The sequence below is a fragment of the Amblyomma americanum genome, chromosome 11 (genome assembly GCF_052857255.1).
Source record: "Amblyomma americanum isolate KBUSLIRL-KWMA chromosome 11, ASM5285725v1, whole genome shotgun sequence".
Classification (NCBI taxonomy): domain Eukaryota; kingdom Metazoa; phylum Arthropoda; class Arachnida; order Ixodida; family Ixodidae; genus Amblyomma; species Amblyomma americanum.
This window is the reverse complement of record NC_135507.1, coordinates 15,026,471-15,170,649: the sequence shown is the minus strand read 5'-3', so window position 1 is coordinate 15,170,649 and position 144,179 is coordinate 15,026,471. Positions and strand designations below refer to the sequence as shown.

Below are 144,179 nucleotides of genomic sequence, written 5' to 3'. Positions count from 1 at the left end.
GAAAGCAACCGCCGGCCAAGCCCGCACCGATGGTCTGCGAGAGGAATCATTACCCGCGTGTTCGCCGGTTGGGCAAAACTTCTCGAGAGGACATCGAGAGGAGACAGCGACATCGTCTAAAGCGATGCTACTAACCATGGCCGTGGATCAACTAACTGCAGCGATTTGAGAATTTTGAAAGCCTTGCTGGCCATGCTTGTGACGTTGTATGCGTCGCCTGACCAGTCGGCTCCATCTTTTGCGCTGCTACCTTGTGCAGGCAGCGTCATGCAGCATACAGTACAGCTGATGCACTCTGTGCCATGACCGCTGCGCTACTTTTGTTGCTGCATGAGGCTAGGAATGACAGGTAAAGCTCGAGAACACACGTGGTTAGACGCATGTAGGTTTGTGGCAACGCGTCGATGATGGATCACAGAGGCGAGTACTCAGACGAAGACGTTGAAGGCCAAGTCCTGAGCACACCCCTACTGCAGGGGGTCTTAATTATGCAGCCGACATGCCACCAGCTGCCGTGAACGCCTCACCAAGATTAGTTATATCTCGTCCGTAAATTTTATAGTTTACAGCAAGGGGCTTGGCGAAGATTAAATGACCACCCTAGATAGCCAGCAGAGAGCTGCGGCAATCTCTGCTTTGCTCAAGTACGCGCATAACGCAGTTGAAAAGAAATAAACACCACTTTTGGCGGCCTGAGTATTTTTGGCTGCTATGCGGAGAGTCCACTTGCTACCAAAAACGGATATAACGAACGGAATCCGCGTGACCTTCAGGTTCGTTATAAGCGGGCTCGACTGTATTGTTCGTCGTCATGTGTTTCTCCCCGGGGCATTTTGATATTCCGGTTAATTAAGGTTATCTGTGCAAAATTTCTTCTATTCTCTATCATCCCGTGCGTTTCGTTGAGTTGTAAAAGGGGTTAAGCATACGATCCGGATTCTTATAGCAACCTATCTTCCACGTGGTACTTTGCTCGAACATTGAAAGAAAGCCCGCGAAATACCAGGAAAAAGCCATAAGACAGCGCTCTTGCGGTACCATATTGTAGCGCTGCCAAGCACGTTCTTAACAAACGAAGCGTGCGCGTTCCATGCCTCGAGGTGAGCGGCCAATGCCGCTCTCATAACCTTCAAAATGCGTCAGCACATTCTTCCGGAACATATGAAAAGCGCGCGCCGTTATCAGGTGTAAGTGATAGGTGGGCCACCGACAGCTAATTCAGACGGAGCATTTATTGAGCCATCACGTAGACAAAACAAAAAAGGTAGGGAAGAGAGAGCGAATAAACATTTATTTGTAAAAAGGAGACCGTAGCGAATTGTGGGTGGGGTCCTCAGTCCAAGGCTCCAGTGGCTTCAGCCGACGCTTTGGCGATGATGACTAGCACCTCCTGGTCTTCCAGGGTACGGCAGGCCAGCGTCACCTTCCACTGCTCCAGCGCCGTGTTGTGCGGCTTTAAGTGGTTCCGTTTAGCGGAGCATGTCCATGTAATCTGCGTGAATGCGGGAATTTCGCCCCACCAAGGACATGTATCTGCGTATAATGTTGGGTGAATGCGGTGTAGGTGGTGGAGATTGGAGAAAGTAAGTGTTTGGAAGCGTCTTAGGTGGTAGGAGTCCTCCGGGGAAAGTTGTTTATGTGGCGGAGGGCAAAGGCGCTTGTTTAGGCGGAGGGTCTCTAGGTGGGTTGAAAAATGGGTTGAGAGGGGGTAGAGCGTAGAGTCAGTGTGCCCCGCTCAGTTGGTGTAATCTCGAACTAGGGCATCTGCCCTAATATTGCCATCGAGACCTGCATGTCCTGGGACCCAGGTGATGACGTGATCATACTGGAGATGTCTACCCAGTACGCGGAGAGCCATGCGCGGGACACGGATCCACTCGTATAGGCTCTACAAGCGGCGTGTGATCGTAAAAATGTGAGTGCCATGGTGTTGGGTGTCGCTCATTTTGATGGTGATGGCTATTGCAATGCCTTTTGTGGCCGCCGGATCTGGTGCCGTGAAGGACGCTCCAAGAAAAGGGGTGTTTGCGTGATTGACAGCAGCGCAAGCATATCTGTGGGGCTGTGCATAGGAAGCCACATCCACATACATAGCCGAGGTGTCTTGGCCGTATTTCCTACGGAGGCTGCGAAGACGGGCCTGACGGCGCGGGGCCTGTGACCCGTGATTCCTCCTGACGAGGAATAGTGTCCATGTAAACGCGTGAGCGGACAGCATTGGAAAGAACTCCGGTCAGAGTCATGGTCCTCGTGGCTAGCGGGCGCCTAAAAAGGGAGGAAAAGCTCTGAAATCGCAGATTTCAAGGTAGCCTTCGTTTTACGCGAGAGCGTATACTGCTCGTTCGGTCGAAAAGCGTGGCGTTGTAGTCGGCACCGCATGTCAGAAATAATGGGGGGGGGGGGTGCCGGTTAAAGAAATCGTATGGTAATTTGTGGTCCTAGTGACTGATGGTTGATTAGGGTGTGATAGGCGGTGATGGGTACATGAAATCATGGTAATTGATGAGTTAAAGAAATGGAAAAAATTGAAAGAAGGGGGGTTCAAAGCTGTCAGTGCTCAGAATGAAAAAGCAATGCTTAATTATGCTAATTAAGGGAATTTATAGAGTTTAAATGATCGATTAATCAATTGCAACAATTTAAACATTAAACAATGCGTCCAAAGGTGTCAAACTGCTCAGAATGGAAAGTCTAACGATTACTCTATCGCTTCATACCCTTAAGGCGAAGCATAAGTGTCCCCTAAATATTTATTTGTATCATATTGTAGCCCGCTGAACTGAGATTCGGCCGTTCACTTGGGCGCAGTCAGCGCGTATGTTCCTTCCGTTCAAAGACGGTTGGAAGCACTGGAATGTGGCAGCACATGAGCGTAGTCATGCGTTTTTTTTCTTATTTCATGGGCTTTCTTTAAATATCGGAAAAAAAAGGACCCCGTAGGAAGTACGTTGCCAAAAACAAACTGGAATGGTTCTTTCTTAACCTCCACTAGAACTTAACAACTAGACTGCTGTGAATAATAATAATAATAATAATAATAATAATAATAATATTAATAATAATAATAATAATAATTGGTTTTTGGGGAAAGGAAATGGCGCAGTATCTGTCTCATCTATCTTTGGACACCTGAACCGCGCCGTAAGGGGAAGGGATAAAGGAGGGAGTGAAAGAAGAAAGGAAGAATAGGTGCCGTAGTGGAGGGCTCCGGAATAATTTCGACCACCTGGGGATCTTTAACGTGCACTGACATCGCACAGCACACGGGCGCCTTAGCGTTTTTCCTCCATAAAAACGCAGCCGCCGCGGTCGGGTTCGATCCCGGGAACTCCGACACAACCTAGTTATTGTAAATAAACTAAGTGTGAGGGACAAATTACGTGGGAATCCCGTAACAGGCAAACGACCATTGACTACTGCTTAATGTCGCAGGAGATGTATAGCAAGCTCTCAATAATGGAAATAGACGAAGAAAGGAAGTACAACCCGGGAAGTGATCATAAGCGTATTAGTGTACAGTTGGTAGCCCTGCTCAAAGGAGAAATGCAGGGAAGTCAAAAAGTGTACGCAAAATTAAATGACGAGCAAATAGCGGTAATAACGGCCGGCATAGGGAAGCAATAGAGAAACATCCCATGAAAAAATAGGATTATAATCAGAACTAATCATTAGTACAAAAATAAAATAAGTACAAGGAGTAAACCGCTGGAGAGGAAAGAGGAAGCCACGAAGTTGGTGGAATAAAGAATTTAAGGAGGCCATCCAACAACGACGGTTGGCATCACGGGAACACAGATAATCAAAGAGGGAGCAGTTGTATGAAGAGGAAACAGGCCAAAAATGGGTATCTTACCTACAAAAGAAGCAGCAAGTGCAGGTCCTCGTCTAGTTATTATAAAGCAGTCCTCTGATGGCTGGCTGGCTGAAGTTCGCGATGCAACCAAAGGAGGGCCAAGAAAAATCTGGAACCATATAAGCTGGATGGGTAAAGCGAATCAAAGAAAGCAGGAACAGATTCAAGGTGCTGAGGGAAAATATTTAGAGGAAGACGACGCTGGGAACTACATTACATTATTTATAGCTTAGTGATTAAGGAACGATGATAAGGTAATCTCTCCAAATGAGGGAGCAACACAGGTCAGCACGATAGAAAACAGCTTAGAACTGACCAGTTTTATCTGGGAAAAGGCAGAAGCAAATATTCCTAAACGCACATCCTCAGAGATACACGCAATTCCAATTGAGCTGATTAATGAACTTGGCCCAAGAACCAAGAAAACGCTGATAAATGCATTGGAGACCGTCATAACAAATAAGCAAATTCTGCACAGCTGGAGTCAGAGTAAAATGAATTTGATTTTTAAATGGCATTAAGATTAGATGAATATAAAATCTTTCCGACCAATAACGATAACATCTGTTATATACAGGCTGACAATACAAGCGGTGAAATTAAAAGCGCAGTCATGGGTAGAAAGTTATAGGGTACTCGGAGAACTTAAGAATGGGTTCAGAAGTGACAGGCGCTTAGATGAGAGCCTGTTCGTCCTTACCCAGTGGATATATATAGCTAAGGCGGAAAACAGACTTTTGTATTTAGCCTTTATGCACATAAAGGTGCATACGACAACATAGAAGGGAACTGCTATGGAACACATAAAAGATGGAGGTATTTATTCTTTATTTAAAATCCCCTCAGGGTGCAGATGTACGTTACAGAGAGAAGGGTCGGATACAGGTCATACAATGTCAAGACAGAAGGTTTAGATAATAAATGTATACACATTTCTAAAGAAAAAAGGAACAGCGAGGTACAAAATGTAATTTGTAGAAGGCGGCATTGGTAAAATAGAAAGAAATATAAAATGTAAAACGGAACACGGTACACAATGAAGATAAACAAATGAAAAAGGGTTCAAGACTAGGCAAAAAAGAAGCTTTGTTACGCGGATTTAAAGTTTTCTTCTCCAGTTATACTTGTTAGTGATGCAGGGAGCTTATTCCAACCATTACATGTCCGGGGAAGAAACGAGTTAAAATAGGCGTGTTTGAGTGTGGAATGTTGACTTAGTGACTGTGGTTACCGCGATATGAAATGTATGATTGGAGTTGAACCCACAAGGATCGCAACGTTCAGTTATGGTGGTATATTTTAGGAAAAAGTGAGAGGCGAGATAGTTTTCTTCGAGTTCTTAAGAGCGAGAGATGCAAGTATGCTTTCATATTAGTAACGCTGGCTGTCCTTTGATGGTTATTTAAGATGAACCGGGCTGAGCGATTTTGAACTGCCTCAGGGGACTTTTTGAGAGTCACTTGGCCGGAATCCCGAACAAATGATGTGTGTTCGAGTTGTGGACGAATGTAGGTTGTGTACATTAGTAATATTAATGATGTGCAAGAGAGAAATTACGGCGAATGTATCCAAGAGTACGACTAGCTTCTAGCGATGATGGAACTGACATAAGATTTCCAAGAGAGGTCACTGGTAACGAATACACCGAGGTAGCGGTATGATGTCACATATTTCAAAAAGACGTTCTTAAGCGTACACGTCGCTGTCGGTGATGAGGTAATAGATTTTCCACACGAAATGTACGGAGATAATAAAGTTTAAATTACATGGCGAGTGATAAATATAAAACTGTCGACAAAGTTCACCAAAGACAAAGCCAAGGTTGACCTCTATTACCGCTGCTGTTCAAGCTGTATGTGATAAATATGGAAAGAAGGTTACAAGGAAGTAATTTACATTATCTGTCATACAGATTAGGTGGAAAGGTCGTTGAGCAACGGCTTTCGGGTTTAATGTATGCGGACGGTATTGCACTGTAGCAGATAGCCAGGACGATTTGAAAACCCTGGTTTATTGCTGTGGAAACAGAATACACACTAGGTTTCAGTTTTAGCGCATCTAAGTCAGGTGTGATTAGTTTCAACGATACAGCTGATCAGGTGCTTACAATACAAGGCCATAGCAATTGTCATCAGAACGTTAGAGCGAAACAGTAGCGCACAGCAGTGCGTCATCCCGTCCGTAACGAAAGAGGAAGTAAAGAAAGCCTTAGGAGCAATGGAAAGGGAAAAAGCAACTTGTGAGGATCAGGTAACAGCAGATCTGTTGAAGGACGGAGGAGAGATTGTGCTAGAAAAACTGGCCACCATGTATACGCAATGCCTTCTGACCCCGACCGTACGAGAAGATTGGAAGAACGCAAACATTATCTTAATACATATGAAAGGAGACGCCAAGGACTTGAGAAATTACAGACCGGCAAGCTTACTCTCCGTTGCCTACAAGGCATTTACTAATGTAATCGCTAATATAGGCAGGAAAACCTTAAGCTTTAATCACCCAAATAATCAGACAGGCTTTCATAAAGGATGTTCCATATTAGGTCATATTCACACTATCAATCAAGTGATAGGGATATGCGCAGAATATAATCAACCCCTATATAGAGCGTTTATTGATTACGAGAAAGCATTCGACTCATTGGAAACCTCCGCAGTCATACGGGCATTGCGAAATCAGGGTGTAGAGGAGCCTTATGTCAAAATACTGGAAGATATATATAGCAACTGCACAACTAACATAGTCCTCGATAATTCAGCAATAAAATTCCAATAAGGAAGGGCGTCAGACAAGGAGACACGATATCGCCAATGCCATTCATCGCCTGTTTACAGAATGTATTCCGAGGCCTCAATCGGGAACAGTTGGATATAAGAGTTAATGAAGATTACCTAAATAATGTGCGATTCGCTGATGACATTGCCTTGCTGAATCGCTCAGGAGGGGAACTGCAAATCATGATCATTGAATAAGACAGGTACGACGAAACAGCACTGACGGATGGGATGGAAGAAGAGACAGACATGCGCTGAACTAACATCGAAAAGGTTTACTGTGAAAGAGGGCGAGGGGGGCTTCCATATAAAGCAGCAGGGCAAGCCAAAGCACAGAAGGGAAGCAAATGCGGCACGATCATGACATGACATGCATATGGGAGCTATCAAATCGTCACTCATTAAGAAAGGCGAGCTCCTGTGGGAATGGAGCCAATGATGGTACGCTTACAGATGAGTCTCCAAATTCGTGAATGTGAAAAGCCTCTGATATCATGCACGAAGTATGATCTCTATCCTTGGAGATGATAATGGTCCGGTTCAGAAAAACCTCAGTTTTTGCAATCTGCGAAATGAGTTACGTTATTTCGGCGTGACTGGTTTTAAATATCTTTCGCGTCTTCGCATAGTCGTTCATTGACGCACCGTACGGTCTCCCCTGGTGTAAAAACGGCCGCATGACTGTGGGATCTTGCATACTACACCACAGCAACAGTTGACATATTTATTACGGTGTTTATTCTGACACGCTTTCTTTCCACTTTTCTGGTTCACTCTCTTGCACAGGCCTCCCAACTTTTTCCTGGCCGCGAAAAGGAGCTTTACGCCAGCTTTGTGCACAATCTTTTTCAGGTTGTGCGATATTTTATGAACATACGAAACACACAGGATGTGCTTATAGTCTAGTTTGAGCGTTACCTTCTGAATTCTGCTTTCGGTATAGACTCTGCTACGCTGGATAAGGTCTTCGTCTGGTAACCTGCGCGTCAAAGCCGGCTTGGTTTTTATGTACACATGATGTATTCAGAGCGACTTTCATGCATATTTTTGCTTTTCCGTGCTTAACTATCTTAAAGTGGGTCGACTGGAAAGGGAGAAGGCTCCTACAGGAGCGCGGGGACTACATCCAACAAACGTGGTTGCACGATAGCACTAGTTCCAGATCTAAACACCTTAGTTTGTTTTTAGTAGGCAACTCTGTGGTCAATTGTAGGTCGTTAAGATCAGTACTGAACACGTAAAAAATCTGAGCGACAGTTTGTTGGGCGTCATCTTTGCGATAATAAAAACTAAAAAGTAGTCAACATTACGCATAACTTTAACAGTGGTGCCGTCGAGCCTGGCGTGAAGTCGTCTGTCGCACGCGGCAAAGAACAGGTCACTGAGAACGGGGAAGAGGCTGGATCCAAAACTAACCTTTTGTTTTTGGATGACGAAACTGTCGCCTACTCTACCGAATGTGGACTATAAATAAAAACTGAGCATTTCTAGAAACATGCTAACATTCATATCACCATAGAGCTCTGGAACTTCGTGACTCCGTGAGGATGAATGCCACTGCTTGTTTCTGCGATCACCGCGCTTTGCGGCAGGGAATGATACGAGTTCTTGACATCTACCGAAAACGTTCTAGCATAGGCAGAACACTGATTTTGAAAGAACTCTTACCCGGTCTCAGGCTTTCTGATGAGGAAAGGATCTTCAACTTCCAGGCACGACAGGCACTTCTGCAGGCACTGCCACGTTCCTCGTTCGAACACAATGATCGACACGGGAAGGGAAGCTAGCTTTATGTGTCTTGGCGAAGAAGAAGATGGTTAGACAAGCTGCCTTGGAAGCCTTGACAGAAGAGGCTAGTCTTGAAAGGCCAGCACGTTCACAAAGCTGTACTGCCTGTACTTGCACTTTCGACGGTTTGACAATTTTCCCGTTCTGAAGTTTGCTGCGACTGCAGCTTGAGCCTTGTCCTTGTAGAGGTTGTTTGCCACGATGACAAAACCACCCTCTTTGTCCGACTGAAGGAGCTTGACGCCAGAGTCTTTGAGGGACGATACTGCAGCAGTGAGACAGCACGCGCTTCTTTTCTTCACCTCCTGGCAGACAGATTCCACGCCTTCCTTGATGCATCTCCCAGCTTCATCTGTTTTTGCCGTTCTGGCAGCGGTCTAACAAGAGAGAGGAACTGCGTTGTGTCGAGTCGCGGATGCTCGCAGTATTTTGGCCCCAGCACGATCAAGTTATTCGCCTTCAGCACGACAACATCTTGTTGAGGCCAGGCAGGAGGCGCTCTTCGGCGAGGGAGCCAGGGAAGGACCTGTCGCCACATGAATTCCGCCGTTCGCGAAGCTACGCACTGGCCTTGACTGAATCTTCTAACCTCTAGTTCAGGAGGGACGTTGCTTTTGCACGCAGTGCTCAGGCACTCGGTGTAGAACCTCGCTTTCCTCCAGGCCTCGGAGCGTAAGATGCGGCACTTGCGCTTCACGCGGCCTTCCCAAGGCATGAGACCTCCGAATACACGGAGAAAGTCCTGAGGCAGAAAGGAATTCTTCAATGAGAACGTGAGGAGACATGCCCGACACGTAGCTGCAGCCAGAAGGTTAACACATACAACAGATGAGCGGAGGCAAGACGTGGAAAGGAAAGTGCCCGATATACAAGAAATGAATCCAAGGAGAGGGCTGAGTCGGGCTGGTTGGTTCATGTTGAACGGTACGACGAAAAAGCGCCACAGAGATCGCTTGCCGGTATCGTGTCGAACCATCGTACTGTCTAATTCTGCGGCGCATTTCTTAATGATAGCTGTTTATTTCATTTGCACTTCTTTTCAAAGGGCTTGCACTTCACCGATTCCCTCCAGCACTGCGCGTTGCGTGACAAACTTTAGAAAATAAACAATTGGTACTTTTCGTGGGCCTCGTAGGTGCTGTTAGAGAAGTACGAACTCCTGTGCCACACACATTAGTACTTAGCGGCAGCGTTTTGATGCTGGCGAAAGGCATAATGCGCTCGTGTGCTAGCTGATGACTTGCGTGGAATTTCGGCTGTGCATTGCATGTCGTTAAGGGAATCGGCAAAGCAGCGCTAGGATCCTCAGGCTAGGAGTTGAGACGGCGCCGATTGTGCTGCAAGCGACGTGCTCTGTGTTGGCATTTCTTATCATCGCAGTAGTATCCTTGTTTCACGTTCACTTGATGCCTTCAAAGCCGTTCGCTGTGCACGCCGGATCCTTATTTTAGCGTGTGCTTTGCAAACTAACTCGAGGAATTAAGCACAAGTTGATGATACGTATACAGCCGTGGTAATTAGCATGCACGAACCTATTAGATCGTAAGGGTGCTTAAGCCGGAAAGTTATGTTGATGGAGGCGAGGCCCCGCGTTGAAGGTCCGCAAATACCTCGCGAGATAGTGCTTATCCTGCCCACATGTTTCCTGGCTTCTTTAAATCTAACAAATGGCTTTTAAGGATTTCTTCTTCAGATGCCGTTGACACAAAGCCCTCCTTGACGAGGAGCAGCGCTGGCAACAGACGAAGCTTACAACGATAAAGCCATACCGCCACCCGCAAATTTGGCGCGAATGCTCAATCACGTGACTTGTACTGGCAGCGCAAGTTAGCGCCGCGAACGGCTTTGGGGCCATGACGCCGTGGAAAGCAGAAGGCACAAGCAGCCGCGTCTCCGTCGTTACAGCAACGCTGCGCATGCACGGAAAGCAGTGGGGGTGAGATCGTGTGTTAAAAACCGCTCCCCGTATACGTAACTAACTACCGCGCTAGCGAGGGGTCTCTATCGTGAGAAAGAACACCTAAGAACACTTTGGAGCTGAATTAAAATATACATTTAAGCGTTTCTTGCCTCCTATACTCGTTCGTGGCTCACCTTAGAGTAGTGGTTAAAAGGAGTAGTGTTAACATGAGTAAATGCAATGTACTTTGTTCTGTCAACATTTAACGAAAGTTCATTTACAACAAGCCTGTCAGATAAATTCTCAAGCCATAGAGGAATCTAAATTTTCTGCAAGAAAAAAAACATTTGTATCACCAGCGTAAAGGATAACAGGACGAGTTTGTGGAACAGATACGATGTTGTTAATGTACAGAAGAAATAAAGTAGCTCCTAGCATTGACCACTGAGCAACCCCAAATTTGATGGGCTCAGAATCGGACGTGAAATTATTAACTACAACATACTGAAAGCGACAGGTAATTGTGCAGTAATTTAAAAGAAGCCCCTCATATCCTATAATATGGCATTTCGTTAAAAAGTACGTTATGTTTAATTCAATCAAATGTTTTACTGAAATCTAGGAAGGCGCCTAATGTGTACAAATGATTTTCCATGTTTTTGGTGACCTTGTCCTTGACACTGATCAAGGCAGATTCAGTCGATTTCTTCTTTTCAAATCCGTACTTACTTGAAGAGATTAACTCATGTTTAATAAGATACTTTGTGATTCTAATATCAATCACTTTCTCTGCTATTTTGGAAAACAACGGGAGAACTGATATAGGTCGATAATTACTAATGATATTTGCAGCACCGCCCTTAAACAAAACTGCTCATCTTGATATCTTCATTTTGTCGGGGAAAACACCGGTTGGCAAGTTTAGATTCGTCAGATGACAAAGTAGATTAACTATTAGGTCAGAAATTGTTTTAATTGGTGCTACCTTGATGCTTCAGAACCACAGGAACAGTTATTTTTGAGGCCCAATATTATACTATTAAGCTCTGCAGGAGTAGTGGGATGTATGAAAAGGCTAAGCTGAAGATTGGATTTTACGTATTTTTCAACATTTTTGGACGTTGTTGCACAAACAGCTACAAATGCCAAATAATGAATGTTGAATTCATTGGCAAGAGCTTTACCACTTTGAGTGGTTCCTCCAATTTTCATTTCAGTTGTTACTTTTTTTCTGATTTTTGTAGATCTTTGATTTTACGCCAGGTTCTTTGAAGATCGAAGGAGACATCCCAGAATTTTTAGGCGTAGTAGTGTTTGCGGAATTTTTTTATATCTGCACTTAATTTATTTGACTATTATACTCTTACAGACTGGCCCACAGTCTATTTAGAACTTTGACTCGCCTAAGCAGATCTCGTGTGGTCCACGGCTTCCTTCCGTTTCTGCATTTGCCATACTGTTACAACTCGGAAAGCACATTCATACAACTCTACTATTTTATCCAAAAACGTTTCGTATAAAAAGTAGGATCGTCCTCTCCTTGCCATTCACTCCAGGCTACAGAGGAAACGAGTTGACGAAAATGTTTAATTTTGCTCGTGCTTATGATCTGGGAACTCTTTGGTGGATCTATATGTTCGATATTTTATTTTTTCTTCACCTTTTAATGACGTCGCGATCCTGCCACTGATTAATTGTGTAGTGACGTTATCACTGTTGTACTGTGTGATCGGTGTGGAGCGGTTGAGTTGCGCCGCGCGAGGTGTTGTGGTTGTGACCTCACGACCTTCTGGACAGATCCCGAGTTTATATCGACACGCACCCCAACGGCGCCGGATTTTCCGCTGAGAGGAACCCTTAACGTTATCGCATAAAAAGTCTGGATTTAAAAGTCTGCAGCGACGTGCGTCTCTTCCGCACAAAAGCGAAACAGCGCGTAACAGGCGCGCACGAAGCTAGGTTCAACGCAACGTCCGCTGGTGACGTAATGGCGATTTTCATGAACTACAGGCGGCGCCGAAGTCAAGCCAAGGTGGCAACCATAGAAAAGGACTCCGTCTACGATCAGCTTAGGTGCATGGACAAGGTTCCTTCATTTGACGATTCAGTCACGCTTTTGTAGCGATAGCTACATTACGATAGCATTCCGAGCCTTCAACGTTGCGGTGGCACGTGACCAGCCACGGGGTGCGCAGCAGATGCTGCTGCCGGCGCTGCGCGCCGGTGAAACCGGGCTGCAACAGCTGTGCGCATGCGCCGTGTCATATGGGACGAAGAGGAAGAAGGAGCGCCCAGCGAAACGGAGAGGCGAAAGACTGACTTTGCAGTTAAATTGAGCAAGTTCCACTCGGCCAGCTGTAGCTATCGTGTCACTCCAGGTTTAACCAGAGCTAAACCACCACCTATTTTTTTCATTGAGAATGAACGCCTAATTTTAGCTAAGCACTTTGTATTGGCAGTTGGTGAAGGCTTCCAAGGCACTGCTCCGCTATTTGAAAACTTCTGGACTGCACGATAGGCTGTGACTTTACCGAACGCTTGGTGATTCTACATTGTTACTTGAATTTCCTGCTACTCTTTTTCCTCCTTCATTTTTATCACTCTCACGCCTTCCCTTCCGTGCAGGGTAGCAAACCGGTTATTATTTCGGTTAACCTCCCTGCCTTTCCTATTCCTCCTCCTCATTTTGGCAGGCGTAAAGCACAGAATCGATGGCACATCGACATCGCCGACCTGTGTTAGCAAACAACCGCACTGCAAGCCAAACCGCGCACGATAGTCGCCCACTTGCATGGCGCTTTTAGCGCTGTCAAGTACGCCAGCGCTATGTTCCTACACGTATCGGGTTTACTGGTACATTGTTACAAATATACAATGCTTTGCGAAATCGTTGCATAGCGCTGAAATATTCATAGCTTAAATGGTTTTCGATGGTTTCGCTTTTGACCGTCGTGGGCTTAGATTTAAATCCTAGTAATAGTTACGTATGATGCCGCATCGCCGGACGTAAGGGCGGAGCCTAAGGAAGCGAAGACCCGCTCAGCGTCGAGGGACCACAGAGGCTCTCGTAGGCGAATTAGAATTCATTTATTTACATCTTTGCATGTTGGCGGATATTTCAGATGACTTCCTTCCTGCGATGCCGAAACCCACAGTCATGGCCCTAGCTCCCTAGAGGCAGGGAGTTGTTGTTCCTGGACACGGACCAATCGAAAAGAACTGATTGCCATTTTTTCCGTGCGGCACCATAGAGGCCCGCCCCCAAATCCCTGCAACTATGCCACTGCACGCACCCACCACCAGCCTTCCTCGGGCTACCAGAGTTTCTCGCATCGCGGAAAGGAATATCGTGTTCGCAGCGTCTTCGTTCGTCATGGAGTGCGTTTGTAGCGGCTGTATGTGGGTCATTCCACACAAAACGCCCCAGACGTCGCGCTCGACTATCTCCAATTTGTTAAAAAAAATCGCGGAAACTTATGCAAATGTGCGTATTCAAAGCCTGAAGTGTTTTTTGCCGAAAAAAATTATTTGTGACGTGAGCGCAGTTTGAATACTTAAAAAGGGCGAGAAACCAGGCACTGCTCAATAGTTAATAAAAAATTCAGAGTTTTAGAAAACGCTTCACTATTGTCTTCATTGATTTTTGCACAGATTTTGGCGTTTGATCTAATTCGGAGCATGCAGCTTTATACGAAATAAATATTTAAAAAATCGAAAGAAAATATGAAAATGTAGAGTTTTTGTTTTCTTTAGCTTTAAATATCAACTAGCTTTAACTTCAGTTTAAAATTAGTTTGAAAAACAACGTACAGTGACGGAAATAAATTTATTATTACAACTTGCTCTCGGAAATTCGGAAATAGCGGTTCTGCTTCTCTAGATATCTAGCATCTATAACCAATGTTACAGGTGATGAAACTGTGTGCAATGAAGTAAAAAAAAGATCCTAAAGTTGCAAGAAAGTGCATTTTTAGCCATAAATGGCCGTTAATTGGAACGTTATTTTGAAGAGGCGTTAAGAGACGACGCACCTTGCGGCGCGAGAGGTTAAATTCAAAAATTATTCTCGCACTTTAAACGAAAATTAGCTCGATGAAAACTTCAAAAATAAAAAGCAATAAACTGTTGTACATAACGTGCTTTTATGGGCATTTTTACTTAGACCCCCTCATGATCAAATTTATTGCTGAAATTGAACTTTTTTCCAACTTTAGTATTTTTCTACTTTATTGTACGCAGTTTCATCATCTGTAACATTGGTTATAGGCACTAGATATCTAGAGAACCCGAACCACTTTTTCCGAATTTCCGAGAGCAAGTAGACATATAGGACAAAAAATTTTCATTTTCGTTCAATTTAAAAAAAAATATTTATGCCGTATAAAGCTCCATGCTCCAAATCATATCGCAAGCCAGAATCTGTGCAAAAATCAATGAAAAAATTGTGGAGCGTTTTATAAAAATATGAATTTTTATTCATTATTGACCAGTGCCTGTTCTCTCGCCTTTTCTAAATATTGAAACAGAGCTCACGTCAGGAATAAATTTTTGTAGCTGCCGCGGTGGCTCAGTGGTTATGGCGCTCGGCTGCTGACCTAAAAGACTCGGGTTCGATCCCGGCCGCGGCGGTCGAATTTCTATGGAGGCGAAATTCTAGAGGCCCGTGTGCTGTGCGATGTCAGTGCACGTTAAAGAACCCCAGGTGGTCGAAATTTCCGGAGCCCTCCACTACGGCGTCTCTCATAGCTGGAGTCGCTTTGGGACGTTAAACCCTCATAAACTGTAAACCGTAAATTTTTGTAGGCAAAAACAGTTCAGGCTTTGATTGCGAACATTAGGATAACTTTCAGTGAATTTTTTTGAACAAATTGGAGATGGTCGAGCGCAACGTCTGGGACGATTGGCGTGAAACAACCCATGTTTTTTCGACCGTCGGGGTACGGTAAACCAACCCCCGCGCGTAGACGTCGATGCCTTCGTTATTCCGACGCCGCTGCACATGGGATAGATCGCGGTTTCAAGTGTAGCTCCTGTCGTGTTCTGGTATCTGATACGGCGCGAATTGGAGCGCTCTGTATACAATCACCCACGAGGGCAACCTCGTCCAAGTACGGTTGTTACAAGGCCAGGGTTGCGATCCGCTTTTAAGCTGTTCGAGGCGCCCTTGGCATCAATGAGACGCATGGGCGCCTTCGCAGATATACACCTCACACATAACAGCAGTCATCATTTCAGTGGAGCAAGCAACGTCCTTGTATGTATACATGCCTGAGGAGACTTGTTTAGAGTGCTGTAGCGGTGTGCTGCGGAACAAATAACACGCAATTGCTGTGCTAAGGCCAGTGTGCTCGTTCCTTACTTTTAATTCTATGCAGCATCACTTCAGCGCAAGTACCGACCATATAAAAGCAGCACCTGCTGTAAAATTTCCGTACATTTGCTCTGCAGAGGACCTCTCGAGCGCTTTATTACAAGCCTGCTGACGTTTGTATGCTGGTGCTTGCCCAAAAGACGCGGGTTCGATCCCGGCCATGGTGGTAGAATTTCGATAGAGGCGAAATTCTAGAGGCCTGTGTACTGTGCGATGTCGGAACACGTTAAAGAACCCCAGGTGGTCGAAATTTCCGGAGCCCCTCCTACGGCGTCTCTCATAGCCTGAGTCGCTTTGGGACGTTAAAACCCCATAAACTAAACCAAACGTTTGTACGCTGGGGTTTGAACTTGATACCGTAGTGTCGAAGCATAATCTCGGAAGTGCGATTGCGCGGGTAGCAGACGCAGGCTCCTGTTCCTGCTTGCTTTCACTTACTTGCCTGTAGTCCAATTTTCAGACGTGAAACAGGTGAAGTGCAATTTACCGATCGGTTTTTGCGTGTTAAACCTCCACTTACCGGCTAGTTAACTGAACTTGCCTCACCCCTTTATTTATTTTTTTTTTCAGCGGCTCATACTTTATCAAGCGCTCTCTTCTCTCGCGGTTTCGATCTCTTCGCTTTGAAGTTTTATTCTGTGGACGGTGAAATACGAGTTTTTAACGTGAGCATACACTGCAAACAGAAAAAAAAGACATCCAGAAAAGAGTAAAGAGCTCATCGCCTAGTGCACTCCAGAAAAGGTGTTTTACTTACTCCTCCAAACAGGAATGTCTGCAATACTCTCACATACGCAGAAGTATTTTTAGTGTTCCCGCAGGATTAAATTCTTTATTCCTCTCAGGACGGGGGTTCTTTTTGAAGCAAATGCTAGATCAACAAGAAGTATTAGTACTCCTTTTGGTACCTGCTTTACTCTCATATACGGAGAGGTATCTTTAGTGTTCAAAGGAGTACAAATTTTATTCCTCTTGGGACAGGTTTTTTTTTAATAAATGCTTTGATCGTCAAGGAGTATTATTGTTCCTTTTAGTACCTGCTTTACACTCACATAGAGGTATCTTTGGTGCCCGGACGAGTATATTTCATTGGATGAGGAAACCCATTTGAAATGCTGTATCCTGTGGAAGCCTTCTTTTAGAGCTTTGTGTTACAGAATAAATGCGGCAATGAAGTTACAGTGATTTAAAACAGTGGTTTTTATTAATTACAAAACATTTGAGCCAAATGTCCTGGAGCTTGGTTTCGATGTTTATAGAGAACCAACGCCAAGGCCCCTCTAAAGAACAAGAGGAGATTCGTGATCCACGCTCTCTTTGGGTGTTCAATTTGAAATACCCAAAGGAATGAAACTGAGATGCTACACTTGGAAGCAAGCAGAACACGTTAAAATACTTCGCTGTCAACATAGAGGCATGTCATGCTATCTCTGGTTAAAAGGCACAACGTCAATGGAGGCTTTTTGTGAAAGAAAGATTAGAAGACGAAATGAGCGCATGAAAGCAATTAAACATCGCAGCTTTAAGCATGACATGCTTCAAGTGTAGTTTAAGTCAAGCTCACACAAGCAATTAAGAGTACACTTTTCCATAAGTTCGATATTGTTAATGTTTAAACGTTTTTAATGGCAGAATGTTAACTAGCAGAACATAGTAGCTAATTTACTAGCTAGTACATATCTATACCCTGTCGGATGACAGCGGCTGAACGCGGTTATCAGGATATCACGAGTTGCAGAGAGCCGCTTTCGTAGCCGTTAAAGCAATACGGGGAATGGAAAGCAGTATCGATTGGGATCATTTTCCTCATAACGCATAAAACTGAAAGAAATAAATTTTTCTTACTGAGGCACTTGCGCATTCCCATTGCATTTGGCTGCTTTCCTGCGCTGGAAGGGGCATTGTGTTATAATTCTTTTTTTTTCCCTTGTCAGAAGGTTCCTCACGCGTTCTCTTTTTCACACGTGGAGCGGAAGTTGCATGCAATTTCCTTGCACGTAGAACCCGCAGCCGCGCATTTTGAGGGCGTCATTCTATGTACAGTTCAAAGGCAAGGCAAGGGTGACTAATACGGCAGAAGGAGCGAAACATTATTGTAATTTTTTTGGCATTGTTAGGGATACAACGCTACCATTAGTCCCATCCCTCCCAACTTACCTGTCTTGTGCTTTGCCCTCCCTTTCATAGCCCGAGTTCAAAAAAAAAAAAACATTCGACACATGTCTGTCTGGTTGGGAAAGAAATTTAAGTAAGAAAAACGCCAACTAAAAAAAAAACTTGGAAACCACAGCGTTTCGGAAACTACTCGGTTCCTTCATCAAATGTAACTGCGGGCGAGTTGCAGGCTGCCTTTTTTTAAGCCGTTGGTTATTATCCGCCCGGTCACTGGACATAGACTGTGGATGTGAGAGAGAGAGAGAGAGGGGGGGGGGGTTCTGGGGAGCGGTTAACATTGTCCCGCGTCTGCTGAAAATTCCAGGACTCAAGTAAGAGTCTTCTGAGCGGGCGCGGCTCAGTGTCCAGCACAGTAGTTCATTCAAAGCAGTCTTGTCAACCCGCGCTCCGTTCCCTGTTCATTTGTTTGACATCCGCTTCGTGCTGCTTCATTCTTTCGGCGAAGTGCTTGGGACATACTTGCAAGTTGCTGTCCCGTCCACTAGTCGCGCTCCACGGTGGGCGGCTGGCACCGTGGCCTAATAAAAAACACATTTCATGAACGCTGTCTGGAAAGTGTGAGGTACGAGGCAGCATATTTATTTGTTTTTTGCGAAAAAGAAGCAACATTTTCAAAGTTTACTGGGGTTTATATTGAAAGCGAAGAAAAACAAGTAGGACTAATACCACCATTCCATCTAAGTCCTTAACAAATAGTTTGTGCCCTGGCTATAAATCACCAAAAATGGCCAACGGCCACTTACTGATAGAACTGCATGACAGCATATAGTGCTCGAAAGTCTCAAACATTGCGTATATAGGGGACATTCCTGTCTCCGTGACTTCCCACCGATCTCTGAACACAATCCGAGGCGGAGTCTCCGAAACTGATTTTATCCATCTAACAGAAACCGAAAGGCTTCAAGAGCTCCCCGTACAAAATTAATCGACGTTCACAGGATAAAAATCCGCAAGGATAACAAAGAAGTAGATACTAAACATTTAACGCTAGCATCTTGCCTTAAACTGTCGAAGTTGGATACCTGAAAATTAGCGTCAGACATTACATACCCATTCCCCACCGATGTTTCAATTGTCAGAAACTTGGCCACGGCTCACATAATTACCGGAGGCACAAAACTTGCGCGAAATGCGCTTCCACCTGCAGAGGCCACTTTCACCGAGCCTATGGCAGGGGCATCCACGCCCCAGGCAGGGACGGCGAAGGCTCATCTGCAATCCCCAAAGCACGGACTGCGGGTCCGTGGGTCGGCATCCCGCAGGACTTCCCCTCGCCTGGGAAGACCTGAAAACCACACACCCTCGGCTACTCCGCGGTCTTCGAGCACCTCTAGCGAGATGATGGATGCAACTCTCAGTCCGCCCGCTTTGCAGCGGCGCCGCAGCTCTCATGAGCAAAAAAGAGACATAGCCCTGATAACAGGCCCAGTCCACAAGAAAACCTCCTTTATCTCCACCCAAAAATTTAAACAGGACTTTTTAGTTCAATGGAACTGTAGAGGACTGCTGAGGAGCAGTCCTCCACAGTGAGGAGCAGAGCGAGTCGTGAGATGTTTACCGGGATGCCAGTAAACACTGCGCTGTGCCTAGATAGTGGCGGAGCGACGAGTGATGGTGGAAGTAGAGGTGTTGTCGTTGAGCAGGTAGGTAGGCTGGAGCCGTTCGAAGGCTGAATTATCGAGCTAGCAGTCCATGTCTATGATGCATGAGTTGAGACAGCGATCCAGAAGACGAAACGGCCCGCGGTATTGCGGCTGAAGAGGGTGGCGGGGGAATCGTGTCGCACAAAAGCATGGGTAGCCGTCCGGAGTTCCGAGGGGATGCAAGTTTTACGAGTGGGCCCAGGGTACGGCGTTTGAGATCGATGATTGCGGAATACTTCAAGAAGAAGCTGTATGTATAGTTGGTGGGGTGGGGAGGGAATGTTGAAGGGTCGAAGAAATTGGTCTCCGGGAGGCGCAAAGAAGTGCCATAAACAAGCTCAGCCGTGGAACATCAGAGGTCTTGTTTCAGGGCACAGCGTATGCGTAATGAGATCATACGCAAGCGCTGAGCCCACTGCTTTGGCGATGCACGGGTGGTAAGGGCCGCCTTGGGGCGGCAGTGATATCATTCGACCAGGCCACTGGTCTGGGGGTGGTAGGCGGTGGTGCGTCCAGTACGGTGGTAGAGCTCGGTGCGTCCGTGGTAGTGCCGAGGAAGCCTCATGGCAGAGTAATGTTTCACCTATAAACAATCCAATCACATCAAAAAGGAAAATGTCTGCACATGTTCGAAAATTAAATGGCAGCTTTTCACCGTTCACAACTACTATTTTGACTACTGCCAAACAAACAAGCATAAGAGAACAGGCAGTCGTATGGGGGGAACGCTTCGCGGCAGTTTCCAGTTCGTCACGCTATACGTAGTGATTTCTAAAACGCCTCCAACAAGTGGAGGTGCAAACGAACAATACAACAATTTAATTACTCACCAAGTAAGCAATGGTGTACTGTCTTCAGGCAAAAAAACTGCTGCAGGACCCGACCAGATACACCATGTAATGCTTGCCTATCTCTCCCAGCCTGCCATAGAGGCGCTTTCTTTTTCTTTCTTTTTCTTTAACAAAATATTCAAAGAAAAAATACTTGAGGAGCGGAAAAGAGCCGTCACAGTGCCATAACTGAAACCTGGAAAACCACCAACATCCTCTAGAAGCACAAAAATAACAGCACGACAGACGGGACAATAAGGAAGAGACACAAACATTGTCTCGTCTGTCGCGCTACTATTTTTGTGTCATGAACCAACTGGCCCGGCTAATTTCACTCTTGGATCCGCTAGAAGCTATAGGCCAGTAGCCCCTTACAAGCTGTCTCGCCAAATCTTTTGAAACACTCCTGAATATGACTAACTTTTGTCCTTGAATCTCGCGAACTTCTTGACATCCATCAATGCCGTTTTAGAAAGGCATGCTCAACAAGAGACCATGAAGTTGGCCTCGAAAATACAATCAGAGAAGCTTTTATACACAAACAACAATGTCTTGCAGTCTTTCTCCACCTCGAGAGGGCATACTGCACAAATCGAAGTTTCGAGACTTCGCGGTCTAGCAGAGCTTGGCATCTGTGGTAGGATGTTAAACTGCCGGAACGAGTTCCTGCCCAACCGTTCCTTTCCCGTACGCCCAGGCGGAACCCTCCCAAGGAATTTTGTTCAAGGAAATGAAGTGCCTCCGGGTTGTGTTATCACAAGACACTTTGTTACAAATATGAATTCCATATAGCCAAAGTAATCCCGAAGTCCATTATGTATTCAGTGTATGTCGACGATCTTCAAACAGCCTGCACGTCCTCAAACCTAGTGACATGGGCAAATGAGGACGGTTAGCAGTTTTCCACACAGACAAGCGGCAATTTTTTTACTCGCTCAAACGAGGCCTACAAGTCGACGATCATAGACATGCTCGAAACACAACTACTCGTAAAAAATGAACACAAATTTCTAGGCAAAACCTATGACGAAAAACTCACACTCCTACCTCATATAGACGCACTGGAAAAGAAAGCCTCCCGATCCTTTAATATACTCAAAGTATAGTCCCGAAAATATTGGGGCGCCGACAAGACACGTCTTTTACAAATTTACCGCTCTGTAGTACGCCAAGGTCGGCTGTAGGGACCACAGAATGGTAAGGTCTCGAATTAGCTTAGACTTCCAGAGGGAACGGAGGAAGCTACTGAAGAGGAAGTCCATAAACAAGTTACTGAAGAGGAAGTCCATAAACAAGTTAGCGGTAAGAGGGAAAATAGAGGAATTCAGGATATCGGTGCAGAACAGATATACAGCTTTAACTGAGGAAGACAATCTTAATGTTCGTGTAACGAACGATGATCTGACAGCTGTCATTATGGAGTGCGCTGTAAAAGTAGGCGGTAGAACTCTTCGACAGGATACCGGCAAGTTATCTCAGGAGACGAAAGATCTGATTAAGAAACGCCAAAGCATGAGGGCATCTAACCTTACGGAGAAAATAGAACTAGGAGAATAGAACATGGTGCTGTTTTACACCCCCGGAACGAACTTGTGCAGGTCCCGACGGTGAGCACATCACTCATTTTAATGCACGGGAGAATGCCGCAGAATAAACTAAATGGTCTGTAGCAGCAGCATGGTGACACCACCTTGCTCTTTACCATACCCTTTTCTCGTAGTGGTGGGGCGAGACTTCTGGCTGCTGAATCCTGGCAGACGCAAAGCTCTTTGTGGTGTGATCCGCAGCCTGAATATAGACCCCAACTTCGTATCGGTCCTACTTGTGAATTCCGCATGCCACGCAATTTAAATAGAGGTGATCGCAATTGGATGCACAGAATTCTCCTGGACGTAGTCTTCGCTAAATTCTATATTCATGAAATTTGTGCATCAAGTAGCCCTCTGTGCCCGACATGTGGTGTGCCGCGAGGATCTTAAGCACCTTGTATGCCGCTTCCAAATATTTATTAACCATCGCAAGGCCCTGTTAAGTGATTTAAGACTCTGTCAGGACTGCCCTGTGCACCTGGAGCATATCCCTGGACCGTGGAGTGTTGCGGCATCGGCAGCGCAAGGGACAAAAACATTAGTTTTTCTTAGCGACACTGGTTTGGTGGACATACTTTGACAATCATGTGCGTTTCTGAGTGCGTGATTTTGGAGTATGCTTGATTTCACCTTTCACCATTTCTTTTTTCCATTTTCCTCTTTTCACCCTCTTCTTCCGCTCCTCTTCCGCTCCTCTTCTTTCACCCTCACCTGGAGGAGCATGCTGGGCTAAAAACCAGGCAGATCTCTCCTGTATTCAATAAAGTCTCTCTCTCTCTCTCTAGCAGCAACACGAGCCTAGACAGCTGGGCGGGAAGCAGCAGGACTGCAGAAAACGATATTTTCTTGGATGCCTAAGGAATGTGCAGTCCCCATACTGTCAGAGTTGTGTTGTAGCCTTGACGCTTATGAACTATTGCGGGCAAATCATTTTTATGCTAACGGCAAATCATGCTTATATGCGTGATTTCCAAAGTAGATTTTTATGACTGCTGAACTGGGTTTTCGATAAAGGCCGATCAATAATTAAACTCGTAGCAACACGATGCGAGGAGATGCGGAAGGAAATACTAAATAATAATAATAATAATAATAATAATAATAATAATAATAATAATAATAATAATAATAATAATAATAATAATTGGTTTTGGGGGGAAAGGAAATGGCGCAGTATCTGTCTCCTATATCGTTGGACACCTGAACCGCGCCGTAAGGGAAGGGATAAAGGAGGGAGTGAAAGAAGAAAGGAAGAAGAGGTGCCGTAGTGGAGGGCTCCGGAATAATTTCGACCACCTGGGGATCTTTAACGTGCACTGACATCGCACAGCACACGGACGCCTTAGCGTTTCGCCTCCATAAAAACGCAGCCGCCGCGGTCGGGTTCGAACCCGGGAACTCCGAGGGAAGCCTTCGTGGTTGTTCAGTGATTGCGTTGCTGGGGTGCCAAGCTTCCATTTAGAGGGTTAGCTTTCCGGGGCGATTAGTTTTTTCAAGACGGAGTGAACCTCATAATTAGAGTAAAAAAAGAAAGGAACGCGGTTTCCGTGTTGACTACTGGCGATATGCACAGACTTCGCAAATAACCCACAGCTCTATGGGGCGAAAGGTATTTCGGAACTGCTACAAATAACATCATCCACTATGCTAGTGTACTTTCTCAAAGGGCAGTTACAAAGCTTAGTTTCTCAGATGTGGAGCCCGAGGTTCACCATTTCAGCTGCTTGCTTTATCCCCTGCAATTGGTAGCAATACTGTTGGACACCGTCTTTTAGCTCCCTTTACCGTACAGCGATTTTTTTGTAGACATCGACGACCCCACGCACAAGTTCTTCCCAGTAATTGGGCTCATCTTAAGGTTCTTAGGTGCTTTCCGCGGAGAAGGAACTTCTAGCTGATGGAGGCTAAAAATACTGCATTTGGTAACTACTGACGACGTGTAGGCACAAAATTTCGTTAGCTATTGAGAGGGAACATTTCATAAACGTGCCATTCATTACCTTTGTGGCGCTCGCATGTGTATGTTCCATTTCGTGCTTCTCTCGTCAGGACAGCTGAACTGATGGATGGTGACTTCCACATTGTACGCTGAAAGCTTATAACAAATCTGCCTCCTAGCATCCGATGGTGGCCATTAGGGTGGCGCGTGGCTCCTGATTTTGAGGTGGCCTCTTCTTTACACCAGCTATTTCGCCTATGATGTTGAATTTTTTTGAAACAGGTTTTTTCACCTAGAAAAATACATATTGTGGCATATCATTCTAAGTGGTGTGGTGCATTAGGATGCACTTCAGACGGGCTAATAGGCTATCAATGAGTACTGAGTAGCTGATTTATGCAGAATTCCATAACCAAATAATCCCGAAGTCCATTTTGTATTCAGTCTACGTTGATGATATTGAAATAGCCTACACATACTCAAAAATAGCAACATGCGAGAGAGAAATACAACTGCAGCAAACAAACTTCGATATCGGCATATAAAAATGGTTTCAAATTTTCCACGCAAAAAACAACAGCTGTTCTGTTCGCGCTTAGAAGAGGACTGCACACTGTACCCACTCTCTAATTATTTATTTATTTTTCAATACTCTCAAGGCGTGAAGAAATTACAGAGAGGAGCGGCATACAAAATCAGCAGAAGTCTTGAAGTTTTCAACACCGGTGATGGCAGCGACGAAGGCGGGGAGGTGGTTCCATTAATTTGTAGTTCGAGGAATATATGAGTTCAAGCATAGGGTTGTTCTGCAGTGTGGTATTCTTACCTTAAAACTGTGATCAGTGCGTGAGGATATATAAGATGGATGAAGCAGTAACTGATTTTTGAGAATAGGGTTAGTATAATAAATCCGCTGGAAAAGACCAGTAAAAATATTTACGGCTCAGACTTTATTGAAGATGCGCTAGCTGTTCGTGTTTAATTTGAAACAATAATGCGGGCGGTGCGGTTCTGAACGGACTCTAAAGAGTTAATTAGCAATATTTGATTAGGTATCTAAATAGAGCATGCGTATTCTACTTTCGGTCTTATTAACGTCCTGTACAAGCGAAGCTTAACGGAACTATTTGCAGCAGTGAAATGGCGGCGTAAGAAACCGAGTGTGTGGTTGGCCTGGTTAGCCGCATGGTTCATGTGCATTTTCCAGGAGATATTGTGAGTTATGTGAGCAGCGAGATATTTTTACGATGAAACAGGTGATAACGGAGTGTTATTAGGTAGATAGAGTGTGGTGTTAGCATGAGATCGACTAGAGAAGCGCATGTGTTTGCACTTTGTAGTGTTGTAACCAGGTCCGTCTGCAAACACGCTTCATCACAGGGATTAGTAATTATACGATATAGCGCACAATCATCTAAAAAAAAGTTTAATGTGGGAAGAAACACTGTCAGGAAGATCATTATTATGAATTAGAAACGAGAGTGGACATAACACATCACCTGGAGGTACTCCTGAGGTTACGGAAATAAGAGGCGAGTGTTAACCATTAACTGAGACATAAGAATTCTGAATGAAGTCGCGCTACCAGCAAAAGATGGGCACAAATTTTTAGGAGAAAGTATCAGCAAAAACTCACATTCCTGTCGCGGATAAACACCCTCAAAAATAAAGCTTTTCGATCTCTGAGTATACTAAAATTACTCTCAAGAAAAAACTGAGGTCCCGATAGGATGTCTTTTACGAAGTTATCGCCATGTAGTACACTCTACCTTAGATTATGGATGTTTAATTTATTGGTCAGGGAGACCATGGTACCTTAAGCGACTCGATCCAGTGCATAATTTAGGTTTACGTCTTTCCATCGGTGCGTACACGACGTCACCCATAAATAATATGTATGTATAAACGAGCCATCACTTACAGACAGAAGAGCCATGCTCACATGCTCGTACATTTCAAAAATCTGCTCACTGCACAAATATGTTTGTTATCCCATCGCTACAAAGTGCCCATCTAGAATACTCTTTAGCAGTAAACCGCAAGCCACCCGGCCACTGCTCTTGCGATTTGAAAACATGTGCCAGATCCTTGGCACACTAGACATACTGTCAAGCATTGCTCGAAGGCGAGGTTCACTGCCGCCATAATACAATGTCCCTGAAATCAGTGATTTCACTCTTACACAGTTTCGCAAAAAATAAATTCCAGAACAAGCTGTAATACAAGAATTTCTTTCACTGGAAGAAAAATACAGCACTTTCGCAGCTTAGTATAAAGATGGTTCAAAACCAGATGTTTACATTGGAAGCAGAGTGGTACAAGGAAATCGAGATGAAATAGTAAGACTTCCATAGTGTGTATCCATCTTCACTGCTGAATGCTACGCCATCTGTGTAGCCGTAGAAAAACTAGTAAATGAGAACCTCGCATGCAGTATTATATACAGAGAGTCAGTAGGTGGGCTTACGGCCCTTCATTCTAGAAATGCAAGCATTCCGCTGCTTTGCGACATCATACACAACATAACAGCAGCCATAGCTCAAGGAAAAAATAAAGCTCAGCCTAGTATTAAACCATGTCGGTTTAAAAGGCAACGAGAGAGCAGATTTGTCCGCTGCTCAAGCTTGTGGCAAGCAAATTAGGAAAGTAAATGTGCCGTATAAATATTGCAGTACAGTTTAACGCAAGAAAAGAATGGCAATCCGCATGGAACCATGAAATAAATAACAAATTCCACTTGGTAAAGCCAGTTTCAGGTGAATGAAAATCATCTACCACCAGGAACTTTTAAAGGAACGCACCTTACACACAACTTGCTGGTAGCGAAAAAAGACAAATCGGCATGTAACTGTGGGGTAAACATTGAGTAAATCACAATTTATTTTCATGCCCGAAACTCACATTTCTAACGAAGAAGTGATTTTCTTTGTTTTGTAATCAATTATTCAATTTTTACCCAGCGCTGGTCATAGGTGAGAGACAGAGAGAGACTCTTTAATGAAGAAACAGAAAATTTAGCCGGCGTTTCAATATCGCTGGCATGCTACTCTGCGTAGGGAGGGGAATTTGGGAGATAAAGACTGAAGGAGAGCAGCGTGGAAGAGGTGGAAAAAAAACGAAGATAAAATGCAGCCATGAAATGGGTACTAAGGATGCAGTGGCGAGTATTGATGTAACCTATGGAATGATGGAGTGCATAGTCCGACGAATGGGCTGACGAAGTTCTCTGCAAGAAGAATGCATGAAGGTAACCTGCAAGTGAATTTAGAGCTTATCGATAAGTCCAATGTCTTTTAAATATGTAAAAAGAAAGTTCATTGCAAGTCTCTGTTGCCTGAAGCAGGCTAAGGGGCCTAAAACTTTGTCCATTGTTAGGGGCACTGGGCAGAGCTTCTGCATGCAATGTTCATAGTACGCACGCTCGTTAGCATACGCAGGGCACTCAAGCAGGATATGTTCCACAGTTTCTATCGAAGCACAGTTGTCACAATGCGGACTGTTCATTTGTTCAAAACGGTATCGCAGGCCATTTGTATATGCAGCATTCAGACGAAGTCGGTGATAAAGTGTTTCGAGTTGTCGAGGAATTCTGGGTGAGAGTCTTGATCTAATATGTGGGTCGATTGAGTGAAGAAATTGGTACTGATGTGTCGGCAAACTCCAAAGCCGATACGTTTCTTCGTACGCAAAACTTTTAGCCATTTGAGACGCATCAGATTTCGTGAGAAAACTTTGAATGTATCTCTGATGTTGATGGCCCTTACGGGCCGCTTCATCTGCTTTTTCATTAGCCATAATGCCACAGTGAGCAGGTACCCACTGAAATGTTATGCAGTGGCCTGCGGCAATAGCTAAATGAGGGATATACCCAATGTCCAGGGAAACTGGCTGGTGATTCGTTTTCTTCAGCAGGTTGGCCGGGATCTGCAGAGATGCTTTTGAATCGGTGAAGATAACCCAAACGGCCGGCGGTTCGGCGCAGGATGTAAGAAACAGCTTCCTTAATGCCGGGAAGCTCAGCTGTTGTAGAGGAGGTCCTCCGCTGCAGCCGGTAAGAAAGGGCATGGCCTGTTGAGGGCACATAAAGGCCACAAGAAGAAGTTTCTTTAGTAGTTGAACCATCGGTGAAGATATGGGTGTGCTGCGTATATTCTTCGATTAAGTAGGCGAGAGTAGCTTGCAGAAGTGCTGCCTGTGGCATGCGGCTCTTTGCATTCACACCTGGAACAGACTTCTTCACCTTTAGAGGAGAGAGTGTCCATAGAGGAAAGGCCAGAGGTAGTAGTTTCTGAGGCTGATTAATAGTAGGAAGGGGCAGGAGCTGCACTGCCTGGCCAAAGCTAGAGTTGCTGTGAGTTAGGTGGACACGGTGTAGGAAGTGCTTCTTCCCTTGCAGGACATGGCGGAGATGGGTACGCATAGTTTCCTGGGCGGCAATTACCTCTAGTGGGAGACATCCTGCCTCCGCTACTGTTCCTGATGCAGAGGAACCCTTTGGGAGGCCAAGACTTATTCGCAGGCAGTTGTTCCGTGCGGCATTTAGAGTCTTATTGCTTGATGTAGATAATCTTTGAAGCACTGGTAGACAGTAGCGCAAGGTTCCTTCAACGTAGGCTTTTTCAAGCAGAAGCATTGATCGGCAGTTGCTACCCCACCTTGTTCCCTGCATGAACCTGAACATTTGCGATGCTGCAGTAATCCTCGCACGGAGTTTTTTGATCTGAGGTGACCATGACAGATTGTAGTCGATTACAACACCCAGGAATCGCTGAGATCGTGCATATGGCAGCGATCGTCCGCCTAGGAGCAGCGGAAATCGGGTCATCGTTTTTCTTGTAAACGCCATTGCAACACTCTTTTCTGGCGAGAGACGAAGACCTCTGGAAGCCAGGTACATCGAAATGTGCAATAGTGCTCTCTGAAGACGTTGCTGGGTAATATAGCGCGAACGTGACGCGGTCCAGATGCAGATATCATCCGCATAAATTGTTATGCGGACCCCTCGCGGAAGGTGTCTTCTTATGTGAATAAGGACAATATTGAACAGGAGAGGGCTGAGCACCGCTCCCTGTGGTACGCCCCTCTCCACTGCGTGAAAGCGTGTTGGACTGTTTGGAGTGGTAATAAAACTTTGTCGTTCTTTTAAATAATGCCCAATCCACTTGTATAGCCTTCCTCCAAGGCCAAGACTGCCAAAGGCTGCGAGAATTGCATGGTGAAAGACGGAGTCAAAAGCGGCCTTGATGTCTAGGAAAACGGCTGTTGGGATGTACCCAGCATGAAGGTACTCCTCAATTGATGAGACGAGGGCGATGATATTGTCAGTCGCAGACCTGTTTTGACGGAACCCGTTCATTTCTTGGGGGAACTCATTTCGGCTTTCTAGGAACCAAGTTATGCGCTTGCAGATCATGCGCTCCATGAGCTTACCTACGCAGCTCAGTAGGGCAGTGGGCCGGAATGATGCGTAGCTTGTTGGCTGCTTACAGGGTTTCAAAACGGGCACGATTTTCGCCAGCTTCCATTCCGTGGGGACCTCACCAGCCATCCAGGAAGAATTGTAATACTCCAGGAGTCGAAGACGGGAGGTGTGCGGTAGCTTTGCAATGGCGTCATAGGTCACCTCATCATGACCCGGGGACGTGTGCCTGTTTGTCTCCGCGATAGCTGTGGATAGTTCTTCCATTGTGAAAGGCAGGTCTAACGCTGGCACTGCCGCCTTTGGGATGCCTGTTTGACCATCTGCGGAGAGTGTCGAATGCCCAGACCCTGCCGACAGCAGCTTTCAGTATTCTTCTGAGACTTCTTTTATAGATTTTTGTTCGTGAAGGGAGAGTGCAGCGAAGGGGTGGAGTTGTTGAAGTGGCGTGCGCATACCTCTAACTATCCGCCAAATATTGGTTACTGGTTTGCGCACATCCAGCGTAGAACAAAAGTCACGCCACTTTCCGTGTCGGCGTTGTTACGGCGCACAGCGCCGACGAGGTCGCTTGACGTGCTTTTGCCGGCGGCCAGGGACCCCCAGGTCGTCGCACGTCGAGGACACACGCCAAAATGACTGGAAAACCTTTGAAGTGAGAAAATAAAGCCGAAAATTACGGACCGGTGTCAGACAGCCGGCCCACTAATCGCCGTCTTCTTCTTCTCCGTCATAGGTGATAATGCAATTGTGGGCATGTCTTGTGTCAGATTTTCAACAGAAGCAGGTTTTCTTGAAAAAAAATGTAAATCGTGACCCAGTGCATATCCTGATGAACCACAGCCACTTGTTCATTCCTGAATAAAAGTCGTGAGGTCTTTAGTTGATTGGTTGGGAGCATCGAGATCCTTGCGCTGGAAAGTGTTGCCGCCGAGGTTACCCGACCTTCTTTAAAGGTTTTAATAGTACCCATTTCTAAACTTTCTTTTTCTTTGTCATCGCGAGTAAATGCTAAGTTTTTAAGCACTCTACACCACCGACGATTGTTCACATTCCTATAAAATTCTGCGCAAAATATCTCCAATATCTAAGTACATGTATGCTTACACAACCCAACACGAGTGTTTTCTACAGCCGAGTCAGCGCGAAAGCACGTATTACTGCTACGTGTAAGAGGACGAGGAGCGGGCAGTGCCGCAAGGCTGGCGCTAGGCCAGCGGCAGACACACAAGAGGTGATTTTGTTCGGGTCAGAACAATGGGATTCAACATCATTATCGTCGTGGTCAGCACGGATACACACACTGCCGAACAAAGGCATCTCCAGGCCCCCACCTCTCTCCAATTCAACCTGTCCTGTGCCAGCTGCGGCCACCATTTTCCTTTCGGACTTCTCAATCTCATCCCCCCAAATATATTACTGCCACCCCTTGCTACGCTGCCATTCGCTTGGAATCCACTCTGTTATCCTGAAGGACCATCGGTTGTCTTTATTTCGCATTACATGCCCCGCCAAAGCCAATTTCTTCATCTTAATTTCGACTAGGATGCCATTAATCCACGTTTGATCCTTGACCCACTCTGGCCTCTTCCTGTCCCTTAACTTTCCTCCCATAGCTCGCTGCGCTGTCCTGAGCTCAATTTGAACCTCCATGTTTCTTTGTTAGTATGGTATTTGGTATTGTAGCGGGAAGCGCGCGCGGTCATTTTTATACGGACTAGAAGGACCGCGGTTCTGAATGCGATGTTTTGTTCGATCCTTAGCGCGATTTTCGACCAGACCGGTTCGATTACACAATGGTGCATATCATCTGTGTCGCCTGTAATGAGAGTTTTTGTGGTAGTTCTCTCTGTATATTTATTTGTTTTGCGTGCGTGCGTGTGATCGCAGTTCGATAGTCTCACCTCCTCGCAAGCATAAATTCTCATTTTTATAACGATCGTATAGTTCTGATATTCGCAAAATATTTCCGCTGGTAATTTCGTACGCCTGGCTGATGTTGCAATGCTGTTCGTGGCCTTCACGAGAGAGGCCGGAGATTCCAGCTCTGAGTACGCGCTCAGACGCGCGCATATACGAGTGCGTGGTCTTCGTTGCGTTCTGCTCAGTGGAAAGGCGGATAGGCTTTGACAAATGTTTGAGAACTTGAAACATGTCCTTAATTTAAAGCCCTCACGAGCGCATTGCTCGAGGCATCTGTGCGGGCATACATGTGGCCGCACATATTTCACTTACGGCAGCCGAGGCGAGTGCTAGCTGCTTCTGTCGTCGCGACTGTCGTGCAGTTTGATGCTCCGGACTTCCGCCACAAATGGTTAAAATATCTCAGAAGTACCACACACATCCACATACTCGGGTTTGGCTCAGTAAAGAGATGAAAAGAAGAATTTCCCAGTCCGGAGCATACAAGCAGACGCGGCATATGAGGCGCCCACACGAAAGGCTCGATTGTAATGCCTTTCATTCGAGTTCCATCCCTCTACGGTAAAGCTGTAACATTACAGATACGAGACGCAGCTAAAATTGTACAGTACACCGGCTTGCTCTACATGAACTTTCATCTAGCTGATATGCGCTTTCGTCGAGGTTATGCGTGCTTTCCTTGCCGGCAGCAAAAGCCGGGGGACGATGGACTAAAGTCGAACGGAACGTCATCAGCATCGTCAGCAACAGCCTGTCTACGCCCACTGCAGGGCAAAAACCTATGCCATCTCTGTCCCATTAACCCTGTTCATTGCCAGCTGGGCCCACCGTATGCCAGCAGACTTCTTTATCTCATCCGCCGACTTAACTTTCTGCCGCCCCCTGCTATGCTTCCCTTCTCTCGGAATGCACTCCGTTACCCTTAAGGACCAGCGGTTATTTTGCTTTCGCATTACATGCCCTGCCCATGTAATGACATTTACCCGCCTTTTTCCATCACCCACTCCGCCCGCTCCCGGTCTCTTAACATTACACCTATCATTTTTCTTTCCATAGCTCGCTGCGTTGCCCCTAACTTAAGCTGAACCCTTTTCGTTAACCTCCAGGTTTCTGCCCCATATGTGAGTACCGGTAAGATAGAGTTGTATACTTTTCTTTTTTGAGGGATATTGATAAACTGACATTCATGATCTGAGAGAAGCTGCCAAATGTGCTCCACCCCATTCTTATTCTAGTTATTTCCTACTCACGATCCAGATCAGCCTTCACTACTTGTCCGAAGTAGATGGATTTCTTTAGCAGTCCCGGCACCTCGCTACCAAGTGTCAAATTCTGTTTGTTCGCTTGCAAAACTGTTGAACATTACTGATGAACCGTTCTGCTCTGCATGCTTAACTCATTGATTATGCTTTGCATTTCATCTCCTTGTTGTCTTAACAAGGCAACGTCATCAGCAAATCGCAGGTTATTTAGGTATTCTTCATTTATTCTTACCCCCAACTGTTCCCAATTCAGGCCTCAGAAAACCTCATGTAAAAAGGCGGTGGATAGCATTGGCGAGATAGTGTATCCCTGCCTGATGCCCTTCCTTATTGGAATTTTAATGCTGACTTTACAGGGGACCACGGTAGCTGTCCAGTTGCTGTAGGCATCTTCTAGTATTTTCCCATACACCCTGATCACGCAATGCATGCATGACTGCTGAGGTTTCACTGACTCAAATGAGCTCTCGTAATCAGTGAAGGGTACATATAGGGGTTGGTTATATTCTGCGCATTTCTCTATTACCTGATTGATAGTGTGAATATTATCTATTGTGGAATATGCTTTACGTAAGCCTGCCTGATTATACGATTGATTTAAGTCTGCGGCTGCCCTGACTCTATTAGCGATTACTTTAGTAAATAGTTTGTAGCCAACGGAAAGTAAGCTGGTCGGTCTGTAACTTTTTAAGTCCTAGGCACCCCTTTCTTATCAATTAAGGTAATATCTTCGCTCCTCTATGTTTCTTGTACGCTTGAGGTCATAAGGTATTGCGTATACAGTGTGGTAAGTTTTTCTAGCACAATGTTCCGTCCTTTCTTCAACGGATATGTTGTTACATGATCTTGACCAGCTGCTTTCCCCCTTTGCATTGCTCCTAAGGCTTTCTTTACTTCCTTTGTTGTTACTGGCTTGATTTGCCATTGTTGTCCTCTACTGCCTCTCTTACTAGCGATCTGATTACATTCACGGCTCTATATATTTGTGTGGAGAACTCTCGACTACTTAAGCTACCTTATCCATATTGATAAAGGCATTGCCCTCGTTGTCTCTCGGCGCATACATATGGTTCTTACCTGTGCCGAGTTGCCGCTTCGCGGCTTTTATGCTACCCCAGTTCTTTAGTGCATGCTCGAGTTCCTGTATATTAAACTTCCTTACGGCGGCTATATTGCCCTTCTTTGATAGCTCCGCGTGTTCTGTTCTGTCCGTAGTGTTAGACACTTTCATGCTTTGCCGTTTTTTAATCAGGTTGTGCATGATTTAATATTTTTAGATATTTTTGCCACAGCCGAAGAAGCATAACGTTGCTGCCAAATTAAAATAAAAAACGGGACTCGACTGCGCCTCTGATATTTTGCCGTGCTAAAAGCATTGATAAGTTAGCTCCGATATGCAGTTGGTGTCGTTATACAGGCAAATGCTGCTGGCGTTACTTCGAGGGGGCGCCCTGCTGAGAGAGAAAGTGGTAGGGGAAATGCACGGAGGTTAACCAGTAAAATGCTCAGGTTGGCTACCCTGCACTGGGGGAGAGGGATGAGGGGGGCGTAAAAGAATTAGAAGTAGAGAAACGCGGTCCGTAGCAAGCGCGAAAGGCAATGACATAAGCACTGTAAGTCACAGGTCGCGCCCTTCAGTGTTTGTATAAGCTAAAAAACGCAGTGAGTACAGCAATTAATGTCGATTTAACGCGAAGATCGTCGTAATTTTTCTTGAACAAAGCTGCGATGGCTCCAACAACAGCGGCTTCCCGGCAGTGTTTAGTAGCTCAGTGTTTAGTCGAGCTAGTGCCAGAAATAAAATCGCATCGAGCCGCGGCGAAAGAATTTCAGGGGTTGAAAAAAGTGCATGGATATGGCCTGCTTTCCTGAAGCATCTGCGGCAAATCTAAAAATTCATATTAAGTCAAAATTCGTCTTTGGTGACTATGCACGAGGTTTCGAATATGTAAACAAAAGTTATTTCAGCTGAAGTTTGCCCCTGCGGACTGTGGACCGGGTGCCAGTTATACTCCGGAAAATACGGTGCATATAGCAGCCGCAAACGACAACTAAAGCTAAGAGATAAACAAAAAAATCATAGCAAAGCAACAAAAATGTGTCGCTCGACCAGCGAGGTAACGGAGTTAAACCACTGTCTTTGATTTTCTGCTGATTGTTTACTTTATTTAGGTAATATTTTGCGTGCATTACGATGGCATCGTGGTAGCAATTACAGACTAGCCACGATTATCATCCTAGTGGTTCAAATAAAACGGAGGAAAGCTGTACCCCGCAGGGTTCTCTAAAACATGCAGAAGTTGACGAGTTGCGGAACCATGGGTTCATGAGCATACGCAGGGATATCCCCACAAGGAATGATGGGGAGCAGTGTGCCACCACGGACCCGAGCACCCGCGCTTAGCCGTGCGTGGCTCAGTCGTGGCCGGGGAAAAGGGGATCGTGGTGGTTGAGCCGATATGCCGTGTGTTTGGACCATTAGAGACCCTCGGCGGAGGCAACACACCAATTTGGCCCCAGCTTCCTGTAGCCGGCACCTGAAGCCTGACCCGGAAATCGGCAGTAGCCTATTGCTGTCTTCCCCTCCATCTTTCACTTTCGTACCTTTTTCTCACAACTCTCCTGTCTCCTACTCACTACTAGTTTTTTCACATTTCATGGGCGGCTCCCGTTGCCCTTCTGCGGTGTAATTACCCTTAGTTGCCTATATTTGGTTGTAGTTGGTGTGTACATCTGGGTTGGACAGGACTTGCTTTCAACTTCCTGCCCCGTCCCCTCTTTGGGCTCCACGGTGGTAGGCTGGCACCACGGCCGAAAGACGCGTACATTCTATGGGTCCCCCCTCCCACAAAACGATCGCCCTCATAAAGGAGTGCCGACCGATGTAGCCGCTCACTTGCTAACGAAAAAACAAGAAACGTTCCCGAAGTACCATGTGATACACAGTGAAGAAGCAGAAAAGCCAGCAAGGAAAATATCGTCATTCATAGTTTCTAAGTCTCTGACGGATGCCTTGGGCCTTGGCTGCAAGGTGACGAAACAAGCCAGCGGCAACATAATTCTCCATAACCGTGACCAGGCACAATATTAGAAACTCTGAAGTGTAGCAATCTTTGGAAGCTGTCCGATTTCTGCTAGTGCATATCGATCCCTGAGCACAGTCAAAGATGTCATTTCAAAAGTCAATTTCCTGACGCTCGCCAAAGAAAAAATCGTGGAAGGTTTTAAAGAACAAAATTTCATTGAAGTCCACCGAATAAACGTCCATAAGGATGACACGGAAATACCCACAAAGTACATAATCCTGATTTTTTCCTCTAGCCAGCTGTCAGACTGAATATAAGTACGGTATATGAAAGTGACTGTACCACCCTTTGTACCAAATCGCTGACACTGCTTCCACAGCCAGAAATTCGGTCATGACTCTCAAAGTTGTCGCGGCCGCAAAACCTAGCTGTGCTAAATGTGCATCAAACGATCATGAATCTGAGAACTGCAACGCTGCCCTACAGTGCGCGAAATGTGAAGGGGATCACCCCACGTACTCGAGGTCGTGTCCGACCTCGAAAACTGGGAAGGGGATAATACCCATAAAAACTAAAGAAAACATAACTTTCAAAGTAGCGATTCAGACACAAGGCACATTCCTGTTCAACGGCAAGAACAAATTTCGCCGATGTGGTGCGACGGGCGATGCACCACACCGGGCCTCGGCATCTGTCCAGGCCACACACAGTGAGCCGGAGGCAAGGCCATCCGCGCCCCGGGCTGACGCAGTGAAAGCTTCCCTGCCACCCTCGAAAAAGGGCCAGCTGGCCTCTGTACCGGTTGCCCGCCAGGCTTCCCTGAGTCGGGAGAAGCCTACCCATGGGCTCTCCGCGGGCCTCCAGCCAGAGCCTCTAGTGAGGCGGTGTACGTAGCGCCGAGCTAATCTCCACTGCAGGGGTGGCGGAGCTCTCGATCAAAAAAAGGAAAAAATCCCAATAACGGGTCCCAAAGAAACAGGGAGCTAAGTTTTCGAAATATATCCACCAAAAATCTATCTTTTATTTCCTAATACACTAGAAATGTCACCATCATTATATCTCATCGTCATCATCATTAGCCTGACTACGCCCACTGCAGGGCAGTGTCTCTCCAATCAACCCTGTCCTTTATCAGCTCCACCCACCTTATTCCCGCAAACTTCTCAAGCCCATCCGCCCACCACCTAACTTTCTGCCGCCCCCTGCTACGCTTGCCTTCTCTTGGAATCCACTCTGTTACCCTTAAGGTCCAGCGGTTACCTTACCTTCGCATTGCAAGTCCTGACCAAGCTCATTTTTTCTTTTTGATTTTGGCTAGCATTAACCCGCCTTTTTTCTCTCACCCACTCTGCTTCCTGCTCCTGTCCTGTCCTGCTCCAGCTTCCTGTCTCTTAAGGTTGCACCTGTCATTCTTCTTTCCATGGCTCGGTGCGTTGTCCTTAACTTAAGCTGAATCTTTTTCGTTAGCCTCCACGTTTCTGCCCCGTAGGTGAGTTCTGGTAAGATACAGCTGTTGTATTATTTTCCCTTGAGGGATACTGTAGAGAACTATTAATTAACGCAAACGACATAAAAGACATTTCAGCCACATTCTCAGCTGTTGCCCTATGTAGACAGGAAACAAACCTAGGTCCCCAATACAAAAATATACTCAAGAAGTACAAAGTCTTTCAACACGGCCGAGAGAAGGCAAGCCGGCTCTCCGGCGGCTTTGCCGTCATATTAAAAAATGAAGTTGCAGCTCGTGAACTTTTACTTAAGACTAAATTTGAAGCTGTAGCAGCCACTCTGCTTACTCACAAAACAATGACAGTGTGTTGTATGTATATCGAACATTACGTTCGAGCGATTGTAGACCTTATATAACAGCTACCAGTGCGATATATAGTAGTTGGAAATTTTCACGCTCGTTGATATTTTTTGGGAAGGGTAAAAAATTGATTCAAGAAGCCAAACCATACATGATTCCATCATTTGCCATAATATTTGCTAGCTGAACACTGGCAAACCTACATATTGCTCCCCAATATCAGGGAGAATGAGCTGTATGTGTGGATTTTTTAGCTTATCCTCTGCGTTTAGTGATTTTAAACGGGATGTCACTGACAACCATTATGGGAGTAATCACCTTCCTGTACTAATCAACCTTACACCTGCACCTAAAGTGATTCCAACAAAGCCACGGCGTTGAAAGCTGCATTTAGAAGACAGGGCGCTGTTGAGAGAAAAGGCCGGCCTAGATCAAATAGTTTCGGATAGCCTCAGCATAGACGAACAAAATGAACATATCAAGAAGTGTATTATAACCGATTCGCGCCATGCTATTCCTTAATCGTCTGAGGTAGTGAAACAAAGGTGAAAAAACAAAACAAATTGGAAGTACAAACATACCTTATCATAATTTAGTTACAGTTCAAGAAAACCATGCAGCATTTTCCGCTACCTAAGCTCTCTGAACCTATCATAGAGGCACTTCTAAGATATTTGAACCAAATTTGATTATAGGGCAAAATACCCGAAGTGTCCAACATCAGGAGAGCATGAAAGAACAGCACACGACAAAACAACATGCGTCAAAACAACGCACGAAAAACAGCACAGCGACAACACAGCCCAGGAACAAAGCAGCAGAACGTTAAAACATCACAGGGAAAAAGCAGCACGCGCCAAAACATCACGCCGGACAAAACGGCACAGCGAGGAAGCATCCCAGCCAGGAAACGTCACAGCCAAAAAACAGTACGACGGAAGAAGAGCGCAGGGAAAAAACAGCACGAACACAGAAAAACACATTCGAATACGGTGCAGTGCTGCTTGAGGGGTGAGCAATCATCGCCATAAACGAACGGTAAATCACAACACATACGGCAGCGACCATTGGAGTTGGCGAGTGCTCGTTTAACAGACTAAGTAAGGAACAGGGTAGGGTAATATTCGCAATCTCAAATATTCACTTTTTTTCTGGTGGGTGATGGAATGAATAACGCTGGAGAAGTTGTTCTGGGAGCATGAATTCTGCGGGTTGACAATACTGATGCTGATTTCTGGAAAAAACGCCCGACACAGGGCTCTGGGTGCAGAAAACTTCATCTTCTGAACTCTCGCTGTCGGCAGTTGAATATTCAGCAATTTTATTATGATTGAGCTACAGGGCATTCGTACACTGTAAATATGCAGTTTGCGATGCTTATTTTTAAGGACGGCAGGATTGCCCGAGCCGACAGTTCCAGGTTGCCTTGTGATTAACCACGACGCTGCAGTGTGGTTCTCTGAGACTAACCGACGGTTATTGTACTTTGAGAATTGGCCTACACTGCTGACCTGAAAATTCATACATCAGCGTGAATTTATTGAGAGTACTTTTATATTGAAGCTGTATTTTTTTCACTTCAAAAAAAATTATCAGGAAAAAATCAATTTTCGCGACGTTTTACCAAAGATACTCTTTTTCCCTTAGAATGCAGTTTTATTAAAACAGTTTAGGGCTCATGTGACCCTTCTTTCCAGTAAACACAGGAAAAACAGAGGTGGGAGTCTACTCAAGATGAGTTGTAGAATGAATGAAGGAAATTTCGCTTCTAAGCATGTCTATTGCCCAATATGGCTTGAAGATTGGGAGGTTACAGCAAAAAGAAAACAGGGCGCCCGTGTGCTGTGCGATGTCAGTGCACGTTAAAGATCCCCAGGTGGTCGAAATTATGCCGGAGCCCTCCACTACGGCACCTATTCTTCCTTTCTTCTTTCACTCCCTCCTTTATCCCTTCCCTTACGGCGCGGTTCAGGTGTCCAAAGATATATGAGACAGATACTGCGCCATTTCCTTTCCCCCCAAAAAACCAATTATTATTATTATTATTATTATTATTATTATTATTATTATTATTATTATTATTAACGAATTGGTAGTATACTATGTTATGTTTCGGTGAAGACAGCACGACAAGCTGCAAGAAACATAGCCAGAAACACGATGGCAAGGCGGGCCAGTTGGTGATACTATCGCAAAAGACGAGGACAACAAGGACAACGTAGCGCTGGTCTTGTTTTCTTTCCTTGTTGTCCTCGTCTTTTGCGCTATTTTCGCTCAAATAGCTAGAAAATAAGACAAGATAAAGTATCCGTGATATTTGACCGCAGAGCAGATTGCCGGACCATATAATCTCTCAGTTGGAAAGAATCTTACATAATACTGAAAGCAAAAAGATAATTGAAGCCGAGCAAGCAAGGACTGCAATATCACTTGTTGTGTCATATGCACCGTTGAAGCACGCTCTTCCACATTGAATGAGCCGCCTCTGTTTTTTAACGAACCAGCTTAAAAAGCACTCGTTAACTCCAAAGGTCATTGCCGTATGTGTTGTGATCTACCGTTCGTTTATGGTTACGACTGTCCATCCCTCAATCAGCGCTGCACCGTACTCCGATGTATTGTTTTCTCCTCGTGCTGTTTTTCCCTGCTTTCTTTGTTCATCGTGCTATTTTTCGCTGTGCTGTTTTCTCGCTCTGCCATTTTGTCCGGCGTGCTGTTCAGAAGCTTGCTTTCTTTTTCCTGAGGTGCTTCGACACCATACTGTTTTTTCCTTGTGCTTTGTTTTCGCTGCGCTCTTTGTTGTGCTCTGTTCTGACGCATGCTGCTTTGACGCGTGCTGCTATTTCGCATCCCCGCATGCTGTTTTCGTATCCCCGGACTAAAGCCATTATAGTTGCATTTTTAAGAACAGGAAAACCACCTAATACCCGCCGCGGTGGCTCAGTGGTTAGGGCGCTTGACTACTGATCCGGAGTTCCCGGGTTCGAACCCGACCGCGGCGGCTGCGTTTTTATGGAGGCAGAACGTCAAGGCGCCCATGTGCTGTGGGATGTCAGTGCACGTTAAAGATCCCCAGGTGGTCCAAATTATTCCGGAGCCCTCCACTACGGCACCTATTCTTCCTTTATTTCACTCGCTCCTTTATCCCTTCTCTTACGGCGCGGTTAAGGTGTCCAGCGGTATATGAGACAGATACTGCACCGTTTCCTTTTCCCACGAACCAATTATTATTAAAAACACCTACCTCTCCTAGTAGATACCAGCAGCCGCAGTTACCAGCCCTTACCAGCAGTTTTGATAAATTCTTTGAAAGTGTCCTGAATAGACTATTACCTTTTGTGTTTCGATCCCGTGAACTTCTTCAATGCGGTTTTAAAAATCATGCTCCACAACCGACCATCTTGTCGGTCTGGAAAACACAATTCGAGAAGCTTTTGTACTCAGAAAACGCTACCTTGCTTTCTCCGACTTCGAAAAGGGTTCCGGATGGACATACAACTGTCGAACATACGCTCAGTCATCAAACAATCAAAAATGCATGCATAGAGATCCTCGCCCCAATACCACACACACCCAGCCTCTTCAAACCACCCATCAGAGCCACCGGCCACAGGTTCCAACAGGCACTCGCAGATTTTAAGCGCACAGAGGGGGCGCACCTCGTACTCGGAGACTTCAGTGCAGGACACGTTGCATGGGGCTTTCCCCAAAAAGCGCTGAAAGGCACTCGCTCCTTACACTCCTGACTGACCCCCTTGCGCCTACGAGGGTGGGGAATAGCGTAACAACAGACACCGCACCGGATCTCACATTTTACCCGCAGGGAGGCGTCTGCAGCTTGCGGGCATTTGTGAGTGGCGAAACCACGGGTTCCCGAGCATCCGAAGGGACATCCCCGCAACATCCCCGCAAGGGGATGATGGTGAACAGTGCATCATCACGGACCCGAGCACCCGCGCCTAGCCGGGCGTGGCGTCGCCGTGTACGGGGAAAAGGGGATGCTGGTAGTTGAGCTGATGCCGAGCGTTCGGACCTTTAAGGCCCCTCGGCAGAGGCAACACACCACTTTGCCCCCCCCCCCCCCCCCTCCCAGCTTCCTGTAGACGGCACCTACGGCCTGACTCGACCGGGGGAAATCGGCAGTCGCCTTTTCCTGTCCGGCCCTCCGTCTTTCACTTTCCTATCATCTTTCTTACAACGTTCCTGTCTCCTCTTCCCTTCTCAGTTTTTCATTTTTCATGGGTGGCGAGAGTTGACCTTGTGTGTCCAACTGCCTGGTGTTGTGCCATATTTAGTTATAGTTATGGTGTACAGCTGGCGTGGGCAGGGCTTGCTGGCAAGTTCCTGTCCCGTCCCCTAGTTGGACTCCATGGTGGGTGCCTGGCACCATGACCAAAAACCTAAATTTTTTATGGCTCCCCCTTATCCAAACCTGATCGCTCTCTAAAAAGAGAGCGGTACGAAGGAGCCGACATACGTACGTGTCGCGCTGTGCGAAAAGTCGGGACAGCGTCGTGTCCCTGATCTCCTGTCTCGCGTAGCGCTGTTTTTAGCCGCATGACCACGCACCAGCCAAGCCGATTTGTCCGCTTGTTAGGCTGGTCGAATTGGTGAAAATTTTTGATTTCTAGAATTATTTTCTTTCCTAGCCCTGAAGTCTAGTTTCGTGACGAAAAATTATAGCAAAATATCGAATACAAATTTATAAATTACGCTTTTTAGAAGTGTGGTCGTCAAAAATTGTGAGGTAATTTCTTTGTTTTCAGTTCCGCATTTCTTTGACCAAAGCGAAAGCGAAGATGCCATAAACGAGCGAATAAACGTTAGGGTTAGTTTTGTGACCTCTCACATTTTCTGCGACTGGATCACTCACCTTCGTAATTCGCATGAAAATCAAATGATTCCATTTGTCGCAAACTATTCCTGAGACGTTGAGGAGCGTAATAAATCTCTCGATTTTTTCCCCTACACGTGCAGTACTGTGTTAGTTATTTCTTGTAAGAAACGTTTTCATGTAACTATGCATGCATCAGTACTGATCATATAAAAAAAGAACTAATCGCGTCATCGTACAGAACAGGGCTTTATGTACATGCTGGCATAAAAAAACTGCGCACTATCTACTCAATTATTTGAGACCTTGGGGGGACTTGACGACGGTGTTAATTATAATTACCCAGAACTGCACAAGGTATAGCTATAAATAAAAGGAATTACTGAAACTAGCGTAGTAATTTCATATTTGCACCAAGTTTAGTTACATATCGCATGCATGAATAACGAAAACACTTTTCATTGCCGCGTCCCCTCTCAATCTCGCCACGTGTCTGTTAGTAGCACGCCTGCGGCTGCTTCTTTCCAAACAAGCTTCGCGATCATGTACTACCTCATGAAACATGACACATGCATGATGCAATGAAAAAGCATATGACGTTTAGCACACTTAAGGTACGCTATTCTAAGCGCACCAACGCGACCGCGCAAGATTGACACAACTTACCAGACTTAACACGTTTTGGCGGGCTAGTTGGTTAAGCATCTTGAATAAACAGCGCGAACAAAGACCAGCACAAAAGACAAGAAAGCGAACGACACAGCGCCGTGTCGTTCGCTTTCTTGTCTTTTGTGCTCGTCTTTGTTCGCGCTGTTTATTCAAGTAACCAGACTTCTTTCTACTCGAATGAAGTAGTTACGTCGTCATATCAAGAAACAGTTTCAAGTAAATATTAAATGTCATAAAACGCGCCATTAAAACATGGTGTACTATTAAACAAAAAAACGCATTCCTTGGGGGCGAGTGAACCTGTCGGCGCCCGTGCACTCCGGCTCAAGGTGATAAGTACGTGTGCAGCTACATATGTCTTTTTTTTTCCTTGAGCAATTATTAGCCTACTGTCCTGAAGTTCAGGTGAATGAACGCAGTAACTTGCATGCTATTAAGTGCATTGAGTGGCAGTGCCTATCGACTCCCAGACTTCGCGCTTTACTACCGTGGCCCAATGCCTGTTAGCCAGTTTCCGAATGCGGCATTTATGCGCGAGAAACCTATCGAGGCTAATTTAATATTTTTTATGCTACTACGCGGATCCAGCAGTGACGCAGCTGGTCAATACATGCTGCTTCTGCAGTGCACAGGCTTGAAGCAGCCGCCGGTAGCTGCGGCAGCTGCGGTAGGCACGGGCAAGCGGAACCTGTTTTGCCTACCATGCGAAAGTCGCTGCTAACATCAGCGCCACCGCATCTTCGTGACGTCGCGGGGTGAAGGAGGTCCACAGGGAACATCTCTGTCTCTGTAACCCCCCACCGATCTCTAAACACAGTCCGAGGTATAATCTCTGAATCTGACTTTATCCATCTCACAGAAGCCGAAATGCTTAAAGGACTATCTGACCAAAATGTAATTGACGTTCACAGAATCAAAATCTGCAAGGACAACAAAGAAATAGATACTAAACACTTGGTCCTTACATTTAACACCAACATTTTGCCCGAAACTATCGAGGTGAGATACCTGAAGGTCAATGTCAGACACTACATACCCAATCCCCGCCGATGTTTCAATTGTCAGAAGTTTGGCCACAGTTCACAAAGTTGCCGCGGCCGAAAAACTTGCGCGAAATGCGCTTCGAAGGGCCCACCATTTTGAGGAATATGACGCAGCACTACGCTGCGCAAACTGCGAAGAAGACCACGCTGCGTACTCCAGGGCGTGTTCGTCCTGGGAAAAGAAAATGGAAATAGTCAGCATAGAGACCAAATAAAATATTTTATGTAAAGAAGCGAGCAGGTGACATGCCCTCACCAATACATTCGCCTTCACAGCGAAACCCAACTTCGCTGATGTCGTGCGCAGGGGCGTAGCACCACACAGCACTCCGGCACCTGCCGAGGCCGCTTCCACCGAGCCGATGGCAGGGTCATCCACGCCCCAGGCAGGGACAGCGAAGACTGCTCTGCCACCCTCAAAGCAGGGAGCGCTGGTTTGTGGGCTCACAAACACTGTTGTGCTTTGCCTACCTGCTCCCAAAGACCGGCCGCCGAGAGAAAGAGCCCAAGGCATTGTCTACAAAATTCCATGCGCCGACTGCAAAGCAAGCTACATCGGCGAAAACAAAAATTTCAAAGAAAGAATTCGACAACATAAAAACGATGTCCGCAAATTCGCAAGAGAGCGCAATCCAGTAGCCGAACATTCCGAAGACTCCGACCATAGAATCAACTTCGAAGAAACCAGCATCCTCGTAACCGAAACAAATTACCACAAAACGCTCTTTCTCGACACCTGGCACATCCAAACTACCCCGAACAACATCAACTGCACAAAAGAAAACCTGCCTCCAGTATATGCCCAGGGACATCAACGAAAAAATGTCGCCATTCACCACCTCCCTGCAGTGCGCCAGCGTGACTAACAGCCTAACCCCCCTCTCCCGCGCCTTTCGCGTCACAGCTTTCGTTCCTTTGACCCCCCCCCCCTCCCCTCCATACTTAAAAGACGGTAGCTACTGCCTTCAGTCACCCCGGATGAAGGAGCCGAGTCGGCTTTGAAACGTTGGGTTAAAGCTAAAAATTGTTGGTCGGAGATGTGCAGTTCATTATATATAGCCTTCATTGTTTAGGAGAAAGGGTATGACTCATTGGTAACCTCCATCGTCATAGTCGGGCTAAAAACAGAAAACAGAACTCACCAATTGTTACATTATGGCAGTGGAACTGCCGTAGCTGTACACGAAAATGAGCATCACTGCAAGCATTCATCCAGAACCTCACAACCCCACCAGGCATTATTGCTCTGCATTAAACAGGTACTACACTTACGCTGAGAGGTTACGCTAAAGCCACACACTCGACACGTACGGCAATTCTGATGAAAAATAGACATACAACTGTCGAACATGCGCTCAGGCATCAGTATGCACGCCGCCATCCCAATCCCAGAAGAGAGTCAACAACACTGCCAGCAGATGGGACAACATTAATTTTGTTCGGTACAGGAGAGGACGTGTGCCGGTACTTCATTGGCCGGTACTTCATCGTATGCCGGTACTGACGCTTCGTTTTCGGATGGTCATACAACTGTCGAACATACGCTCAGTCATCAAACAATCAGAAATGCATGCATACAGATCCTCGCCCCAGAGACCACACACACCCAGCCTCTTCAAACCACCCATCAGAGCCACCGGCCACAGGTTCCAACAGGCACTCCCAGATTTCAAGCGCACAGAGGGGGCGCACCTCGTTCTTGGAGGCTTCAGTGCAGGGCACGTTGCATGGGGATATCCCCAAAAAGCGCTGAAAGGCACTCGCTTAGGTAATGCATGCATGCAACACTCCCTTACACTCCTGACTGACCCCCATGCGCCTACGTGGGTGGGGAATAGCGTAACAACAGACACCGCACCGGATCTCACAGTTTACCCGCAGGGAGGCGTCTGCAGCTTGCGGGCATTTGTGAGTGGCGAAACCACGGGTTCCCGAGCATCCGAAGGGACATCCCCGCAAGGGGATGATGGTGAACAGTGCATCACCACGGACCCGAGCACCCGCGCCTAGCCGGGCGTGGCGTCGCCGTGTACGGGGAAAAGGGGATGCTGGTAGTTGAGCTGATGCCGAGCGTTTGGACCTTTAAGGCCCCTCGGCAGAGGCAACACACCACTTTGCCCCCCTCCCCCCCCCCCTCCCATCTTCCTGTAGACGGCACCTCCGGCCTGACTCGACCGGGGGAAATCGGCTGTCGCCTTTTCCTGTCCGGCCCTCCGTCTTTCACTTTCCTATCATCTTTCTTACAACGTTCCTGTCTCCTCCTCCCTTCTCAATTTTTCATTTTTCATAGGTGGCGAGAGTGGACCTTGTGTGGCCAACTGCCTGGTGTTGTGTCATATTTGGTTTTAGTTAGGGTGTACAGCTGGCGTGGGCAGGACTTGCTGGCAAGTTCCTGTCCCGTCCCCTAGTTGGACTCCATGGTGGGTGCCTGGCACCATGACCGAAAACCTAAATTTTTTATGGCTCCCCCCTTATCCAAGCCTGATCGCTCTCTAAAAAGAGGGCGGAACGAAGGAGCCGATTTTTTCTCAGAAAAGAGACAAACATTTTCAAAGTTCCACGCAATCCACAGTGAAAGTGACGGAAACAAGCAAGAATATTATCCCCATTCATTGAGTCAAAATGCTTAACCGATACCTTGGGCCCTGGCTACAAGGTCTCAAAAATGGCCAGTGGCGACTTACTTCTTGAACTGCGCGACAGCATCCACAAGCTCTCAAACATTGCGTCTATAGGGCACATCTCTCTCTAACCCCCCACCGATCTCTGAACACCGTCCGAGGCGTAATCTCTGAATCTGACTTTATCCATCTCACAGAAGGCGAAATGCTTAAAGGACTATCTGACCAAAATGTAATTGATGTTCACAGAATCAAAATCCGCAAGGACAACAAAGAAATAGATACTAAACACTTGGTCCTTACATTTAACACCTGCATTTTGCCCGAAACTATCGAGGTGAGATACCTGAAGGTCAATGTCACACTACATACCCCATTCCCGCCGATGTTTCAATTGTCAGAAGTTTGGCCACAGTTCACAAAGTTGCCGCGGCCGAAAAACTTGCGCGAAATGCGCTTCGAAGGGCCCACCATTTTGAGGAATATGACGCAGCACTACGCTGCGCAAACTGCGAAGGAGACCACGCTGCGTACTCCAGGGCGTGTCCGTCCTGGGAAAAGAAAAAGGAAATAGCGTAAAGACCAAAGAAAATATTTTATTTAAAGAAGCGAGCAGGCGACTTGCCCTCACGAATACATTCGCCTTCACAGCGAAACCCAACTTCGCCGATGTCGTGCGCAGGGGCGTAGCACCACACAGCACTCCGGCACCTGCCGAGGCCGCTTCCACCGAGCCGATGGCTGGGTCATCCACGCCCCAGGCAGGGACAGCGAAGACTGCTCTCCCACCCTCAAAGCAGGGAGCGCTGGTTTGTGGGGCTCACAAACACTGCTGCGCTTTGCCTACCTGCTCCCAAAGACCGGCCGCCGAGAGAAAGAGCCCAAGGCATTGTCTACAAAATTCCATGCGCAGACTGCGACGCAAGCTACATCGGCGAAACCAAAAATTTCAAAGAAAGAATTCCACAACATAAAAAAAAACGTCCGCAAATTCGCAAGAGAGCGCAATCAATACCACCTAGATAAGTCTAGGTGGTATTGGCGCAATCCAGTAGCCGAACATTCCGAGGACTCCGACCATAGGATCAACTTCGAAGAAACCCGCATCCTCGTAACCGAAACAAATTACCACAAAACGCTCTTTCTCGACTCCTGGCACACCCAAACCACCCCGAACAATATCAACCGCACAAAAGGAAACCTACCCCCAGTATATTCCCAGGGACATCAACGAAAAAAAGTCGCCATTCACCACCTCCCTGCAGTGCGCCGGCGTGACTAACAGCCGAAACCCCCCTCCCCCGCGCCTTTCGCGTCACAGCTATCGTTTCTTTGACCCCCGCCCTCCCCTCTATACTTAAAAGAGGTTAGCTACTGCCCTCAGTCACCCCTGATGAAGGAGCCGAGTCGGCTTCGAAACGTTGGGTTAAAGCTAAAAATTGTTGGTTGGAGATGTGCAGTTCATTATATATAGCCTTCATTGTTTAGGAGAAAGGATTTGACTCATTGGTAACCTCAATAGTCATGCACGGATTGCGGAATGAGAGTGTAGAAGAGCCTTATGTCAAAATACGGCAAGATTTCGATAGCAATTGCAGAGCTGCCGTAGTCCTCGATAGAATCAGCAATAAGATTCCAATAAGGAAAAGTGTCAGGCAGGGAGACACGATCTCACGAGTGCTATTCACCGCCTGTTTATAGGAGGTATGCCGAGACCCGAATTGGGAACAGTTCGGGATAAGAGTTAATGGAGAATACCTAAATAACCTGCGATTCTCTGATGACATTGCCTTGCTGGGTCACTCAGGAGGTGAACTGCAAACCATGGTCCATGAGTTAGACAGGCAGAGCAGAACGGTGGGTCTAAAAGTTAACATGCAGAAAATCAAAGTAGTGTTCAACAGTCTAGCAAGGAAACAGCAGTTCACAATTGGTGGTGTGGTGCTGGAAGTAGTAAATGAATACGTCCACTTAGGGCAGTTAGTGACCGCTGATTCGGATCATGAGAGGGAAATAACTAGGAGGATAAGAGTGGGGTGGAGTGCTTGTGGCAGGTTCTCTCAGATCAAGAATGGCAGTTTACCAATATCCCTCAAGAGAAAAGCATGCAACAGCTGTATCTCACCAGTATTCACCTGCAGGACAGAAATGTGGAGGCTAACGGAAAGGGTTCAGCTTAACTGAAGGACGACGGAGCGAGCTATGGAAAGAAAAAAATGATAGGTGCAACGTTAAGAGATCGGAAGCGGGCAGAATTCAGAACACAGGGCTATAACCCCTCAACGTACTACCGCGCCCAAACTAACAACCCTCGTTCTTGACGTACAAAGCAACCTGGAGCTGGAACTACTCCCTTGTAACATGCACTCAGACAACCACATAGTGGCAGGAAAGCTCGCGTATTCAACCGTACAGAACTATACAACGCAAGGGAAGACATCGAGGCAACACCGCACCCACAGTTCCTAGGCATCCACACAGCCTCTTTCCTGGACACAAGCACTACCCGAGCAGCAGCAGCCCTTGGTACGACCAACACCACGAAGGCAGAGTGCCCGGCCATATGTTTGTATATAGCACACATCTACGCCTTGATCACAGGGCACACAACAACTGTCTGCACTTATTCTAGAGTAAAGACCCCGTTCCTTCATCCTCAGCCCACGTACAATCTGCGCTACCAGCGGAACAGCAAGAAATCACCATAACATGAGGTCCTGGGCATCAGTGCATCCCAGGAAATGAGCTTGTTCATGAATTTTCTCATGAAATCTGCTGCCGGACGCCGGTAGATGATTCCCCAAGCCACAAACATACATTCATACCCGAAACGAGCCTCTTGACAACAACACTGTGACACAACACTACAGTCACAGCCGCACGATATACCCTGCTCCCCATTCCACACCGGCGACAACTACGAATAAGAAACTCACTCCCATCCCCTCAGCTTGCTCACTTGTTCCACACCACCTTCTTTCCATCATAGGGTACTTCCAGCGGAGCCAGCCCCCCCCCCCCCCCAGCTCTATCATTACATCTAGCCACGACCAAATGCCATCTGTGTACCGCCTATTCACACCCCGACTCCAACCTCCTGGTGCCCTTCTGGCCACTCGAGCTGGTGAACGCAAGCTGATTCACCTGTCCAGGCTGGATGGGAAGGCCAGAGAGCTCTTGGACTGAGGAGCCCTCGTGGGAAGGTTTTTATGTTCATTATTGACAAAAGTTTATCCTACTCCTCCACCAGTGTGTGACATGACAGCTTTTCCTTTCTACCGAAAAACACAACTGAATGTTTCATTTTTTGACACCAAATTTTCTGTAGTAATCTGGGATACCATAACAATATTTAGTACTCACAAAAAGATTGTCTGTAGTATTGTGCAGTCCACTCTCCCAACGACAGAGCCAGTTCTCTCGGTGTAGAAGAGTTCTCAGTAGTGCAGAAAGGTCTGTAGAAACGACAGGAGGATAAAAACTCTGGCGCATTTTGTGACTAGTTCTGTCATTTTTCGCCTGGGCTGTGAAGCAAAGAAGGCATTGCAAGCTAGACATGAAGGGCGCACCGGAAGCTGCCGTCCATCTTTATGCGTAGAGCTTTCGCGTTGCATTGGTTTTTGGAGAAAAGAACAATATGAAAGAGCATCTGCGAGAAATCCGGCTGCAGCGTTCCTTGAACACAGAAGCATTGATATCTGATTGATTTCACTCTCTGCGATTAGGTTTTGTAGTCAAGTGAATCCAAAACAAACTTTCGCCGATGTGGTGCGTGGGCGCGGCGCATCAAACGAGGCTTCGGCACCTGTCCAAGCCGCACGCAGTGGGTCTATGGCAGGGCCATCCGCGCCCCCTGGTGGAGTAGCTGATATACTCCGCCAACCCCAAAGCAGGCTGCGCTGACCCCCGGGTCAGCGGGCCTCAAGACCTCTTCCCACAGGTCAAGGTCTAACTGAAAAGTCAGCGTGCGTCCTGCACGGTCGTCCAGCACCTCTGCTGAGGCGATGGACGCGATTCACGGCAGCCCCGTGCTGTCCAATTTCGGACGGACGGCGGAGGTCTTTGGATCGATCTAAAGAATGTGAGGCTCCGAGTCAAGGGGTCAAATCAAAGTTAATCTAATTATATCTGCACACACGCACACATTAAGATGGCTTTCATAATACACTGGAACTGCAGAGGTCTCGTAAATAACGACATAAAAGACATTTTAAACACAATTTCTCCTATTGCTTTATGTGTGCAGGAAACCAATCTAGGCCCTCAGCGCACAAAGGTGCTAAAGAAGTATACTGTCTTCCGTCGTGACCGAGAGGGGGCGAGCAGACTCTCGGGAGGCGTAGGCATCATTGTGCAACCCGGCGTAGCAGCTAGCGAGATCAAACTCAAAACTAGGTTCGAAGCCGTAGCAGCCACCGTGGTTGTTTACAAAACCATTACACTCTGTAGCGTACATCTTCAACCACATCTCGAAGTAAGACAGCATGAATTGGAGAACCTTTTACAACAGTTACCGGAGCCATACTTGATAGTTGCCGATTTTAATGCACACTCTTGTTTCTGGGGCAGTGAGAAAACCGATAGCAGAGGTCAGGTTATTGAGGATTTAATACTATCCAAAAATATTTGTTTATTGAACACCGGTAAAACTACTTATTGCTCCCTTAGGCCAGGAAAAATGAGTGTTTTAGATTTGTCTTTTAGCTCTCCATCAGTTTTTAGCGATTTTAAATGGGATGTCTTAGACAACCCAGACGGAAGCTGTCATCTCCCTGTTGAAATCTGCCTGTCATCCCCACCATCAGTCACCCAGACAAAACCACGGTGTTGGAAGCTCAATTTAGCAGACTGGCAGCTTTTTAGAACAGCAGCCACGTTAGAAAATATTACGTTAGAAAATCTTAATGAAAATGAAATAGATCAAAAGTTCAAAAATTGCATTCTTGCTGCCGCACACTTGGCTATCCCCAATCTTCGGGAATAGTACAACGCAACCATAAAGTGTGGTGGACACGAAATTGCAAAGAAGCAAAAAAACAACCAAATAAAGCTTGGGGTATATTTCGCCGATACCCCACACAGGAGAACCTTATAAACTTTAAAGCAGCGAAAGCAAAAGCGCGGTACATACGTCGAAATACCGAAAAATCATCCTGGCAGCGTTTCATTTCCTCGATAAACAGCCAAGTGTGTTCGAAAAAAATGTGGGAGGCAGTACACAAAATGGATGGTCGCTGCTCTCCATTCACAGTTCCTCTTCTGACAGCCCCTGGTGTACAGACAAATATAGAACAAGCAGACATATTAGGTGAACATTTTTCCACATTATCTAGTTCCTCTAACTATACAGAATCATTCTTAAAATATAAAAACACAGCCGAAAAATAAAGACTGCCGATAAAGGGCAGTGCTCACGAAGCATATAATAGCCCATTTACACTACAAGAAATTAACAGTGTACTTTCTTCCGGTAAACAAACTGCATTAGGACCAGATGAAGTCAATTACGAAATGCTTCCCACTTGTCCGAACATGCTGTAGACTCGCTTCTGAAATTTATTAACAAAATGTGGTTATTATTGTACCATTGTTGAAGCCGGAAGATGTACCTACCTCCACTGGCAATTGCAGGCCTATAGCCCTAACAAGCGTACTTGCCAAATCCTTCGAAATCGTCCTTAACATTAGATTAATGTTTATATTACAATCCCGTGATCTTCTTGACATCCAGCAGTGTGGGTTTAAAAAGGCGTGCTCTACAACCGACCATCTAGTCCGCCTAGAGAACACAGTCCGAGAAGCATTTATACACAAGCAACACTGCCTTGCGGTCTTTTTCGATTTAGAGAAAGCCTATGACACCACATGGCGTTTTGGCATACTGCGGGGCCTTGGAGACCTCGGAATCCGTGGTAGAATGCTAAAATGCTAGAGTGACTTTTTGACCAACCGTTCATTTCAAGTACGCCTGGGTGCCACTCTTTCTAAGAATTTCATTCAAGAGAACGGCGTGCCTTAGGGGTGCATTAAGCACCACGCTTTTTATAGTAAAAATGAACTCCCTAGTAAAAATAATTGTAAAGTCTATCATGTATTCTGTCTACGTCGACGATCTCCAGATTGCTTGCACATCCTCTAGCGTTACATCGTGTGAGAGGCAAATACAGATGACAGTAAATAAACTAACAACATGGACGGACAAAAACGGTTTCAAGTTTTGTACGCAAAAGTCAGTAGCTGTTCTTTTTTCGCTTAAAAGAGGACTGCACACTGATCCCTCCCTGTATTTAAATGAACTCGCACAACCAATTAAAGATGAGCATAAATTTCTAGGAATAACTTATGACAAAAAGCTCACATTCCTACCACACATAAACATACTCAAAAAGGAAGCTTCTAAATTGCTGAATATGCTAAATGTGCTTTCACGAAAACACTGGGGTTCCGATAGGACTTGTCTTTTACAGATTCATCGCTCTGTAGTACGTTCTACATTAGATTACGGATGCATAGTTTATGGATCAGGGAGGCAACCGTACCTTAAACGGCTAGACCCAGTACACAATTTAGGCTTGCGTCTTTCCACCGGTGCATACTGGACGTTACCGATAAACAGTCTTTATGTGGAAACAAACGAACCATCACCTACAGAGAGAAGAATCATGCTCACATGCTCGTACGTTTTAAAAATCCGTTCACTACCGAAACATATCTGTCACCAAATAGTCACAAAGTGCCCATCTAGAACACTATTTAACAACAAACCACCAGCTATAAGACCGCTTCTCCTGCGTTTTGAAGATATGTGCAAAAACCTCGGCGTAATGGATGCATTACCTAGCGTTGTTCGAAGACGTGGTTCACTGCCTCCATGGTTCAATTTTCCTGCAATCTGTGACCTCACTCTTGCACATTTCCGTAAAAAGCGAACTCCACAGCAACATGTAATGCAAGAATTCCGTGCCCTTGAAGAAAAATGCAGTAGCTTTACAGAATTTTATACTGATGGATCCAAAACAGATAGTTGCGTAGGAAGCGCAGTGGTGCGAGGGAATTCGGAGCAAATAGTAAGACTACCACAGTGTTCCTCCATCTTCACCGAGGAGTGCTACGCAGTATGTATGGCCATTGAAAAAAATACTAAGTGAGAACCCCAAAAATGCTATTATTTACACAGACTCCTTAAGTGTACTTAGAGCTCTCCATTATAAAAATGCAAGCTCCCCTCTGCTTGGTGACATCATACACAACATAGTAACTGGCTCAGCTCAAGGACAAAATATAAAACTGTGCTGGGTCCCCATTCATGTGGGAATAAAAGGCAATGAGAGAGCAGATGTGCGTGCTGCTAAAGCTCGTGGCAAGGAAATAAAGAAAGTAAATATGCCGTTTAATGATTGCATGTAATCAGTGGCAAGGAAACTAAGAAAAAAAATGGCAGTCGGCTTGAAACAATGAGGTCAAAAATAAACTACACTTGGTAAAACGAACTTTAGGTGAATTTAAGTCGTGTCTGCACCAAGAACGTTTCAAGGAAGTGATCTTATGCCGTCTCCGAATAGGCCACACGCATCTTACGCACAACTTCCTACTAACAAAACAAGACAAACCTGTTTGCCAAGAATGTGGAGATGAACTCACGGTTAACCACATTTTATTCTCTTGTGTGGAACTAGAAGAACTAAGAAAAACGTATTTTACTGAATTTTATAATAAATGCATTCCTTTTCATCCCGCACTGCTTTTAGGAGATGATGCAATTGTTAAAATATCATGTGTTTTTAGCTTTCTTAACGAAACGAGATTTCTCAAGAGACTAAATTTTTTACCCGCTGGTTTGTTTGAATTTTAGTACACCTCAGCCAATTTCTCATGCCTGAGAGGAAAGCTGAGGCTTTTATTTTGATTGGTTCGGAGCCTCGATATCCTTCCGCAGCCAAGGAAGGCTACTGAGGTTACCCGGCCCTCTTTAAAGCTTTTACTTGTAGCCATTTATAAAATTTGAGTATGTGTTCACTGGGTAATAATAATGTTTGAGGGCCTCTAGAGCAGGGATGATTCTTACATTTCTATAATATTCAACAAAAGACTTTTCCTATACCTTGCTCTTGGCGCATGATGACCTCAGTTGCCTATGTGCCATAAAACAAAACACAACACACAACAACCTTCAAAGACTCAATTATGGTCTCGATACCACAACTATTAATAAGAACTGAATTCATAGGCAAATAATTGTAGGAGGGCGGATTCGGTAAAAATGACACATCACAAGAGACAAAATCCTTGCAAAATATATTATTCCAAATTGTTGGACATTCAGACTCAGCGATAGAAGCTTTAGAATTTTTTAGGGTTATCGCTGAGCATGCGTGGTAGTGTCGTGTGCATGAAGTAAGTTTTTGCTTGTTTCAATGCCAGAACGTAAGTTTTGTTGGCTTCTTTATACACTGCCCAACGGTTATCAGAAGGAGCCAATTTAGCCGCTCGATAAAAGCGCTTCTTTCGGTTAGATAATCGGCGCAAATAGGAATTATACCAGGGTGTGTTAGTTATCCGAAGTGATTACACGTTTCGGTACGTGTTTCGAAATCAGTTCGTTGACTGTGGATTTAGAAATAGTCCAGTTAGTATTCCCGCTTCGATCTGGAAAATGCGTCTTGAATAAATCTAGTCGTACATTCGGAGGTGTATGCGCGGATACCGGGAAAGTGCATGGTATAATCATCAGCAGTTCCGATTTGAGCGGGTAGCAGTTAAGGGCAATAGTAGTCAGATTGTAGGTGTTGATATCACCTGCCAATTGTAAAGTATCTTGCATCTCTGCCATGGAGTCTTAAGTCGTCCATAAGGTGATGACGTCAGCGTAATTGCCGCTTGGAGGTCAGGTATGTTGCTAAGCTGTTTGGCCAACAGGGCTAGGGCTACATTAAGTAGGAGGGGGGGAGAGAGAGAATGGTTCCTTGTGTAGTGTCCCGGTTCGGGAGGGAGAATGGAGATGATAATATAGCACCGAGCTGGTTTGGGCCTTTCATTGTGTTAAGAAGGCTCGGATGTGGCGCCATATGTGCTACCCGCAGCCTGTGGTGGCCATGGTGGGAATATTGTCTAAGGCTTTTTGAAGGTCCGGGGCGAGAATTGCGCGTGTGCTGGCCGTGTGCTTCTTGTTGTGAAATGAGGTTTTTTTTAGGGATAGGAGTATGTCTTGTTCCGAGAGATTGGAACGAAAGCCGAATTGATTGTTGGATAGGCATTCCGAGAGTTCTATTGCGCTAAAAGAAAAGTGGTGTGCCGCGGACGCGTGATACCAACGACATATTGTTTGCCCTTGTCTGGTGCAACTCAGAGTATCTTTTATATTTCGCGTAAACCGTCAATTAGCTCAAATTATTTATGCAAAATTAGTAATTTTCGTTATGTGCACAAGTGCGCTTTTTCAAATTTTGTTCTCAAATTTAGAGCTCAAGAAGTAACAGAAGTGCTCCGCTAAATAGCCAAAAAGTAGTTGCAGTAGTAAGTGTTTAATGTAAAATAAAAACAAAAAGGGAGGTAAAAGAGTTTTGCTAACCCCGGCATCTGCCATCACTATGGCGGCGGCACCTGAACTGGGGCAGCGGAAATAACGGATAGCAGGCAGTTTGCAGAAGTGAAATGATAGAGCTGAGGGGACAGTAAAAAAAAAAAACGCCGTCAAGGCGGGTAGCCCGCTGGCTACTCTCTTTCTATTGGACATTAAAAGTTTTCCTATCCTATCCTATTCTATCCTATCCTATCCTATCCTATCCTATCCTATCCTATCCTATCCTATCCTATCCGTTTTTCTGGAAAAGACGGTACCTCGTGCGTAGTCCATTTTCCCAGCATTCAAGGAAAGCCCATGAAATATGAAGCAAAAAATACACACTTGACTGTGCTCTTTCTCTGCCGTGTTCTACAGCCCCCGAACCTCTTTTGAACGATCAAAGCGTGTATGCTGAGCGTGTTGAAGTGAGCGGTCGACGGTGCTTTCAGTATAGGCCTGAAAGTACTTACCTCCGTGCCTTCGGGAACTCGGGAAGACACCCCTGGAGGTAGCGTTGCCCTCGGAGGCAGCGCGATGTGGCCTGAGGATTGATTTATTGAATGAAACAACCATTATTTCCATCAGAAAAAAGGCGCCTTCCTCCCCGCCCCCGGCATGCAGGCCTGGAAAGACGGGGAGTCGTGCGCCTGCGGATTAGAGGCGGGCAGGCAGCCCTTGGCTTGTTGCGGCCTCTTCCGCTGCAGATGGATGGTGCTCGCTGGTTGGTAGGGTCCGCGCTTCGCAACAGGGTCTCCCAGGCTTCTCTACTTGCTATATTTTGTCCCACGCCTGGCGGTTGTGGGACGCCCAAATTATGTGGTCGAGGGTCCTTCTCGCCCCACAGTGTTTGCACTGATCCTTCTCCCTAATCTCTGGTAGGAGGTGACACGCCCAGACCGGGTTCATGAAGGTGTTAGTTTGGAGCCGCCTCCACGCGACAGCATCTCTATTATTTAGGCAAGCATCTGGCGGGGGTACCAGTATACGTCCAAATGTATTATAATGATCGATGATTTCCCCGTAATTTTGCAGACGCTCGTCGTATGCCCCGTGTGCTGGGGGCTCGACGGCTACCCGGAAGCAGAGATCTCTGGCTAGCTCGTGAGCCTCCTCGTTACCAGGGACGGCAGCGTGCGCGGGTGACCAAATTAACTGAAATTTCATATTCAGCGTTCTTTGGGTGAGGAGAGGCCTGTCATGATAGCTAGTAAACTGATGACAACGGAAGTAGCGAATCTTCCTAGCCTGAGAAGGAGGAAAAACTTTATTAGACCTAAGGGTGTTTTGGGCACGTAGGCTCTTGGGCCCCCGCACGACCCCACTGCACTCAGACGTTCATGAGTCCATGATGGTCCATGACGCCGGCGGCCCTGTTTGTCGCGACCTCCTGCGTGTCCGGGTCCGCGGAGCTCAACAGGGCCTCCCATTCCTCCCAGCTGGTCAGGTGCTCCAGGCCCCGTGGGGGAGGATCCGCCGGGCATTGGAAGAGGGTGTGGGTGAGGGTGGCATGTGGCTCAGTGCAGAGGGAGCACGTGTGGAGTGTAGGCTCTCGGATGGACCCGGGAGAGGATTGTGGCATGTGTATGGTGAATATATAGTCTTGGAGAAAAAAGGAAAGGACGTAAATTGAAGAAGTCATCATTTTACAAACACAGACACTTACGTTGGAAGTGCAGTGGTACAGGGGAATTGGAATAAAATAGTAAGACTTCCACAGTGTGCTCCCATCCTCACAGCGGAATGTTACGCTATCTGTGCAGCCACAGAAAAAATAGTAAATGAGAACCTCGCCAAAAATATTATTTACACAGACTCTCTAAGTGTGCTCAAAGCCCTTCATTCTAGAAATGCAATAACCCCGCTGCTCGGCGACCTTATACACAACATTACAACAGCCATAGCTCAAGGACAGAACATAAGACTCTGCTGGGTACCAAGCCATGTGGGCATAAAGGGCAATGAAAGAGCAGATTTGTGCGCTGCTCAAGCTTGTGGCAAGCAAATAAAGAATGCGAATGTGCCCTAAAACGATTGCATGAAATTACTACAATGTAAGGCAAGGAAAATTTGGCAGTCCACTTGAGACAGCGAAGTAAATAACAAGCTGCACTTAATAAAACCAATGCTCGGTGAATGGAAGTGATGTGTGCGCCAGAAACGTTTAAACGAAGTCATTATCTGCCGTCTCCGTATAGACCACACACACATTACACATTACTTTCTGCTAACAAAGGAAGACAAACCAGTTTGTGCCTGTGGAGACGAATTTACAGTCAGTCACATTTTAATTTCATCTTCGAAACTGGAAAAGCTACGGAAAAAGTGCTTCTCTCCGTTTTATAACATATGCATCCGTTTTCATCCATCACTGCTCTTAGGTGAAAATGCAATTGTGGACATGTCCTGCGTTTTAGGTTTTTAACAGAAGCTGGTTTTCTTAAAAATATGTAAAACATGACCCAGTACTTTGCCTGATGCACCTCAGCCACTTTCGCATTACTGAGAAAACGGCTGAGGTTTTTTTATTTTGATTAGTTGGGGGCCTCCAGTCCTTGCCCAGCCAAGGACGGCTGATGAAGGTACCCAGCCTCCTTTGAAACCTTTAATATTGGTCATTTGAGAATCTTGTTTTGCTCTCAATACTGGGCAAAAGGGTATAACCTATTAGGCTTTCTATAGCGCCATATTTTTTATACCTTTGTAAAAATCTACAGAAAATTTCTTATAACTTAAGCTTGGCGCATGATAGCATTAGTTCCTTATGCGCCAATAAACCCAACACAACACAACACGAAAAGCACCTTAGAAATGCTCGATGCAGTGTACCACCTCGGTCTGCGGTTGGCTACTGGGTGTTTCCATACAAGCGCAATTGCTATTTTTTATGTTGAGGGGTGCGATGGTTACTTGAACGACGGCGGAAGTTTACAAGTATAAGATACACTAAGAAGGTTTTATTTCATGCTGAGCATCCATGCAACGCGCTGTTGCAAACCCATCCAGTACACTATTTTCAAACGGACCGTCTGAAACCCCACCTTTACCCATTGAGTCGCCACACTTGCCCAAGACATGAACGTACCGGCCTCCAATATTCTGGTGACTTCTTCTAAAGACATAATTGCTCTCTGGGAAGTGTATCTAGTTGAATGTGACACATTTTTTTCGTGGTGTTGGCAAGCATGGGTATCCAACTGGCATAAAACAAACTTCATGCCCCTACAAGCAAAGCATTCATCTTAAAGCAGCGTGATACGCAGGAACGTAGTACGAAACTAGCGCTCGTGTCATCTCTTGTTTCTTCTCACACTACGTCCTGTGTATCGCACTTCTTTAATATGAATCCGTTCCAACTTTCCCAGTTTTTCTGTTCTAGTTAAGCAAATCATCAGTGCAGAGAGTTCTACACTGATACCTCCAAGACTTCCTCAGTTTCATGTCCAATTCACTGCTGTCACTTTCCGAAACAAAAACAGTGAATAGACACACAAGCATATTTACTGCAGATTGCCACGGCATCGTACTGGCTGTTAGACATCTCCTGCAAAAGAAAATACCAATCTCTCATATTTCCATTCTTTGTTGTGTTCCGTGGTTTTACTGCGCTGTTAAAATAGGAATCTGTTATTTACTCAGATTCCATTCACGGCGGTTTTGGCCCTGCCCTCTACGAAACCCTGTAATTAATTCCCTCCTGAAATTTATTATGTCTGCACGCACATTTAAACTTAAAATTACAAAATGCTGGGTACCAGGTCACTGTGGCCTAGATGGAAATGAGGAAGGTGATAGACTTGCCGTGTCAGCTGTCGAACTTATTTGGATCACTATAAACCACCTTCTATACCAGGACCTCAGGCCACATAATAGGGCTGCACTCCGCAATAAGTGGCAGCAAGATTAGGGCGAAGAAACAGAGAACAAACTGCACAGAATAAAAACAAGGATTGGAAGGTATACCACACAAAAACAAAATAGATTCAAAGAAGCTGGTCTCTGCAGGACTGACGATAGGACATAATACATCACACATTCACATCTTTTAATGGATTCATATTCACCACAATGCGCGAGTTGTAGAGCCCACATTTTAGTTGTCTGCATATTAATAATTTGCCCGTGATCGGAGACAAAGACGACAGCACGTTTATTTTCAGGTTACGACTGCATATGTTCATTGGATAGGGATTTTAAATTTTAATTCATGTAAGCTTTTTACATATTTCTGATTCGAAGTAACTTCAGCCCCTCCTCATTGCTGAGGAGAACGCTAAGCTTAGTGGTGGCTCAATGCGCAATTCTTTATGTTTAGGTGATGACCGCATGTTTTATTGGATCGTCATCAGCAGCAGCCTGACTACACCCTCTGCAGGGCAAAGGCCTGTCCTGTGCTTTTTAAAGGATGTTTTTCAAAAGGTACTCGTGGAAGATTTTTGGTATTCTTCCAAAGAGGTCTTGCAAGTCTTGACTCCATGAGGCTCAAATTTGATGATGGTAAAGGCGAAATCCCGGTGATAGCACACTGGTGTACCTCAATGTTGCGGCAGTATTCCCGACTGCATTCGCAAAACATTTTTCAGCCTTTGGTCTTGCAGCGTTGCGGGTGGCCTCATAGCATTCCTCTTTGCACATAGTTTGCATGTTTTAGTTAAGTTGGAGGCTAGCTTGCGACAAAGGTTCGGACCGATCACATATATGCACCTTCAGTTGCAGGCTTTCTGAAACTACCTTTTCCCTTAAGGCCCGGTTGAGGTGTCTACGGAGATGTCGAAATGTGAGAGCCACTGCACCCTTTCCTTTCCTCAAAAACATTTTTTTGTAATAAAATTGTAATGTAACCGGAAATGACAAAGTTCAGCATGTCGTAACCGGAAATGTCGAGGTGTCGAAGTATGCTGTGTTTTTTTTTTCCAAAACAGAAAGAGGCAGCCAAAAGGCCTGTTGGCCTGAGGAGGTTCCGATACCCATAAGAGGAGAAGGTTGCACAACAGTGCAGGAATTTTAAAAGGGATAATGAGATCATTTACACAAGAGCCAGGAAGCAAGTATAGCAATACAAGTATTGAGCATATATATAGAGCTTATGAGGAACAATTGTACTGGAAACACTAAAGAAATGCTGTAACTACTGTCCAGAGTAGTAACTGAACATATAAAGAGAAGGTAAAATGACAGCAATGAATACTGATAAATGTGCGACAAAGTACAACAATATGTTAATAAGTGATCATGGTAGACTAGGGTCAGTATCAACCAAATATATTTTTTTTTCTAGAACAGTTCACAGAGAAGCTATACTCAGTTTGAAAACTAAATACATTCAGAGGGACTACGTGGTACCTCAAACTCGGTTTACCGTAGTTTGTACGGGTTCTTGGAACAGGTTTTTTCGTTTTCCGATCGGGGTACGTCATTGCGGTGTAATCATTGAGGGTGTCATATAATCGATTTTTGTATTTATACTGCAGTTTTTAGCGGACTATGTTTTCTGAAAAGTGGTAGGGTTGGAAAAATTTTCGGTGTTCCATAATATCGTTCAAATGGCGGCAGAAGTTTGCAGGCATAGGGTGGGCGTAGCTGACAAAGGACAGGGTTAATTGGAGAGACGTGGGAGATGACTTCGCGCTGCAGTGGGTGGATACCTCGTTAAACAAAGCTAACCATGCTGCGAAGTTTTGACGCCATAACGCTAAAGCTCCTGTTTTGCAGAAACTGGGTCGTCGTTGTGGGCGTTGTGAGTGAAAAACCTCCGAAGAAGCAACCAGGTGAGCAACCTAGGTCACGTGACCTTGTGGCGTAATCATAATCTGCCCACCGGATTGTGTTCACGCTCACTACAGTGGCAGGTGGCAGTTAATTTAATTATCGGTCGCTCAGGAATAGCAACCTGGGTCGCACTAAATGCAAAGGTCGCTGCACCTGCCATTGCATTGCAGTAGTGGCGCTTCGCTTAATCGCTGCACCACAACAGCAGTAGCGGTATGATGACTGATAGGGATCTATGAATGTAAAGTCGGGAATGACCAATTGTGCATACTTGACCATTAATTAAACCCATTACCTTCTCGCGTCATGTCATGAATGCGGAGCTTAAGTGTCCCCTTCAATTTTTTATTAAATTTTTCCAGGTCAATGGCATCTCTTCCTCGAGGCAGTGTTTTAGCGTTGGTGGTGGTACATGTGCATTGTCAATTGCGAATTCACAGTTTTGGGCCTAGGGCGTGCGCTGACAGAACTGAGAACGACATTGCGTCACCTGCTGACAAAGGCTGTTCGTCATCAAGGAGTGTCTCCTGGCTTCGACGGATGACAGGTGCCGGTCTATGAACCAGGCGCAGTGACCATCTTATCATCCGCCTGCAAATACCAGGATCGGTCGGTGGCCTAAAGGAATGCGGAATCCACATGACAAAAGGAATGCTGCTTTTTCAGGTCAGTAACCCTAGCTTGGTTCGACCTTTCTCGCATATTGTTTTGCCGGTTCTACACTGGTGTTACTTGCTTGCCTTAGAACTCAGTCGCCGCTCATAGATTGCTTGCGTCGCCGTTTTCGTTTACTGCGTTGTTGTTGTTATATATTTTGCTTCAACTTTTATATTTTTACGTCGAGCGTAGCTCGAGGCCATCAAGTGCAGAGATTTTGCTGAGGCTCCTAGATCGAACAAAGTATCATTAAGGTGAAGCCTAATGCTAATGAACTGACTGAAGTTAATAGTAAACTCGCCGTTGACGACTTCAGCGTACGTGTCACGTCACTACAATCAAGAATGTCGAGTCCTGACCAAATCGACAGCGCAGATGATGAATGCAAGAAACGGTGAAAAGAGTTGCCGCGGATGCTGGGTTCAGTGATGGAGAAGTTTGGTCATTTGGACATCCAAAAGAAGCTTTGCGATATGCTCTTCCATTGTGCAACAAATACGATCTCAGTGAGAGAAATGTCGGATCGGAAAAATACGTACCCTATGCCCGTAAATCGAACTTGAGTGCTTAACTGGTAAACATGAAGAGTGCTCACAGGCTGGGCCTGTCCAGGTCTTACAGGGATTGTCCTTTGCTAGGGAGTTTCGTTTTCTAGGCTGAGAAGCAGCTTTTACGGCGAACTAATTAATTAAAAGAAAGAAAAGTTAGCATTTCATACGAAGGGGTACGCAAAAAGTACACGCTTATGAAATTTATCGAAATTTAGAAAAACATTGTCAACAAGGTCAATCTCGGGTGCGATAATGTTCACAACTAGGGAGAAGTACGTGTACGGTGGTAATACAAGTGTGATAGCACCTGTCACGTGACAGAACCAGCCTAATGCAGCGGTGGTTTTCTTTCTCGTATTTAACTGCCGAGACGTATTTAACTGCCGAGACATTGAAAAGAATAGTAATGAATTTGGAAGACTCTTTAATAATGTTAAGCCTTCTGCTATTCTGATCACCGATTAATGGTCAGCTAAGGAAGTTGCTGATGAAGTATACTCAGATTGGTTCAGATATAACAAATGGGACAAACTTGCATAGAAGAGGTGCTTTTATTCTTGTGAGTAAAGGGATTTCTTCCCACCAGGTAAATAAAATAATGTAAATCATCGGGTTTGGCGTCCCGAAGAGACACACGGACTATGTGACACACGGACACGGACAGTGCTCCAGGTGAATTTGGACCACATTGCGTAAATTTACGTGCGCTAACATCGTCCTGTACACAGGAGATTTGTATTTATGGCCGGCGCGGCCGTAAGAAGCACTGAGAATAGATTCACAAGCGGCGAAAAACTACTACGCATAAAGTTTTTTGACACTGTTTACTATTTACCTGTAGGGACTCAATGCTAAAAATAGGTGTATCAGCCTTTTTGCAAATCTATTCGTTCTGACCATGATTTTAAGCTGCCTGAATGCGCTATGAAAGAACAGAATTGGTCGGGATGTCCCTCCTTTTGAAGACCATAAGGAAATGGCCTAGATTATGAAGACGTGTTGTGGGTTACATGAAATGATGCTTTCTTGTCTGTGTTGTGAAAGTGCATGTCTCAATAGTGTTTTTCTTGTGTTTCCTGCACCCCTGCCATAATACCTTCAGCACGGTGGGTTCGTGGATAAACAAACAAATAAGGAAATAATAAATAATCACTGAATAAAAAAGAAAAACACGTCTGACTATACAGCCAAACAGGTATAACACCTATGAGAGCTAAAAGAAATCATTGATGCCCTACAGTGCACCTAGGATTGTGAGAGGAGCAAAAATCGGCGGGAAGTGTGCATAACGCAATAAAAAAAACTTATTAATTGCGAAAATTTCTTAGGAGAAATTGAAAGCAAGTCTCGACACTGGTGCTGTCACCGTCGTTTTTCGCTCCGTTCGTGCAGAAATCAGTCGTGGGGCCTGAATGCATCATGGCCGGGCGTGTGAATCGCGACAAACATGAATATGAACGGGATTTTTTCATCGCGCAGAAAGAACGAAAAACATTATCAGTGCAAGCAGTCAGAAAATGTCGAGCTTACGCTCACTGGCCGACTGCAAAACATGCTGCGTTTCATGTGCAGCGGGGGCGCTGTTATTGCTAAGCACGGCATGCGTTTGTCAGGAGGAACGCTTGGATTGAAATTGCCCCCAAATTTTCGAACATCGCCGCGCTTAGTAAATTCCAAACAGTTTCGTGCGTAAACGCCGGCATTGTTTCATTGCCAGTATCCCACCAGCAGTGAGATGTTGTCTTCGCTTTTAAAAAAAATTGGTTCTACTCAGTCTATTATTTAATGCTTTTTTTTCATAGACAGGTGTCAACGTGGCGATTGGAATAGGAACATGCACATAGTAAAAGAGTGTGCCTGCTGTAAAGAGCAAGAAAATGTACAAAACGTCGCTAAAAATTATGCGTGCATGACAAAGCACACGCTCCGTTCAATGGGACATACTGGAACTTCCTTGCTTACAAATTACGTATTAGTGGCCCTGCAGCCGTCAGCAGCGGGAACTTTACTAGTATGCTAACCAAGCGAACGGCTAAATCCAGCACGTACTTGTGCATATTTCTAAAACACTCTTTAAGTAACGCAGCCACTGTTGCCTCTTCCCTTGACTGGTTCATAGGGTCATAAGGAACCAATATTCCATCAGAAAAATCCTGCGCAGAGACAAGATATAAGTGGGCAAGGTCTGGGCCTAGTAGGTTGTGCGTGATGATTTTTACGCGCTATACTTTACGGGGCGAACAAAGAAAAAAAAAACAGACACTGGCAGGAGGGAGCGCGGTCCGTTCTGTCAGTGTGTTTCCTTTCATCTGTGTTCGCCCCAAAAAGTGCAGCGCATAATAAACATCAAGACCTAAGTAGTAAGACCAGTGTTTGCAAAAAAAGAACTACTTATTAATTCCAAGCTCCAAACCTATTCTGCCGTTAAAATTACGCAGAGACTACAGCATGTCAAAGCAGGTATACTCCTTCAGTCCTTCGGTGACTTTTCCGAAAAACCGATCTCCCTCAGAAAATTGAATATAAGAGAAGAAAAGCAGCTCGGAACGCCCAAGCTGTATCCGTGTGGAAATCGCTGGAAGCTGTGGTCCCTGCGTCTCCTGCGCTTTCTGCGGCAAAGAAATCGACGCATGTTTGCTGTGGGGTCGGCTGTTCGCCACTATAGAATGAAATAACACGCACTTCTCCTTATCTGTTCTTCTGAAACTCACCGCTAATGCTTTCTCGCTTGCACCTTCTTGAGAACATGGGAGGTCCAGCAAGAGGCTTCAGGCGGTGTCGCTTAATTCGTATCCAGAGGGTCCGCACCAGTGCTAGACTAGTCTTGCAGCCGCTGTCGTTGCAATAGTTCGAGCAGAGAAAATCATTCACGCAAAGTGTCCATGTTAATCGTAGTGGCTGTGCTTCACGAACCCATGTCCTCAGTAGATTGGTATCCTTTGGATAGGCTAGAAGGGCTCGTCAGAGGCACAGACGGCGTGTCACAGGGAAGCAAACAGTGGAGGCACACACTGACACACTATGGCAACTGCTTAGAGCCGAACAGTGTCCTGCTTAGCTGGTCACAAAACTACAAGCGACAGGTTCGAGCGAAGCAGACTTAAGCCACGAGGGATCGTGTACAGCAAGCGACGATGCTATCCGCGCTTCCACTAGTGGAAAGAAGCGCCGACGCAGCTCTAGTAGGGGCATGCTGTAGCTGCACCGGCCTAATTGGGTGCAGTAAAAGTGTGCGACGTCTCGACCACCAACTTGCTGCTGTCTTACACCCCCGGAACGAACTTGTGCAGGTCCCGACTGTGCTTCAGCGTGGCGTTCGGTGACTGGAGGTGGACGACGTGTTGTCCACGCAGCTCCATGAGAAGCTTTGGTCAACAGAGCTCAACGTTCCTGAGGACAGGCACACGGTGAGCACATCACTCATAATATCCTACGTGAGAATGCCACAGATTCAACTAAGTGGTCTGTAGCAGCAGCATGAGCGTGGACAGCTGGGCGAGTACCAGAAGGACGGCGGATGCCTAATGCATGTGCAATCCCCATACTGTCACAGTTGTCTTAGCCATTACGCTTATGAACTATTACGGGTAAATCATTTTTTTATAGTAGCGGCAAATAATGTTTATCAGTGTGATCTTCAAATTGGAGTTTCTACGACTGCTGAACTGGGTTTAAAATGAAGGCCGATCAATATTGAAACTCGCAGCAACACGATGCAATTAGATGCGCAGAAAGTACTGAAAGAGAGGAAGCCTCCGTGGTGGTTCAGTGGATGGGTTTCTCGGGTGCTGACCCGAAAGACACGGGATCGATCCCGGCTTTGGGACGTTAAACTTCATATAAACAAAACCAAGCTAAAACGGAGGCCAAGCTTCTATTTCCAGGGTTAGCTTTCCAGAGCAATTAGTTTTTCAAGACAGAGTGAACCTCATAATCAGAGCAAAAAAAAAAGAAAGAAACGCTGTTTTGTGTTGACTACTTGCGACATGCACGGACTTCGCAATTGACTCACAGCTCAAGGCATTTCGGAGCTGCTATAAATAAGACCATCCACTATGCTAGTGTACTTTCTCAAAAGGGCATTTACAAAGCGTAGTTTCTCAGACGTAATGCCCGAGGTTCGCCATTTCAGCTGCTTGTTTTATTACCCTGCAATTAGTAGCTATACTGCTGGACCCCGTCTTTTAGGTTCCGTTACCGTACAGGGATTTGTTTGTAGACAGCGATGACCCCACGCACACGTTCTTCCCAGTAATCAGGCTCATCTTCACGTTCTCAGGTACTTTCCGCGGAGAAAGATTTCTAGCTGATGGAGGCTAAAAATACTGCATTTGGTAACTACTCACGACGAGTAGGAACACAATTTAGTTAGCTATTGCGAAGGAACGTTTCATATGCGTGTCATTACCTTTGTGGCGTTCGCATGTGCATGTTCCCTTTCGTGCTTCTCTCGTCAGGACAGCTGCGCTGATAGGTGGTGACTTCCACATCGTACGCTGAAAGCTGATAAGAAATCTGGCTCCTAGCGTCCAATGGTGGCCATTAGGGTCGGGCATGGGAATAGCCGACACGTGGAAGATTCAGATCGCCGATCAGCAGTATTTTATTCTTTGTGTATTTTGACATATGGATTTGTAATTTGACTTAAGTAATCATCGTTGACGTCAGGGGGCCTATAAAGCGCATAAAAAATGAAACCATGTCCCCAGCACGACAACTTAAGACACAGGCATTCAAGATCGGGGACGTCTTCAATTAAGGCGGATTCAGTTTGGTTTTTGACAATAACAGCTGCACCGCCGCCCCTTGAGGGCCTGTCCTTCCTGAATACCTTGTATGAGGGTGGAAATACGGCGTCATCACCTATATCATTATGTAGCCAAGTTTCTGTCATAACGCATATGTGGGGATCGTATTCGAGCAGTAAAATTTCAAATTCGTCCGCCTTATTTACAAGGCCTCGGGCATTAACATTGATTATTCTGAACTGTTTTTCGGGCTTTAAAAGGGCCCTACTGCCGTGAATGCGCGTTTTTTGCGCAACCAAATAGGTAGGAGTGGGAGCCAGTATGCCATATGAGTTCAGTGGGGACCTGTTTTCGACTGCGCCTGAAGGCGAGTCCTGGGGCTAAGGGTTCTTCTCCGTCGTTTTTTTTGTAATGGTACCTTGTCGTTTTTATCGTCATCCCAGATGTATGACTGACTATTTATGAATAGCCTGGTAAAGGACAAAGATACTTTATCACCCTTATCACGGTTCGGTTTGGAACTGTCCCAGAGCTTTTTTCTAATACCTCTGACTTTGTGTGAAAAATCTTCACAAAGGGAAAGCGAGCTGTTTTTAAGTTTGAAAGCGTTTTTCATAATTTCACCCTTGCGTCGCGAATCCAGAGGCTTAAAGATAACTGGCCTATCTTCGTTCGGTGCTGGCCTTCCTAAGCGGTGAATTCACTCTATGTCAACTTTGCTGTGTCCGAGCGTTTTTGCAATAATCTTTTCATTAATAGAGCTTTCCAGTGATTCCCTAGTCTCATCTCCCTCTTCTGGGAGGCCGTAAACAATTAAGTTTGACCTCCTGCTGCGATTTTCCAAGTCTTCAATCCTGTTCTCCAGGACTGCAACTAGGCGGTTCAATGAAGCAAGCTGGTCATGGCAGGAGGCGACTTTAGATTCTAGCGCTGACAGGGCGTCTATTTTGTCTTCAATGTCGGTGAGTCTTTTTTATTTTATGTCTTTTATATCTATTGAAATTTCTTTCAGTTGTTTCGCGATTTGGGACAGTTCGGGGCCTGGTTTGAGTTTGACATCTCCGGTCAGTAACAGCAGTCCTTTGAGGAACAGAGCAACTTGGCAGCAGACACTTGGGCACGGCAGCACAAATAGGAAGGGGTCATTGGAACGAAAGCATTTTCCGTAACATTTCCTCACCTGCGGAGTGAACACGAACGGGTTAGACACTTGCATCCTCATAGTGCCGCCGTGCCCAGTGGCCGTGCTGCTTGTCGGAGGGCAATATATAGTGGGACAGCTTGGGGGTGTTGTCCACGGGTCATGCGCACATCCCACGGAGCGTGTAGCCGCCGAGTGGAAAATTGGTGCTGTCAGGATTCTGTGGTGGGCAGCTGCATCAGCAACAGGCGGGCTTGCAGGTCCGATGAAAGCGCACAGGCTTCTCGAATATGGATGTATTTTGACGCAATATAGACGAAATTTGTTAGGGCACAGCGCTAAGCTTAACTGTGTTATAGAAATTGCAAGGACCGGTATGGATACTACTTACACACGAAAGTGGGATACACACCTCTCTGTCAATAAATAAGGAGACTGAGTAATTGCTAAAAAGGTAACTTCTCAACTTTACTGTAGGAATATATTTAGCGGCTAAATTTTGAACTGCTATTACCGATCATGATTCCACCCACCGAGGCTACAGGATATCCATAGGTGACCTAGTGAGGTTCAGAGAAGTTTCAAAAATTCTTGTGTGCAGTTATTGAAAGTATTACTTCAAATATCGTCAAGTGAAGCAATACTAACTGCGAACGATTTTTTTTAAATTTACTACGCAATGTAACCACATTTCGAAGGCAACAGGTTGTTAGTCTGGGAGAGTTTCTAGTGCGTGCGCCCAGGCGTCAAGGGTTGCCTCCGCCGAACGCTACCTAGCCGTTCAAACAATAATTGCCCGCGAGGTGGCCGAAAATCCGGTATCTTGGCACTTTGTGTCTTACTTCAGTTACCACATGCTGTTGCTCGCTCTTCTGCGCGGTAGCACAGAACATACACGTGATTAAAAGTAAGTCTTCTCAAGCATTGTACTTTGTTTACGGCAACAGAACATGGGTCACAATGTATGCATTCCTGTAGTTGAAGAATCTGGGCGTAGGACTGATTAGACCACTAATTTTATTTAACCAGCAAACTTGTTCGCGCGTCTAAGGTGTATTGTGATGTGGTGCATAGCTGACAGTGGTACGCCAATAAATAGCTCTATTCTAAATGAGAAAGATAAAATTAAATAAATAAGCTAAAAAACAAACCAAAATAAAGCCTGGGTAAATTTCCCAGGTACCCGACACAGGAGAACCGGAGACACGAAAGAGCATCGTACGTCAAACCAGCATGCGTCAAAATAGCGCACAAAAAAAAAACAGCACAGGGACAAAACAGCGCCGGGGAAAATACAGCTCGACAAGAGAAGAAAACAGGAAAAAAACAGCACGTCGTAAAAACAACCCATTGGAGTACGCTGCCGCGCTGCGTTAGGTGTGAACAATCAAAGCCCTAAACGAACGGTAAATCACAACACATACGGCAGCGACCACTGCAGTTAACGAGTGCTCGTTTCAAAGACTCGGTAAGGAGCAGGGTATGTGAATATTCACGATCTCAAATATTTGCTTTTTTTTTCTGGTGGATAATGAAATGAATAACTCTGAAAAAGTTCTGTAAGCATCGATTCTGCGTGTTGACCATCGTGGTTCTGAATTCTGGCAAATACGTCCGACCTAGGGCTTTTGGTGTAGAAATTTCTTTTTCTTCAAAACTCTTACTGTAGGCAGTTGAATTTTCAGCAATGTTTTAAGAGGTACAGGCACTTCACACGCTGAAAATATCCAGTATGCGATGCTTACTTTCAATGGTGGCAGCATTGCGCGAGCCGACATTTTTCAGTTCGTTTCGTTTATTGAAGCCTTAAGGGCCCGTGGGCATTACATAAGGCGGGGGCAAGAACAGTGTGTACAACATATGGTAGTAAAGCAGCTGAATGGGCTAGTTGGTTTTGCATCTTAGCGCTTGTCCCCTTCTTTCTGTCTGTGTTTGCTTGTGCGCTGTTTTTCACTAAGAAACATATGGTACCAGCTCAACAAAAACAAAAACAAAAAGCAATGAAACGAAACAAAGCAAAACATTAAAATTAAAACATTAAAATTAAAAACATTAAAGGAGATAGTAACACAGGATCAGATTATTTGATGAAGCCGAATACATCACGTAAGACACAGGTGATTCACTAATTCAGTGCGGAAAATTGCTCGATCTGTGCAAGAAGCAATATTATCAGGCAGGGCATTCCATCGGGCTATTGCATCTGGGAAGAATGAAACATTCATAGCTGATGTGCGGCCTTTAATGGGAGCTATGGGATGAGTGTGGTTTAGGCGAGGGGATATTCTTGATGGCGGCTGCAGCAAAGGATGCCTGTTAATAGGGCGGTAGAAAAAGGAATGACGGAGGCATAGGCGTGATACGATGCGACGTGATTGGAGACTTGGGAGGGAAAGGGCTCGTTTTAGTGCAGTGACACTACTATCACGCGAGTACTGTGACATGATGAACCGTGCAGCTCGATTTTGAACGGCTTCTAATTCATTTGTAAGGTATGCTTGTGAAGGGTTCCAGATGGATGAGGCGTATTCAAGCTTTGGGCGTACGTATGTCTGATAAGCTAGTTGTCTGATTTCAGGTGGTGCTTTTGTTAGGTTCCGTCGCAGATAACCAAGAGTGCGTGAGGCCTCGGAGCATATTGAATTAATATGAGTGACCCATGATAAGGATGATGTCAGGTGAACGCCAAGGTATTTGTAAGAGGAAGTTCAGGCAATGGGAGTTGAATTAATATGGTATGTGCAGTTAATAGAGGTTTGTTTACGAGAAAAGGACATGAGTTGGCATTTGTCTAGGTTAAGTGGCATGTGCCATTTTTCACACCATGATGCAATTGTGTCTATATCATTTTGTAGCTTAATGGTGTCTTCAGGGGCATGGATGATGTTATAAACGACGCAGTCATCCGCAAAAAGTCGAAGTTTGGTTATTGTGTTAGATGGGAGATCATTTATGTAGATTAAGAATAACAACGGTGATAGCCCTGCGCCCTGAGGGACACCGGATGTGACGTCAGTATGCGATGAGCTGCAACAGTTGGCGAATGTAAATTGCACGCGCCCTTTAAGAAAGTGCTCGAGCCAGATAAGTAATGTTTGCGGGATTCCAAGTAAAGCAAGTTTAGCTAGCAGATGATTATGCGGAACACGGTCGAATGCCTTGGAAAAGTTGTTTGCTGTTTAACCAGGACGCTGCACAGCAGTTGTCTGAGGCTGACCGGCGGTTATTGCACTTTGCGAAATGGGCTACACTGCTGACCTGATAATTCATACATCAGCGTGCATTTATGGAGTTTAATTTTATTTTGAAGCTTTTTTTTCACTTTTTTTTCTTTTTTCACGGTGATCTTCATTCAGTGAACCGGCCCTGTTTCTTAATGAACCAGCGAAACGAGCACTCGTTAGCTACAAAGGCCTCAGTGTTGTGATTTACCTTTCGTTTGTGCCTATCATTGTTCACCCCTCCAGCGCCGCTGCACCGTACTCTGATGTACTGTCTTGTCGTCGTGCTGTTTTCCCCTGCTTTCTTTTTTCGTCGTACAGTTTTCTCGCTGTGGGGTTTTGACGTCATGCTGTTTATTCCCTGTGCTATGTTGTTGCGGTTCTGTTTTGTATGTGCTGTTTCGTCGTATGCTCGTTTGATGTGTGCTGTTCTTCCGTGTCCCCGGAAGAAAACCAATATTTTTGCTTTTTTAAAAGTTGGAAGACCTCTCCTAGTGGTTATAGGCAGTAGGTTTACTAGCAGTCTTGCGAAGTACTTTGAAAGTGTCCCGAATATAAGACTACCTTTTGTTTTTAGTCCCGTGAGCTTCTTGACATCCATCAGTGTAGTTTAAAAAAATCATGCTCCACAACCGACCATCTTGTTGGTGATGAAAAAAACAGTCCGGAAGCTTCGGTACATAAAAAACACTACCTTGCTGTCTTTTTCAACTTCGAGACGGCGTATGACACAATCTGGATGTTCAGGATTCACCAAGACCTTGCTGGTCCTGGCATCCGCCACGAGATTTTTAAATGCCTTAAAGAATTTTTGTCTGTTCATTCCATATCCACCTAGATTGAACCCCTTTTAGAGAACTGCTTAGAGAATGGGGTTCGTCAGGTGTGTATTTAAACACAACACCTCTTATTCTAGAGATGAATTTTATTCGCAAAATATTCGCAAGCTCCATTATTGAGTCAGTCTATGTAGACGATAGTCAGATACGCAGTTTACATGTCCTTCACCATATCAACGTGTGAATGACAAATACAGTTAACAATAAATAAACTGGCCATGTGGGGGACAAAATATTTAGCGCTTTTCTCCACGGAAAACAGTGCCCATCGGTCTCATTCAAACGACGCTACCAGACAGATCCCACACTACACCTGAATGGCACCATTTATTATGAATAAAAAATGGACACTAATGTTGTGGCATAAGTTTTGACAAAAAACTTACTTTCCTGCCTCTCATAAAAAGCATTTAGGAACAAAGCTTCCCAATCGCTGAACAAACTCAAACTGTTTTCGCGCAAACACTGGGGTTCTGATAGGGCACGCCTTTTGCAAATTTATCGGCTTGTTGTACGCTCCTGCTTAGAGTATGATTGCATAGTTTATGGCTCAGCAATACATTCATACTCTTTGTACTCTCTGCCCTCTGTACGCGACTTCACATTTACATAATTTCAGAATAAACAAACGCCACACCCCGCAGGGAGGGGGGGGGGGGCGTCTGCAGCTTGCAGGCGTTGGTGAGTGGCGACACAACGGGTTCCCGAGCATCTGCAGGGACATCCCCGCAAGGGGATGATGGTGAACAGTGCATCACCACGGACCCGAGCACCCGCGCCAGCCGTGTGTGGCATCGCCGTGTCCGGTGAAAAGGGGATCTTGGTGGTTGAGCCGATGTCGAGCGTTTGGACCCTTAAGGCCCCTCCGTGGAGGCAACACACCACTTTGGCCCCAGCTTCCTGTAGACGGCACCTCCGGCCTGACCCGACCGGGGGAAATCGGCAGTCGTATTTTCCTGTCCTTCTCTCCATCTATTTCTTTTCTATCTTCTTTCTGACTACTGTCCTGTCTCCTCCTCGTTTCCCGCTTTTTCCTTCCTTCATGGGCGGCTAGGGTTAACCCTATGTAGAGTAGCTACCCTCAGTTGCCCCATTTTTGGTTATAGTTGAGGTGTACAGCTGGCGTGGGCAGGAATTGCTTTCAAGTTCCTGTCCCGTCCCCTTGTTGGACTCCGTGGTGGGTGACTGGCACCATGAATGAAAAACTAAATTTTTTTATGGCTCCCCTCCTTTCAAAAACAGATCACTTTCTCAAGACAGGGCGGAATGAAGCAGCAGATTTTTTTTAAAGAAGAAACAAACATTTACCAAGTTTCACGTAATCCGCAGTCAAAGCGATGAAAAACAAGCAAGAATAATATCTCCATACCTTGTGTCTAAATGTTTAGCCGATACCTTGGGCCCTGGCAACAGGGGTCTCAAAAATGGCCAGCGGTGACCTTCTCCTTGATCTGCGTGAGTGCATCCAGCGCTCGAAACTTTCAAACACTGCTTCTATAGGGGACATCCCGGTCTCACGAAATCTGATGCTTCCCAAATGGCTAAAAGTTTTGCGTACGAAGAAACGTATCGGCTTTGGAGTTTGCCGACACATCAGTACCAATTTCTTCACTCAATCGACCCTCACCTTAGATCAAGACTCTCACCCAGAATTCCTCGACAACTCGAAGCACTTTATCACCGACTTCGTCTGAATGCTGCATATACAAATAGCCTGCGATACCGTTTTGGACAAATGAACAGTCCGCATTGTGACAACTGTGCTTCGATAGAAACTGTGGAACATATCCTGCTTGAGTGCCCTGCGTATGCTAACGAGCGTGCGTACTATGAACATTGCATGCAGAAGCTCTGCCCAGTGCCCCTAACAATGGACAAAGTTTTAGGCCCCTTAGCCTGCTTCAGGCAACAGAGACTTGCAATGAACTTTCTTTTTACATATTTAAAAGACATTGGACATCTCGATAAGCTCTAAATTCACTTGCAGGTTACCTTCATGCATTCTTCTTGCAGTGAACTTCGTCAGCCCATTCGTCAAACTATGCACTCCATCATTCCATAGGTTACATCAATACTCGCCACTGCATCCTTAGTACCCATTTCATGGCTGCATTTTATCTTCGTTTTTTTTTCCACCTCTTCCACGCTGCTCTCCTTCAGTCTTTATCTCCCAAATTCCCCTCCCTACGCAGAGTAGCATGCCAGCGATATTGAAACGCCGGCTAAATTCTCTGTTTCTTCATTAAAGAGTCTCTCTCTCTCTCTCCATAACAGCACATCGATCTCTGAACACTGTCCGAGGCGTAATATCAGAAACTGATTTTCGACCCCGCCGCGGTGGCTTAGTGGTTAGGGCGCTCGACTACTGATCCGGAGTTCCCGGGTTCGAACCCGACCGCGGCGGCTGCGTTTTTATGGAGGAAAAACGCTAAGGCGCCCGTGTGCTGTGCGATGTCAGTGCACGTTAAAGATCGCCAGGTGGTCGAAATTATGCTGGAGTCCTCCACTACGGCACCTATTTCTTCCTTTCTTCTTTCACTCCCTCCTTTATCCCTTCCCTTACGGCGCGGTTCAGGTGTCCAAAGAAATATGAGACAGATACTGCGCCATTTCCTTTCCCCCAAAACCAATTATTATTATTAAACTGATGATCGAAAGGCTCAGCGACCAAGACGTCATAGATGTGCACCGAATCAAGATCCGGAAGGACAATAAGGAAATAGACACAAAACACTTAATCCTTACTTTCAACACCAGCACATTGCCCGACACCATCGATGTGGGATATTTGAAAGGTAATGTAAGACCATATATACCTAACCCCTACAGATATTTCAATTGCCAAAGGTTCGGCCACGGCTCACAGAGTTGCCGCGGTCTCAAAACTTGCGCAAAACGTGCCTCGAAGGATCACCATTCTGATGAATGTGACGCAACCCCGCGCTGCGCAAACTGTGAAGGAGACCACGCTGCATATTCCAGAGCGTGTCCGTCCTGGAAGAAAGAAAGAGATAATCACCATAGAGACGAAGGAAAACATTTTTTTGAAAGAAGCAAGAAGGCGTTTTGCGCTTACGAACACATTCTCTTTCACAGCAAAACAAAACTTCGCTGATGTGGTGCGCAGGGGCGTAGCACCACACACACTCCGGCACTTGCCGAGGCCACTCCCACCGAGCCTATGGCAGGGCCATCCACGTCCAAGGCAGGGTCAGCGAAAGTTGTCCTGCCAGTGTCACAGCAGGGAGCGCCGGTCCATGGGTCGGCACTCCGCAGGACTTCCCCCCTCTTGGGAGGATTGAAACTAACAAACCCAGGCTTCTCCGCGGTCCTCCAGCACTTCTGGCGAGGTGATCAATGTAACCTTCAGTCCGCCCGCTCTGCAGCGGCGAAATAGCTCTCTTGAGCGAAAAAAAGACAGGCCCCACCGCCTAAGTAAATCTCCTTTCATTTCCTCTCAAAAGCAGAAACATGGCTTTTTTAATTCACTGGAATTGTAGAGGACTTATGCGGAATTACAGCGACATAACACATATTTTAGGGTCAATGTTACCCATAGTTTTGTCTTCAGAAGACCAATCTTGGTCCACAACATGTGCATATCCTGAAACAATATAAAAACTTTTAGACGCTATCGAGAGCAGGCAAATCGACTCTCGGGAGGTGTCGCGATTAACGTTCAAAGCGGCGTTCCTGCTCAAGAAATCAAGCTCAAAACAAAACTTGAGGTGGTTGCAGTCAGCATCGTCAGCTACAAAACACCAAAAATCTGTTCCGTATGCATACATCCACATTTTACAATAACAGTTCATGATCTACAAGAACGGATAGATGATCTTCCAGAGCCACATCTTGTAGTTGGGATTTTTAACGCTCACTCCCCTCTTTGGGGAAGCGAGCGCTGTGACACTCAGGGGCAAACAACCGAAGATTTTATTCTCACAAACAATATATGTCTTTTAAACACGGAAAAGGCCACATACTGCTCCCCAAACTCGGCTGTTTAGATTTGTCTTTTAGTTCACCATCTGTTTTTAACGATTTTAAATGGGATGTTATCGACAACCCATATGGCAGCCATCACGTTCCTGTATTAATAAGTTTGACACCTGCACCAGAAATCATCCCAACGAAACCGCGACGTTGGAAGCTGCATTTAGCAGAATGGAAACTTTTTAGAGCACAAGCCAATTTAGAAGATATAGTTTTAGAAAACGTCAACATCGATGAGATAAACGAAATGTTCACGAATCGTATAATTACTGCCGCACAATTAGCTATTCCTCAGTCTTCAGGAGATGGTGCAGCAAAAACACAGTGTGGTGGACAAAAGAATGCAAGGAAGCAAAAAAAAACATATGATAGTGCTTGGGGTAAATTTCGCAGGTACCCAACACAAGAAAACCTCGTGCATTTTAAAAAGGCAAGAGCCAGAGCTCGGTACGTCCGCCGCAGTGCCGAGAAAGCTTCTTGGCAGAGTTACGTTTCATCTTTAAACAGTCAAACCACATCAGAAACAAAAATGTGGGATTTAGGTTCGAAAATAAATGGCACCTTCTCACAGTTTTTCTTCTAACAGCACCTGGCACACAAGTATAAGGGAACAGTCAGACATTTTGGGGGAACACTTCGCTGCAATCTCCAGTTCTTCGCACTATACGCAGTCATTTCTAAACACAAAAATATAGCCAAACAACAAAAAAACTTCGCATAAGTGGAGGGAAATACAATTTAATTACTCTCCAAGAAATAGAGTACCGTCTGCCAAAACAGAACTGCACCAGGACCCGATCAGATACACTACGAAATGCTTGCGCATCTTTCTCAGCCTGCCATAAGGGCACTCTTGAATTTCTTCAACAAAATACTCACACAAGGAAAAATGCTTAAAGCATGGAAAACAGCAGTGATAGTGTTATTCCTGAAACACGGAAAACCACCGACTTCCCCAAGCAGCTATAGGCCGATAGCCCTCACAAGCTGTGTCTCAAAATCTTTTGAAAGTGTCCTTAATATAAGATTAACATTTGTCCTTGAAACCCGCAAACTTCTTGATGGCGATCAATGCGGATATAAAAAGGGATGCTCAACGACAGACCATTTAGTTCGCCTGGAAAACACAATATGAGAAGCTTTTTTACACAAACAGCACTGTCTTGCCGTTTTCTTCGATATGGAGAAAGCGTATGATAGGACCTGGAGGTTTGGGATCCTCCGCGACCTAGGCGACCTAGTTATTCGCGGTAGGATCTTAAATTTCCTCACTGACTTCCTTTCCGACCGCTCATTTCAAGTACGCCTGGGATCAACCCTGTCCTGGAGCTTCGTTCAAGAGAACGGAGTTCCTCAACGATGTATTTTAAGCACGACATTGTTTTATTATAAAATTGAATTCCATAAGTAAAATAATCCCAAAGTCCATCCTGTAATCAGTATACGTTGATGATGTTCAAATAGCCTGCACATTCTCATACATTGCAACATGGGCGAGACAAATGCAGTTGACAATGAATAAACTAGTGACATGGGAAGATCAGAACGGTTTCCAGTTTTCCACACAGAAAACAGTACCCATCCTTTTCTCGCTGAAACGCGGCACACAAGTCGACCCATTCGTACACCCACAAATACCCGTCAAAAATGAGCACAAATTTCTATGGATAACCTTTGATAAAAAACTCGCTTTCCTGCCCCCATATAAACACACTGAAAAAGAAAGCCTCCGGATCCCTAAATATACTCAAGGTACTGTCAGCAAACGTTGGGGAGCTGACAGGACATGTCTTTTGCAAATCTATCGCGCCATTGTACGCTCTACCTTAGATTACGGATGTATAGTATATGGGTCAGCGAGAGCATCGTATATTAAACGACTGGATCCAGTGAATCATTTAGGTTTACGTCTTTCCATTGGTGCATATCGGACATCACCCATAACCAGCCTATATGTAGAAACTAATGAACCATCACTTACAGGCAGAAGAACCATGCTTACCTGCTCGAACATTTTGAAACACCGTTCCCTACAAAAAACGTCTATGTTACCATATAGCTACGAAGTGCTCATCTCGAACGTTCTTTAACAACAAACCTCAAGCTACCAGGCCACTGCCCTTGCGATTTGAAGAGATGTGCCAGAATGTTGGCGTCCTAAACACACTACCTGGTATTGCGCAAAGACGAGATGCACTACCTCCATGGCAGAATTTCCCTGCAATCTGCGATTTTTCTCTTACACGCTTCCGGAAGGAACAAACTCCAAAACAACATATCATATAACAATTTCTTGCACTAGAGGAAAAGTACAGTACTTTCAGAGCTTTTATAAAGATGGTTCAAAAACAGATGCCTACGTAGGAAGCGCAGTTGTACAAGGGAATTGGATTGAAATAGTAAGGTTTCCACAGTGTGCCTCCATTTTCACTGCCGAATGTTACGCGATCTCTGGAGCCGTGCAAAATATAGTGAATGAGAACCTCGCAAACAGTATCATATACACAGACTCGCTAAGCGTGCTTACAGAACTTCACTCTGGAAATGCAGTCACTCTTATACATGGTGATATCATACACAACATAGTAATAGCCACAGCTAAAGGACAAAACGTAAAACTCTGCTGGGTACCAAGCCATACCGGAATTAAAGGCAACGAAAGAGCGGACTTCTGTACTGCTCAAGCTCGTTATAAGCATATAAAGAAAGTAAAAGTACCGTTCAACGATTGCATTAGCTTAATTAATCGTAAAATAAGACAGAAATGGCAGTCCGCGTGGGACAACGAAGTAAACAACAAATCACACAACGTAAAATCAGCTATAGGTGAATGAAAGTCCTGCACTTACCAGGAACGTTTTGAGGAAGTGATTATGTGCCGTCTTCGTATAGGACACATGCACCTCACACACAATTTCCTACTGACAAAACAAGATCAACCTGTCTGCGAAAAATGCGGACATGAAGTTTCGGTTAACCACATATTAATTTCTTGTGTGAAGCTGAAAAAACTAAGGAAAAAGTACTTCACTCAGTTTTGTAACGAATACATTCCTTTTCATCCCGCACTGCTTTTAGGAGATGATGCAATTGTTGATGTATCACGTGTTTTTAGCTTTCTTAACGAAACGAAATTTCTCAAAAGACTAAATTTTTTACCCAATGGTCTGTTTCAGTTTCAGTACACCTCAGCCACTTTCTCATGCATGAGAAGAAGGATGAGGCTTTTATATTGATTGGTTGGGAGCCTCGATATCCTTGCACAGCCAAGGAAAGCTACTGAGGTTACCCAGCCGTTTTTAAAGCTTTTACTAAGCCATTTCTACAATTTGTGTATGTGTTCACTAGTTGGTAGTAACGTTTGATGGCCGTTACACTAGGGATTATTTTTACATTTCTATAACATTCAACAAAAGACTTTTCCTATACCTTGTTCTTGGTGCATGATGGCATCAGTTGCATATGTGCCATAAAAACTCAGCACAAAACACAAAAAATGCCACATAAACGTATATGACAAGAATTTTCGGCACAGATGGGAAGTGCAGGTAATGCAACCGATTTTATACCGATGGTTCAAAATCAGATCATTCAGTTCGAAGTGCACTAATAAAAAAACAATTTCGAGAAGACACTAAGGGTGCCACAGTGTTCATCCTTTTTCACAGCCGAGTGTTACGCAGGATCTTTGGCCGTAGAGAACATAATAAATTAGAACATTGTGAACAGCATAATTAAAGCGATTTTTTTAAGCATAGTAACTGTACTTAACTCTGATTACATTACGTACTGTATTGATTTCTGTAGAACTTTTCGCGTCTGTTAACTGTCTTATCTATATTGCTTATGAGACTGCCTTCTTTGTCTCTTAAAGTGCACATCTGGTTTTTACCTATGGCTAGTTTCCTTTTCTCCGTTTTTAGGCCGCCTCCGCTCTTTTAAGCATGCTCGATTCTTTTCATATTAAATTTTCATTTGCGGTTGCCTTCGCTTATTTATTGCGTTGATAGCTCTGCCAGTTCTGTTCTGTCTATAGGCTTAGCCGCTTTCATGCTTTGGCGTTTCTTAATCCGATCTTCCGTCTCTTGAGATAGCTGAGAATCACACTACCTCCTACTTCTACTGCCCACTCCGTAATGATAGCAGTGAGATTATCATGGTAGTGAAATAAGAGAAAAAGCGGTGCCGTAGTAGTCTCCAGAATGATTTCGTCAACCTGGGGCTCTTTAACGTGCACTCACTGCCTTACTACATTACCATGCAGCGTGGTTGAGGTGTCCACCGCGACTGAGAGTTTTTCCATGTGATGTGAGCCGCGGCGGTGGCTGAGTGGTTACGGCGCTCGGCTGCTGGCCCAAAAGACGCGGGTTCGATTCCGGCCGCGGCGGTCGAATTTCGATGGAGGCGAAATTCTAGAGGCCCGTGTACTGTGCGAAGTCAGTGCACGTTAAAGAATCCCAGGTGGTCGCAATCTCCGGAGCCCTTCACTACGGCGTCTCTCATAGCCTGAGTCGCTTTGGGACGTTAAACCCCCTAAGCCAAACCAAACCATTCACTGTTGAACATTAATGCCGTCCTTCTCTGTATGCACCGAGGCGTCAGTGACTGCACCAGAGCACCTGTGTCAGAATGGCCTACGGCGGTGTCCCCAGCTGAAACTGCCGTCGTAGCACAAGGTCGCAATCGAGCGTCTTCGCCAACAACCGGAGACAGCGCTCGGAGTAGCCGTATGTGGCGTTACCCATTGAGCTTGTCCACGATGGGCGCTTGTTGAAGACGGCCGTGGTGTCTCGTCCACACGCGGCCTTCCGGAAGTCACATCACTGCTGCAAAGCCTTGGTTCGACTCCACTTTTGCTGGCACCCGACTTGTCTAGGTTGAAAATTTCGTGCGAAAACCAGTTCTCCTGGCGCCTGGCTAGCCATCTTCACCGATATATGCGAATATTTTTCCCAGGGGTGAATAATAGGGTTAATGAATACAAGTTTCTGGGTTGAGTAGGGGAGATAATTCGTTCTCCCTCCATTTAATCGCGGCTGTTTCAGTTCAAAACCGCCCGCACCCCACCGCGTGATCGCGTACAACACCGAGCGCTCGCCGACCACGGCGGGCCGTGCTCTGAGGGAACAAAAGAACGACACACTGGCTTACACAAACAGGCCTTTATTTCTACAACAACAATAATCCCAGCTAGCAACAAAATACGCTGAGGAATCGAGGTCGTCCAAACCACCAGCAATATAACCCCCCCCCCCCCCCCAAACAACAAGGTTTGACGCCGACAGACTGAGGGACTTGTTGGCTGTAAGACTTGGGCCTTCGATCGTCACTGCTGAGTTAACTGCGCATCACGCCATGTGGGGAGACATCCGGATGAATTCGAAGGGCAGAAATCTTGTCTGTTTCGCATCTGACCACGACCTACAATGCCTTATACGATAGTTCTCCAACGTACGTTCGCGGGCAGTCTTACAGCAGTTGTCTGGACTTGGCATTTGTGTCTCGGTGCCTTTCGTGACGCGTCCTGTGGTTTGCCGACGTAGAAACGCATGGAAGTGACCACATTTCCACATATATTATTGTACCTGGTCTCGCTGGATGCAGATCTGCCATACATTTGCAACCAATAGACTGGTCTATGTTTAAAATCTTCATGGAAGAAGCCTGCAGAGAAGAAATTACAACATGCATTGAAGGGCGCATAAAAGAGGCTATGAAACACGCGAGATGCTTCTTCCCTTCAATGCCAAAGTTCACAGACTTCAATGTGGAGCTGCAGCGCCTCAGATCACCTCGACGAAGAGAAGAGAGAAGATACAGGCGCACAAAGTCGCTGCACGACTTAAGGGGTGCAAGGCGCACACAGAACAAAATTCAGCGCAGAATTCAAATCATGCAGGCTGACCGTTGGAAAGAATTCTGTGAATCACTGAATCCCTCGACAGCCTCTCTCCCGCATCTGGAGTGTGGTGCGCGATTTGTGAACATCTCCTCAGCAGCTCCAACTATTCAAGTCTCTCGAAGCGAAGCGGAAATTGGCGAAGATTTTTGCGCAAGAATAGCAGGTCCCACGAACCAATCCACAACCCTGAATTGCTGCGAAGTGCATAGATCTAGGGATTCCCGAGGGAACCCGATGGAGTAACAGTGCTTGCAAACATTGGTCAAGAAGCTCGACGTGTTCTTTTAGACCATTTCAACTCATCATGGTGTGCGGGTACAGTTCCGGACGCGTGGAAATCAAGTCGTCAGGTTCCACTCCTTAAAGTAGGGAAATCGCTGCTTGACCTAGCGTCGTACCGTCCAATCGCATTGGCTAGTTGCGTGGGCAAACTCATGGAAAGGATGGCACGCGAATTGAGTGGTATCTGGAGCGCTATCAAAGATACCCAGATGTAATGTCTGCGTTTCGTTTGGGACGTTTTTCTATTGATTGCGTGAATGACCTGGTGTCATCAATTCAACATCAGAAGCATCTGAAGCGCTTGACCACGGCGTTGTTTCTGGATGTTAAAGGGGCGTATGATAACGTCACTCATCAATCTATTTTGAACTCTCTGGAAGCTGCAGAACTTGGTGGTCGCATGTTCTGCTGGATACGCAGTTATCTATCCAATCGGTCACTAGTTATGCAGACTGAAGACGGACCAACATCTTGAGATTACACTTCCCGTGGGGTCCCACAGGGTTGAGTACTCAGCCCAACGCTTTTCAATCTTGCGCTTGTCGGCCTTGTTGATGTACTACCACAGTCGGCGAGAGTCTCAGTCGGTGCAGACGATATTTGTATCTGGGCATCAGGAGTTACGCGACCACAACTTCGAGCAAGGCGTCAAAAGGCGGAAAGCATTCTTGCGGCCTACCTCCGCCTGCAAGACCTGGAGATTTCTAATGAAAAATCTTCTGTTGCTGTCGTTGCAGACAAGAACGTGTCCCATTATCTTGTAAACATAGATAGGGTCAACAATACCCTCCGAGATAAGCCATCGCTTCCTCGGAGTAATCATCGATCGTAATCTAACATGTAGCCCCACATGTCTCGTACATTAAAAGGCGACTGACATCAATCCTTAACGTTCTCTCCTTTCTCGGAGAAAAAGTCATAGGGAGCATCAGTGCAGTCGATGTTCCAGCTGTACACGGCATTATTCATGGGATTCCATCGGTACAGTATCCCTACACAGGAAACTTGAGGAAAACGAACATACGGTGTCTGCTCAAGCTCAAGCTCTGCGGACGTGCCTAGGAGTGCCAAAATGCGCGTCTACAGCCGCAACAGTACTCATCGCTCAGGAGAATCCAGTGACGACTACCTATGTCACAATCGAAGCCTTGAGAGCACACATTCGTAACCTCTCACGGACTCCCGCACACCATCTTGCCAGTCTTCCTGCTAACCGGTCGAGTAAATCGTTTGCAAAAATTATTGATGCCCATCGCGACTTACACCAGCCTCTAGACCGTCGTCTTCATTATGGAGATTACGGAGTCTGCACCAACCTCGTGTGGTTCTTTCCACACCGGGCACAAAAAAAGAGGGCTGATTTATCGACCAATACACTAAAACAGACCACCCTAGAAAATTTGCATGAGAAACACGGACACCGACTGCAAGTACATACCTATGGCTCAGTGACCCCTTCCAGTTCCTCGGGCTCCGTAGTCATCCCCGTAAGGACCATAGTTAAGAAAGTGCAAACATCACACCGGACTTCATCGACGGGTGCAGGACTTACTGCTATTTGTGTCGCCATTGAGCATATCAGTGAAGAAGCACCCCAGCAATTATCTGTTTTCACTGATTCAAAGGAAGCTCTCCAAGCGTTACAATCTGCTAAGTCCCATGAACAACTCGCCGAAATCCGAGAGCTCCACCACACAGCCATCAACAAAGGACACGATATTGTTTACCAATGGCTGCCAGGACACAGCGGGATCGCAAGCAACCACCGCGCGGACGAGGCCGCGCAAACTGCTCACCATCAGGGTGCTTGTGTGTCCATCCCCATCTCGAGAGTTGACGCAGCGGGTAGGCTTAGACCACTGTACCGGAACAGCACGCTTGCCGTGTGGAATTCAGGCCATTTCTCGCATTCGCGTTTAAAAAACTTAGACACAGATCTGAAGCTTCGGCTTCCATCCGGCCAACCACGACGTGAAGCAACTTTGTTGAATCGCCTGTGGCTTGGTGTAGCTTTCACCAAGCACTACTCCTTAATAGGTGTGGCTGACAATCCTGCATGTGCCATCTGCTGGTGTGATGAGACTATAGCCCACATTCTTTGTGAATGCCCTGCCTACAGAGCCGAAAGACTACCATGCACTGGAGCATCTAGACCTGCGCCCACTGACGGAAACGAAGATTCTCGGCCACTGGCCGCGGCGTTCGTAAGCGGTGATGGCCTCCAAGGCACTCCTCCGCTTTTTGTAGACTTCTGGCCTGCACGATGTGACTTTACTGAACGCTGTGACTTTACATAGTGACGTTAATTTACTGCAACTGTCTTTTCTCCTTCATCTTTTTCTCCCTTCACCCCGTTCCCCCCGCGCAGGGTAGCAAACCAGCTATTCGTCTGGTTAACCTCCTTGCCTTTCCTCCTCCTCCTCGGCCACGCTAGCGCTAGGGACACTTCGAGGCCGGGCGGAACGAGATACGAAGGCATGTCTCCCCGCCGCTTCCTCGCCCCGCTGGCGAAGAGTGGAGCCACGAGCGACACGTCCGTTCGCGCCGACGATCCCAGACGAAGAGGGTGATGCTGTAAGGTGCGTCTTATAATAAACTGCACATCTGCAAGCAAAAAGTTTAATTTTAACGTCCCACGCACGCGTGCGTGAAGTCTCTGTCGCACTCTCTCTTGTTTGTTACAGTAACTAAACAGAAAATAGAGAGTTATAGCATATCATTGGCGTGTTTACGTTACCGTTTACCGTGTTACCGGACGCCGGATTTTCCGGTTAGCGCGGCGCACGACAGAAGACTGTATCTCCCTTAACAAGTTACCGTAAAGCTAAAACTAGTGATGAGGATGGTTGATGCCCAGCTTTTCATTATATAAAAAATAGGGATGCATTGCAATCATTTCTATGAAGTGAAATGGTACACTTTAATAATCTTTTTCTCTGGGTATAAAGACGTACCGACGACACTTCAACGGCTTTTCAAATGTGCCCGTGAAGCTAGACACCTTTGCCTACCCTGTCCAGTAGACAATTTCACTACGTATACCTCAGTAAGCTTGCATACACAGCGCACATTGCGTTGCGAGCGCTGTAAAAAAAGCACAACTACGACACATGTTTGCCGTGCCGCATTCTCGCTTCTTTATGTGTTTGGATGTAAACACAGTGGCGCCATCTATTGGCAGTAAGTTAAAGCGCGAAAACTCCGGGCCGGAGAAACTTTTTATTTTCTCCAATTACTGATGAATATAGCAAGAGAATTACCAGTTTTTGTTTTGCGAGGAAAAAATAATGGAAATATAGAAAAATGTTAAATCGGGCACTAAACTGAAGAGCTGCAGTGTAGTCGTTGCTATGTACACAGCACATATTCAGGCTTAACTCCTCAAAAATCGGCAAATAATCTCAAAAACACGGACTTGTTTTATTACTCAAACCTCACCGTATGAGTGAGAGTTTGCAAATTAAAAGCGAATGCTTTCATGTATAGCGAGAAATGGCGCCGAAGAACGTGGCGGCGGTGCTGTATTTAGTCCGAAACGGCCGTGCAGGACGCCGCTATGTTTGTTTACAAGCGAACGCTAACTCCCCGCAACGCTGAGATTCCGTAAAGTGCTTGCGGACCGGTAAGTGGCGGCGCATGCGCAGACGTCGCTTGCCGGGCCCGGTAAACGGTAACGATATGCGCCCCTCCCTTGAGGCGATGCTGTCTCTGCACGGTTCACCGTGGGAAAGGCTACAAATGGGTCTGCAAGGGAGGTGCCCAAAAACTGAACAGCGCCCTTTTACTGAGTCAAAGCTTTCTGTTAAAGGTAGGTTTTCTCGGGGCAAAATGTTAGGACTGGTGTCATTTAAATCATGATTTTGCAGTTGTTCTGTGAGCCATGAAACCTTAAATAAAGAATGTTTACAACGAAGGATGTTTTCTTTTTCTCTATTTTTGCAGACACCTTCTGGGACCTTCTAAAGGAGCGGGGATGCAGCGATGAAGATATGGTGAATAACCACAAGCTGATGCCGCAATACCTGGCACAGAAGTGCTGGGACATTCGCCGCTAAGTAAGTTTCGCATTTAGTGGAACGTTCTTCCGGGCTAGTTGGTTGATTTTAGAGGATTGATGACCAACAGGATCCAACAGGCGCAGTTTTGTAGCTACTTTCGTGTTCAGTCGCAAGAATTTTATTTGGCGTGCAGAAAATTTTATTTTTATGCATAGCTACTCGGCAAAGGCCAGGTGTCTCTCACCTATCGTTCGCATAAGCTAGAATAGCAGAAGAATAGAAATATCGATACAAGCTGCCCCTGGCTCACGGTGAAGAATTTATTTAGGTTTTGTTACTGCGCCCGACGTAGCGACCACATCTTGATCGCCGCTCCTCTTGCTTTATCTGGCGCCACGAAATGTGAGCTTGTCAAGTCGCGGCCGCCCTGCAGGTGTTGCTTGACCGTTCAGTGCCTCGACGTCTACGCGCGATTGTTCCAATATGGCAACGCAGAGAAGGATAGATAGTGATGTCGACATCAAGCCATTTTACGCTACTTCGTATTGCGCTTGGTAGATATGATTGAATGAGTACAACAGCAGCCAGGACGTGGCCCTGTGGTACTTCAGCGCTCGTTCCTAGGTATGGAAGGTTTTTTATATTCTTCCGCGTGTCTGCCGAGAGCGTGGTTAACTATACCGTCTTTTAAAGATATTTTGGATTAGGAGCCTACGTGTGCAGTTATATATCGCATGAGCAGTAATAAGCGGACGATGAGACGGTATGAGCCTCTCCGTGCAGATATGGGCTTCTGTGATCCGTGGTTTTCTCTCGTTGTACCAGAAGTTCTCGCGCTAAAGAAACATTAGAACACACCCTCCAACTTCAATCTTTTTTTTTATTTAACATTGAATGTATTTGTGCGCACTGCTGCGGTCTGCCGTGCCGTCCTTTTCGGTAGTAAGAGTGGCGTGCAGACAGACGCAGTCTGTCTGCACGCCACTCTTACGACTGGAAAGGACGGCACGCACGGACTGCGTCTGTCTGCACGCCACTTCAGGTGCGACTGCACCAGGGAGAAAAAAAAACGAGCGAAAGCAGAACGGGAGTGCCCTCCGGGAACAATTCCACAGGAAGCAGCGGCAGGCATCCGCCCTTTGGATGCCCGGGGGACAGCGAGAGGAGATGATGTGTCATAAAGACACACCACCTCGCCTTGTCCACCACACAGAGCGGCCGAGTGTACAGCCGGGCGTCAAATCGCCCGGAGCGACCCTAGACGAAATCTCAGTCCCCACAGCGCAGCGACCGCTGGCATCAGCAGCACTGCAGACGCTGGGATTCGATCCAGGGTCTTCGCGAATGCGTGAGCAAAGCTCAGGCATTTTACCCACTCGGCTACCCTGCGGCACGGCTTGGTCGTGCTTCCAGCCAGTGCTGGAGCGAGAGGAACACGCTGGGCCGAAACGGCGCATGCGCAGTGTCGCTACACCGTTGGGCGACGGCGATGCAATCGCGATAACGACGAGCATATTGCGCGATATCGTGCGCACCTGCTGCACGGTCTTTTCGCGTCGCGGTGCAGACGTGTGGGACGCAAAAGCATTCACTGCCAGCAGCGGAGCACACATAACAGCGGAATAGGATAAGTTGACTGCTGATTTCGCCATGATTGAACGTTTTCAGCGGCAAGGAGATGGTATGAATTGTTTCTCGCCTACCGCAGGCACAGGTAGTAGCACACCACACTCTGGATAGTGGTGGCGGAGATTTATTAAATGTTTTACAAATTCCACCACACCTTCCAAGCGCCTCCAATTTTCGGAAATAAAAACACCGAAAACAAAAACGATCGTCTATGATCGTCTTGGACGCCCAGACGATTCGTAACTCTTCGTTGTTAATTAGGAGGAGTTGCTATAGGTGCATATACATATGCGCATACAAAAAAGAATAAATTAAGGGCGCCCTGAAGCTACCCCTGAAGCCATGACACGACGACGTTAACTTTTATTTGCTACTGTACTGTACATGGGAGAAAACCATTTATTGTCCTTAAAGTAAATTTGTAGACGCGGACATGAATAAAACTGCGAAGAAAAGCAGACATTTCCGAGCTGCAATAAACCGACGTAATCCAACGCATCTGCAGCTCCAATTCAGTGCAGGGCCTTTTCGGAGCGCAGAGGACCTCTCTCCATCGATAGAATATCGATCTTTTCCTTATGCTCCGCTCCCTTCTGGAATTTTTATGCCTGTAAAGGAGGAGAATCTTTAGCATCTTTATTCAAAACGCGACAAAGACGAGGACGGAACAACTAGGCGAACGCTTGCGCTGAATTTATCTATTTCAGTTACCCTCTTGGCCCCGAGAGCGATACAGTACAAAACAACAAAAAATAAGAAAGGAACAGGAAAATAGAAATACAGGAGAGAACTGGGGATTAATCTCGTCTGAAAAACGGTAACCTGAAATACTAACAGCGCCTGGGAAACGTGGCTGATAAGTGGCAACACTCGTCAATGTTTGTCGTTAAAAACGAAGAGAGTAGAACGCAACATGAAACCACATAAAACACACAATATAACTGAAAACGGTGGAGCTAAAGGAGTTAGAAAAAAAACTTCTATGCGTTATAATGCAAACATAGGTTTTTCCTAAACACCTCGATGTTGTTATTAATCACCAGTGCGGCAGGCAGAGGATGGCAACTAAAGATTTATTACTAGGGACGACGTTTATAGATTTTCGCGGAAAACGAATGCACAAAAACCCACTGAATCGCATTTTCTGTCGTATTTTTTCTGTAAATACAGTTGGCGTCTCCTCTCCTTTCCAGGTAGGGTTTAGGATCTCGTCATTCGTTCATACACTTTTGCCGCAGCGTAGCAGCGAAAGCCGGACAGGAAGACCCGTGCTGGTGGAGAGTACCAGCTGCAGATATGAGATGGAAATCAATATTGGAATCCGGAGAGGCCTAGAGCACCAAATTACGGTAGGAGTTACCCACCCCACTCTACATCAAAATGTTCAAGCGAGTGTAATACTACAGAACATCGCTGGCTTACATTGCGGGCATGGGGGTTGCAGTGCGAAGCCTGATGACGTCTTACCTTAAATTTCAGTGGGCGAGGAAAAGAATGGAGGGCGTTTCTTTCGAATGCCTTGTAAGCCACAGGTAGATCCACAAACCGCGCCATGTCTCCTTGAGAGACACCTCTCCCGCGCCACAGGGAAGACCTCCTCCCGAATCATCGGATTTACTCACACAGGAGACACTAGGTCTGCCGGTACCGAACTGTAAGTAGACGAGAGGGACGTATGTTACGGAGTCTCGGAGGTGAGGACAGGTCGCCCGCCTTGCAGCTCGCCTGCAGGTCTCCCGGGGAACAGGCCACCGCTCGTCCCTACCTGGCTCGCAACAGGTCGGCGTCTATTCTTCGCCCACGAACACGTCGGAAAAAAGGTAGGCCTCCTGACTACGCGTCAGTCGTAGACGGTCATCTGTTCAACAGGACAGGTCGCGCTCTCCGTCTCCCATGCGTCGCCCGCGCGACAGCTTCGTCCACCCCTCTGCGTGTAGCCCGCGCGACAGGTAGGTCCACCCGTCTGCGCGTCGCCCGCGCGACAGGTCGGTCTCCGACCGTCCGCGCGTCGCCCGCGCAACAGGTAGATCCACCCGTCTGCGCGTCGCCCGCGCGACAGGTCGGTGTCCGACCGTCCGTGCGTCGCCCGCGCATCAGGTAGGCCCACCCGTCTGCGCGTCGCCCGCGCGTCGCACCATCCGCCTTCGCGACACACGGTGCCCCCTGACTCCGCGTCGCCTCTCCGCGCAACACATGCGCCCCTGCCCGTCTCCGCGCCGCCCGCGCGACACGTGCCCCCCCTGCCCGTCGGTGCCCCCGCGACATGATCGCCGCCCCCTCCTCTCCGCGTGACACGCCGCGCCCCATTCCCCGCGTCCCCTGCGCGACACGTTCCCCCTACCCTTCGGTGCCCCTGCCCGCGTCCGCGTCGCCCGCGCGTCACGACCACCGCCGTCGCCCCCCCCCCCCTGCTCCGCGTCCGCGCGACACGTGCCCCCCGCCCGTGTCGGCGTCCCCGCGCGACACGACCGCCGCCCCCCTCTCCGCTCCGCGTCCGCGCGACACGTGCCCCCTGCCCGTCGGTGCCCCCGTGACACGACCGCCGCCCCCCGTCTCCGCGTGACACGCCCCGCGTGTCCCCGTCCCCCGCGCGACACGTGCCCCCCTGCCCGTCGGTGCCCGTCGGTGCCTGGCGCGTCCGCCGCGCGACACGCGCCACCCTGCCCGGCGGTGCCCCTGCCCGCGTCCCCCGCGCGACACGCACCCCCCTGCCCGTCGGTGCCCCTGCCCGCGTCCACGTCCCCCGCGCGACACGCGCGCCCCCTGCCCGTCGGTGCCCCCGCCCGCGTCCGCGTCCTCCGCGCGACACGCGCCACCCTGCCCGGCGGTACCCCCGCCCGCGTCCGCGTCCCGCGCGCGACACGCGCCCCCCCTGCCCGTCGGTGCCCCTCCCCGCGTCCCCCGCGCGACACACGCGCCACCCTGCCCGTCGGTGCCCCTGCCCGCGCCCCCCGCGCAACACGCGCCCCCTTGCCCGTCGGTGCCCCTGCCCGCGTCCCCCGCGCGACACACGCGCCACCCTGCCCGGCGGTACCCCCGCCCGCGTCCGCGTCCCCCGCGCGACACGCGCCCCCCTGCCCGTCGGTGCCCCTCCCCGCGTCCCCGTCCTCCGCGCGACACGCGCCCCCCCCTGCCCGTCGGTGCCCCTGCCCGCGTCCCCGTCCTCCGCGCGACACGCGCCCCCCTGCCCGTCGGTGCCCCTGCCCGCGTCCCCCGCGCGACACACGCGCCACCCTGCCCGGCGGTACCCCCGCCCGCGTCCGCGTCCCCCGCGCGACACACGCCCCCCCCCTGCCCGTCGGTGCCCCTGCCCGCGTCCGCGTCCCCCGCGCGGCACCCCCCTGCCCGTCGGTGCCCCCGCCCGTGACCGCGTCCCCCTGCCCGTCGGTGCCCCCGCCCGCGTCCGCGTCGACACGCGCTTCCCCTGCCCGTCCGTGCCCCCGCCCGCGTCCGCGTCCCCCGCGCGACACGCGCGCCCCCTGCCCGTCGGTGCCCCTCCCCGCGACACGCGCCCCCCCTGCCCGTCGGTGCCCCTCCCCGCGTCCCCCGCGCGACACACGCGCCACCCTGCCCGTCTGTGCCCCTGCCCGCGCCCCCCGCGCAACACGCGCCCCCCTTGCCCGTCGGTGCCCCTGCCCGCGTCCCCCGCGCGACACACGCGCCACCCTGCCCGGCGGTACCCCCGCCCGCGTCCGCGTCCCCCGCGCGACACGCGCCCCCCCTGCCCGTCGGTGCCCCTCCCCGCGTCCCCGTCCTCCGCGCGACACGCGCCCCCCCCCTGCCCGTCGGTGCCCCCGCCCGTGACCGCGTCCCCCGCGCGACACGCGCCCCCCCCTGCCCGTCGGTACCCCCGCCCGCGTCCGCGTCCCCCGCGCGACACGCGCCCCCCCTGCCCGTCGGTGCCCCTCCCCGCGTCCCCGTCCTCCGCGCGACACGCGCCCCCCCTGCCCGTCGGTGCCCGCGCCCGACACGCGCCCCCCTGCCCGTCGGTGCCCCCGCCCGCGTCCGCGTCCCGCGCGCGACACGCACCCCCCTGCCCGTCGGTGCCCCTGCCCGCGTCCCCCGCGCGACACACGCGCCACCCTGCCCGGCGGTACCCCCGCCCGCGTCCGCGTCCCCCGCGCGGCACACGCCCCCCCCCTGCCCGTCGGTGCCCCTGCCCGCGTCCGCGTCCCCCGCGCGGCACGCAACCCCCTGCCCGTCGGTGCCCCCGCCCGTGACCGCGTCCCCCTGCCCGTCGGTGCCCCCGCCCGCGTCCGCGTCGACACGCACCCCGCCCGCGTCCGCGTCCCCCGCGCGACACGCGCACCCCCCTGCCCGTCGGTGCCCCCGCCCGTGACCGCGTCCCCCGCGCGACACGCACCCCCCCCTGCCCGTCGGTACCCCCGCCCGCGTCCGCGTCCCCCGCGCGACACGCGCCCCCTGCCCGTCGGTGCCCCTCCCCGCGTCCCCGTCCTCCGCGCGACACGCGCCCCCCCTGCCCGTCGGTGCCCCCGCCCGTGACCGCGTCCCCCTGCCCGTCGGTGCCCCCGCCCGCGTCCGCGTCGACACGCACCCCGCCCGCGTCCGCGTCCCCCGCGCGACACGCGCACCCCCCTGCCCGTCGGTGCCCCCGCCCGTGACCGCGTCCCCCGCGCGACACGCACCCCCCCCCTGCCCGTCGGTACCCCCGCCCGCGTCCGCGTCCCCCGCGCGACACGCGCCCCCTGCCCGTCGGTGCCCCTCCCCGCGTCCCCGTCCTCCGCGCGACACGCGCCCCCCCTGCCCGTCGGTGCCCCCGCCCGACACGCACCCCCCTGCCCGTCGGTGCCCCCGCCCGCGTCCGCGTCCCGCGCGCGACACGCACCCCCCTGCCCGTCGGTGCCCCTGCCCGCGTCCCCCGCGCGACACACGCGCCACCCTGCCCGGCGGTACCCCCGCCCGCGTCCGCGTCCCCCGCGCGACACACGCCCCCCCCCCTGCCCGTCGGTGCCCCTGCCCGCGTCCGCGTCCCCCGCGCGGCACGCACCCCCCCTGCCCGTCGGTGCCCCCGCCCGTGACCGCGTCCCCCTGCCCGTCGGTGCCCCCGCCCGCGTCCGCGTCCCCCGCGCGACACGCACCCCCCTGCCCGCGTCCCCGTCCTCCGCGCGACACGCGCGCCACCCTGCCCGGCGGTACCCCCGCGCGACACGCGCCCCCCCTGCCCGTCGGTGCCCCTGCCCGCGTCCCCCGCGCGACCCCGCACCCCCCCTGCCCGTCGGTGCCCGCGTCCGCGTCCCGCGCGCGACACGCACCCCCCTGCCCGTCGGTGCCCCTGCCCGCGTCCCCCGCGCGACACACGCGCCACCCTGCCCGGCGGTACCCCCGCCCGCGTCCGCGTCCCCCGCGCGACACACGCCCCCCCCCTGCCCGTCGGTGCCCCTGCCCGCGTCCGCGTCCCCCGCGCGGCACGCACCCCCCTGCCCGTCGGTGCCCCCGCCCGTGACCGCGTCCCCCTGCCCGTCGGTGCCCCCGCCCGCGTCCGCGTCGACACGCGCTTCCCCTGCCCGTCCGTGCCCCCGCCCGCGTCCGCGTCCCCCGCGCGACACGCGCGCCCCCTGCCCGTCGCTGCCCCTCCCCGCGACACGCGCCCCCCCTGCCCGTCGGTGCCCCTCCCCGCGTCCCCCGCGCGACACACGCGCCACCCTGCCCGTCGGTGCCCCTGCCCGCGCCCCCCGCGCAACACGCGCCCCCCTTGCCCGTCGGTGCCCCTGCCCGCGTCCCCCGCGCGACACACGCGCCACCCTGCCCGGCGGTACCCCCGCCCGCGTCCGCGTCCCCCGCGCGACACGCGCCCCCCCTGCCCGTCGGTGCCCCTCCCCGCGTCCCCGTCCTCCGCGCGACACGCGCCCCCCCCCCCCCTGCCCGTCGGTGCCCCCGCCCGTGACCGCGTGCCCCGCGCGACACGCGCCCCCCCCTGCCCGTCGGTACCCCCCGCCCGCGTCCGCGTCCCCCGCGCGACACGCGCCCCCCCTGCCCGTCGGTGCCCCTCCCCGCGTCCCCGTCCTCCGCGCGACACGCGCCCCCCCTGCCCGTCGGTGCCCCTGCCCGTCGGTGCCCGCGCCCGACACGCGCCCCCCTGCCCGTCGGTGCCCGCGCCCGACACGCACCCCCCTGCCCGTCGGTGCCCCTGCCCGCGTCCCCCGCGCGACACACGCGCCACCCTGCCCGGCGGTACCCCCGCCCGCGTCCGCGTCCCCCGCGCGGCACACGCCCCCCCCCTGCCCGTCGGTGCCCCTGCCCGCGTCCGCGTCCCCCGCGCGGCACGCACCCCCCTGCCCGTCGGTGCCCCCGGCCGTGACCGCGTCCCCCTGCCCGTCGGTGCCCCCGCCCGCGTCCGCGTCGACACGCGCCTCCCCTGCCCGTCCGTGCCCCCGCCCGCGTCCGCGTCCCCCGCGCGACACGCGCACCCCCCTGCCCGTCGGTGCCCCCGCCCGTGACCGCGTCCCCCGCGCGACACGCACCCCCCCTGCCCGTCGGTACCCCCGCCCGCGTCCGCGTCCCCCGCGCGACACGCGCCCCCTGCCCGTCGGTGCCCCTCCCCGCGTCCCCGTCCTCCGCGCGACACGCACCCCCCTGCCCGTCGGTGCCCCCGCCCGCGTCCGCGTCCCGCGCGCGACACGCACCCCCCTGCCCGTCGGTGCCCCTGCCCGCGTCCCCCGCGCGACACACGCCCCCCCCCCCTGCCCGTCGGTGCCCCTGCCCGCGTCCGCGTCCCCCGCGCGGCACGCACCCCCCTGCCCATCCGTCCGCGTCGACACGCACCCCCCTGCCCGCGTCCCCGTCCTCCGCGCGACACGCGCCCCCCCTGCCCGTCGGTGCCCCTGCCCGCGTCCGCGTCCCCCGCGCGACACGCACCCCCCTGCCCGCGTCCCCGTCCTCCGCGCGACACGCGCGCCACCCTGCCCGTCGGTACCCCCGCGCGACACGCGCCCCCCCTGCCCGCGTCCCCCGCGCAACACGCGCCCCCCCTGCCCGTCGGTGTCCCTCCCCGCGTCCCCGTCCTCCGCGCGACACGCGCGCGCCCCCTGCCCGTCGGTGCCCCCGGTCGCGACCGCGTCGACACGCGCCCCCCCCCCCCCTGCCCGTCGGTGCCCCCGCCCGTGACCGCGTCCCCCGCGCGACACGCGCCCCCCCTGCCCGTCGGTGCCCCCGCCCGCGTCCGCGTCGACACGCGCCCCCCCTGCCCGTGCGTGCCCCCGCCCGCATCCGCGTCCCCCGCGCGACACGCGCGCCCCCTGCCCATCGGTGCCCCTCCCCGCGTCCCCGTCCTCCGCGCGACACGCGCCCCCCCCTGCCCGTCGGTGCCCCCGCCCGTGACGGCGTCCCCCGCGCGACACGCACCCCCCTGCCCGTCGGTGCCCCCGCCCGCGTCCGCGTCCCCCGCGCGACACGCACCCCCCCTGCCCGCGTCCCCGTCCTCCGCGCGACACGCGCGCCACCCTGCCCGGCGGTACCCCCGCGCGACACGCGCCCCCCCTGCCCGTCGATGCCCCTGCCCGCGTCCCCCGCGCGACACGCGCGCCCCCTGCCCGTCGGTGCCCCTCCCCGCGTCCCCGTCCTCCGCGCGACACGCACCCCCCCTGCCCGTCGGTGCCCCTCCCCGCGTCCCCGTCCTCCGCGCGACACGCGCGCGCCCCCTGCCCGTCGGTGCCCCTCCCCGCGTCCCCGTCGGTGCCCCTCCCCGCGTCCCCGTCGGTGCCCCCGCCCGCGTCCGCGTCCCCCCCCCCCCTGCCCGTCGGTGCCCCCGGTCGCGACCGCGTCGACACGCGCCCCCCCCCCCCTGCCCGTCGGTGCCCCCGCCCGTGACCGCGTCCCCCGCGCGACACGCGCCCCCCCTGCCCGTCCGTCCGCGTCGACACGCACGCCCCTGCCCGCGTCCCCGTCCTCCGCGCGACACGCGCCCCCCCTGCCCGTCGGTGCTCCTGCCCGCGTCCCCGTCCTCCGCGCGACACGCGCGCCACCCTGCCCGTCGGTACCCCCGCGCGACACGCGCCCCCCCTGCCCGTCGGTGCCCCTCCCCGCGTCCCCGTCCTCCGCGCGACACGCGCCCCCCCCTGCCCGTCGGTGCCCCCGCCCGTGACCGCGTCCCCCGCGCGACACGCACCCCCCTGCCCGTCGGTGCCCCCGCCCGCGTCCCCCGCGCGACACGCACCCCCCTGCCCGCGTCCCCGTCCTCCGCGCGACACTCCGCCACCCTGCCCGGCGGTACCCCCGCGCGACACGCGCCCCCCCTGCCCGTCGGTGCCCCTGCCCGCGTCCCCCGCGCGACCCGCGCGCCCCCTGCCCGTCGGTGCCCCTCCCCGCGTCCCCGTCCTCCGCGCGACACGCACCCCCCCTGCCCGTCGGTGCCCCCGCCCGCGTCCGCGTCCCGCGCGCGACACGCACCCCCCTGCCCGTCGGTGCCCCTGCCCGCGTCCCCCGCGGCCCCCGGTCGCGACCGCGTCGACACGCGCCCCCCCCCTGCCCGTCGGTACCCCCGCGCGACACGCGCCCCCCCTGCCCGTCGGTGCCCCTACCCGCGTCCCCCGCGCGACACGCGCGCCCCCTGCCCGTCGGTGCCCCTCCCCGCGTCCCCGTCCTCCGCGCGACACGCGCCCCCCTGCCCGTCGGTGCCCCCGCCCGACACGCACCCCCCTGCCCGTCGGTGCCCCTGCCCGCGTCCGCGTCGACACGCACCCCCCTGCCCGCGTCCCCGTCCTCCGCGCGACACTCCGCCACCCTGCCCGGCGGTACCCCCGCGCGACACGCGCCCCCCCTGCCCGTCGGTGCCCCTGCCCGCGTCCCCCGCGCGACCCGCGCGCCCCCTGCCCGTCGGTGCCCCTCCCCGCGTCCCCGTCCTCCGCGCGACACGCACCCCCCCTGCCCGTCGGTGCCCCCGCCCGCGTCCGCGTCCCGCGCGCGACACGCACCCCCCTGCCCGCGTCCCCCGCGGCCCCCGGTCGCGACCGCGTCGACACGCGCCCCCCCCCTGCCCGTCGGTACCCCCCGCGCGACACGCGCCCCCCCTGCCCGTCGGTGCCCCTACCCGCGTCCCCCGCGCGACACGCGCGCCCCCTGCCCGTCGGTGCCCCTCCCCGCGTCCCCGTCCTCCGCGCGACACGCGCCCCCCTGCCCGTCGGTGCCCCCGCCCGACACGCACCCCCCTGCCCGTCGGTGCCCCTCCCCGCGTCCGCGTCGACACGCGCCCCCCCTGCCCGTCCGTGCCCCCGCCCGTGACCGCGTCCCCCGCGCGACACGCGCCCCCCCTGCCCGTCGGTGCCCCTGCCCGCGTCCCCGTCCTCCGCGCGACACGCGCCCCCCCTGCCCGTCGGTGCCCCTGCCCGCGTCCCCGTCCTCCGCGCGACACGCCCGCCACCCTGCCCGTCGGTACCCCCGCGCGACACGCGCCCCCCCTGCCCGTCGGTGCCCCTGCCCGCGTCCCCCGCGCGACACGCGCGCCCCCTGCCCGTCGGTGCCCCTCCCCGCGTCCCCGTCCTCCGCGCGACACGCGCCCCCCCCTGCCCGTCGGTGCCCCCGCCCGTGACCGCGTCCCCCGCGCGACACGCGCCCCCCCCTGCCCGTCCGTCCGCGTCGACACGCACCCCCCTGCCCGCGTCCCCGTCCTCCGCGCGAAACGAGCCCCCCCTGCCCGTCGGTGCCCCTGCCCGCGTCCCCGTCCTCCGCGCGACACGCGCGCCACCCTGCCCGTCGGTACCCCCGCGCGACACGCGCCCCCCCTGCCCGTCGGTGCCCCTGCCCGCGTCCCCCGCGCGACACGCGCCCCCCCTGCCCGTCTGTGCCCCGGCCCGCGTCCGCGTCGTCCGCGCGTCGCGCGCCGCCTTTCCCGTCCGTGCCCCGGCCCGTGTCCCCGTCCCCCGTCTGTGTCCCGGCCCGTGTCCGCGCGCCACGCGCCCCCCTTCCCGCGGGGGACGCGGACACGGGCCGGGGCACCGACTAGGAGGGGGGCGCGGGGGACGCGGACACGGGCAGTGGCACGGACGGGAAGGGGGGCGCGTGTCGCGCGGGGGACGCGGACACGGGCAGGGGCACGGACGGGAAGGGGGCGCGTGGCGCTCGGACACGGGCCGGGGCACCGACGAGGAGGGGGGCGCGTGGCGCGCGGGGGACGCGGACACGGGCCGGGGCACGGACGGGAAGGGGGGCGCTGGCGCGCGGACACGGGCCGGGGCACCGACGAGGAGGGGGGCGCGTGTCCAGCGCGGGGGACGCGGACACGGGCCGGGGCACCGACGAGGCGGGGGGCGCGTGTCCAGCGCGGGGGACGCGGACACGGGCCGGGGCACCGACGAGGGGGGGGCGCGTGTCCAGCGCGGGGGACGCGGACACGGGCCGGGGCACCGACGAGGAGGGGGGCGCGTGGCGCGCGGACACGGGCCGGGGCACGGACGGGAAGGGTTGCGCGTGGCGCGCGGACACGGGCCGGGGCACCGACGAGGCGGGGGGCGCGTGTCCAGCGCGGGGGACGCGGACACGGGCCGGGGCACCGACGAGGCGGGGGGCGCGTGCCCAGCGCGGGGGACGCGGACACGGGCCGGGGCACGGACGGGAAGGGGGGCGCGTGGCGCGCGGACACGGGCCGGGGCACGGACGGGAAGGGGGGCGCGTGGCGCGCGGACACGGGCCGGGGCACCGACGAGGAGGGGGGCGCGTGGCGCGCGGACACGGGCAGGGGCACGGACTGGAAGGGGGGCGCGTGGCGCGCGGACACGGGCCGGGGCACCGACGAGGAGGGGGGCGCGTGGCGCGCGGACACGGGCCGGGGCACGGACGGGAAGGGGGGCGCGTGGCGCGCGGACACGGGCCGGGGCACGGACGGGAAGGGGGGCGCGTGGCGCGCGGACACGGGCAGGGGCACGGACGGGAAGGGGGGCGCGTGGCGCGCGGACACGGGCCGGGGCACGGACGGGAAGGGGGGCGCGTGGCGCGCGGACACGGGCCGGGGCACCGACGAGGAGGGGGGCGCGTGGCGCGCGGACACGGGCCGGGGCACCGACGAGGAGGGGGCGCGTGTCGAGCGGGGGACGCGGACACGGGCAGGGGCACCGACGAGGAGGGGGGCGCGTGGCGCGCGGACACGGGCCGGGGCACCGACGAGGAGGGGGCGCGTGTCGAGCGGGGGACGCGGACACGGGCAGGGGCACGGACGGGAAGGGGGCGCGTGTCGAGCGGGGGACGCGGACACGGGCAGGGGCACGGACGGGAAGGGGGCGCGTGTCGAGCGGGAGACGCGGACACGGGCCGGGGCACCGACGAGGAGGGGGGCGCGTGGCGCGCGGACACGGGCAGGGGCACGGACTGGAAGGGGGGCGCGTGGCGCGCGGACACGGGCCGGGGCACCGACGAGGAGGGGGGCGCGTGGCGCGCGGACACGGGCCGGGGCACGGACGGGAAGGGGGGCGCGTGGCGCGCGGACACGGGCCGGGGCACGGACGGGAAGGGGGGCGCGTGGCGCGCGGACACGGGCCGGGGCACGGACGGGAAGGGGGGCGCGTGGCGCGCGGACACGGGCCGGGGCACCGACGAGGAGGGGGGCGCGTGGCGCGCGGACACGGGCCGGGGCACCGACGAGGAGGGGGCGCGTGTCGAGCGGGGGACGCGGACACGGGCAGGGGCACCGACGAGGAGGGGGGCGCGTGGCGCGCGGACACGGGCCGGGGCACCGACGAGGAGGGGGCGCGTGTCGAGCGGGGGACGCGGACACGGGCAGGGGCACGGACGGGAAGGGGGCGCGTGTCGAGCGGGGGACGCGGACACGGGCAGGGGCACGGACGGGAAGGGGGCGCGTGTCGAGCGGGAGACGCGGACACGGGCAGGGGCACCGACGGGCAGGGGGGGCGCGTGTCGCGCGGGGGACGCGGACACGGGCAGGGGCACCGACGGGCAGGGGGGGCGCATGTCGCGCGGGGGACGCGGACACGGGCCGGGGCACGGACGGGAAGGGGGGCGCTGGCGCGCGGACACGGGCCGGGGCACCGACGAGGAGGGGGCGCGTGTCCAGCGCGGGGGACGCGGACACGGGCCGGGGCACCGACGAGGCGGGGGGCGCGTGTCCAGCGCGGGGGACGCGGACACGGGCCGGGGCACCGACGAGGGGGGGGCGCGTGTCCAGCGCGGGGGACGCGGACACGGGCCGGGGCACCGACGAGGAGGGGGGGCGCGTGGCGCGCGGACACGGGCCGGGGCACGGACGGGAAGGGTTGCGCGTGGCGCGCGGACACGGGCCGGGGCACCGACGAGGCGGGGGGCGCGTGTCCAGCGCGGGGGACGCGGACACGGGCCGGGGCACCGACGAGGCGGGGGGCGCGTGCCCAGCGCGGGGGACGCGGACACGGGCCGGGGCACGGACGGGAAGGGGGGCGCGTGGCGCGCGGACACGGGCCGGGGCACGGACGGGAAGGGGGCGCGTGGCGCGCGGACACGGGCCGGGGCACCGACGAGGAGGGGGGCGCGTGGCGCGCGGACACGGGCAGGGGCACGGACTGGAAGGGGGGCGCGTGGCGCGCGGACACGGGCCGGGGCACCGACGAGGAGGGGGGCGCGTGGCGCGCGGACACGGGCCGGGGCACGGACGGGAAGGGGGGCGCGTGGCGCGCGGACACGGGCCGGGGCACGGACGGGAAGGGGGGCGCGTGGCGCGCGGACACGGGCAGGGGCACGGACGGGAAGGGGGGCGCGTGGCGCGCGGACACGGGCCGGGGCACGGACGGGAAGGGGGGCGCGTGGCGCGCGGACACGGGCCGGGGCACCGACGAGGAGGGGGGCGCGTGGCGCGCGGACACGGGCAGGGGCACGGACGGGAAGGGGGGCGCGTGGCGCGCGGACACGGGCAGGGGCACGGACGGGAAGGGGGGCGCGTGGCGCGCGGACACGGGCCGGGGCACGGACGGGAAGGGGGGCGCGTGGCGCGCGGACACGGGCCGGGGCACCGACGAGGAGGGGGGCGCGTGGCGCGCGGACACGGGCCGGGGCACCGACGAGGAGGGGGCGCGTGTCGAGCGGGGGACGCGGACACGGGCCGGGGCACCGACGAGGAGGGGGGCGCGTGGCGCGCGGACACGGGCCGGGGCACCGACGAGGAGGGGGCGCGTGTCGAGCGGGGGACGCGGACACGGGCAGGGGCACCGACGAGGAGGGGGGCGCGTGGCGCGCGGACACGGGCCGGGGCACCGACGAGGAGGGGGCGCGTGTCGAGCGGGGGACGCGGACACGGGCAGGGGCACGGACGGGAAGGGGGCGCGTGTCGAGCGGGGGACGCGGACACGGGCAGGGGCACGGACGGGAAGGGGGCGCGTGTCGAGCGGGAGACGCGGACACGGGCAGGGGCACCGACGGGCAGGGGGGCGCGTGTCGCGCGGGGGACGCGGACACGGGCAGGGGCACCGACGGGCAGGGGGGCGCATGTCGCGCGGGGGACGCGGACGCGGGCAGGGGCACGGACGGGAAGGGGGCGCGTGTCGAGCGGGAGACGCGGACACGGGCAGGGGCACGGACGGGAAGGGGGCGCGTGTCGAGCGGGAGACGCGGACACGGGCAGGGGCACCGACGGGCAGGGGGGCGCGTGTCGCGCGGGGGACGCGGACACGGGCAGGGGCACCGACGGGCAGGGGGGCGCATGTCGCGCGGGGGACGCGGACGCGGGCAGGGGCACGGACGGGAAGGGGAGACGTGTCGAGCGGGGGTCGCGGGCACGGGCAGGGGCACCGATGAGCAGGGGGGCGCGTGTCGAGCGGGGGACGCGGACACGGGCCGGGGCACCGACGAGGAGGGGGGCGCGTGGCGCGCGGACACGGGCCGGGGCACCGACGAGGAGGGGGCGCGTGTCGAGCGGGGGACGCGGACACGGGCAGGGGCACCGACGAGGAGGGGGGCGCGTGGCGCGCGGACACGGGCCGGGGCACCGACGAGGAGGGGGCGCGTGTCGAGCGGGGGACGCGGACACGGGCAGGGGCACGGACGGGAAGGGGGCGCGTGTCGAGCGGGGGACGCGGACACGGGCAGGGGCACGGACGGGAAGGGGGCGCGTGTCGAGCGGGAGACGCGGACACGGGCAGGGGCACCGACGGGCAGGGGGGCGCGTGTCGCGCGGGGGGACGCGGACACGGGCAGGGGCACCGACGGGCAGGGGGGCGCATGTCGCGCGGGGGACGCGGACGCGGGCAGGGGCACGGACGGGATGGGGAGACGTGTCGAGCGGGGGTCGCGGGCACGGGCAGGGGCACCGATGAGCAGGGGGGCGCGTGGCGCGCGGGGGACGCGGACACGGGCAGGGGCACGGACGGGAAGGGGGACGTGTCGAGCGGGGTCGCGGACACGGGCCGGGGCACCGACGAGGAGGGGGCGCGTGTCGAGCGGGGGACGCGGACACGGGCAGGGGCACGGACGGGAAGGGGGCGCGTGTCGAGCGGGGGACGCGGACACGGGCAGGGGCACGGACGGGAAGGGGGCGCGTGTCGAGCGGGGGACGCGGACACGGGCAGGGGCACGGACGGGAAGGGGGCGCGTGTCGAGCGGGAGACGCGGACACGGGCAGGGGCACCGACGGGCAGGGGGGCGCATGTCGCGCGGTGACGGGCGGGGGGCACCGACGGGCAGGGGGGCGCGTGTCGCGCGGGGGACGCGGACACGGGCAGGGGCACCGACGGGCAGGGGGGCGCATGTCGCGCGGGGGACGCGGACACGGGCCGGGGCACCGACGGGAAGGGGGGCGCGGGGGATGCGGGCACGGGCAGGGGGGACGTGTCGAGCGGGGGACGCGGACACGGGCAGGGGGGCGCGTGGCGCGCGGACACGGGCCGGGGCACCGACGGGCAGGGGGGCCCCGCGTGGCGCACGGGGGACGCGGACACGGGCAGGGGGGCGCATGTCGCGCGGTCACGGGCGGGGGCACCGACGGGCAGGGGGGCGTGTGTCGCGCGGGGGACGCGGACACGAGCCGGGGCACGGGGGGGGCACCGACGGGCAGGGGGGCGCGTCTCGCGCGGGGGACGCGGACACGGGCAGGGGCACCGATGAGCAGGGGGCGCGTGGCGCGCGGGGGACGCGGACACGGGAAGGGGCACGGACGGGAAGGGGGGACGTGTCGAGCGGGGGACGCGGACACGGGCAGGGGGGCGCGTGGCGCGCGGACACGGGCCGGGGCACCGACGGGCAGGGGGGCGCGTGGCACGCGGGGGACGCGGACACGGAGCGCGGGGTGGGTGGCGCGACGTTGCACCGACCTCTCGCGAGGGCGACGCCGAGACAGGAAGGGGAGACGCGGAAACGGGGGAGGGTACGTGACGCGCGGGCGACTTCGAGACAGGGGTAGGAACGGACGAGTCGCACGGGCGACGCGGAGACAGGGGGCACCGGCGTGTCGCGAAGGCGGGGGGACCGACCTGTCGCGCGGGCGACGCGCAGACGGGTGGACCTACGTGTTGCCCGGGCGACGCGCGGACGGGGGACCGACCTGTCGCGCGGGCGACGCGCAGACAGGTGGATCTACCTGTTGCGCGGGCGACGCGCGGATGGTCGGGGACCGACCTGTCGCGCGGGCAACGCATGGGAGACGCGGGGACGGAGAGCGCGACCTTTCCTGTTGAGCAGATGACCGTCTACGGCTGACGCGTAGTCAGGAGGCCTACCTTTTTTCCGACGTGTTCGTGGGCGAACAATAGACGCCGACCTGTTGCGAGCCAGGTAGGGACGAGGGGTGGCCTGTTCCCCGGGAGACCTATACTGCAGGCGAGCTGCAAGGCGGGCGACCTGTCCTCACCTTTCGTCCATATTGCATTGCAGTGAAGACTCCGTAACATTCGTCCCTCTCGTCTACTTACAGTTCGGTACCGGCAGACCTAGTGTCTCCTGTGTGAGTAAATCCGATGATTCGGGAGGAGGTCTTAGTCTTCGTCTTCAGGCTTTCCTCATTTTGCGAGCTTCCCAATGAGGCCTGTGGCGCGGGAGAGGTGTCTCTCGTGGAGACATGGCGCGGCTTTGTACCTGGGACGGAACTGGTTTCCGCCGGGGGAGGAAATGCAGATTAAAGAATGGTAAAAAAGCAGTGTATGGAAGTTTATGTTTAAGAAGGTCTGCAGGCTGTTTTTATCTTCGCAATACCCGTGCGTCGACGGGTGGCTGTTAGAATGCACTAAGGAGAGCAGAAAGTTGGGCTAGTTGGTTGATATGCATACTGAAGAAGCATCAGTCTGCAACATCCGTGGATGTCCCATATTTTGGAAGCGCAGCGAGGCTTTGAACTCAAACAACAGAAAGTTCAGCTAGTTGCGGAGGAGTATTCAGATTCTGCCAAGCTCTACAGCTGTTGTCTTGCTGGAGTGCGTCCATTTTTTGCGCTGACAAGCTTACAAGGCATTCGAAAGAAACGCCCTCTATTCTTTACCTCACAGAGAAGGTACACTTCTCTTTTCCTCGCCCTCTGAAATTTAAGCTTAGGCTTCGCACTGCAAACGCCATGCCCGCAATGTAAGCCAGCGATGTTCAGTAGTATTAAACTCGCTTGAACATTTTGATGTAGAGTGGGGCGGGTAAATCCTACCGTGATTTGGTCCTCTAGGTCTCTCCGGATTCCAATAATATTGATTTCCATCTCATATCTGCAGCTGGTACACGCCACCAGGGATGTTCTGTCTGTCTGGTTTTCGCTGCTACGCTGAGGGAGAGGTGTATGGACGAATCATGAGATCCTGAACCCCGCCTGGAAAGGAGAGGAGACGCCAACTGTCGTTCCAGAAAGAATACCAGGGAAGATGCGATTCAGTGGGTTTTTTGTGCATTCGTTTTGCGCGAAATGGCGTCTATAAATGGCGTCTCTAGTAATAAATCTCTTGTTGAAATTCAGCGCATGTGTTCATCTAGTTGTTCCGTCCTCGCCTTTTTCGCGTAGATAAGGATGCGAACGTGAGTTCTCGTTTGGAGGCATAAGGATTCCAGAAGGGAGGGGAGCATAAGGATCGATATTCTATCTATGTAAAAGGCCCTGCACTGAATTGGAACTACATATGCGTTGGATTATATCGGTTTATTGTAGTTTGGCAATGTCTCCGTACTTTTGTTGATGTCTGCGTCTCCGCATTAACTTTAAGGAGAATAAATAGAATTCTCCGTACAGTACAGTCACTAACAACCGTTAACGTTGCGGCGTGATGGCCTTCAGGCAGACCTTAAGTTTTCTTATTTGCATGCACCTATAGGAACTCCTCCAAATTAACAGCAAAGAGTTAAGGGTAGTCTGGACGTCCAAAAGGGTCGTAACTGTTTCGTTCAGAATTTTAAAAAGGGCTATTCTAGTTTCTGCGATGTTCCTTCACTTGGAAGGACAGGAAATTCGCTAGAGGTGGTCGCTCTTTGACACGATTTTGTTTTCGGTGTTAATTCAGCTGAAAAATTGAAGGCGCTTGGAAGGTGTGGGGGAATTTGTAAAACATTTCATAAATCTCCGCCGCCACTATCCACAGCGTGTTGTGCTTGTACCTATGCCTGCGGTAGGCGAGAAACATTTCATACCATCTCCTTGCCACTGAAAACGTTCAATCATGGCGAGATCAGCAGTCAACTTATCCGATTCCGCTGCTGGCAGTGAATTGTATGACGATGTTTTTGCGTCCCACACGACTGCAACGGAAAAGACCCTGCCGCGGTTTTGCACGATATCGCGAATAGCGCATTATGCTCGCCGTTATCGCTGTCGAACTTCATATCTCGCGATTGCATCGCCGTCGCCCAAGGGTGACGACACTGCGCATGCGCCGTTTCAGCCGAGCTTGTTCCTCTCGCTCCAGCACTGGCTGGAAGCACGACCAAGCCGTGCCGCAGGGTAGCCGAGTGGGTAACATGCCTGAGCTTTGCTCACGCATTCGCGAAGACCCTGGATCGAATCCCAGCGTCTGCAGCGGAGCGATCGCTGGCATCACCCGCTGTGGGGACTGAGATTTCGTCTAGGGTCGCTCCGGGCGATTTGACGCCCGGCTGTACACTCGGCCGCTCTGTGTGGTGGACAAGGCGAGGTGGTGTGTCTTTATGACACATCATCTCCTCTCGCTGTCCCCCGGGCATCCAAAGGGCGGATGCCTGCCGCTGCTTCCTGTGGAATTGTTCCCGGAGGGCACTCCCGTTCTGCTTTCGCTCGTTTTTTTTTCTCCCTGGTGCAGTCGCACCTGAAGTGGCGTGCAGACAGACGCAGTCCGTGCGAGCCGTCCTTTCCAGTCGTAAGAGTGGCGTGCAGACAGACTGCGTCTGTCTGCACGCCACTCTTACAACCGGAAAGGACGGCACGGACAGACCGCCCAGATGCCGCTTGGGGTTTTTTTTTAATTGGACAGCAGTGTGCACGAACACCTTCATTCAAAGAAAAAAAAATTGCAAATGGAGAGTGTGTTTTAGCGCGAGAACTTCTCAGGGAAAAAACCCCGGATCACAGAAGTTCACCATGATCTCTGGACGGAGAGGCTCATATCATGTCATCTTCGGCTCAATACGCTGCTCATCTGATCTATAAATTTGCACGTAGGCTCTCTGTCCAAAATATGAGAGCGGTCGTGTTGAGGCCGACCGTTTATCTTCAAAAGACTATAGTTAACTACGGTTTCGGCAGACACGTGCAAAAATATAAAAAACCTTCGATATCTATAACGCGCGCTGAAGGACCCCAGGGCCACGTCCTCGCAGCGGTTCTGCTCATTCAAGCAGTTCCATGAGCTTCTATCCTGCTGTGTAACAATCGCACGTGCACATCGAGGCACTGAATGGTTCAGCAACGCCTGCAGTTCGACCGCTGCTCGGAGACTTGCCAAGCTTACAGTTCGTGGCGCCAGATAAAGCACGAGGAGCGGCGATCAAGATGTGGTCGCTACGTCGGGCGGAGTATCAACACTAAATTATATTCTTCACCGTGAGCCAAGGGCAGCTTGTATCGATATTAATTTTCTTTTGCTATTCTAGCTTCTGCGAAGGATAGCTGAGAGACATCTGGCCTTTGCCGCGTAGCTATGGATAACAACAAACATAATTGCACGCCAAATAAAACACCTACGCACGAAATTACTCTCAAGAAGTAATTCAAGAAGGAAGTAGCTGCAAAAATGCCCCTGTGGTCTCTTATTCGTTACTTTACCTCTTGTACTCGTCATTTAGGCTAAGTTTGTTATCAATCCTCCAAATTGAACTAACTAGCACTCAAGAGCATTCCACTAAATGCGAAACTTACTTTAGCCGCGAATGTCCAGGTATCACGGCATCAGCTTGTGGCTTTTCACCATCTCTCCTTCGCTGCATCCGCATTCCTTTAGAAAATCCGAGAAGGTGCCTGCAGAAGTATAAAAATCATTTGGCCGTAAATATTTTTTATTAAAGGTTGCATGGCTCACTGAACAACTGCAAAATTATGATTTGTATGACGCCATTCCTAACATTTTGCCCCGTGAAATCCTTCATTTAAAAGAAAGCATGACCCAGTAGAAGGGCGCGGCTCAGTTGTGTTAACGAACGTGCTGCCCGACTCCAAAAATATTCGCATATATGTCGATGAAGGCGGCTAACCAGGCTCCAGGAGAATGGGTTTTCGTGCAGAATTTGCTGCCTGGACCAGTCGGGTGCCAGCAACAGTGGAGCCGGACCAAGGCTTTGCAGCAGTGACGAGACTTCCGGATGGCCGCGTTTGGATCGTGTACCATAAGGGCCATCGTGGGCAAGCTTAATGGGGCGGCTCCTCCGAGCACTCTGTCTCCGGTTGTTGGCGAAGACGCTCGATTGCCACCTTGAACTATAGTGCCAGTTTCTGCTGGGGACACCGCCGTAGGGCATTCTAACACAGGTGCTCTGGTGCAGTGACTGACGCCTCGGTGCGTACTGAGGAGGACGGCATAAATGGTCAAACAGTGAATGATAATCTCACTGCTGTCATTACGGAGTGGGCAGTAGGCCGGATGATTGTACAGGATACTGACGCGTCGGTGCATACAGGAACAATACTGCCTAGAATCCTGTTCGTCACAGCGGCCGAACTCGGGGAGCGGTTGTGCGAGACTCCACATAGTGAACCAGGAACTGTTTTTCGATGATTGATTTTTAGTTCGACTAAATGTTCTCTAGTTTTTTACGTGCACGTTATGACTATCTGCCAACTCAGCAGGGGCGCTGTTCACTTGCTTTAATGAGTGTGCTGAGGAAGTCGGGCGCCCGCACTCAACCAACGACGCAACAATATTAAGTCATTCTCCAAAATGAGAAATGAAAGAAAACCACTGAACCGCCTACATTACGCTCATGTTAGAGTGCTGAAATTCATGTCTCGCGCTGATAATGATAAGACATTAGCCGCGTTTCCAACTTAGGAACACATTTAGACGGTCCTTGGAGATTTGCGGAAAAATATGAACATACTTAAATTGCATTGTCTTTAGTTATACCAACCCAATCAGAGAATGCGAATGTGAGCAAACAAATACCAAAATAAGATGCAGGTCGTCAAGCCTGCAGAAGGCTTTATTCTGCATCGACAGCCGCGCGCATGCACCCTGTGATGTTGAAATAAATTTCTGATTCTGGTTCTGTACAAATGCTATTGCCCGCCGGTCTACATCCACAGCCAGCCAGTCAGCCACATGCATTGCTCTCACCGTTCTTCATCTGCTCTGTGCTCCTAACGCCAGCCGTGTTCTCGGCTGCTTCTAGTTTGCTTCTAGTCCATAGAACCTTCTATGCTTCTATTGCTTCTATTGCATAGAACAATTCATTATTTTTATCACCTTTCAATCACCCCAATAACCTGCCTAACTAGACCCACTGCAGGGCAAAGGCCTCTACTATGCCGCTTTTCAGTACATCGGAAACAATAAAAGGGGTTAATCTCCATCTGATATAATCCCCATAATTAATCATTTTATCGATATTTTTCTTTGCGCATCATCCTGACGTCATTCTCTATCGATTAAAACCATTCGTTTGATACCACTTCTACTGAGAACACAACACCACAACTGCTGCGGACGTTTTGTGGACACAGCCTCACCAACATTGGCAAGTAATGCTTTGATAACAGCGGTGAATCTCTGGCATGCGCAAAACTAAATGGCATTCACACTCTAGTGCACACTGAGGTTTTTGTTTATCTGACAGCGTTGTTTATCTGTTTATCTGAAGTGCTTCCTTTACAGGAAGCACTTCAGTTGTGCTCTTGAAAATGCTTTGAAAGCGTTCCTATCAGGTTCCTTCCTGCTATCACTTCCGTCCCCCATAGTTAGACAGTCATCGGATTTCATTGCACTTGATGTTGAAAAAATGAAAGCATCAGTTCTGATAAACAATTCTGGAGTCAGGCAAATTTGCAACAATCAAAATCCACTTCGATCATAAAATCTCACCTATGTGATACATATACCAGAAATGCTAACCTAGTTTAGGAACTTAGATGTCGCCCAAACTTAAGCAAAAGATGTTGAACACACGTCACACTGTTTATTAGCGGCTCATTTAACATCAAGTGTCACATCTGGCCATCTTTAATTTTTCTGAAAGAGGACCCAATCTCTGAATCACATAAAGGGGCTTTCCTGACATTCTTGTAAAGGTGCTATTCGTTTGTAGACACCATTTATAATTTGCAATAGCAAATGTTTTCTCCTAGAGGCATCATTGCATGCCTCTTTTAAAACTTGGTCCCAAATGTGTTTCAGGCTGCATTAAAGTTGCCTACAGGAGCGCCAACCAGTTCCGATGCTCTTCCAGCTGCTCGTCATAACATTTGTTTAAGTACAATTGCTTCTTAATAGTGAAATAACGCATTTATTGCTCATTAGGAAGCAGCTTATCAGAGCCATGCCATCACAAAGAAAGCTATGAATATGTACAGCTTTGCTTTCTATCCGTATGGCGGAGCTTTGGTATATGCTTATCAGTAATTATTTGATTATTTCAAATCTACCACAGTTTGCGGCCTGCTCTGGTCATACTGGGCTGAGATGACTTTACAATACGTATATATTTCTTTTTCATGAATATTAAAACTTCTGGGCAGCTTTGCGCTACCATTTAAGCACCGAAATGTCGAGTTAACCTGGCAAGATTACACATTTGGCAAAAAATTAATGCAGTTTTCATGCGTACCTCGATATTGACTAAAAAGACAGTTTGCAGGCACGAACAAACAAGTAATGTATAGAAAGCTGTGCCCACCTGTCCATCCTCACTGCTAATCCCAACTGTATGATGAATGTTTTCCGGTTTCGCTAAAACTGAGAAATACAGCAATGAGTGGTTGTCGCTAAGGCGACCACTCACAACCACTTAGAGTACTTGCTACTGAACTAAGGTAAAGCTATTTGTTATAGGCAGCAGAACTAATTAAGCACAATCAAATTGCCACGCATTATCGACTACATGTTCACATTCCTTGTGCAGCAGTGGTTCATTGGTAAGAATAATTTGTTGTCCATCTATACACCCTAACAGGAACCAAACTTTATTTAATATTAATTATACATTTATTGATGTCATGCTTACACACACACAATGAAACTTACTGAACTGAAAGGAAGAAAAGTATATGCTGAATTTTTTTTAATACACAGAGGCTGAAAAATGAGAAAATTACGTATGCTCTTGAAATCCGGCACCAACATGCAAGAAGATCAATTTTCAATTTGTCTTCAGTCTTCAGATAGTGAGAGGAAGCGCCGTACAGTACTTTGGCCAAAGTGTGCTTACCGCCAACCATCGCTCGTCGCTCCTAGCGTGCTGGTTGGTCACGGCGAGCAAGGAGCGCGCGCTGTTGACTAGGGTGCCTCGATGCCAGCGCTGCGCCGTACAGGGTGGAGACACGACCTTCGTGGGCGCCATCTTGGGGCAAGCGCTGAAATGCGGGGCTACGGAGCGTCGGCCGGTATCCTTCTTTAGAACGCGCTTTCGCTAGCAGGCTGAGCTGTATAAGGTTTCTGCATATAAACTAGAAAAGTTAATTGCAGGCTGTATATTATTTGCTTATACCATAGTCAACCTAGTTAACAAGGCTTGAAGACAGGGAGCTCCATCTCACCACTTAAAGAGCTGGCTCCAGACACTGTGAAAAGAGAATATTGACAGTATTGAAGCTACAATAGTAGCTGTCAAAGCATTCCCACAATTCTTTACAAAATATGCCTAAATGGCATTCTTACATATAAACGACAGAGTAACTGACCAAGGCGGTGGTCAAACATATGATAAAAAGGATGGTACTAAGTATCTCTGGCTCCGGACAGGCTGCCATTGGAAACTCATTCTGGCAATGTGTAACTCTAGACACTTATCCAGTCAAGCTGGCCTAGCAGTGCTGTTCGAGGAACTAGGATGTGATAGGGCCTAGTGATGTTAAAAAAGCTGCTGAGGAGGAGGAGGAAAGGCAGGGAGGTGAACCGGACGAATAGCCGGTTAGCCGGTTGCTACCCTGCACGCGGGGAAAGGGGCGAGGGGAGAAAAAGGTGAAGTAGAAAAGACAGTTGTGGGAAATTAGTCACTGTGTAAACTCACAGAGTTCAGTAAAGTCACAGCCTATCATGCAGGCCACAAGTCTTCAAAAAGCGGAGCAGTGCCTTGGAGGCCTTCACCGCCGACGACCGCCGTGGCCAGTGGCCGACAATCTCCGTTTCCGTCAGATCGTTATGCTTCCGTCAGGGCATTTACAAAGAATGTCTCATCACACCCGCAGATGCCACATGCAGGGCTGTCAGCCATACCTATTAAGAAGGAGTAGTGCTTGGTGGAAGCTACACAAGCCACAGGCGACACAACAAAGTTGCTTCACGTCGTGGTAGGCCGGATGGAAGCCAAAACTTCAGATCTGGGTCTAAGGTTTTTAAATGCGAATGCGAGAACTGGCCTGAATTCCACGCGGAAAACGTGATGTCCCGCGAGAGTGGTCTAAGCCTACCCGCTGCGTCGCTCTCGAGATGGGGATGGACACACAATCACCCTCATGGTGAGCAGTTCGCGTGGCCTCGTCCGCGCGGTGGTTGCCTGCGATCCCGCTGTGTCCTGGCAGCCATTCATAAACAATATCGGGCCCTTTGTTGATGGATGTGTGGTGGAACTCTCGGATTTCGGCGACAAGTTGTTCATGGGACCCAGCAGATTGTAACGCTTGGAGGGCTTCATTTGAATCAGTGAAAACAAAAAATTGCTGGGGTGCTTCTTCACTGATATGCTCAATGGCGACACGAATAGCAGTAAGTCGATGAAGTACTGTGTGATGTTTTCACTTTCTTCAAAAGTTTTAACGTACCACCACTGGTTTAAAAGCTTTAGCTTTATTATGAAAGATGTAATGCAGAAAATTTAGAAAACTTAATTTTGTCTGAAGAGTAATCTCGGATGGAATATTCTTCCTAAAACTGCGAGAAATGTTTTTTCTTAGTCTCTCGAACTGTGTACAGGAACATAAAATGTGGGTTATGGTGACCTCTTCTCCGCATAACTCGTATGTAGATTTTCGTGGTTTGGAAGAAGAAAACGGTGTGTAAGGTGCGTGTCTAATACGGAGGCGACATGAAATGACTCCAATAAAATGTTCTTGAGTTTAGCCTTGTTCCACTCAGCTATGAAGGGTTTACTGTCTGTAGTTTATAATTTAAAATTAAAAAAAATAATATTCTATTTACCCTGCCATTTATCTTCCAGCTTGCATCGTACTAAGTTCGCATCATCTTTTTAGAGGATGGTTACACTCTTTACTTATTTGTGCCGGGCCTGTGCAGTACAGGTATCCGTTTTCTAAGTTCCACTAATTCGGACCTGGCTCTTAACCCAGTAAAATTTTATGACTGGTCCCCTTGTTGTGGCTACTGTTATATTGCGTACGATATCGGCGATCATTGGCATAACTGCATTCCTATGGTGAAGTATCATGTTTAAAATATCGGTGTAAATTATGCTGTTCACAATGATCTCATTTATTTTCTCTTCTACAGCCAAAGATCCTGTGTAAAACTGGGCTGTGAAAATGGATGCACACTGCGGCAGCCTTAGTGTCTTCTCCAATTTGTTTTGTAATAGTGCATTTCCAACGTAACGGTCAGATTTTGAAAAATCGGTATAAAATCCAGTGTACTCCCTGTACTTCTCCGTCAGCGCCAAAACTTCTTATCATTTGGTGTTTGTTTATTTTGAAATGATGTTAATGTGAAGTCACATACAGAAGGCAGAGAGTGCAAAGAATATGAAGGTCTCGATGAGCCATACACTATCCAATCATACTGTAAGCAGGCACGTACAACAAAGCGATAAATTTGCAAAAGGCGTGCCCTATCAGAACCCCAGTGTTTGCGTGAAAGCAGTTCGAGATATTCAGAGATTGGGAAGCTTTGTTCTTATGTGCTTTTATGAGAGGCAGGAAAGTAAGTTTTTTGTCAAAACTTATGCCACAAAATTTGTATCCATTTTTTATTCGTTATAAATGGTTTCGTTCTGGTTTAGTGTGGGATCTGACTGTCAGCCTCGTTTGAGTGAGAAACCGATGGGCACTGTTTTCTGTGGAGAAAAGCGCTAAATTTTTTGGCGAGCCATGTTGCCAGTTTATTTATTGTTGACTGCATTTTCCATGTTGATATGCTGATGGACATGCAAACTTCGTATCTGAAGAACGTCTACATAGACTGAGTACATAATGGACCTTATGAATTTTTTGCAAAAAGAATTTGTCTCTAGAATAAAAAGTGTTGTGCTTAAATACACACCTGAGGAACCCCAATCTCTTGAATGAAATTCCTCGAAAGGGTTGAACCAAGGTGGATATGAAAAGAGCAGACAAAAGTTCTTTAAAGGATTTCAACATGCCGCCTCGGATGCCAGGTTCAGCAAGGTCTTGAAGAATCCTTAACATCCAGGTTGCTTCATATGCCTTTACGAAGTCGGAAAAAGCAAGACAGTGTTTCCTGTGTACGAAAGCTTGTCGGATTGTGTTTTCAAGACCGACAAGATGGTCGGTTGTGGAGCCTGATTTTTAAAACCGCAGTGAAGAATTGCACGGGATCGAAAGACAAAAAGTAATCGTCTCTTCAGGACACTTTCAAACAATTTATCAAGACTGCTGGTAAGGGCTATGTGCCAATAACTACTAGCAGAGGTAGGTGGTTTTACTGTTTATAAATATGCAACTATAATGGCTTTCTTCCAGGGACACGAAAACAGCATATGGGGATGCGAAAGAACAGCGCACGTCAAAGCAGCATGAATCAGAACCGAGCACAACAAACAGCACAGCGACAACAAAGCACAGGGACAAAACAGTATGGCGTCGAAACACCTCAGGGAAAAGACAGCACGCGTCAAAACAGCACGCTGGATGAAACGGCCGAGCGAGGAAACAGAACAGAGAAAAGCAGCACGATGAACAAAGAAAGCAGGGAAAAACAGCACGAAGAGCACACCGGGGTGCGGTGCAGCGCTGCTTGAGGGGTGGACAGTCATAACCATAAACAAACGGACGATCACAACACATATGACAAAGACCTTTGGAGTTAACGAGTGCTTGTTTCGCTGGTTCATTAAGAAACAGGGCCGGCTCATTCAATGTGGCAGAGCGTTGCTTCAACGGTGCATCTCACAAAACTAGTGGCAATGCAGTCCTTGATTGCTCGGCTTCAATTATCTATTTGGTTTCTGTATTATGTAAGACTCTTTCCAAATAAGAGATAAAATGGCCCGGTAATCTGCTCTGCGGTAAAATTTCACAGATAGTTTATCTTGCGTTATTTTCTAGGTATGTTTCTTGCAGCCTTTCATGTTGTCTTTACCGAAGCATAACATAGTGTATTACCAATTCGTTATTCCTGTTTCATTTTTGCTGCAACCTACAAATCTTCAAGCCATATTGGACAATAAACATTCTGAGAAGCGAAATTTCCTTAATCCATTCTACAACTCATCTTGAGTAGACTCCCACCTGTGTTTTTCTTGTGTTTTCTGAAAAAAAGGGTCATTTGCCGAAAACTGTTAATAAAACTGGGTTCCAAGGGAAAAATAGTAGCTTCGGTAAAACGTCGCGAAAATTGATTTTTCGGGATAATCCTCTTCGAAGTGAAAAAAACAGCTTCAGTATAAAATTACTCTCAATAAATACACGCTGATGTATGAATTTTCAGGTAAGCAGTGTAGGCCATTTCTCAAATTATAATAACCGCCGGCAAGTCTCAGAGAACCACACTGCAGCGTCCTGAAACTGTCGACTCGGGCAATACTGCTGTCCTTAACAATAAGCATCGCATACTGGATATTTGCAGTGTATGAAGACCCTGTAGCTCGATCCTAACAAAATTGCTGAAGATTCAACTGCCGGCAGCGAGAGCTTTGAATATGAAGTTTTGTACACCTAGAGCCGTGCGTCGGGCGTTTTTTTCCAGAAATGAGCATCAGGATGGTCAACTCGGAGAATTGATGCTCCTAAAACAACTTCTTCAGCGTTATTCATTCCATTACCCACCAGAAAAAGTGAATATTTGAGATTGCGAATATTACCCTACCCTGTTCCTTACTTCATCTGTTAAACGAGCACACGCTAACTCCAATGGTCGCTGCCGTATGTGTTGTGATTTACCGTTCGTTTATGGCGATGATTGCTCACCCCTCAAGCAGTGCTGCACCGTATTCCAATGTGTTGTCCTGTCGTCGAGCTGTTTTTCCCTGCGCTTTTTCATCGTACTGTTTTTTGGCTGTGATGTTTCCTCACTCCGTTTTGTCCGGTGTGGTGTTCTGAGGCGTGCTGCTTTTTCCCTGTGGTGTTTTGTCGCTATGCTGCTTTCTGCCTGGGCTGGGTTGTCGCTGTGCTGTTTTTCGAGCGCTGTTTTGACGCCCGCTGTTTTGTCGTGTTCTGTTCTTTCATGCTGCCCTGTTGTTGGACGCTGCGGGTATTTCTCCCTATAATCAAATTTGGTTAGAATATCTTAGAAGAGCCTCTACGGTAGGTTTAGAGAGATTAGCTAGCATTTTCTGGCTGCAGTCTGTTCACCAGTGGAAAATACTGCATGATTTTCTTGAACTGTAACTCAATTATAATAAGGTATGTTTGCACTGCCACTTTGTTTAGCTTCTTTTTTCACTTTTTGTTTCACTACCCGAGATGACTGAGGAATTATGTTCGTCTACACTGATGTTATACGAAACCATTTGATCTAGGCTGGCCTTTTCTCTGTCTCCTAAATGTAGCTTCCAACGTCGTGGTTTTGTTGGAATCACTTCAGGTGCAGCTTTTAGGTTGATTAGTGCAGGAAGGTGATGGATCCCATAATGGTTGTCAATGACATCCCATTTGAAATCACTAAACCCCAGGGATAAGCTAAAAAATACATATATACAGCTCATACAGCCTCGAGATTGGGGAGCAATATGTAGGTTTTCCAGTGCTCAGCAAGCAAATATTATTACAAAGAATAGAATCCTGTATTGTTTGGCCTCTTGAATAATTTTTTACCCTTCACAAAATATGAATGAGCGTGAAAATTTCTAACTACTGAATATAGCACTGGTGGCAGGTATAAAAGGTCTACGTTCACTCTAACGTGATGTTCGATATACATACAACACACTGTCATTGTTTTGTGAGTAAGCAGAGTTGCTGCTACAGCTTCAGATTTAGTCTTAAGTAAAAGCTCAGCTTCTTGTATTGGGGATCTAGGTCTGTTCCCTATCTACACAAGACAACAGGTGAGAATATGGCTGAAATGTCTTTTATGCCATTTGAGTTAATTACAGTATCCCTCAAGAGAAAAGGATACACCAGCTGTATCTTGCCAGAACTCACCTACGTGGCAGAACCGTGGATGCTAACGAAAAAGATTCAGCTTAAGTTAAGGATAATGCACCAAGCCATGGAACCTTAAGAGACACGAAGCTGGAGCAGGACAGGACAGGAGCAGGAAACAGTAGGTGAGAGAAAAAAGGCGGGTTAATCACATGCTAGTAAAAATCAAAAAGAAAACATGGGCTTGGTCAGGGTATGCAACGCGAAGGCAAGGTAACCGCTGCTCCTTAAGGGTAACGGAGTAGATTCCAAGAGAAGGCAAGCGGTAGGCGGATGAGATAAAGAAGTCAGCTGGCAATGAACAGGGTTAATGGGAGAGAGATGGCATAGGTTTTTGCCCAGCAATGGGCGTAGACAGGCTGTTGCTGATGATACTGATGACGTTCCGTTCGACTTTAGTCCATCGGCCCCGGCTTTTGCTGCCGGCAAGGAATGCACGCAAACCTCGATGAAAGTGCATATCAGCTAGATGAACGTTCATGTAGAGCAACTGGGTGTACTGTACAATTTTAGCTGCGTCTCGTACCTGTAATGTTACAGCTTTACCGTAGAAGGCTGCAACTCGAATGAAAGGCATTACAATAGATCCTTTCGTGTCGGCGCCTCACATACCGCGTGTGTTTGTATGATGCTCCGGGCTGAGAAATTCTTCTCTTCATCTCTTTACTGAGCCAATCCCGAGTATGTGGATGTGTGCGGTAGTTCTGAGATATTTTAACCATTTGTGGCAGAAGTCCCGAGCATCAAACTGGACGACAGAAGCAGCACTCGCCTCGGCTGCCGTAAGTGATATCTGTGCGGCCACATGTAGGTCCGCGCAGATGCCTCGAGCAATGCGCTCATGAGGGCTTTAGATGAAGGACATGTTTCAAGTAATCAAACATTTGTCAAAGCCTATCCGCCTTTCCACTGAGCAGAATGCAACGAAGACCACGCACTCGTACCGCGCTCAACAACTCGCCAAACACGTTCGTCACATGGATGTATGCGCGCGTCTGAGCGCGTGTTCAGAGCTGGAATCTGCAGCCGCTCTCGTGAAGGCCTCGAAAACCATCGCAACATCAGCCATGCGTACGAAATTACCAGCGGAAATATTTTTCGAATATCAGAACTATACGATCGTTATAAGAAGTAAGAATTTGTGCTTGCGAGGAGGTGAGACTATCGAACTGCGATCACACGCCCACACGCAAAACAAATAAATATACAGAGAGAACTACCACAAAAGGTCTCATAACAGATTATACACAGATTATATGCACCATAGTGTAGTCGAAATGGTCTGGTCGAAAATCGCGCTAGGGCTCGAACAAAACATTGCATTAAGAACCGCGGTCCTTCTAGTCCGTATAAAAATGACCGCCAGCGTTTCCCGCTACAACACCAACTACCATACTAGCAAAGAAACATGGAGGTTTAAATTAAGCTCAGGACAGCGCAGTGAGCTATGGAGAGAAAAATGATGGGAGGAATGTTAAGGGACAGAAAGAGGCCAAAGTGGGTCAAGGATTAAACACGGATTAATGGCATCCTAGTCGAAATTAAGATGAAGAAATTGGCTTTGGCGGGACATTAAATGCGAACTCAAAACAACCGATGGTCCTTCAGGACAACAAAGTGGATTCCAAGGGAATGGGGGCGTAGCAAAGGGTGGCAGTAATATACTTGAGGGGGGGGGGACGAGATTGAGAAGTCCGAAAGGAAAATGGTGGCCGCAGCTGGCCCAGGACAGGTTGAATTGGAGATATATGGGAGTCTGGACATGCCTTTGTTCGGCAGTGTGTGTACCCGTGCTGACGATGACGATAATGTTGATGAATCCCATGGTTCTGGCCCGAACAAAATCACCTCTTGCGTGCGAGCCGCTGGCCTAGCGCCACTGCCCGCTCATCGTCCTCTTACACGTGGCAGATATACGGGCTTTCACACTGACTCGGCTGTAGAAAACATTCGTGTTGGGTTGTGTAAGCATACATATACTTAGGTATAGGAGAAATTTTGCGCACAATTTTATACAAATGTGAACAATCGTCGCTGGTGTAGAGTGCTTAAAATCTTAGCATTTGCTCGCGATGACAAAGAAAAAGAATGTTTAGAAATGGGTACTATTGAAACGTTTAAAGTGGGTCGGGTAGCCTCGGCGGCAACACTTGCCAGGGCAAGGATCTCGATGCTCCCAACAAATCAACTAAAGATCTCACGACATTAATTCAGGAATGACCAAGTGGCTCAGGTTCATCTGGCTATGCACTGGGTCACGATTTACATTTTTTTAAAGAAAACCTGCTTCTGTTAAAAATCTGACACAAGACATGCCCACAATTGCTTTATCACCTATGAGCAGCGCTGGATAAAAATTGATTCATTAATTATAAAACGAAGAAAATCACTTTTTCCTTAGAATGGTGAATTTCGGGCATGAAATTAAATAATTATTTACTTTATGTTTACTCCACATTTACATACCGGTTTGTCTTTTTTCGCTACCAGGAAGTTGTAAGATGCGTGTGGCCATATGCAGACAGCGGTTAATGACTTCCTTGAAAAGTTCCTGGTGGTAGATGATTTTCATTCACCTTAAACTGGCTTTACCAAGTAGAATTTGTTAATTATTTTGGGGTTCCAAGCGGATTGCCATTCTTTTCTTGCGTTAAACTGCACTGCAATATTTGTAGGGCACATTTACTTTGTTAATTTGCTTGCCACAAGCTTGTGCAGCGGACAAATCCGCTCTCTCGTTGCCTTTTAAACCGACATGACTTGGTACTTAGCTGAGTTATATTTTTCTTTTGAGCTATGGCTGCTGTTATGTTGTGTATGATGTCGCAAAGCAGCGGAATGATTGCATTTCTAGAATGAAAGCTGGTAAGCCCACCTATTGACTCTGTGTATATAATACTGTATGCGAGGTTCTCATTCACTATTGTTTCTATGGCTGCACAGATGGCGTAACATTCGGCAGTGAAGTGGATACACACTATGGATGTCTTACTATTTCATCCCAATTTCCTTGAATCACTGTGCTTCCAATGTCAACATCTGGTTTTGAACCATCTTTATACTAAGCTGTGAAAGTGCTGTATTTTTCCTCCACTGCAAGAAATTCTTGTATTACAGCTTGTTCTGTAATTTTTTTGCGAAACTGTGTAAGACTGAAACCACAGATTTTAGGAAAATTGTATTTTGGCGGCAGTGAACCTCGCCTTCGCGCAATGCTTGGCAGTATATCTAGTGCAAGAGCAGTGGCCGGGTGTCTTGCGGTTTAGTCCTAAAGTGTATTCTAGATGGGCACCTTGTAGCGTTGGGATATCAAACATGTTTGTGCAGTGAGCAGATTTTTGGAATGAACGAGCATGTGAGCCTGCCTCTTCTGTCGGTAAGTGATGGCTCGTTCCTACATACAGACTATTCATGGGTGACGTCCTGTATGCAGCGATGGAAAGACGTAAACCTAAATTATGCACTGGATCGAGTTGCTTAAGGTACGATGGTCTCGCTGACCCATAAACTAAACATCCATAATCTAAGGTAGAGTGTAGTACATGGCGATAATTTCGTAAAAGACGTCCTATCGGAACCTCAGTTTTTTCTTGAGAGTACTTTTAGTATATTCAGGGATCGAAAAGCTTTGTTTTTCAGGATGTTTATGCGTGGCAGGAATGTGAGTTTTTGCTGATACTTTCTCCTAAAAATTTGTGCACATTTTTTGTGGGCAGTGCGACTTCATTCAGAAGAATTCTTATGTCTTAGTTATTGGTTAACACTCGCCTCTTATTTCCGTAACCTCAGGAGCACCTCCAGGTGCTGTGTTATGTCCACTCTGGGTTCTAATTCGTATTACTGATCTTCCTGACAGTGTTTCTTTCCACATTAAACTTTTTTGCAGATGATTCTGCACTATATTGTATAATTACTAGTCCCTGTGATGAAGCGTGTTTGCAGACGGACCTGGTTACAACACTACAATGTGCAAACACATGCGCTTTTCTAGCCAATCTCGTGCTAACGCCACACTCTATCTACATAATAACACTCCGTTTCGCCTGTTTCATCCTAAAAATATCTCGCTGCTCACATAACTCACAATATCTCCTGGAAAATGCACGTGAACTATGCAACTAACCAGGCCAACCACATACTCGGCTTCTTACGCCGCCATTTCACTGTTGCAAATAGTTCCGTTAAGCTTCACCTGTACAGGTCGTTAATAAGACCGAAATTAGAATACGCATGTTCTATTTGGAATCCTAATAAAATATTTCTAATTAACTCTTTATAGTCCGTTCAGAACCGCCCGCATTTTTTTTAAATAACACACGAACACCAAGCGCATCTCCAATAAAGTCTGTGCCGTAAATATCTTTACTTGCCTTTTCAAGCGGATTTATTATACTAACCCTATTCTCAAACATCAGTTACTGCTTCTTCCATCTTATATATCATCACGCACTGATCACAGCTTTAAGGTAAGAATCCCGCACTGCAGAACAATCCTATGCTTGAAGTCCACGAACTACAAATGACTGGAACCACCTCCCTGCCTTCATCGCTGCCATCACCGGTGTTGAAAATTTCAAGACTACTGCTGATTTTGTATGCCGCTCCTCTCTGTAATTTCTTCACGCCTTGAGAGTATTGTAAAATAAATAGCTAGAGAGTGGGTACAGTGTGCAGCCCTCTTCTAAGCGAGAACAGTACAGGTGCTGTTTTTTGCGTGGAAAATTTGAAACCATTTTTATATGCCCATATCGGAAGTTTGTTTACTGTAGTTGTATTCCCTCTCGCATGTTGCTATGTTTGAGGATGTGCAGGCTATTGGAATATCATCAACGTAGACTGAATACAAAATGGACTTCGGGATTATTTAGTTATAGAATTCTGCATAAATTAACTACTCAGTATTCATTGATAACCTATTAGCACGTCTGAAGCACATCCTAATGCGCTAAACCGCTCGGAGTGATATGCCACAAAATGTATTTTTCTAGGCGAAAAAACCTGCTTTATAAAATTGAACACCATAGGCGAAATAGCTGGTGTACAGCAGAGGCCACCTCAAAAACAGGAGCCACCCTAATAGCCACCATCGGGCGCTAGGAGGCAGATTTGTTATCAGCTTTCAGCACACAATGTGGAAGTCACCATCCATCAGTGCAGCTGTCCTGACGGGAGAAGCACGAAATGGAACACACACATGCGAGCGCCACAAAGGTAATGAATGGCACGTTTATGAAATGTTCCCTCTCAATAGTTAACGAAATTGTGTGCCTACACGGCGTAAGTAGTTACCAAATGCAGTATTTTTAGCCTCCATCAGCTAGAAGCTCTTTCTCCGCGGAAAGCACCTAAGAACCTTAAGATGAGCCTGATTACTGGGAAGAACGTGTGCGTGGGGTCGTCGATGTCTACCAACAAATCGATGTCCGGTAACGGAACCTGAAAAACGGGATCCAGCAGTATAGATACCAATTGCAGGGGATAAAACAAGGAGGTGAAATGGCGAACCTCGCGCTCTACATCTGAGAAACAAAGCTTTGTAACTGCCCTTTGAGAAAGTACACTAGTAGAGTGGATGATGTTATTTGTAGCAGTTCCGAAATACCTTTCGCCCCATAGAGCTGTGGGTTATTTGCGAAGTCTGTGCATATCGCCAGTAGTCAACACGGAAACCGCGTTCCTTTCTTTTTTTTACTCTAATTATGAGGTTCACTCTGTCATGAAAAACTAATGGCTCAGGAAAGCTAATCACTGAACAGCCACGGAGGCTTCCTCCGTTTTGGTTTTCTCTTCCGCATCTCTTCGCATCGTGTTGCTGCGAGTTTCATTATTGATTGGCCTTTATCGTAAACCCAGTTCAGCAGTCATAAAAAATCTACTTTGGAGATCACACATATAAGCATGATTTGCCGTTAGCATAAAAATGATTTGCCCGCAATAGTTCATAAGCCTCAAGGCTACAACACATCTCTGACAGTATGGGGACTGCAAGTGCCTTAGGCATCCAAGAAAATATGGCTTTCTGCAGTCCTGCTGCATCCCGCCCAGTTGTCCATGATCGTGCTGCTGCTAGAGAGAGCGATATACTTTATGGAATACAGGAGAGGTCTGCCTGGTTTTTAGCCCAGCATGCTCTTCCTGGTGAGGGTGAAAGAAGAGGAGCGGAAGAAGAGGGTGAAAAAAGAGGAAGATTGAAAAAAGGAAGGGTGAAAGGTGAAACCAAGCATACTCAACACTCACGCACATGATTGTCAAACGGTCATGTCCATCAAACCCGTGTCGCTAAGAAAAACTAATAATGTTTTTGTCCTCGCGCTGCCGAAGCCGCACCACTCCACGGTTCAGGGTGCACAGGGCAGTCCTGACAGAGTCTTAAATCACTTAACAGTGCCTTGCGAGGGTTAATAAATATTTGGAAGCGGCATACAAAGTGCTTAAGATTCTCGCGCACACCACATGTCGGGCACAGAGGGCTACTTGATGCACAAATTTCGTGAATATAAAATTTAGCGAAGGCGACGTCCAGGCGAATTCGGTGCATCCAATTGCGATCACGTCTATTTAACTTTCGTGGCATGCGGAAGTTACAAGTAGGACAGATACGAAGTTGGGGTCTATTTGTTGGGCTAGATTTTTGTCTGCCAGGATTTAGTAGCCAGAAGTCTCGCGCCACCACAACGAGAAAAGGGTATGGTAAAGAGCAAGGTGGTGTCACCATGTTGCTGCTACAGACCATTTAGTTTATTCTGCGGTATTCTCCCGTGCATTAAAATGAGTGATGTGCTCACCGTGTGCCTGTCCTCGGGAACGGTGAGATCTGTTGACCAAAGCTTCTCATGGAGCTGCCTGGACAACACGTCCTCCACCTCCAGTCACCGAACGCCACGCTGAAGCACGGTCGGGACCTGCACAAGTTCGTTCCGGGGGTGTAAGACAGCAGCAAGTTGGTGGTCGAGACGTCGCACGCTTTTACTGCACCCAATTAGGCCGGTGCCAACTACACCATGCCCCTACTAGAGCTGCGTCGGCGCTTCTTTTCATTAGTGGAAGAGCGGATAGCATCGTCGCTTGCTGTACACGAACCCTCGTGGCTTAAGTCTGCTTCGCTCGAACCTGTCGCTTGTAGTTTTGTGACCAGCGAAGCAGGACACTGTTCGGCTCTAAGCAGTTCCCATAGTGTGTGCCTCCACTGTTTGCTTCCCTGTGACACGCCGTCTGTGCCTCTGACGAGCCGTTCTAGCCTATCCAAAGGATACCAATCTACTGAGGACATGGGTTCGTAAAGCACAGCCACCACGATTAACATGGACACTTTGCGTGAATGATTTTCTCTGCTCGAACTATTGCAACGACAGCGGCTGCAAGACTAGTCTCGCACTGATACGGACCCTCTGGATACGAATTAAACGACACCGCCTGAAACTTCATGCTGGGCCTCCATGTTCTCAAGAAGGTGCAAGCGAGATAGGATCAGCGGTGAGTTTCAAAAGAACAGATGGAGAGAATTGCGTGTTATTTCATTCTATAGTGGCGAACAACCGACCCCACAGCAATCATGCGTCGATTTCTTTGCCGCAGGAAGCGCAGGAGACGCAGGGACCACAGCTTCCAGCGAGTTCCACACGGATACCGCTTGGACGTTCCGAGCTGCTTTTCTTCTCTTATATTCAATTTTCTGAGGGCGATAGAGTTTGCGGAAAAGTCACCGAAGGACTGAAGGAGTAACAAATCATACCTGCTTTGACATGCTGTAGTCTCTGCGCAATTTTAATGGCAGAATAGGTTTACAGCTTGGAATTAATAAGTATATAGTTCTTTTTTTGCAAACACTGGTCTTACTACTTATGTCTTGATGTTTATTATGCGCTGCACTTTTTGGGACGAACACAGATGAAAGGAAACACACTGACAGAACGGACCGCGCTCCCTCATGCCAGTGTCCGTTCTTTTTTCTTTGTTTGCCCCGTAAAGTATAGCGCGTAAAAATCATCACGCACAACCTACTAGGCGCAGTCCTTGCCCACTTATATCTTGTCTCTGCGTGGGATTTTTCTGATGGAATATTGGTTCCTTATGACCCTAAGAACCAGGCAAGGGAAGAGGCAACAGTGGCTGCGTTCGAGTAATAGTGTTTGCGTGCACAGAAACAAGTACAAGTACGCTCTAAATTTAGCCGTTCGCTTGGTTAACATACTAGTACATTTCCTGCTGTTGAAGGTTGCAGGGGCAGTAATATGTAATTTGTAAGTAAGGAAGTTCCAGTATGTCCGATACTGGCAGGACAGCTGGAACGGAGGGTGCTTTGTTATACACGCATAATTTATAGCGACACTTTGTACATTTACTTGCTGTTTACAGCAGGCACACTCTTTTACTTTGTGCATGCCCCTAATCCAATCGCCACATTGACACCTGTCTATGAAACAAAAAGCATTAAATAATAGACTGAGTAGAACCAATTTTTTTAAAAAAAGAAAAGGGAAGACAACCTCTCACTGCAGGCGGGATACTAGCAAAAAAAAAAACATTGCTGGCGTTTACGTACGAAACTGTTTGGAATTTACTAAGCGCGACGATGTTCGAAAATTTGGGGGAAAATTTCAATCCAAGCGTTCCTCCTGACAAACGCATGCCGTCCGTAGCAATAACAGCGCCACCGCAGCACATGAAACGTAGCATGTTTTGCAGTCGGCCAGTGAGTGTAAGCTCGACATTTTCTGACTGCTTGCACTGATAATGTTTTTCGTTCTTTTTGCGGGATGAAAAAATCCCGTTTATATCCATGTTTGTCACGATTTACACGCCCGGCCACGAGGCATTCAGGCCCCACGACTGATTTCTGCGCAAACGGAGCGACAAACGACGGCGACGGCACCAGTGTCGAGACTTGCTTTCAATTTCTCCTAAGAAATTTTCGCAATTGATCATTTTTTTAATTGCGTTACGCACACTTCCCGCATATTTTTGTTCTCACACGTCAAGGTGCACGGTCGGGCGTCTATCATTTCTTTTGGTTCGCATAGGTCTTATACCACTTAAGCTGTATAGTTGGACGTGTTCTTTATTTTTATTCAGTGATTATTCATTATTTCCTTATTTGTTTCTTTATCCACGAACCCACCGTGCTAAACGTATTATGATAGGGGTGCAGGAAACACAAGGAAAATACTACTGAGGCATGCAATTTCACAACACTGACAAGAAAGCATCATTTCACGTAACCCACAACACGTCTTCATAATCTAGACCATTTTCTTATGGCCTTCGAAAGTAGAGACATCTCGACCAATTGCGTTTTTCCATAGCGAATTCAGAAAGCTTAGAATCATGATCAGAACGGATAGATTTGTAAGAAGCTTGATACACGTTTTTTTATCGTTGAATTCCTACAGCTAAATAATAGTGTCAAAAAACTTTATGCGTTTTTCGGCGCTTGTCATTCTATTCCTAGTTAGCGCTTCTTACGGTCGCGCCGGCCATAAATACGAAAACTCCTATGTAGAGGACGATGTTAGCGCACGTTAATTTACGCAAGGTGGTCCAAATTCACCTGGAGCACTCCACTACAAAGTTCCGCATTGCCCGTGTGTCTCGTCGGGACGCCAAACTTGACGATTTACAGTATTTTATTTACCTTTTACTCACAAGAATAAAAGCACCTCTTCTATGCAAGTTCGTCCTATTTGTTACATCCGAACCAATCTGAGTATACCTCATCAGCAACTTCCTTAGCTAACCATGAATCGGTGCTGAGAATAGCGGAAGGCTTAACCTTATCTAAGAGTGTTCCAAATTCATTAATATTATTTTCATTGTCTCGGCAGTTAAATAAGAGAAAGAAAACCACCGCTGCATTAGGCTGGATCTCTCACGTGACAGGTGCTACCACACTTGTATTACCACCGTACACGTACTTCTCGCTATTTGTGAACATTATAGCACCTGATATTGACCTTGTTGACTATGTTTTTCTAAATTTCGATAAATTTCATAAGCGTGTGCTTTTTGCGTACCCCTTCGTATGAAATGCTTGCCTTTCTTTCTTTTAATTAATCAGTTCTCCGTAAAAGGTGGTTCTCACTCTAGAAAGCGAAACTCCCTAGCAAAGGACAATCCCTGTAATACCTGGACAGGCCCAGCCTATGAGCACTCTTCATATTTACCAATTAAGCACCCAAGTCTGATTTACGGGTATAGGGTACATATTTTTCCGACCCGATACTTGTCTCACTGAGATCGTATTTGTTGCACCGCGGAAGAGCATATCGCAACGGTTCTTTTGGGTGTACAGATGTTAAAACTTCTCCATCACTGAACCCAGCATGCGCTTCAACTATTTTCACCGTTTCTTGCATTCATCTGCGCTGTCGATTTGGTCAGGATTCGACATTCTTGATTGTAGTGACGTGACACGTACTCTGAAGTCATCAACGGCACGTTTACTTTCAACTTCAGTCAGTTCTTTTACATTAGGGTTCACCTTAATGACATTTTTTTTCGTACTGGGAGCCCCAGCAAAATCTCTAAACTTGATATCCTCGAGCTAAGCTCGACGTAAAAATATAAAAGTTGAAGCAAAATATATAACAACAACAACGCAGTAAACGAAAACGGCGACGCAAGCAATCTATGAGCGGCGACTGAGTTCTAAGGCAAGCAAGTAACACCCGGGGTAGAACCGGCAAAACAATTTGCGAGTAAGATCGAAGCAAGCTGGAGTTACTAACCTGCAAGACCAGCATTCCTTTTGTCATGTGGATTCCACGTTCCTTTAGGCCACCCACCGATCCTGGTATTTGCAGGCGGATGATGAGATGGTCACGGCGCCTGGTTCATAGCCTGGCACCGGTCATCCGTCGAAGCCAGGAGACGCTGCTTGATGATGAACAGTCTTTGTCAGCAGGTGATGAAATGTCGTTGTCAGTTCTGTCGGCGCACGCCCTAGGCCCAAAACTGAATTCGCAATTGACAATGCACATGTACCACCACCACCACCACTGCTCGATGAAGAGATGCCATTGCCCTGGAAAAATTTAATAAAATATTGAAGGGGACACTTAAGCTCCGCATTCATTGTATGACGCGAGAAGGTAATAATAATAATAATAATAATAATAATAATAATAGCTTTATATCCATCAAAACGATGGAGGGGCCGTGGGTAAAAGCTGCTGAACAGCTTGACTAGAGCCCACGGTCCCCTCTACAAGGCAGTACAGGAGCATACATGAAACATACAGGAATACAAACATGCAGAAACGCAAAATTGATTCGATTTAATGTATCACAAGGAAATCAATATTAGAATTGTTCAAAAACATGACATATCACGTGGCGCAGTTCACGAACTGTAGTGCGACCTAAATCAATTCCGCATTTATTCAGATCATTAAGAAGTTTAGGCAAAATGTACGATAGTGTACCCATAGAATAGTTAGCACGGGGAGTGACCACCTTCCAGTATTCAGACTGACGTATAGTGTAGGATGTAGGCTTTATTTCTAGCTTGGCTAGGTTGCGAAAGAAGTTTCGATTTTCTTTTAATTCGTACTTAAAGGCAACAGTTAGTCTATAGCTAAACAATTTCCAGACAGGCATTATATCTGCTTTAATGAACAGAGCATGTGTATGAGAATTGTAGGGGACATCAAAAATAAGCCTAATTATCTTTTTTTGTAGGACGTACACCTTTGTTAAGTTTGTTACTGTGGTAGATCCCCATACCAAAAAGCAGTAAGAGAGGTGAGAGTAAAAAAGAGAATTATATATCAGCTTTTTTACGCTGAAAGGTAATATAGACCTACATCTGGATAAAATACCAACGACACTTGACAATTTAGTGCAAACAGAATCTACATGAGTATCCCACAGCATACTTTGCGAAAACGTGACCCCAAGAATTTTAAAACTACTTACTATTTCTATTTTTCTGGTGCCATAGATAAGATCTACGTTCATATTTACCTGCTTTGATTTCGGTCTAAATAGCACAGCCTTAGTTTTATTGGTGTTAACTTCTAACTGATTTGCTACAGACCATTCCAGAAGTTTTACAAGGGCGGAGTTTGCTATATAGCTGATTTGCTCACAGTCTGTAGCGGAAAAAAATATGCTGGCATCGTCGGCGTACAATATATATTTGGCTTCAGCGCATGTATTTACCAGATCATTTATGTAGATATTAAAAAGAAAAGGTCCAAGAATGCTGCCTTGAGGCACTCCTCTTGCAATCGGTTTTTGGTCGGAACAGTGCTCACCTATTTGAACATACTGCCGCCGATAGCCAAGGTAAGATTTTATAAGATTCCAGCAATGGCCACGCACTCCATACAATTCAAGTTTTTTGAGTAAAATGGAATGAACAATGCAGTCAAATGCTTTCGTGAAATCAATGTAGAGGCCCAGTACAACCATCTTACTTGAAAATTGTGATAAAATAAACTCTTTTTGTTCTATCAAGGCTAGTTCCGTGGACCTATGCTTTCTAAATCCAAATTGAGCAGGGGTTAAAAGGTCATATTTCTGAAAAAAAAATGAAAGGCGCTCATGAATAATCTTTTCTAAACCCTTTGAAAATATTGGCAACACTGAGATAGGGCGATAATTCTTGATGTCATTTCGATCACCTTTCTTGAACAATACCGTAACCTTAGCCACCTGCATTCTTTGTGGGAAAACGGCACTTGAAAAACAAAGATTAAATATATGGGTAAGAGTCGGTGCGATAAGATCCATAATATGTTTAAGCGGTCGAATTTGCATACCTTCAACGTCACAACTAGAGCTGTTTTGAAGAGACATAAAAACAGACCGAACTTGTTCTTCGCTAACGGCCTCAAGAAAGAAAGTAGATTGGTTACTAGGGGGCATGAATCTTGAAAATTCAGACACTGGAAAATAATCACCACACTGCACAAAATAGTTATTAAATAAGTTTGCCAGGGCGCAACCGGATATCTCGACTTCACCGATTTTAAGTTTATCTGTTTGGGTTCAATTAATGGGTTCAATTAATAGCCATTTATGCAGAATTCGTCATTCCCGACTTTGCATTCATAGATTCCTATGAGTCATCATACCGCTACTGGTGTTGTGGTGCAGCGATTAAGCGATGCTCCACTGCTGCCCTGCAATGGCAGGTGCTGTGACCTGTGGTTTTTGTACGACCCAGGTTGCTATTCCCGAGTGACCGATAATTAAATTAACTGCCACCTGCCACTGTGGTGAGCGCGACCACAATCCGGTGGGCAGATTATGATTACGTCACAAGGTCACGTGACCTAGGTTGCACTCCTGGTTGCTTCTTCGGGGATTTTTCACTCACAACGCCCACGACGACCCCGTTTCTGCAAAACAGGAGCCTTAGCGTTATGGCGTTAAAACTTCGCAGCGTGGTTAGCTTTGTTTAACGAGTGATCCACCCACAGCAGCGCAAAGTCTCCTCCCATGTCTCTAATTAACCCTGTCCTTTGTAAGCTGCGCCCACTCTATGCCTGCAAACTTCTTAATCTCATCCGCCCACCGAACCTTCTGCCACCTCCTGCTACGCTTGCCTTCTCTTGGAATCCTCTCAGTTACACTGCCACTCCGTAAGTACCTGCCCTGCCAAAGCCTATTTCTTCCACTTGATTTCGACAAGGATGTCATTAACCCGAGTTTGTCCGCTTACCCATTCGGCCCGCTACCTGTCTCTTAACGTTGCAACTATCATATTTCTTTCCATAGCTGGCTGCGTTGTCCTTAACTTTTGCTGAACCCTTTTCGTTAGCCTCTACGTTTCTGCCCCGCAGCTGAGTACTGGTAAGATACAGCTGTTGTACACTTCTCCCTTGAGGGATATGTGTAAACTGCTATTCATGGTCTGAGAAAACTTGCCACATGCGCTCCACTCCATTCTTATTCTTTTAGTTACCTCCCTCTCATGATACGGATTAGCGGTCACTACCTGCCCTAAGCGGACATATTCGTTTACCACTTCTAGCACCTCACTATCAATTGTGAACTGCTGTTCCCTTGCTAGACTGTTGAACGTTACTTTGTTTTTCTGCTTGTTAATTATAAGACCCATCGTTCTGTTCTGCCTGTCTAACTCAACGATCACGCTTTACAGTTCATCAGTTATCAGCGAATCGCAGGTTACTTAGGTATTCTCCTTTACCTCTTATTCCTAACTGTTCCTAATTCAGGCCTCGGAATACCTCCTGTAAAAAGGCGGTCAATACCCTTGGTGAGATCATGTCTCCCTGCCTGACTCCTTTCCTTATTGGAATTTTTTTGCTGACTTGAAAAGACTATCGTAGATGTGCAGCTTCTATAGACATCTTCCGGTACTTTCACATAATGCTCTTCTACACCCTGGTTGCGCAATTCCTGCACGGTTGCAGAAGTTTCCAGGGAGCCAAATGCTTTCTCGTAATCAATAAAGGCTATATATACAGGCTGTGGTTATATTCTGCGCATTTCTCTCTCATCTTATTTATAGTGTGAATATGATCTATTGTGGAATATCTTTGACGAAAGACTGCCTGATCATTTTGTTCATAGAAGTCCAAGGTTTCCCTCACTCTATTAGCGATTACGTTAGTAAATACCTTGTAGGCAGTGGACAGTATACTAATCGGCCTGTAGTTTTTCAAATCCTTGGCGTCTCCTTTCATATAAATTAAGATAATATTAGTGTTCTTTCTAGCTGCTGGTGCAGTCCAGGTCATAAGGCATTGTACGTACAGAGTGGCTAGTTTTTCTGGCACAATCTCCCCTCCGTCCTTAAACAGATCTGCTGTTGCCTGACGCTCACCAGTTGCTTTTCCCGTTTGCATTGCTCCTAAGGATTTCTTTAACTCCTCTTTCTTTACAGGCGGGATGACGCATTGATATTCGTCAGTGTCTCCCTCAATAACGTCCTGATTACATTCGCTACTGTTTAGATTAGCGTGGAAATCTTCGGTTAATTTATCTTTCATATGCATATTACTTATGACGTCGCCCTCTTTGTCTCTGGTTTTTACCTATGCCTAGTTTCCTCTTCGCTGCTTTTAGGCTACCTCCGTTTTTTAGAGCATGCTCGATTCTCTACCAAATTTCCTTATGTCGGCGAACTTGCGCTTGCTCCCACGCCTAGTTCTCGTCTATGCGCTAATCCGCGATAGCGTTAGTAAGTAGTTAGTGGATAAAAGGGGAAGAGGAAAGGAAAGTGCACGGGCCTGTGACTGACGTTATCGCACCACCACCACTGCCGGCATGCAGATAGGGAGGAGAAGGATAGGTAGAGATTCAGAGGGAAGAGGAAAAGGGGAGTATAAAGATGTGGGAGACGCAGTCGTAGCAGTCAGCTGCCTTAGCCAAGCAATAGCAGTCCAGGCCATGTGTCTTCCACGAAGATGAGGAGAGACCGGAGCGCCTTGGAAGCGTTGGGGCCGATGGGGAAGAGGAGGGCATTGGCCGAGTCGGATGGCAGGCTCAAGCCCCTGTAGCAGGCAGCTAGCTTTGCCTTGTGGATGCAAAGGTGGGGCAATCGAGGAGGAGGTGATCTGTAGTCTCCTCCATATGGCCGCAGCGAGAGCAGTCTGCAGTGAGGGCCAAACCCTTGCGATGGAGCCTAGCCCCGGTGCAAGAAAATCCGATGCGGAGCCGGAGGAGGAGGGACCTCTGCCGTCTAGTGATCCCCTTATCTGGCAAGCGTTGAGCGGGTATCCCTTGGGCAACCCTGGGGTCCGGGTGCTTCATTAGCAGCTGCCGCTCCGTAATGGTTCTGGCAACATCCAGGGACGCCGCAGCAGTAGAGCAGGGGTACGGCTTCCGTGGGCAGCCTTGGCCAGGGCATCTGCTGCCTCATTGTCTGAGACTCCGACGTGGCTGGGAATCCAGGCCAGGGAGATAGAGCAGCCACGGGAACAGATGCTGTGCAGATGCTAAGTGCATTAGCCTTGAAAATAAAAATCGAGATCTTGAAATCCGGCTGGTAAACTCAGAGCAGTATTCAAGAAACTGCAATCTCGAGGTACGTGGAGTAGAAAGGCACGAAGATGAAAGCGTTTTCAGCATCGTCTCCCAAATCGGCTCGCTCATAAGTGAAAGCATATCTGAGTCTGACCTAGAAGCCTGCCACCGCGTGCCTACGCGAGATGTTGATAAAAGCCACATCATCATTCAGTTCAAATCACGTGCGAAGCGCGACAGGGCACTGATAAAGGCCAGGAAGCTTCGGCTTAAAAACACTGATCTTGGATTTGACGGGACCACTGGCGTATACATAAATGAACACCTTTGCCCCACGCTTAAACTGCTTTTGGGAAAGGCTATCAGCAAAAAGAAAGAGCACAAATGGAAGGCTGTATGGACACAAAATGAAAAAATTCTTGCCCGGAAGACCGATGAAGCGCCGATCATTCAAATCAGACATGAGGATGAGCTTGGCAGAATATGCTGAACGCTTTCGATATTGCTGCTTGCTCCTCAAACATGGAATACTTTGAGTTTGTGTTGCCCCACAATCTTAAACTGCAAAACACCTCGCAAACATCAGTTCTGCATATCAATGCTCGGTCTGCATCTAACAAGGGTGATGAGATATCATACTTTCTAGATCATTTTTCATTTAAATCTGATTACATACTCATGTCTGAAACATGGTACCACAGTGACAGTAAAATAGTCGATATTACTGGTTATAACCGGTTTCTTCAAAATCGGTCTTGTGGGCGTGGAGGTGGCGTCGCAGTCTATGCTAAGGATAGCCTAACTTGTGAAATAATCTCCAATTTCACTGTGACAACAGATGACTATGAGCTTGTCACCCTGCGTCATTATAATGAAGTTGTTTCCGTCTTGTACCGTCCTCCACAAGGAAATATCAAACCGTTTCTAAATAAACTTGATGAGTTATTGGAATATGCCAGCAGAAACAAGTTTTGCTTAATTGTTGGAGGTGACTTTAAAATTAACGTTTTATCAGATAGCAATCATGCAAATGAACTCAGAAATATGATTCAAGCTTCTGGCTTTACAAACTTGATCACCTCGCCAACCCGTATTACAGTGTCAAGCTGCTCTGCCCTTGACCTTCTAATTATCACGGTCACATGTATTGTTACCAGTGACATCAGTGACCACTGTCCTGTTTTTATGACATATGTCAAAAACACAAAATTAAGCTAGAAACTCGAAGAATCATTCAGTTCTCAGCATATCTCAAACGACTCGCTCGAGTCGTTTAAAAACAGTATCAGTACGTGTGACTGGAGCCCTGTGTTTAAGTCAACTAAAGTTGAAGAAGCATACTTCGAATTCATAGAAATAACTACGAGAGTGTATACAGCACATTTCCCATTTAGAACACTAAAACGTTCTAAAAAGGCGAAGAAACCTTGGGTGACACGCGGGCATCTGAAACGAATCAAACAGAAAAACCGTCTGTACTTTCAGTTTCTTCGCACACGGACGTAGGAAAACCTTAAAGAATTTAAAACCTTTAGAAATGAGCTAAATACTACGCTTAGGCAGGCAAAGAAAGCTTATTACGAGCATCTTTTTTCCAACATAGGCAAAAAACGGCCAGATATTATTTAGAAAACAATAAATAATGTACTCGGCAGAGGTAAAGCCGATTCGTCTCCTGAAACTTTAACGGTCAACGGCACCGACCTAATTGGTGAAGCTCTTGCTGATAATTTTAATCACCACTTTACCAATGTCTCAAATCATTACAACTACAGCTTAACAACATTGCCCAAATTAGCATCAGTACCCCTGAAACCATCTTCCTTCGCCCTACTGACGAAACTGAGGTACACAGGACATTTTTATGCTTAAAAAATAGCAAGGCCCTTGATTATGAAAACATACAAATAAAACCAATAAAGTACGCGATTGAATTTCTGTGTCCAGTACTGTGTTATATATTTATGTCTTATATAATTGTAATGTCTTATATAATTTAGCAATAGAATCGGGTACCTTTTCTGAGGGCATGAAGCGAGCAAGAGTTGCTGTAATCTTTAAAGGTGGAAACAGAAATGAAGCAACTAATTATCGACCGATTTCTATATTACCTGTTTTCTCCAAAGGACTAGAAAAGATCATTTACTCACGCCTAATAAATTTCTTAGAACTAGGGTGCTGACCGATTGTCAGTTTGGATTTAGAAAAGGTAAATCTACGGAAACGGCGCTGCTTGCAATAAAAGAAAATATACTACAGAACACTGAAAAGGGAACATATACGCTCGGTCTTTTTGTTGATTTCAGCAAAGCTTTTGACTGTCTCGACCATAACATTATTCTTAAAAAACTCACTTCATATGGCATCCGCGGAAAATCTCATGATTTGCTTAACTCGTACCTCAGCAATAGAAGCCAGTGTGTCTGTATTAGCAACCACCAGTCATCCTTACTTCCAATATCTTGTGGTGTACCACAGGGGAGTGTATTAGGCCCGCTTCTGTTTAACTTATACATAAATGACATAGTTCATATAGACAACAGTGTACAATTCATTATATATGCTGATGACAGTACTGTGCTTATTTCTGGTAATGATCCCAATGCCCTTGTGTCACATTGTAATGATGTACTTGAAAAATTGTCTGTCTGGTCCCAATTAAATCGCATAGAAATAAACACCCAGAAAACGAAAGCTATTTTATTTCGAGCCAGAAATAATAAAATCATTCCAGAAAAGTCTCTAATGATTCAAGATAAAAATATTGACCTTGTCGATACTCACAAAATTCTCGGTGTCTATTTTTCGTGCCATTTGAGTTGGGACACTCATGTCAACTATGTTGCAAGGAAAATCTCTTCAGTGACTGGAGTTATGTCGCGATGTCGTACTGTTCTGCCGCAAGAAGTTAAACATCAGTTATATAACGCATTATTTGCCCCGCACGTGAGGTACTGCAGTTTGTTGTGGGCAAGCGCCACAAGAGCAAATATTGAGAAGATAATAGTTCTGCAAAAAAGGTGCCTTCACCTCTTAGCCAATATTGATCATCACTCTACGACAAGGCATCTCTTTGCAAAATACAAAATTATTAGTTTTGACTATCACTATGAACACCGATTGCTACATGCTTTCTATTTTTCTCAGCATGACAGCCAGAGTTTCCTTCGTTCGATGGCATTGCTGCAACCTAGAGCTACTCCTTCTTTAATTCGAATTTCCGAACCCTGGTTAGTCCCATACTTTCGCACTCAGTACAAATTGCAATCATTAAAACACAATATGCCAGTCTTATTAAATCAACACAAACAGGTAGCCTTCAAATCCCCAAAAGAGCTACTAGTACACTTTTCTCAATTGTAATTGATAAGAATCTATTGTTGTGATAAATCATGCAGCAGGTCTGTATTTCCTGATGCCTTCTGCTACTGAGGTGTTGGTAATTATAGTTAGCGTACTCTGGTTTTCTGGTAAATAAAGAATTGAATTGAATTCAGTTGAGTCTGGCGGCCAACTTGCGTACAACAGGCAGCCGGCCCCCTTGCTCTTGCCGAAGCTGGTGGGCCACCCTGGAGTCACTCAGAATGGCCGCAGACTGCAATGCGGGGTGGCACTCCAGAATGTCGACAGCCAGCTCTGCTGTGGTTGAGCTGGCCACGAACGGGAGCCTGGCCTGCCGGCTCTCTTCCAATGAAGGTGCAGTGCAGGCAGCTGCGGCAGACGGGCAGGCACCCATAAGGACCGACCCGTCCGTGTATAGCTGCGTGCAGCCGGCCAAGTCCTCCCCCAGGGTCGCTGCTGCCTCCGGCCGAAGGCCAACTGCAGGGGTGAGGCGCTTCGGCTTGGCTCCACGTGGTGGCATGAGCACCTTGAACAGATGGCCCATGTCCGGTCGTGGATGGGGAGGGGGAGGAAGGCGCTCTGGCTGCCCTCCCACCAGCTGCTCGAGCTCCTGGGCAACCTTCCCCATTCGTGAATGAGGATGGCCGAGGAGGCGCTCCAGGAGGGGACGTCCGTCCGGGGCGAGGTGCAGACGCTCAACATGGCGGAGTGCCGTCCGCTGGGCCTGCAGCACCATGGGCCACATCCCGGCTTCTGCAAGTGTGGCCGGGACCTGGGAGCCACGGGGAAGTTCCAGGCACAGACAGACTGCAGCCCTCTGGGAGCTCTCGATAGCCAGCTCCTGGTGTATGGTCATCTGGACCAGCGAAAGGGCATACAGGAACTGAGCCCCTGCATGGCCTAGAAGAACCGGAGCCCCATTTGTGGAGTGATGCCGTTCACTCTGGCCAGGAGACTCTGGATGGCGCCACAGACCCTGGTTGCCTGTCTGCAGAATGCCTTGACAGCTGGCCGCTAGGTGAGGTGGTGGTCAATCAGGAGGCCCAGGTAGCGGCAGGAATGCCGCTATGGGAGCTCCCGTCCTGCGACGCTGACGCAGGTCTTCCCCGGGCGTGCTCCTGGTCGGATGTTGAGCAGCATGGCCTCGGACTTGATGGGGAGAGCTTCAGGCCAACCAGGTAGGAGCTGACCCTGGTGATAGCCTGCTGTACGTTCCTGATGACCTGAACCCTCTGGCGCCGTGGTTCGCGGCACCAAGGGGCAATGTCGTCCGCGTAGATGGCAATGCGGACAAGAAGTTTCAGTTCTTCTGGAAGGCAGCTGGGCCATAACCAAGTTGAAGACCACGGGGCTCAGCACGCTGCCCTGGGGAACCCCTCTAATGAGGGCCTGGGGGGCACTGGTAGCGCCTCCAGCCCGAACGCATCTCGCGCGGTCCTTCAGGAAACCCCGGATGTACCCCCGGAGGTTGGCGGTGACACCAAGGCAGTCCACAGCCTCGAGGATTGCCTCATGGGAGACATTGTCAAATGTCCACTTCACATCCAGGAGTGTGAGGCAGATGACGTGGCGGGAGTGACATGCATCCTCAAGGCTGGACACGATATCTGCTATGGCACCAGCAGTACAACGGTGCCTCCAGAACCCAGACTGCTGTTCGGGCAGGAAGCCTGTGGCCCCAGCGATCCACTCCAGCCTCCCCAAGGCCATGGTCTCCATGAGCTTCCCTGGGGTCGAGGTCAGAGAAACCGGCCTGTACGACAGCAGGTCAGCAGGTGGCTTGCCCGCCTTGAGGACCGGGATCACCACGGCTGTGCGCCAGGCTTCAGGCAGGCCGCCTGTGGACCAGACTTCGTTGTACGTCTGGAGCAGGCTTGTTCCGCAGCATCTGATAAGTGACGCCGTCTGGTCCAGGGGCACTGCGGCGCTCGGAGTGCAACAGGGCAGAGGAGAGTTCCTCCTCGTGAGGGCCGTGGAGCAGACGGCCGTGATGTCCGCAGCATGTCTATGTCTGCAGGCTGGCTGCATGTAGTTGTGCCTTGGGTAGAGCCCTGCAGGAGGAGGCTCCCGTAGGAGGAGGGCCTCTGCTAGCTTATCAGCCAGCTCCTGGTAAGTGATTCCCCCTGCCACTGCGATGGCCAGGTAAGAGGCCCGCTGGATGGGAGGCTCCAGTAGCGACCGGAACAGGTGCCACGCCCTGGCACTCCCTCTGGCAGCCACCAGGGAAGCACAGATACCTTCCCACGACTCTGCGGTAGACAGAAGAAATCTAATTTGGATGAGAAGTTGCTCTGTACTTTTCTGAAAGCAGATCCTTCGACCATTACAAATTCTTTTAATGATGCGTTTGTATCATCCATTAGAAAACTTAAAAAACAAACTGTTGTTTCTACCATTCAAAAGCAAGGCAAGAAAACAATTAATTCTGCTGCTTTTCCTCCTGTTGATCAAGATGAGTTGTGGAACCTTATTAGGACGCTACCAGACAGCAAACCACCAGGCTACGATAATATTAGACTGCGTGATTTGCGAAACAATTACTCTAAACTTAAAGATGTACTTTTACATATACTTAATGGGTGTTTCAAGACCGGAGAAATACCATCAGGTCTGAAGATCTCAGTGCTAAGACCCATCTACAAATCGGGAAAAAGGACAGATCAAACAAATTACAGACCAATTGCCATACTTCCAGTCATTAGCATCCTGATGGAAAAAATTGTGCACCAATATATGACATGTTTTTGTGAGAAGTATTCTTGTTTGAGCACTACACAGTATGTTTTCCGTCGTAATATTGGTGCGGTTGAGCTTCTCGAAGATTGCTGTGATTTTATCAATGGTAACTTGGATGTTAATCAATGTGTTTTTGGATTATTTTTGGATTTATCGAAAGCATTCGATACCGTGGAGCACTCCGTTTTGTTACGTAAGTTGTAAAGTATTGGATTCCGTGGTCCATACCAACAATTTTTTGCAAGTTACCTTTTGCACCGTAAACAAGTAGTGAAAATTAAATAATCATTTAGTACTTTTTCTCATATTCAGTACGGCGTTCCACAAGGTTCTGTTTTGGGACCCTTTTTGTTTAATGTTTATGTAAATGATATGGTTAATCTAACATTAAATGCAAAATTATTTCAGTATGCTGATGATACAGCTTTAGTGATATCCCATGAATCAAGCCCACTCGCACTGAAATTACTTCAGTACGATATCAATAAAATAGTAGACGGGTTATCTGGAAATCAAATATACATAAACATAAACAAAACTGTGTTAATGTGTTTCAGAAATCCGCACAAGAATGTTGATCTTACCCAGTCGGTTATTCTGCATGGTAGCAACTGTGCCAAATGCGAATGTTCGCCACTACCCTACTCGAGCAGTGTTAAATATCTTGGCCTATATCTTGATTCCAACATGTGTTGGTCTTCCCAAATTGACTATTTATTAAAACGACTCCGTGCTCTTTCTGTGCAGCTTTATCGTATCAAATACACTACACCTATAAACTTGCGTCAGACTGTGTATAGATCTTTAGGAGAATCTATCCTTAGATACGGTGTTTCAGTGTATGGTTCTTGTGCACCTTGTAAGATTAAGAAGGTAGATAGTTTCCTGTGCAGAATCTCCACTAATTTATTGTATGGCACTGCTTACGAGAAGTCCGACCATAACACCAGAATGGTTAAAGCAGGAGTTATTCCTCTGCATGACTTCTACTTGCAGGTGGTAGTTCTGAGAAACTACTTTTCAGCACAGTTTAAACAGCCAGATAAAAAACCAGAGTCGCTTAGGCACATAGCGCGTTATAAAGTTCCAAGGGTTTGTACACATTATGGTAAAAGGACACGACAGTTCTATATACCCTACCACTTTAACAAACTACCTGCAAAGGTGTTTGATTGTGATTCATTGACGGCTGTGAAATCTGGACTGCAAGCGTGGTTTGAAAGTTTTAAAGAAAGGAAATACTGAACTGCTTTCTCATTTCTATCTTGTTCGCGTTCTATTAACTCCAGATTTCCTTTGCGTTACATTTATCAATCGCTAAATTTGTTGACTGAACTATATGTAATATTTCGGCTTTGTGTTATTGCTAATTTTTTTTTCTTCTTTTTGCATTGTAAATGGTGCAATTTCAGCGTTTTGTATTGACCGCATGCTGTTGTGACTGCCGTGACCCGCCCACAAGTGCTTGCGCTTCTGCGGGCACACGCTATGTACTGTATATACATATCTTGCAATAAAATTCCTGTATGTATGTATGTATGTATGTATCCATAAACACATCGCGGCGTCCCAATGGAGAGGTCAATGCATGTGCGGACGCCCTCTCGACGGAGAAACGTGGGGACCACAGTGTTCAAAACATGCAGCCTAGTACCGGCGAAGGGCCTCAACTAGGTCCCGGCCGCGACGATCCGCCCTGCAGGATCCCCACCGCGGTTGAGCCGCGTTGAAGTCCCCGCAGAGCACACAGTCGCCGCCAATGAGACTGACTAGCTGTGGCAAGGATTCGGCGTCCCAAGGGGTCTGGGGGCGCACATGTACTCTTGCCACAGCTGTTTCAACTCGACCCAGCCTGACCCTCACACAGACGAACTCCATGGGGGCCACAACCGCATCACTCACCGAAATCTCCGCCTGGGCCAGAATCCTGCGGATGAAGATGGCTGCGCGGGAAGGTCCGGGGATGGCGGTCCTCGAAGCATGGGTCCGCCTGACAGGAGGACTGCTGGCAGGAGGTCCTGCATCCACAGCCGATGTACCCAGGCAGGTGTAGTTTGTCCCGCTGCAGGTACACCTCCTGGAGGGCCAGGACATCGTACTCCTCCAGCTGGAGGCGGTCATGTAGCTCGGAGAGACGGGGTCGAAGTGCCCGGCAATTCCACTGGAGGACCCGTGGTCTGGGAACCATCTGCGGTGTGCTAGCCATGATAGCTAGGCTGATTCTGCTGGGCCTGCGCCATGCCCAGTGGTGGTTGGTGGGCTGCTGGCAGGAGCTGCGTGAGGGCCTGGAGGGTGGCCGCCAAGCTCCGCGTCAGCTGTTCCAACTGGCCACTCAGGAGGAGAGGAACGGTACCAGCGTGGGGGATGGGTAGGTCCTGCGCCATGTTGGGGGGCCTGCAGATGTGGCCTGGGTGGGTCAGCCGCTGTGGCCTTGACGGCCTGGGCATACGATTTCTGCCCTTTCGGGTGGTCCAACCGGATGGCCCTCCTTGACACTGGTTCCGCAGCGGCTGCAAACGCAGCCGCCACACGTCGTTCTTCCTGCCAACGGAGGCAGGCCAGGTTGTCCGATGGGTGGCCTCCGCCGCAGTTCATGCACCGTGTTGCTGAGGCGTCACAGGCACCAGTCCGGTGGTGTCGTCCGCAGCGGCGACAGCGACTGGGGTGGGTTCAGCTGGCCGTTACGTGGTCAAGGCGGCCACAGCGGCCGCACTGTATGGGGCGGTGCAGGGCTGGCCGCACTGGCAGTCGCAGTTTGTAGATAGCCACATGGGACGGTGGCTTTGGCGCCCCAAAGCGGATCTGCAAGGTGGTGCTCTGGCCGCGCCGGACTCCCAGGATGGGCACTGGTGCTTCTAGTGCTGAAGGCAGCTCATCGTCCCCAAGGTCAGCAGGCACTCCGTGACCGCTATAGCGCAGTATGTGCCCGCCCTTTAGTACTGTATACGCCTAATTTTTCCTCTTGACTTCACTAAGCCCTACGACACCCCATTTAATGCCCGCTAATTCTTCGGGCAGCACAGCTAGGCTATAGCCTCACTGGATAAGGCTGTAGCGTTAAAGGTTGCGAAGTTCAGATTCCGCTACCCATCTCCTCACTTTCCCTAAAACAGCGGAGGAAGTACCGGTCGCCCTAGTGATAGCCAGCATCAACGCGCCGACACCATTTTCAGGAACTCAAAAGGCACCATATATAACTTTCCGAACGGCCGCATATCGCCTACACCTTCCTCTTCCTTCGTCACACCCCATCTTCGCTCCTGTAGATTAACCTGATCTGGGTCCCAGCCCACTCCTCCAACCCGGGGAACGAGGCCGCCCACGCTAGCGCCCGCGGATTCGTCGGCCACGCCGTAGACACTTCCGACCTGAGGTCTGCGGGTCAGACTGATCTCATTTCAGGAGATTACCCATCACTTCGCCTCAACAGGGATGTTTACCCACCCCCTACAGATCCCCAACCAAAGCCCAGGAAGTCGCCTGGTGACGGCTAGAGACACACTCCATTCCCAACCCGGTCATATATTCTCACATATACTCGGTTTGTACTCTCCTTGCAGCACTCACTGTGACGATAAAGCCTCGTTTACGGCCTTGTTTAGTTATATTAATGACTTTAGCTGGAGTTTACTGTATGACTCTGGTCTACTCTCCGAGGAGCTCCCGCCCGCACGTGCTCGGCATGTATACACAAAAGCCCGGAAATACTGGCGGCATAACAGCGTCGCTATGATGGCCGAGGATTCCTAGCATTGGTTACCGCGCGCATCCGCCAGGACACCAAGAAAGCATGCATGGCTCTCACAGGCGGCGCCGCTCAATCCGGTCTGGCGTTCCCACGCCAGCGTATCCGCATACCACTTCCGCGGAAACATGCGGATACGCGAAGAGTTTTACGAGGGGCCCTTTCGTTTACAGACATTCATGCCAGCTCTGAAGGCTGAGCTCCATGTACGCGGAAGCTGACGCGAACGCGAATGCGACGGCGGCATGCGACGAGCGACTCCGTCGCGAGAAGCACTTTTGCCGTGTTGCTGGCCTCGCCGCTCGGATCTGCACCAACAGAAAATTTCGCTCGTCGCCCAGCAGTCCCCCGCGAATAGGCTATCAGAGCCCCACTAGCAATTTCCGGTTTGTCACATAGTTTCTCCTCCGAGATCGACTCAAGCCTCGACAAGCGCGTCATGTTGGTCATCGCCGCCGGTCATAGAGCAAATATTTGATTTGCTGTATCCGTAAGGCAAGCCTGCACCATTTAAATAATGAGAACAATCTGCTTGTCGGTTCCGGAGAGCTAACATTTGGAGCGGGCTATACGAGCGGGCGTACTGAAAGGAGAGATTCGTGTCGAGTTGCGGGTACTCGATCCACCGTACCGCTTCGCTCCAGCTGTATATACGCGCAGAAACACTCGCAGCGCGTATTCTCACTTTCGTATTACAGTTTGCTCACTTAGAAGCAGATTTCGGTGGCAGGTTATGGGAGTATTTTTTAGGAAGGAGCGTTGCACGATCGCTGTTTAGCGCCTTCCGCACGGCGAGCAGACGACGGAACGCGTGCACAGTCCAGACAATGCGCGTCCGCCCCGTCCGGCGACCGGATGGAAATTTGGCCAACTTCAACT

General features: G+C 49.4%; 2 long non-coding RNA genes across 3 annotated transcripts; one reads left to right on the top strand and one right to left on the bottom strand.

The window, feature by feature from the left end:
* The first annotated feature begins 62,337 nt into the window (after window positions 1–62,337).
* LOC144110396 (uncharacterized) lies at window positions 62,338–109,325 on the top strand. Its single transcript, XR_013309827.1, has 6 exons — window positions 62,338–62,463; window positions 66,296–66,412; window positions 68,619–68,715; window positions 85,500–85,710; window positions 87,074–87,186; window positions 108,343–109,325. It is a non-coding gene; the product is annotated as an uncharacterized LOC144110396 (long non-coding RNA).
* On the bottom strand, window positions 89,231–111,710 carry LOC144110397 (uncharacterized). 2 transcript variants are annotated; one of them, XR_013309829.1, is made up of 4 exons: window positions 111,478–111,710; window positions 107,981–108,079; window positions 105,314–105,472; window positions 89,231–89,366 (listed from the first exon to the last, which is right to left on the bottom strand). It is a non-coding gene; the product is annotated as an uncharacterized LOC144110397 (long non-coding RNA). The 2 variants fall into 2 exon arrangements; XR_013309828.1 differs by lacking the exon at window positions 111,478–111,710 and having other exon boundaries at window positions 107,981–108,348.
* Window positions 111,711–144,179: the final 32,469 nt, after the last annotated feature.